Raw genomic sequence first — 133,316 nt, forward strand, 5'->3', positions numbered from 1 at the left:
CAAATCTATGGTAAAGTTTTGTATTTCTGTATCAAATTTTTCGTAATTTTTCACTAGAGAATGTAAATTAATGTCCAGCAATTTACGACTTGAATGAACTCTCCCGAATAACCGAATGTACATGCACAAGTCTTTGCATAAAGATATTACGAGACGGGTAATTTGATACTCACACAAATTATGTACTTGCATAGACATGAGGGGGATGGTTACTTGATGAATATGACTTAATTATGTAGTTGGGAAGGAACCAGAGCTGGATGACTTAATATCATTCCATTACATGACTATCTAAGTCTACATATCCCACACTCTGTTATCGATCAATTGCAACAAGTTGTTCAAATCCCAAGGACAACACATCCATTAAGTTCCATCATAAACCTCAATTGTTTTATTCAGCTCATTCATCCATCCCCTATGCATAGACATGTTCGACGGAAGGAAAAAGTTTTTTTCATGAAATTGAGACAATTTATTTTTATTACACTTTAAAGGAATCACTTGATGCATGCAAATAGAATATTGAAGCTCACCAATATTTTTCCTTTTTTTTTGTCCTTTTAAAGCTATTGGCAAATATACTGTCTTATACCGAACGTTGCTGACCATTTTTCTTCCGCTGTTATTTTCTCATTCATAATTCATTTATTTCCATCATCAGCGGGGCTTGTTCATTAGTTGTGACTGTACACTACAATCCTTCTGTCCCAATGGTGGCGGAGAGAAAATTTTAGGGCCTTATACTTAGAACTAAGGGCCTTATACTTAGAACAAACGTAGAACTCAAGTACTAAATTTATAGTACAAAATATTTGAATTTTTAAAAACCGTTTTTAAATGAAATGAAAATATTAAATTAATGCTGTTTTTCCAATTGTAATAGTTGCAATCGAAATGGACACTGTATATATAGTCGTCACTGTCGTCAAATTCATAATAGAAATGAATTTGCTTTATAAAATAACTGAATTTATTTATCTTCAAAATAACGGTCAAAAATATTTTAAAATCAAAAATTTTAGATGTAAATTTGTAACAAGTTTCTTTTCAAAAAAATATTTTTTGTAACGTTGACTTCTCTATCCGCCACCATTGGCTTCTGTCATAGAACATTCGTAGAAATAGTGTTACAGTCCTTAATAGCCAAAGAGATTTCATTGTACAGAAATATCGCTACGGTACCTAAAAGCTGTTTCGACTCTTAATGCTGAACATCATTTATAAATGATCCGATAAATCATGTAGTAATTTTGTTAGGAATATCCACATCCTGTATCGTTGCTCGCAATGAATGTTTTTACATTGAAATGATAGAATTACGTGATTTATGACTTATGAGCATTTTAAATAAATTATTGTGCTGCTCAACTGTGAAAAATTTTGAGATGTCGATGAAGCTTGATGGAAGGGAATTAATTATACTGGATGACGATGCTTTGATTGATGCCCCAATCCAAGTTCACATACAGTTTGGAGTTGACCCACAATTCCTCTCCGTCCTACACTTGAATACGCCCCTGTCCAAATAAGGAGGTTTGACTTCAGTTCAGAGACAGTTTAGAGTTCCTCTGCCTCTCATCACCCGGAATTTACCTACATAACTTCTCCTGAATTTCTCAACAATTTACCTAACTTTGTTCCTTTTGTTCCCACATGGAAGTTTTATTCTTCCTTCACTTCCACAACCTTATTTCTTACAGCTTCCAAATATAGAACTTCCTTCACAATCTAATTAAATCTACTCATGAACGAAAATAAATTCATTCATTATTAAACTTTTTATACAACTTCTTCAGCATCTACTTGCTTTTATTCAAACAGTATGAATAATAACAAAACTCATTCGTCTGTATTTTGAGAATCTGTTTATGACAGTTCATTCATTAATCTATCAGAAAATCTTGAAAAAAAAATCCTCTTATCATCTAATGACTATGCAATCTCACCTGTTAACAATGAGCTTAACAATCTCAACATGCAATGAATGAAAGACAATGTTGCAAATGTTGTTGGCAACTTAATTAAGATGGATTACTCTTGTTGACTTGTTGATGAACATGGTGCAAACAGTTTTACACTTCAGTTTAGATGTAGAATCGAGCAAACAGTCATCATCATCAATAAAGTTTTTCTATTGTGTCAAATTTTTGAGATTCACAATGTGTTGTTGCGAGGAATGCTACATTTTAATGAAAAAGTTATTAATGTTGTTGGATATGAGATGTTCTCGAGAATGATGGGAATTTTTGAGGTCAAGAGGCTGAAACTTCTTTATTCTTAAGATGTCGACCTTTTTGAAGATTCTTCTATTGATTTTTTGTTTATAATTTGATATTTTGTTGCTTTTCTAAGGTTGTTGAGCTGAGAAAAAAATTCTAAATATTTTAAAAGGGTAAGCAACTAGGTCAAGCAAAAATAATCACAATTCAAATTCCATTTGACCGTTAAATATGTAATTTTTAAATTGTTGCTTGTTCTACTTCAGAAATACACAAAAGAAGTTATTATTGTTTATCAAACTCGATCAAAGTTCAACTCACTTACAATTTGAGTTCTTTAGTCCCACAAGAGTATTCAAATTTTCCATTCAATGCGCTTACAACATCTTATACCGCCATCCAATATATTTTCAATTTCTCTTTACCCACACAAAAAAGAACTAAAAAAAGTACTCAATGGAAAGAGGATACGAGAAAAAAACGTAAAATGACATCATCTTCCATTTGAATGACAAGAAAATTGAATTTTAGAATGCAATTTGTAAGGTAATCGATGGAGTATGAAACATGCCATTTTATGGATAGTTCATCGTTGGTGAATAAAATGATGTTGGAAGTTGAGTAGTATAAATAGCAATAATGATAAGGTATTATATTGCAAGATGCACTTGTGCTGTATATCGATACATCTGTGAATATTTTCTTCTTGATTATCTTTGTGCAGGACGAGACCTACTATTTTGAGAATAATAGGAGAGTAATTGAATTGAATTGAGATGAGGTTGACATTGTATGTATGGTCTGTTCCTGTCAATATGATATATCATTAGCTCTATAGTTCTTTGTTTAAAATTCATAATGGAACTTATTTACTTGTGATGTTTAGGGTGCTGTAGATGAAGAAATGCAGCTACGGAGATAGTATGTCATTACTTTATATATAAATAAGGTAATGGACAAAGGATATTGAGCACTTATGCAGTAAATTAGATTCATTTAAATCAGAAACTCTTTTGATCTGTCTACTAAGCCTAGCTTTGAGTGAATTCTTGAATGTGGAGAACTATCCCAAAGTGCTTCCTGCATATCAAACTCGAACAGCACAACGTGTTCACTGGGATATAACTACGTCGTCATATTGATAGCAAGACGTAATGCTACCCTTAAGACACCTTGACGGCTGATATCGATCCATTTTCACGGTGAATGCAGTACGCTGCATAGTGCCGATCATGTAAGATTCCCATTACATTTGTACAACATCCCAACGTCAATAACTCAAGTTTACTAGAACAATACATCGTCAGACGAATGAAAATGTCAACAAGCTGGTTGGAAAATCTTTTAACAAGTTGTTGAATATTGAGCTAAATATGGAACACAACATGAATAGAGGAATTCTCTATAGACTAACTTATGACAGCAATGAGAAATTTTCAATCAGCAATTTGTAATTTAAATATATAAATTTTGATTCTCAATTGGCATATCACGATAAGGAACAATGCAACGCTCGCATTCTACTGTAAAACCACAAAATCAGATAATTTTACAAGCTGTAAATATGCAATAAAAACGTGTTCATCATTTAATAAATATAATTGAATATTTTGTGGATATGGAAATTAATTGAGTTTTAATGTTCTGTGAATTGCAGTAATTGAGTTCATGAAGTATCACTGAACTCTGCTGTTAATGGAATTTGCTGGATCTTCTCAAAAATCAATAATAATTTAAATTTTTGTAACTCAAACAGTGAATTTGAACAAAAGAGCTGTCTTATTTGTGTATAATGCAACATCCAGTACGCTAGCCATATCAAATCTTCAATCCAGAAGTTCCAACCAATTGCCAAATTTCTATTGTTTCATATTTATTTCATCTAAAATGCAATAAGCTTTTTCCAATGTTTATCCTAGAAACCACTTAAAATTTCATCGTACTCTTTGTTTTACAACTTATTCCTATCAACAACTTGCTCATCTGCTATGTCTTATTCTCGGAAAAACTTCACCGAGCATGGATGAGCAGACAACAACTTAATATTTAATTCGAACATTGTACGAGCACAATTCGTAGATGTTTGTGGCAGCTTACGTGCTGTTTTGTGGATAAGCAAGTTGTCTTGTCGTGCCTTTGCATAATATTTCATCTATTGATATTTTTATTAGTTTATTTTTATCCGGAAATTCTATTTTTTGTTTATTTTAAGCCTGATGTCTTTCTCACTTCTATCGATTCCGATTATCGTGAAATAATATCAATTTTACTCACCAAAATTGCAAATAAAGTTTGTAAATATTCAAAGCGTGCTTCATTCATTTCGATTTTAAGTTTCAGAAACGTAATTTGAATTATTTTAGAAAAATATAGAATTAATATTAAGGATGTTGGCACTTACGATTTTTTTAATGCTGTGATGTCATTTAATTTAATTTAATTTAAATTTAATTTTTCCTCTCGCATCAAAGTTTTGGCGCTAAATTTTATCAAGTTCAAATTTTGAACTTTCATTTGAATTTTAATTTTCCGTTAAAATTTAAATTATCAATTTACGTTACCAAACTCAATTTATAACAAAATCTCATTCAAATTGTATTTTAACTTTATTAATTAACAAATATATTGCATAGATGTACATGTAACAGCACAAAAATTACCATTTCGAATGCAGTCATCTCTTCTCCACAGAATTTAATTAAATGCGAAAATTGCTCACAGCAAATTGCATTAATTTAAATGGAAAATAATTCAAGACAACAAAATTTTGAGTTTTCGGCATATAGCAATTACGTTAAAACACCCATCACAAAATTATGTCGCCTCTTCAAGGATTTATAGCGAAAATGTGTTTTGAAAATCATAAATCATTTAATTTATTTTTTTTTCTGCATTAATGACCTTAAATTTTTATAAATATTTACATTTCTCGCTATCTCTACGCGATTCAAAATTCTACTCAAGTTCCGGAGAACTTGCTAATGATCAAATAATGAGGTAATTTTATATCATGCAAGGTTTCCAATATCAAAACTCTTTCTCGTCGCGTCGTTCGTGTGTCTGTTAATCGCTTAGAATTTTTAAATGATTTATTTCCATATTAATATGTTTTGAGCTTTAATTGCTTGTTATTTCATTCATTTTTGATTTTGATTGATAATTTTGAAAGTTTGTGCTGATTAACGGTCATTTGAAATTCAAAATTTTAACAGTCATTTGAAATTCAAATTTTTCACAGCCATTTTTAAATTCGAATTCGCCTTAAAAAGTCAAATTCATAGTTTTATTCCCTTTGATTGTTTCCCAAATTAGCTAGGAAGTGAAAAACCTAGAAAACGTAAAAATTATAGTTTAAGTAAGTTTACGGGCATTATAAGGTAAGCCACAATAATTATAACACGCTTTTTTATCGAGTTAACATGATTTTGAACGAATTTTCCTCATTTCAGTGCATTTAATCAAATCTAACCTCCAAAAATTTTCGGCCCATTTAAAATTGAAGATTATTTAATTAACTAATCATGAACAAAACTGCAGAAACAACATTTGTACCGCTTGCATATTTTAAAAAGCTAACACACTGTCTTGCAAATCGTAGAAACACAAAAGTGAATGTAAGCAAGATCCAGGGAGTACGAGATTATCACTTTAAAACAATGCCATTAATAACAAATCGTAAGGTCCAAATTAAATTTCTTGCAAATCATCGTTTACGTAAGGAATTCAACGAAAATCAAAAGCAACAACGAGAAAAATTTTATAATAACAGCAGAGTTTTTACTGTTAAGAACAATGTGGCAATTAATGAAAAATTGAAACGCAAGACTAAGGAAGAAAGCTACATTAATTTATCTGACTCATATTTTAAGTCTGTTAAATTACCGGATATATTAATGTTCAAAGTTCCAGAAGTTCCACCAATCAAGAAACAAAAGATCCAGATATTGCCAAAAACAGTTAATGTAAGCAACTTTACATTATCATCATTGTTTTCTGGAGACTTTAATCCACCGCGGTACTCAACACCAGTCGAAAAAGATCAGAATAATAATACTTATCAACTGCCTCCATTAATTGCTGTTCCAACAAAGTACTCAACACCAATCGAACAAGAAAAAGATAATAAAGATGATCAAGGAATGGACAAGAAAGCTAAACAACAAAGAAATGACAAGATAGCTGATCAACAAGAAAAAGACAAGAAAGCTGATCAACAAGACAAAGACAAGAAAGCTGATCAACAAGTAAAAGATAAGAAAGAGCATCAACTACATCCATTAATTGTTGATCCAAACGATATTTTGGGACCTTACAATAATTCGCAGTTTTTGGAGGAAATGAAACAAGAAAGAGAAAGGAAGGAAAGAATAATGGCAGCAAGAGAAGTCGACAAATTGAAGGCATACAAAAATCTCATCGACAATGCTGCCTCCTATGTCGAATCAGTCTGTTTTGCAGAAATAACAGATTCAATTATGTCAATAGTCAATCGACTTTATGAAAAGCACGAAGAAGCAACACAAACACCACGACCATCATTAGTCTCGTCAAAAAGCTATTCTAACCTGGTAAGGGTTTTCTCACAAACACCACAGGACCCTCAAAAGACTTCATTGTGGCCAGTTCCAGTATTTTATGATCAACCAAATGAAGAGATAGTCAATGACTTTTCATATGACAATGACGACGATATTAATCCACTATTTGATAATCCCAATACCTTATTTTACTTTTTGAATGAAGATAATTCAATTAATATTGGAACTGATGACATTAAGTCTGATGAGTCACCGACTACATCGCAAACAAGCTTCTTTAATCAAACTTCAAATCCATCGTCAACTACATCCTTATCATCAAATCAATCCTCATTGATACCATATCCAATCTCAAATTGTGACGATGAGTTGGAGTTGTTCGAACAAAAGTTTTCAACATCATTGGAAATTAACTGGAAATTAGGCAATGATTGCAACACCAAAGATTCTGATATTTCGGCCATTTTCCGTTCACCACCAAAAACTAATAAGTTGGAGTCCAAGAGAAAATCAATAGATACAAACTGGGATACGGACCTAAATTTATCAGGTGAAATTTTTAATCCAGATATTTCGGATTTTTTCAGCTCACCACAAAAGACTAAGAATTCGGAGTCCAACGAAACATTTTCACGTATCATATCCCGTCCGAAGAGATACAATACAAGTAATTCTGATGTGCTTTCTGACAAAGATGATCAATTTACGGTGTGGTTTAGTGACAATAATAATAATAATTCCACACCTGACAAGGCATTCATGTATAACGATACACAAAGTCTTTTTGAAACTAAATATTCATTGTTCTAATTAACTATTTCATTTATTTTATTGCATTTCAACTGCATTACATTTTTTTTTAAAAATATTTTAATAAAGCTTCTTCGTAGCCTTCTTACCATCAATTGAACATACCAATTTAAAAGTGGTTACTGTTATTTGAGTTCAAAATTAACGATTGTCAAAATTTCAAAATTAACGGATTATTCATATTCAAATTTTAATCGTTTTCAAAAATTCAAACTAAACGGTTACAAAATAACCGGTTTATAGAAATTCAAAATTAACGGTTTTCAAAAATTCAAACCTAATGGTTTTCAAAAAGATTCAAATTTCAGAATAACGGTAAATTATGAACTGTAAATTTAATTAAATTAATTTACTTTTATTTTCATATGACTAATTCAAAACATCAATGGATATCTTTCATCATTCATATAAATGGATATTGTGGTTAATTTATACTAATGTAACATCCTTTTAAGTAAGATCTTCAAAAACCAAACAAGCCACATTTATTCATGCAAATATCAACCTCAAAATCTGATTCAGCATCTTTATTCCATTATGTCGATAAATTTTATTAAAAAACTTTACTTTTGATGTAAGGAGATGCTTGAGAAAATTCAATTATTACCTCAGATTCGATTAAACAAGGCAGCATAATGATCACGAAAATTTCATACAAATCCTCAACATTTCTAAAGGAAATTTGCTATGAACCTGCTGTAATTTTAAAAATTTTGCAAGCAGTCAGGCGAACATTTTATTTTGTGAAAATTTAACTTCTTTCTTATTTTAAGATTGAGAGGAATTCCAGAGTTGACTTGCTAGAAGTGCTGAAAATTTCAAAATCTAGAAGAAAAAATTTAAAATTCAAAAAACCGTTATTTTTTGACAAATAAAATTCAAATTCATTTTGACTGTTAATTGAGTTTTTTTGACAAAATCTCTTCCTACAGTTACTCTTATTCATCACAAAATCCAACATTAATCCAAATACCAACCCTGATTGTAACAAAATTAAACTGCACAAACATCATCTTGCTCACATTAATTAAACTTTAATTTCCTTTATGCATAAATCGATTAAAATAATCAACATCGTCATCACTTTTTTCTACAGCATATCCACCATAGCTTCTCTCGTTCCATTCACTCGCACTTGATTTACTTTCATGCTCAAATGAATGTCAAAAGAAGCTTGAAAGAGGAAGTGCAGTCGTTATTTAAAAGTTCACAAGTGCATGATGCTTTCTGAAAAAAAAAAATTCCCTTTGAAGTGCAGAATTATTTGCATGAGAGCTGTTTAACATCTTTTAGCGCCATGTGTATAGTTACTGGATTTTTTACAAAATGGTACTACGACGTATCAAAAATGAGAAGCAAGTTAGGAAAGTCAATATAATGTGTTTGTAATGCTTCGGGCTGAACTTTATGGTGTTGATGTAAATATCGTAAATTTAGAGTATATAAAGGATCTAGCATGATGATGACAAGCTTGAATGTTTGTAAATTTGATTTGAACTGCTGTAGATTTATGAAATGAAATTATGACGATAGAGATACTTGTGCAAATGTTTGAGTTTGTGTCTTACTGGTGTCTTTGGAAAGTCAATAAAATCCATCTGCAAAAGAATTTTTGACGAAAACCTTACAAATGTTTCAAAAAGTTAATAAAACATTACAAATGCTTCGAAAAATTCAAAAACCATACAAATGTTTCAAATTTGACAATTTTCTGATAAAACCATACAAATTCAGATAAACTTACTCAAAACCTTTCAAATGCAAACTTTCCTAAAACCATACAAATGTTTTCAAACTTGATCTTCAAAATAAAATAGATATTCAGCCTTTTAAAGCAGAAAAATACATTTCCAGACATAATACCTGAAAAACATCCTTAATAAATGTTTCAGAACTCGAGTAAAAGCTTCATGACTTTAAGAAATGCATTCTTTAACAAAACATCCAAATGCATGCTCACAAATAATCATTACAAAAGACTTCCTGTAATTTTAAGAAAAACAATCTGTTGACAAACTGCACAATCATCTTGACATCCATTTCCTTTTAGAAAATTACTTAAAAATAATGAAAAAGTTTTTCCATAGGAATCATTTCATAATAAACATTATATGACTTTGTGCATTTCCACTAATGAAGATTGTTGCTGTAATTAAAATTTTAAAAAAAGGCAAAAAAGGGAGTCATGAATGGAAAAGTGAAAAAAGTCGAGACTGGCATTTTTTTTATGAGACGAAGTGAATGACAGGCAATTAAAATGCAATAAAAATGTGCTTGTGGATGAATAAATAAAAGAGAAAGAACAGCATTTCCCAGGAGTAGGTGGTGGTTGATGAAGGTTTATGCATATTTTATTTATTCTGTGCTTATTTTCTTGTTGATTTCACAATATTTTTTTTACTGTATTTTAATGACAAGTATTGGAAATTGAGGGTTGAAATTTTAAAGGGTATCGGATGTAAATGTCTAATTAAGTCATCCCATATTGGAATTGACAGTTGAAATCTTAATTATATGGGATTTAATCTTCAATGTATTCAAATGGTTCTGGTGCATCTGGTTCCTTTGCATCATCATTAGTTTTCGGTCCGCATGCGACAACAGGTTCGACGAGGACTTGCTCATTCTCAGATGTATATTTCATCATGATAATACCGCCAATGGTAACATCCTTAATTGGTTGATATGGAACTCCATCAGCAACACTTATGACTTTCAATTGTTGACGCAAGACACGTGGTGGATTGCTCAACATTTCAAATGCTGGTTCTGGTTCCTTACGTTCTTTTGGTGCTGCTGGAGTGGCTGCTGTTGCTGCTGCACCTTCTTCAGTCTTTTCCTTTTCATCCTTGGCTTTTTTGTCTTTCTTATCAGCTGCTGCAGTTGTTGCTGCTGCTGCTGGCTTTTCATCCTTATCCTTTGTTGTCTCATCGACGTCCATTTTTTCACCATCATCCTTCTTCTTTTCACCTTCGCGACGCTTTTGACGTGCGGCAATCGACAAAACAGCTGTTGTGACCTTTTCACGTTCTTCACGTTTCTTCTCTTCCAATGGTGCTGGATATGCATACAATGATGGACGTGCTGATGACTTGAATTCAATTTTCGGCATTTTAAGGTCAGAATTGAGTCCGATGATGCACGTTGGTGTAAATGCAAGTGACAAGCAATGAGCTAATGGGAACCAATACCAATATTGGGTAAAGACCAAAGTACCGACAACAGCTTGCAAGTTTGTATGTCCCGTACGTGATTGTAAGCCCAATGTAGCATTACGTCCACCACCATCAATAATACCTTGAGCCAAAATGGCACCAAACTTTGCAATTGTATCTTCATGCTTGCTACTAATGACTTGAGAGTATAATTGTCGGAAGAAAGTGACTTTTGGACATGTCTGATCGGTGTGCTGAATGAGAATCATGGCTGAAGCAATCTGTTAATTAAAGAAGAAGAATAGAAAATAATTAAATAAGTTTCTGGATTATAATTTAAATGGAAGTTGTCAGGATAAATAAACTTTATACTGTGGTTTCCGGCTTGTGCAAGGAGAGTCCTTGATTTCCTTTTGTTTTATTGTTATGCAAACAGTCAAACCTCAGTAACCATAAAATCACTGCAGCATGATATGGAACTCAAAACTTGCACAATAATCTCGGTAAGTACAGATTTATTCAGAAATGGACAAAAGAAAGTTTGAAGATTTTTTTGCGGACCAAAAACATTAATTTAATACTCACCAAAGCACCCTGACGAACAAAGTTGACAGGATCGAATTTAGCCAATGGTTCCAATAAAGCAATTGCCTCACGTGATCCAGTTCCAGCACAAGCAATACCTAATGAAATAAATAAAAGCAAGAAGAGTTAATTGAACAAGACATAAACACAGAAAACATGTCAAGAAATGTGTTACCTAATGCCATAGCTGCGCCATAACGTACGTGTGGATTATAAGATTCGGCAAGTAAAGATACAACTGATGGACATTGCTCCGGGTTGCTGTAAAAGACATAGAAATAAAATAATTAATTTTTGGTAGATGATAAAATTTTTGGTTCCTTGCGGGAAGCTTTTAATGGAAATTGTATTGCATAACTGGTAGTCAGACTCTCAATTTTAAGAATATGCTCACAAAATAATCTCAAGGACATTCTCATTAACTACCTCCCACATTTTCTACTTCCATCGGATTTATCGCAAGCAAAATTATGACTTTAAGAACATAACAAGTTTGTAACATCATGCAGAGTGAGGGGATAAAATACGGAAGCAAAAGAGAGAATCGATTGCCCAAAAGACCTGCTCGATTAAACACAAATTATAGCAATTCCAATTAATTAGATGCCCTTTTTCTCCACTTCAACATTCATTGCGTAGTAATAAGAATGGTTTAAATGTTCATCATCAGTTTTTTTATGTTTCGACAATCGACTCGAAGCTCAACTCAGACTCGTTCTAATGAAGGACAAAGGCATAAAATAGAGAAGAAAAAAATATTCTCTACCAAATGTGAATTTCATTGGACACGAAGAGGAGAAAATTTTTAATAAATTTTTAAAGATGGATTTTTGTGTATTTATTGTGACTGGATGTCAAATTTGTAGGGTTTGGTCAAGAACTGCAGGCCTGAACTACGTGCATTTTAGATATCAATCCTGCAGTTTTGAGCTATACCTTATAGTTCGTTCAAGGCTGCAGGCTTGCGTCTTGTACCTGTTGACCTGCAAATTTGGACTTCACTGGATTTAAGACAAATTTCGAGGTTATGTTTGGAATTTTATCAATAACTTTAGTTTCATAGCTTCTAAGAACTTCAAACTAATTCCATATAATCCTTGCCACTTTTTTTTACAAGATTAACAAAGCAAAACATCAGATTCGATGAGTTTTAAGCCTTAAAAATCCGAAAAACTTTTCGAAGTGGAAGAAATTCGCCATTTTGTTTTTTGAATATTTGAAAATTTTCATAGCCTACTTTAAGAATGAAATTTTTCAATCAAGACCATTGAGCAGAGCTTGAAGTCAACTCAGTTCATGTGTAGAAAAGTCGACTCGACTTCATATGACATCCAAGTCCACTTCAACCTCTGCCTCTAGTAAAATGCGCCTCATCACATCATTCAATTTACAATTTTTTATAATCAAAAAGAAAAATTTTAGGGTGCGTAAAAATTTCATTTTGTTCTCTTGTTCAAGGAAAAGCTAATAAATTTTCCACTTGTAGAAAAATATTTACTCAGATATTAAGAGTGTCCATCAGGCATATTTCGCTGCCGCTCATATTTTTATGTCTATTCAATAATTTTTTTACTCTCTTTTTTTATTAAGCACCTTCAAAAGGACCGTCTTTATTGATGATACCAAGGAGTAGAGTTGCAGGCTAATCATTATGGCATCAGACTTTGATCCAGGCTAATCATTAAGGAATGGAAGTATGAGACAGACATCCTAAATATTCCCTAACATTTTGACAGTCAAATGAAATATTGTACCAAAAAAATACTAAGAATCTAGGGATTAGGAACTAAATTAATCAACTTTCACTCGACTTGGATGTACTGTGCCTTAAAGGATTACTATATACAATTTTTTAATTACATTCTGTCATCAATCAATCGTAAGATAACTTAAGTATAGTTTATAATAACTTCACACTTTATGTCTTAATAATCCGACATCTGTCTACATACAAAATTAGCTTCCATCCCCTCTCTATACACACCAGGCTGGCCAAAAAAAATTCTTTTCATTTCTTTTTCTTCTTCAAGTTTTCAATTAATTTTGTAATAAAAATTTTTTATGATGATTGAATATGAATCCATTGAACGATGACTTGATGATTTTTTTTCGTGAAATATTCAATAGAAGTAATAACAATAAAAGAGAAACATATGTACAGTAATAAGAGTCTACTGTAGCGGTTCCGATTGTAAAATTAAGTTTTTTTGAGGTTTTCTTATTCAGTCGATTTTTAAATAATTGTGGAAGTCGTGAGGAGCGTGCGGCTTTGATGAGTTAATTGGGGATGATTATGGTTGCACATTGAGTTCTGGAGTCGTGAGGTAGACACGATTAATGACTATTCTTAGAATTATGCAATAAAGAAGTATTTTGAGTCATATTTCAATTTTTCTGCGGATTTGAGGTTCTATCGTGTATTTCGTACGATTCTAAACCACAAAATAAATATTCCCATCAATATGGTAGAAAATCGTGTACAACACACCACTATTGAGACAATTACTTAATATCAACTGTCATTTAACAAGAAAACCAATAATCGTACGCCGACTACGACTATTGACCACAACTCAACTTTCATCGTCAAAAAACACTTCCAATAATTCAATTAATCTCGAGCATTAATAACCGCTAGACACATACGGATGATGGAATAGAGGATCATCTTCATATTCAATTATAACCTTGAACTTGTTAATATGTATGAAGATTCGCTCTCTGTATTTTTATACACATTCACGTACTGAGTGTACTGAGAAGAACTACAGATGATGATGAAGAAGAAGAACAAGAAGCGACTAAGCGAGAGATAATGACTTGAGCATTAACGCACAAAAGAATTTCAAAATAATAACAAAAAATATATATTTATTTATATTTTAGTACACAATATTTCTATTTGCCAATTTTTGATGGGTGATGATCTTTTAGCTCTTACAATTCATCACCATTAAAATGGACTAAAAGAAGACAAAACGGAACAAAAAAAAAAAATTGTAATTTATGAAAATACTCATTCAATGTACTTAGTTTAATGAACAACACGCGGATGGAGTAAAAATAAATATGTTTCTTTTTTGTCTTATTATACAGACAGGCAGTGCCAATGTGAGGAAGAGCTCGAGTAAATGTTCTCTTTTTTCCATCTTTTAATTATAACTATTAATAGTCATTTGTCTTCCATCTCTTGTACTTACAAGAGTAAATGTATGATATTAAAAAACTAATTTTGACAATGAGGCACTGACTATAACTGTTGTAGTCAATTTAATTAGTATGTAGTCACACAAACTATGTGCGAATCAATATTTGTAGATTAAAATGTATGCTAATTTAATTCCCCAATTGATACATTTACACATTTAATATTAATTCTAGGAAGCCTTATTGTTCATTCAAAATTATTTATTATGAATCATTGACCTTGGATTGACTTTTTTCATTTTCTCATGAATTTCTCATATCGAAACTTTGAGGCTTTATATTTCGGCAGTAGAATGTTAATGGACAGAAATTTTTGTGGATTTGAATTCTATGGAGTGGAGCATGCAAGAATCAAGGTGGTTGATATTGAAAATTTGAAGCTGGTGAGGGGCTGTCCACATGTTAAGTAACCCCTTTAGGGGAGGAAGAGGGGAACTGAACGGCTCCTGATTTGTTATTCGTCTTGGAGGTCGTTTAGGAAGGAAAAGTCCAAAAGCTAATATGACTTTAAAGCTCGAAGTCAACTCCAGCAAGCTAGTTTGGTGCTCAATACCAAATTTTTAAGTGTCATACCACAAAGTTTCCTCCCAAACTGATCTCCCAAATCCGACACAAAAGTTCAAAAATAATTAGAAAACCGCCATTCAAGCGCCACCAGCCCTCATAAACATCCTAATTATAAGTATGTACAACAAAACCTATTAATTTATTTTGCAAATGCAAATTGCCTGCCGAAAATTCAATAATTGATGACAAATGTAGACACAAAAGCCGATGAACAAAACAAGATGAAATTATAAATTTTAAAGAAGCAGCATCAACGAAGTGCTGAGCAAACAAGAGAAAAAAGAATTTAAAATATTTTTTTTCGTGCCTAAATGGTGCATGAACATTTTTTTATATCTGCTCATCATCTAGAGAGTATTTTTAAGATATTAGTGATTTTTATCTTTTTAAACATTTCATGACTAGACCAAATGGTATGAATGGTTTTTTAAAGTATGCATGTGGAATTGGCGCTGAAAGTTCTTGATGACTTAAGGCAGGTAAATTGCTGTTTACTGATTGCGTAACGCTAAAAACGGTCCCAATCTTGATACAGAATGTCCGATTTGTTTAGGCTGATACAAAATCGTAGCCCGTCCACTAACTCCTCCCCCTAAACAGCGAAAGTAACAAGTGAATGACCCCTAAGTGAATGTAGTCTTTAAAAGCGGATTTAGAGATTCTTTAGAGACTAAATTGATATTTTTCTGTATGTTTACTATTCTAGTTAATTGGGAAAGTTTGTTAAGATTCGAACATCGTGTCTTGTTTATGGATATGACTCAAATAAATGAACTTTTGATCCTTAAGTGTCAAAATTAGCAATACTGAGTAAATTGATCCAAATACCCTAACAAACAATGAGATCCTCACTAAAATAAGCGGACTATTGTGTATACTCAATCAATATAATTGAGCATGCTTAATTTTGTGAGAATACGCACTAGCATCAGCGCTCAAAGTTGACTTGAGTTTTGTATGAAAAAGTCGACTGGACTTAATAAATATTCGAGCTCTGACTAGCATGCTCCTTGTCGATTCTGAATGAGACACAAAATCTCAACCAAAAGCGTTCATCGCCACAAAATCACAAAAAATCCACTCAACTTCTGCACTAGTTTTAAATTTAATGTCAATGCTTCACATTTCGTATGCCAAAAAAACTTTATTTTTTGTCTTAATTTTTCTTCGAGACAGCAAGCGGCTAATGAAATATCACCTATATGCATTACAGTATATATAATTTGATGAATATTTTCATGAGAAAATTGAGAGCAGCAGGAGAGACTTCCTCTCAACATTTTCCTCTCTCACTCTCAAATTCTGGCACAAGTGAGTCTCTATTAGATAGAAAATATAGGCAGCAACCAAACAGCAAGCAGAAAAAAAAGCTCTGTGTTGAAATGAAGAATTTTTTTTTCTATTTCTTCTGTGTACGAACACAACAAGTTCAGTATTAAATGTGATGTCGAGAGATTAAAAGCAAATTCGAAAATAATCGCAGAAAAAAAAAATAATTTTTTTTCTCCTTTTTATTATTTATTATACAGCATGACAATATCATGTTTATGATGAAACGATTGAAAATTTCTCAGAAAGGATAAAAAAAAGTGTGAGATGCATAAAAATAATTTTTTATCGCTTAAACGTGATGAGTTAAATTGATGGATAATAATCTACAGTGAAAATACGATGATGGATTAAAAATAACAAGAAAAGAAAAGAAATAATAAAGTTAAAAGTGAAAATAATATTTCGAGAAGAAATGTAAAATTTTATAGGAAAATTTGCATGAAGAAATGCAGAGAAAATGTTATTAAGTAGATAAATAAATTAGTGTCATTTTTATAGGCATTAATTATAAAATTGTTGAATCACTATTTATTTTTTACTAGTAATTAATTGAATTTTTTTGAGGGAAAAAATGATAAAATTTTAAAAATTGAGTCACAAAATTATTTGAAAAATTCTCACAAAATAAAAGTTAAAAATTTGAATTTTTAAAAATTTAAAAAAATTGAAAAAAATTAAAAATTGAAAAATTTCAAAAAATTGAAACTTGAAAAATTGAAAAAATGAAATTTTAAAACTCTTTAAAAAAATAATAAATTCGGAAGTTATAGAGTATAAAAGTCAAAATTCATCGTCATCATTAATGGTTCATGAGGTAATTTTCGACAGTTTAATGAAAATAATTTGCGGTTTCTATAAAAAAGAATAATATTAAGCATGTCTGTGTATACTTCAGCAATGTCAATCAGACAATCTTAAAGGAATTGTTTGAACATTTATGACATGAGAATGGTGGGTGATGGGATGTCAATTGAAGATATTTCATTGAAATTTAAGCTACACGTGGAAGTCGGTTTAAATTACTGAAATTTGGTTGGATTTTGGTTTGTTTTATGCGCCGGATAAGCCTGGATTCTTGGAATATCAGAATCTAAGGCTTGAATTATGCTCCGAAATGCATCAGTGATCACGATTTCGCAGAATTTACTTCGATTTTTGAAATGTGTCGCCGACTTTACAATTTAAATTCTATTGATCTAGGTTGAGCCCTTGAGTCTCCCTTTTCTGCTAGCCCTTGCTTATTCCTTAATTTTTGGATACTATGAATAAATCCGAAAATTCCCAAAAACCAACTTTTAAACCAGAAATTCAAAAAAACCTCAAAAATCCAAAAATAAATCCACACAAAGAGGTGTAATCCACGATATAAATAAATATTGTGTAAACAACATATTAATTATATTAACCCACAAATAATTACAGAAACTAATAAATCATTAATAAAAAAATATCGAAATTAAAACCGTGCAGAGCCAGAAAGTGATTGGAAGTAATAGTTATAATATAAAATCATAAACAGCAAAGATAATGCAAAATAAATAAATAGAGATAAAATTTCCTATACAGCAATTAAAAGAAATAGCATGTGGAGAACTAATAAATCAAATTGCAATTAGTGATTATTGTAATAAATAACGTCAAAAAATAATTTCTGCATTGCCATTGCAGTTGTGCTCATAAAAGAGACGAAAAAAAAAATACAAAAAAATTCAAATAAGCGTGTAAAATTAGTGATTAAAAATGCAGTATAAGTTCCAAAAGTACAACTAAAAATTCCCTTTGTTGAAGTGTCAGTAAAAAAAAATAACAAAGGAGCAAATTCGAACTGCTCGTACACAGAAAATATAAAAGAGTTCGTGATTTGAAATTTTAAAGAAAGGAAAGGTCTGCAGTTCATTTTTTTTAGCTATTTTGTTGAAAGTGCAAGAGAGAATAAAATAATTTTTTATGAAGGATGTGAAGCAAAAAAATAATTGCTGATTTAAAATTTTGTTTGAACAAAGTTTTGAGAGTGAAAATTAAGTTGATGAAAAATAAGAAGACTTTATGGAGAATTCGGAAAGAATATGAAATAGCTGAAGGTGTTTTTTGGACACAAATGTGTTTTGGCAGGAATAAATGGAAGTGAATTATGATGGGAAAGATGAAAAATATTCAAAATTATAAGGAACAAATAAGAATTGCTGTTAAAGTTAAAGCTTTAATTTTGGAAGAATTTCAAGCAAATTTAAAACTAGTTTTTAAAATTTGTTAAAAATTGAAAGAATCCAGGAAATAAAATCACAAAAAATAACCGCGGAAACAACAGAATGTAAATTACGGAAGCAAAAAAAAGGTACAAATTAGTGAAACAAGCCAGCAAGAGCTATTATAGAAGTGGAAACAATAAATTAGTGAGGCGAAAAGAAGTAATTCAATCTGTAGTGAATTAAGGAAACAGATTCTTAATGGAAAGTGATTAGTGAGCTTAAATATTGAAATTCTAATCTAATCTTGATGATGTAGTCTTTAATTAAATTGCTCGAAACTGCAACGACAAAGTTTTAAAATTAGAAACCTATAAAACAATGCTTCCAGCACTCTGCAGTAGTCCTCAACTTGTGAAACAGTGAATCAAAATAAATTTCGGAGAAATGAAAAAAGTTTTCCAAATCAAATTTGATAAATGATCAAAATCTAAAGAACAAACAAAGAAAAAGTTCACATCTCGAGTAGATTTGTTGAGTAAATAACAAAAAAAGAAAGAAGAAACTTGAATGATTTCTATAAAAATATTTTCAGAACAACAGAATCGATCAAAAGAAGCAACTTAATTGCTATGAAAACATTCGATAATTGAGGATTTTTTTAAAGTTTCCATTCAGCAAGCATCAAAAAGTGAAAAAAGGAATTATTGAAAAAGCAAACAGCGATTAAATCTATTTTAATTGTTTCAAAGACATTAAATAAGAAGAAGTCATAAAAGAATTTCTATATCCACGAGACAATGTAGTGATCATTCATCGCATTATCTACACTTGAATAGATCCAAATCATTGCCATCATCATCATTACACAATTTGTAATAATAATAATAATGATCGTTAATATTAAACTGTAGTGGAACATTTACTATTGCTCTGTGTGTCCAACGTGCAAAAAATTGCTGTTTTTGTTATATAATTCTACTTGATTGTCTGACTTTTGGTATATTAGATTTTTTGGAGAGCAGAGCTTGACGTCGACTTGAATTTTGTATGGGTCTAGTCGACTTCGAGCTCTGTTCAAACTCTGCAAGCATTAAACCCAAAATAATCGCTACAACAATGCCTGACCAACAAATTCAAATTTATCATTTCGCTTCATATTCTTGAATGAAATTCCTCAATGAAAATATGCAGCCACATGAGATTCCCGATGAATTATGCATAGTATTTTGAATCTTAATGAAATTCCCCCCTGTAGTGATTTATGTGATCCTCTAGCTTCATTCTTAGAACATTCATATTGACATAGATGCTTATGACCTACTAAGATTGACTGTAAATGAACGATTAGATATGATTTAATACTCCCATTGGCACCTTTACACTCGAGATGCATGATTAAATCGTTCCTATATTCCCAACCTCATCATCCCCATTTATCAACAAAATTCTTCGAATTCTGATTGACAAACAAAAGCAACAATTGCTAGTTTTCGGTATTTCCATCAAGATAGCAACAAATGGCTTAAATAAATATATAGATGTATGTAATCTATAATCAACGAGCGGCGACTGTATTTTTAGTGTTGTTTTAACCTTTGTAATAATTGAATATCACATGTTCTTGTCATCTCGCCTCTGTTACACATTTATCTACTCTTCCGATTCAAGATGCAATCTTTCACAAAAGAAGATGTGTAGCTTGTGAAACTTTATTTTTTTTCTCTTTACTTTCAATTTCATAATAGACGAAAAGGAAAGAAAGAAAAATCACAGACGACGTGTAAATGATTTCGCACACATTTTTGTGCTTGGGAATTCTTTTTTTTGCCTCTCCTCCCTTGACAAGTTTTCTTGTCGATTTTAAGGCAAGATGTCACTGTCAATTGTGAATAGTTTGACTTGGTATTTATAGAATTGGTGCAAAGTATTGAATATTGGTGATTTATTGTGAATTCTATTTGGAATATTCTTGTGACTTGATTATGGAGGTTGAGATCATTTCCGAAAAGCATTAATTGGTTGCTCTATCATAAATCCGGCATCTGATCGGTTTGACTCTGAGTTTATGTCGTATTCTGTGTAAATGAAGCACCATGCGAGAGTCACGCCATTCAGGTACCGAATATTGTATCGATAAACCAAATAGTGCTGTCCGATATTGAACTGAATTTCATTTCCTTCTTTTTACACGCCTAAAACTCTTTAAAAACTCAATTTACAAAAATCAGTCCTTGACGTTTCATCATAGCCATACTCAAAATTGCAGCCTGCACGTGTTTGGTAATAAAAAAAACCTTAAACTAATTTCGACACTCAGCTTACAAGAGAGAAGTACAAAAAAACTGACGAAATATTTCCAACATTTTCTTCACACTCAATTTCAGTCAGTTTTAATTAGGAGAAAAAAGTAATTTAATTAAAAGTTAACTTTTTCTTTATATATATTTTAACGACATTGAATTCATTGAGTCGTTTATAGCAATTGTAATAGTTTTTAATTTTTCTCAATTCCACAATCTCGAACTAATTTGATACAGTATCGAAAAAAAGGTTTTTTTAATCGTCACGGATTGAATATTCAAGGTAAAATCCGTGAAGTAAACAATTTTTGTGTCTCTGTTATTAGTTAATGAGTTTGTATAATTCAATATTTTGTGAATGAACATGCTTGTCTGATACAAATCCCACCAGCGTCGAAGCTATAGCTGATTAGTCTTTAAATAATCAATTAATGAGGATCATTTTCTTCTCACGAAATAAAGCAGAATTTATTGAAAGAAAATTGTCAAAACAAGCAGTTTCCCATGCAAACGAGACACAAAAAGGAAGAAGCAAATTTCCCAAGACATATTCACAGGCGCTACACAAATCAATGATTTTAAGTGATGCGAAACAAATAAATTTCCCTTTAATGTTGATTGCGGATTTGCTTTAATGCTTCATTTTTTGCTCATATGTATGTCTCGTAATATTAATGATCATGTGGCAAAGTGTATGGTCTTTCCATCCTCCCCTATTTATCCACTTATGAAGCATTTTTATCCTTTTCAGAGTTGGTCAATTTATTGGTGATAATGACTTGTAAATTGATGATACCTTAAATGTCTTGAAATTATTGATTTTTTTTAGCAATTCCTTTGTGGATTACCCAAGCTGACGGTTCAGTTTTCCTAAATCAATGAAATTATTTCCCACTTGAGGATAAAAATTTCCTTTTCAAAGTTCATGAAACTTCTTTTTCGGTAAATTTCAAGGTTAGGTTTGAAATATAAAGTCTAAATTTTATTTCCCATCGACATGCTGAGAAAATTTTCCATTATAAACTGCACTTTCTTTTGAATCATAATAATAAATAATGAATCATACAAAAAGGAAGAAATATCTTTAAATTCTACATATGCTACCTGTCAGTAAAAAAACACCTGTCAATTATCGTCTTGAGATTCAATTTTTTTTTTCTTTCTCAATAATATCTATTGATTCTCGATAAAAGTGAAACACACCTTGCCTATTATCCGATAATCACATTGTGATGCGGAAAGATATTGTCTAAATATTTATAGAATAAAAGAAATATTATTTTTCATATTCTTTTCTCTCTACTTTTGCTTGATGTTTAAGTGAATATGTGAATGCACTTGAGGAAATTGTAAAGAATTATTTGGAAATTTTTATGATTTTCGGAAGCTGGCTTACTGTTTATTTATATTTTTGGAGCATTTTTCAATGAGATTCGAAGAAATCAGTTTGAAAATGATACAAAGAAAAATTTCATCAATTTTTCTAAATTTGAAATGGAAAATTCTTCCAAAATTCACCACAATGGATGTGAACAACCTTGTAAATCTTCTTATTGAGTAAACATTCTAGTCGTTCTTTGAAACATAAAGAGGATGTATATAAAAATTGAGAGATAAATTGACGACCATCAAAAAGTGTATGAAAACAGATCATGATGGATTTTTTCGGATATAAGAAGTCAATGAAATCATAGAAAGCATTAATTCCTCACTATATATTTTATCTTGTGTCCTCGTGCAGCCTCGGGGGGTGATGAAGTTTATCAAAGGATGATTTTTTTTCATTCATTGAATTATTATTACCCAATAGACGTCTCAATAAACTTGATATGTTGCGTGAAAGAAGAATTTATTCAATTTTCTTCCTTTTTTCTCATGTTTATGTAGGAATTTTTCTCTTGAAATGGTTGTTGCTGTTGCTGTGATACTCTTTATTAGAGAAACAATTTTTTGTCTTAAGTTTAGATACAAATTGAGGGGGTTTGTTGGAAATTTCAATTTTATAGGCTCAGGAATCTTGACTTATAAGAGAAAGGTTTAATAATATAAATTTTATATTTATAGACATAAAAATAATTGGAAAAATTGAAAACTCTGACGTCAATTTTTAGATTTCCTTGAAATTGCTTTAAGTCGCCCATTCTATTAAGCTTCAAATTTCTCTCAAAATTCATCCATAAGCTTTTAATAAATTTTTAAAAGAAAATGTTAAGATTGCAAAACAAATCAAATAAAAAATTCAATTTTAATCAGAATATTCATTTATGAACCAACATCTTTTCAATACAAGACAATATAAAATAAAATTTAATCACATTTTCAATTCAGAACAAAGATCAATACTTCTTCAATCTTGAGTTTAATAAATTTTTATGCATTTCAGATCTGTTCATATTCTCAATATTGCATTGTTTTATGTAAATGAAGTTTTTTTTTCCTATTGTTTTATGAATTGCTCGTTGAAATATTATAAGACATAGAAGCATCCATTCCTTACATTCACATGACATGTAAGCCACAGACTTTCAATATATTCCTCATTCTCTTGTCATCCCCAGACTCAAAAATCTGAACTTTCTTTACTCTTATATCAAATAACATGCTTCATTTATGATTACGTTCCTTTATTGAATGTGATTCATATGAGAAACAAAAGCATTGATTTCTTGATTCTTCCTACAACCTACATGTTTGACATAGATACAGACAAATTGATGTAATACATGAATGTAATAATGTGACTATTTCCACATGAGACATATAATTTGGTTATGATGACAGTTCAATAGATATTGAGTAAGTTACTTACTTCCACTTTCAATTGATTTCTTGTTTTTCCTAGTCATATTTAGGTTAGGGTGATCAACAAGATTCTGTCGAGAATTGAGAGTATTTCAGAGTTGTCTTTATTTTACTTAAGAATCACGTCTATCAAAGCAGAAAGCCGATTAAATAGGAACCCAATTGAAATAAGGCTCATAAATATATCATAAAAAAAATTTACTGTTTTATTGTTGAGAAAAGTTCAGATTTGGCAATCATTAAAGTTATACACGACGATATCGAAAGATCAAGGTCTTCATAAATACAGATAAGATTGCTATTGTTCTGTCTGAGAGGGCGAGAAGCCGAAATGAAATGAAGAAAGCGGATTCGAATTTAAGTGAAAGATTTATATTGAATGTCTAAAAGAATTGCTCATCATAAAAAGTTGAAAAGCACATGAATAAGCTTTCTTCTTAGTAGACGATGAAGCCCTTGAAATGATTTTTTGTTGAAACATATTTTTATCAAACTTTGCAGACGGCAAATTTTTATTGTTCTTAATAATTTGGAATGAGGAAAATCCCAGAACCTTCATTAGCATATGTGTACCCTTACACAGCAATATTTCGATAAGAAAAATGCTATTCAAATATTTGAGAAACTCTCAGAAAACCCAAAAAAATCGCAAGGAAAACAGAAAATTTAAGGAACCAAAAGAGCGAGCATAAATAGAAAAATCTGCTGATAAGTCATCCGCGGTTCATTGCATTTTCTTCTATTTCTTCTCAAGGTTTATGGTTTTGTTTTTCATTGCTTCCTTTCCAACATCTCTCCTTTTATTTTTATTAGCTCCATTTCATTCATAATATTCGATTTTTTCCTATATGTAGTTACGAATAAATCTAAATTGCAGAAATTGGAAATTTTCGGCAACAAGAAGATAAACAAGGAAAGAATTCCGTTTTTATTTACGTGAGGAATCGTCACATTTCACACGATTTGCAAAAATATTTATGATTTTCATTCCTTTCAATTTGCTTTACTGCCTGGCTTTGTTGTTAAAAGATGAATACCAAAAAAAAATTCAATTTTACATTCAATAAATATTTGTATTTTAGTACAAAAATTTCTTTCGCATAGACACACTCGATTGATTATAGCTGTGGCATTTATAAAAATTTTCATCTTCTTTTGGATCCCAATATTTCTAAACACATAACTCATATCTCATCGAATGCTCAACTAAATCCAATTTTTTTGATTATAAATAGATTGTAGACTAAATTAATTTTGAATATTTTCTTTTTCTTCAGCACTTGATTACATTTACTCATCAAGTCCATAAAATTTTTATCTTTATAGTCTAATCTCATTGGATGGAATCACTCATCACCCTTTATCATCCCCAGACCATATTTTATGTATCCTCATAGAAAAAAATGTCCACAACAGCATTTCTCATCATCAATTAGTGTCCAAAGACACATTCCAGTCACATTTATCACATGATCTCGTAATACATTATTCATGCATTAAAGTTAAAAAGCTCACTAAGTGATCATAATTCACTAGCTTGTGACATTAATAACTCATTGGATAGTCAACATGTTGTTTATAAAAATCACTGCACATCGTCACTTCTCATTTCATTAATGAACAGGAATTTCTCACATAATTTAAACAATTTTTCATTCATCAAATGACTTCCTATGCTGTTTACTGTAGATTTTTAAATTCCTGTATGTTTATTTAGCAAATTAATTCTTGTCGAATGTTGCAAATAGTTTTGAATTTAAAAATTTTTTTTGGACATAATCCAAAAAAATAAACTTTTCTCTCCGCCTTGTTGTTGCTAGTGCTCTTACTCGAAAAACAATACAGCAATAAGAGATATACAAAATAAAAATGCGGCAATAAAATAAATCAATGTACAATCGTAATAAATATTCGAATATCTCTCACAATTCTCTAGTATAATATTATTAAAAAAATTCAATTTAAGGCTTTAAATTTCAAGTTCAGTTTGAATTGCATAAACCATTTTACACATGCTGTCATAATTCAATATAACAAAAACCGATAAAGGTATATCGAATGCAATTTACCGCAAGCTTTACAAATTTGTATATACTTTTTTTTTTGTACAATTTCATTTGTTGAACATGTTTTCGGACGAAGATAAAAAGTGCAACTGTAATGTATCCGAGTTTATTTTGTTTACGTTTTATTCAGACAACATTGGAAGACAAGTTGCAAATAGAAACCACAGAAACAAGATATCTGCATGTAGACACAATATGAATACGGGAAATAGAGACTATCATCAGGCATATGCATTTTAAATGCAATCGCTGTAGTTTTTGAACTGCATTCCTTTTATATGATATGGGATCAGTTTTGGGGTATTTTATGGCATTAAATAATTATGATACACGAATTGACATTGCTGACAGACATAGAAACCCAAAATGCGCTAAATCAATAACTTATAAGTTTCCATTACTTATTTATTTCAGTGACAACAGAAAATCTCTCTCTAGACTACTCCACATATGTGATTTTTTTTTTATTGAGTGTTCAAATATGTTATTGAGGACATTTACAGCCATTGGATATGAAATTAATACATTACTGGACAATCGAAAAAAGTAATAATTGAAAGTGCCCACCAGGAAATGAAAAAAAGAACTTTGTAATGTTCAATGAAATTGAAATAAGCAGATAAAAAATTGAATTAAGTGAAATTGTGAAATGAAAAAAATGTCAAATTCACATATGAAAAGTGAAAGATAGTGAGTGTATTGGATACTGTGTACGTGCTTGGTGCTCCAAAAAAAAGCAGAAACATTTTATGGAATAAAAACATGAATGTAAAATGGCCATTAGCTATCTGATGACAAAATTTCATTACAAATTCGGTAGTGCACATGGATTTACAAACATTTTCATTACATCAATGTTGTTGGACTGTTATTGTTAATATATGTTTTAAACAATTCATTTCTGATGATGTAGTTGCTGGCCAATTATGAATCAAATGCTAAATTGTTCCAACAATTTTGGAAATAATAATCAACAATCGTTTGAATTAAGTAGTGGGAATAACAATAGTAACATCATTATAAACATCAATAATACTGATCTCTTTATCAATGATAGTGCAGCATTGACACCGACAATTTTTGATGATGCCATACAATGCATATTGAATTTTAATTCAAGTCCTATTGAAGTAACAAATCACCTTGCAACACAATTTGATTTTAATGCATTTAGTGATAATTTAACAGCGTGGATAAATTCAACAGATTTTTCAATATTATCAGATGGCGATGAAGCACCACGATATGATTGGACATTTCTATTTGCCATATTCTTTATCATTGCCGGTGGTCTTGGCAATATTCTCGTATGCTTGGCGGTAGCATTAGATAAAAAACTACAAAATGTAACAAATTATTTTCTTCTTTCGCTGGCCGTTGCTGATTTATTGGTCAGTTTATTTGTGATGCCGTTGGGAGCTGTTCCTGCATTTTTAGGTGAGTTGATGTTTATTTTTTTTTTTACATCCAAACGTGTATAATCATCATCATCATCATTATCATGGTTGAATGTACTCTAAACAATTTTTGTTAGGCCTTTTCGTTAATTAATTAAAAGTGTTTATAAATGTTAAGCACGTCATTGAAAATTTCGTGATTCTAAGTAGTTTTATGTGAAGACAGACACAGCGGTGAAAAACGAGAAAGATGATTTATAGTTTTCATAAGTCAGATGTGTAATGAAATAACTGGGGTTTCAGCTATGAAGCATTTGGAGAATACTAGAGCATTTTGCTATGTCCTGTAAAAGTTTGAAGGTGTGCCGTAAATTCAAAGATTTTCTAAATTTCCCTGACTTTTTCATTCGCTCGAATAAATCATCAAAAATCATAAAAAACAGAACTTCCAAACTCTACAAAAAAATAATTACGCCATGAAAAACTTTTATTTTTTTCATTATTTGCTGTCTCTTCCTCTCCAGCGATTTTATGTCAACTACTTTATTACGTAGTGAGATAAACACGTATTTGTTTTACAAATATGATACAATCACATCACAAATGTTATTATAATTGGAATGTCAGATTATGAAAATATAACTTTTTTTCTGTTTCGGCATGGTAAAAAAATTGACGTCATGCAAGAATAAAGCTTTTGATGTCGATGATAACGAATCAATAATTAATTTTCATGGCAAAATATTACGTGGAATAATTTTTTACTCTATAATTTTTGAGACGAATTTCATAACTCAGATGTTTAAAATTAGATTCTATTAGAGACTTTGATGAATTTCTGTATCTGAATGATGTGATAATAAATCCAATTTTAGCTCTGCTCTATTATAATTTAGTTAATAATTACATAAAATTAGAATTGTGCCATTTCACTCGCAAACTTAAAACCATGTTCAAATTATTTATCTAATCCAAAATTCTATAAATGTACTGTAATGTATAGACAACGATCATTATTATTTGTATTTTAAAAGCATCAAATTATATCTCAATTTAGTTTCTAAAATGAGTTATTTTCTGTATTACATTACGTTCCAAGAAAAATAACAATCACGAAAAAGTTGAGAAGCGCACTGAAAAAATATTTTAATTTAAATTGAATTTACGTGTGGCTTCTCTTCTGATAATGTATTTTATAATAAAAATGTTACTTTATGTTGGAAAATGGAAAAGTTCTGTAAGGAAATTCATGTGGATGAGGGCAGACATAAGCGCATCTCATGATAAATCATACCAAGATCACTAATAGGTCTTCATGTCGGTTCAATAGACAGTAGAGTCGGTTCGCGATAATTCGAATTGATTTAGAGCTCTGGATGCTATCGCTATGACTAATCTCCTAATTTACCCAAAAATTCCTATAGTTCCCAACTTAAAATGATCTCATTTTCTCAGGAAAAAAGTAATTTATCTTCCAAAAATACTTTTATTTGCCTTATCGACTAGACTCTCAACTTTTTTTTTACGTAAATTATTTTCTCAACAAACTGCTCTTATCATTTATTTGTATATCCAAACGGATGTTAACCTTAAGAATTAATTATTATCATTATTCAGTACAACAAATTCTGGAAATTTCATAAGTACAAACACCTTTTCATATAAATGAGCTTCTACCCCATATAAAATGAGGAAAATTCTCTCCTCAACCATGCCGAAATGAAAATATTATAAATGATTATTTTGTTAGGCCGCATTTCTTTACACTCAAACAACAAAATAAGAAGATGAAGAGATTAGGGAAAATTTTCCAAAAAAGTACTTTAATTCTTGTTGAAGAAAATAAGATTTATTTACTTTCTCTTCCTTATTTCTCAAATTTTCCATGCATGGCTGAAGAAGGAAAAAGGAACATCAAAGATTTTTCATTTAGCTTTTTGAAAAATTTTTGTAACATATTTATATAACAATATGTTGGATAAATTTTAATTTGTAGAAATGGTAATGTATTCATCACATACGTATACAGTACAAAAGAAATTTTCATCTTATTCTAAAAAAGAAATTTACATATTCGACTTTCTTTAAGTGTCTACACATCCATACATCCTTACACATATGATGACATCGTTAAGTTGTTTGGTATAATTTTATTCCGTATATGTTGTGTCGAAACTCTTAAGGTTAAAAAACAAGAGAACAACATTGAGATGAGCTTTAATGAAACTGCAATTTAAAATTCCTTTCAATCGTTTAAGCATTATGCCTCATGTAAATATTCTCATTCACAATAAACAAACGATAATGTTGATATATACACAGACATATACTATATCATATGCTTAAGAGTTTCATTCATAATAGAAAATTTTTACAAAGAACGACGATAGAAAGAAAATGAGTGGGAAAAATATATCATTATGGATGGATGGAGCATTCACAGCGAATAACAAAAACAACTATTAGAATTATTTTGATGCAAAATACCGTACATAATCTACAGTAGAAAGTTTAGCGACTTTAAGTCTTAAAGTGCTTTAAAAGTTTTAAATTAATGAATTTGGCTACTGATTAAGGCGCAGTTTAATCGAAATTTAATGAATATTTCTTGACTCGCTGTTTTCTTTATCTATGCTGTATGTCTCATAGAAATGCATGAATCCATGTCAATGATCATAGCTCTTGAATCAGTTTTCTAAAGACATAGTAATCCTTACTCGTATACAATTGAAATATCCCATAGCAACAAATTATGTTTAACTACATCATGTCATATCAAATGAAAAAAGCACAGAGTAGCAGACAGTCAAGGTGGTATAAAAGTCCGAAGGCTATATGACTTCATTTTAAAAAGAATTTTTTAGGTCAATAAAGAAAATTGAAAACCGTACAAAAGACAGAAACACGATTTAATGAATGAGACTATTCAAGTATTTTGAACAGCAACGATGGTGCTTGGTAAAGATGAAAATGTCTTTTGTTTATTAAATCGATACTTCTTATATGTGAACGATGTTGATTATTTTGTGCTTACATCATCATAAATACACCACATTATCAGCATATATGCATTTAAACTATAAATACCCCCATTCATGTCTTTTTTTTCTTCAATTTTTAGTTATCTCTATGATTTTTTTTTTTTGTATCCATCCCACACATCCATACGATATTTTTCATGTTATATCTTTATAATCCTTTTCAATATGACTCTTTACTTTTTTTAGGGTTTTGGCCTTTAGGATTCACATGGTGTAACATATATGTGACGTGTGACGTACTGGCATGTTCAGCGAGCATCCTGCATATGTGTTTCATTAGTTTAGGCAGATATTTAGGCATAAGAAATCCATTAGGATCTCGTCAAAGTTCAACAAAACGTCTTACAGGCTTTAAAATAGCACTCGTATGGCTTCTAGCCATGCTCATATCATCATCAATTACCGTATTAGGTAAATATAGATCTAATGACATAAAATCGATATTAAACCCTTAACAAATCAGTCAGAGATAGTTGAATGAACTAATAAACACTTGATTTCTATAACAACAGGTATCATTGATGAGGAGAATATAATGCCTAAGCCGAGGCAATGCGTTATCAACAATCGTACATTCTTCATCTTTGGTTCACTATTTGCATTTTACGTTCCAATGGTACTTATGGTAAGTAGTCTTCACTTATCTATTTATGCATCCATATACTCATATTATGACTCTTACAGGTCATCACATATGCTCTTACGGTTCAGCTATTGAAAAAGAAGGCTCGATTCATTGTTGAACATTCAGAAAGTGAAACGTTTCGAAGGTAAACACTTGTTTCTTCCTCCTTTTTCTCAACATTTATGCTTCATCATCAATACTTTTATTCTTACCAAACAAAAACATAAGAGAAAGTACGTGATAGTAAATAAAAATCTGCTTTCATGCATCCATGATATAGGAGTCCGTATAATATTTACTTGAAAGGATCAAGAGCATATAGAGAAATCCTTTTTTGATACATTTTGGCTTACATGTTTAGCATTCGTTTTTTGAATGTGATGAAACTGCTTAATCTGAGTTTAACTTTGTTTATCCGTTTGCCATAATCTTATTGTATTATAATTTCGTTTTCTTGTTTCCATTTGAATCCATTGCTCTGACTTATGTGAGGCATTATGTTAGACAAAAAAGAAAGCAAAAAGCCAATTACGAAAAAAAGGGGGCAATTAAGGAGTTATGTAGATAAATTTAATTCCATTTTAGAAATTAATAATTGCATTATGGAAACGAACTTGTGTGATGTTGGATGGAATTATAGAACTGAAGCGTAGAACGAATATTGAATTACATAATTTATGTAAGAAAATTTTAATTAGTTTTTGGAAGGAAATTTGAGGATTTATTGATACTCAAGAATATTCTATTGAGTGTCTAAAACTTTGTCTTTTGATTCTTGTTTTGCTTAAAATTATGAAATTTAAATTGGAAGTGCCATTAAAATTTGGCAATTCTTGTGACTAATACATTAATTTTTCATTGCCAAAAGACAAAATTGGATATTCTATTTGATAAATTTAGATTCTATTGCCAACAGCAAAAACTGCACGTAAATAAAAGTTATGGCTCATTTATATTCAGCTTTTCCTCTATCACATTTCGTTATCCATTCAAACAATTCGGGATCAATGTTCAACTAGCATACAAAAATGTAATCCATCGAATTATAATTAGATTTTTGTTTAACATAATTTATGACAGTTAATTTATTTATTAATTTACAGACCATTTTTTTGTGCCTTATCAATTCCATTCATTTTCCTTTCCCATTGAATTCATTTGACCGCAAAATAAGATTAATTATAATAATGAATGGAATAGCGATTATGAAGCAAAATGCTAGACGAGAAAAAGGAAGAAAAATTTCCATAAATAATTTACTGTTCTTTACTTCCGTTTTTTTTTACGAATGCAAAAAAAATCTAATTTTTTTTCGTCTTATTGTGTCATCTTCTCTTATCTATACAAATATTAACAATCATCATGTAACAGACTTGGTGGTGGAAGGTACTCATCGAAGCAATCAACTTCAAGTGATCATGAACGTAATGCGCGTAAAGAAGAGGCGCGAAATAATAACAAAAATATCTCGCATTCCCAATCTCAAAATTCAATGAACTGGCGCACACATGGTAGCGGTGGAATTCTTAAATCCGAGAGGTATATTAATAGAATTTACAGAGTTATTTTTGTGGACTGAAAATGTCGTGAAAGCGCATTTGCCGCTTGTAAAGCATAAATATTTAGATAAATTTTTAAAATTTTTGAAAGATGAGCTTAGGAAAATTTTCAGTAAATCTAGATTTACGACCAGTCACAGCAGGTCATTAACACATATTTCATTATTTGCACTTGCCACGAGAAAATGTATGAAAGTAAATAACATTTTCATTTTCTTTTTATCACAATCGCAAAGTTCAATATTTTCTTATCTTGGAATTGAAAAATTCTTTGCTTTATGTATTCAGTCCATGAAATTACAATTTCACTTCTTCCACGCTTCTCATATGAGGCAAAAGAAGTTTATTTAACAGCGAATAAATAAATTTTAATGCCACATTTTTTTTCCCACATCAATTCAACAATACCCCACGCAACATACACGTACAGGTCAAACAATATGAGTACGAGTACGTCGCATCCCTTACTCAATTTCAACAATAACAATAATAATGGCAATTCAAGAAGCTTATTTTCATCGTCACGTGGTCAAACACATGATAAAAGCACACAGACGCCGGAAAGTATTGAGCGTGAAACTCGGCGACAAAAATTTCGTTCATTAAAAACATTTAAAATCAATAATGTGCCAACGCCATCACTGAATTTTAAAATAAGCTTTTTAAATAATCGGAAGCGTACAAATTTATCAGCAAATGCTGTGGCTACTGAACAAAAAGCGACGAAGGTGAGTAAAATGAATCAATGTTTTTTGTTAGTTATGCCAGTTATACGTGGCAGCCGACTAATGACTTTAATTCCATTTCACCACTGTTCACAAACTCATCCATTTGTAATTTTTTTATGAGGATGTGATCGACATTATGTTACAAAATTTGATTATTCTATTACAGGTTTTGGGACTCGTCTTTTTCACATTCGTTCTGTGCTGGAGTCCATTCTTCATTCTCAATATATTCTTTGCAACGTGCCCTAAATGTCAAGTTCCCGACCACATTACAAATGTAAGTTTTTTTTATTGCTTAACAAGGGTTGGTTCATGTGTGGTTGCGTCTGAGATTTTGCTTGTAGCAAAAATTTTCTGAATTTAATTTGCGGAAGAAAGAAAAATCTCTTGAAGCCACAGAGTAAATCCTCTTCGACGGAAAGTTTTTATGACCCAAATAAATTTTTTGATCAACAATATTTCCATTCCTTTGTAATACGTCAACACAGATTTGACTAATATTATTAATTTATAAATCAAATAAGATTTTTTTACGGTTCAATTCATCTCAATGCCCATATCGATGTCCAACTACTTATGTAATCTTCTTTACATTCATTCAATTCTATTTTCTTTTTATTACATTTATTTAGATTTGTTTGTGGTTAGGATACGTGTCATCTACCATAAATCCAATTATTTATACAATATTCAACAAAACTTTTCGAGCAGCATTCATACGTCTACTCAAATGTAAATGTCACAAGTAAGTGAAATCGGAACTAAACCGTTCTATGTTATTTGTTACTTTTTTATTCACACACAAAAAAATGTCCCCTTTCAAATTTTATTTTCCTTCCTTTACTTTTTACGGAAGATATAAGAAAAAGAAAAGAAGCTTAAAAAGGATTATCTTAAATTTAATTTCAGATCCGGTCGACCGTCTCGATACCGTAGTGTTACAGATGCTCGTGGAACTATTAGTTTATGTGTGCCATCAGCGTTACCATTGGCAATATCATTGCAAGGCGCTCCACTGTTAACACCATCGTCAGTTCAGACACCGTTAAGTGAATTTCGTACAAGTTATCAAATTACTGATGAGGATTGTTAAATCTTAATTTAATAAATTAATGATAATTAGTCGTATTTATTTTTTTTTCTTTCTTTCTTATTGTACTTAATTTGAAGAGAGTTCATTGATGCTAAGAGAACACTTTCTATTGTAAGAAAGCGACAGGAAATAAATTAATGAAAATCAAGGAAAATAGATTCATTGTGTCTCTAATGACGATAAATAAATTGTTATTGAGATGAAATAAACACGCTTTTATTTACTTATAAGATGGTAATATTTTTTTGTTGTGGCTTTAAAACAGTAAAGTTCCATGACATCAACAAATTTCTATTAATTTTTACCAGTTAATATTAAGGCAATCAGATGATTTCTGCAATTACTTGCAATGAAAGCGCACAAAGAAAAATGCTAAATTTTTTCTCATATCGAGAATTTGGATCCTTATAAATCTGCACTTGTGCATTTTAAATTAAAAATTCTTATAGAACATGAAAATTAAAGTCGGAGCACGCAAGAAAAAAACAAATTTTTGATTTTATAAAAAGATAAAATTTTGAAAATTTCTAACCTTAACCCAAGAACAATCAAACTCAAATAAAAGCGTGTAATTAAATAAAAATGAAAATTTTTCTTATATTACGAATTTCATTTCACTTTCGAGTAGAATGTGATGTTAATGTTTAAATAATGATAATATTAGAGATCGAAAAATACATAAATTATAAGATTGTGATACAAGTGATAAATAAATCAAGAAGAAGGAAGGAATGAGTAATAATACAAAAAATATTAATAATAAAAGAAATAATGTTTAAATGTAATTGTAATGTCCGTTAGTGTTATTTAAATACAAAGATATTGCATAGATTATTTAGATAATGTTTAAATAAAGAAAAGATGATGAAAAAAAGTAAGCAAATATCATTTTTCCTTGCAATTTAACGTTACAGTTAATAGACAGACCAGAAGCTCATCTGTTTCACTCATTTTCAATATCGATGAGAAGCCAAGCTGATAATTCAATGTAAGCAACGTGTAAAAACTCAGAACATTTTACTCGGTTATTTATGCTATTAATGTTGTGACTAAATAGATTAGTTTAACGAACGATAAACGAGAGATGGAATGAAGGTGGACGTGGTGTAAATGTCATACTAAAGTATATCCATCTGTCTCTGCAGTATATTTTGTTAAAGACAAATGTATTCAGTTTGTTCTGTTGACTGGGTTATTTATATTACGAGTAGACCTATCAATTTCAGATCTTATGCATTTTCGTTCGTCTTATTGTTTAGAAAATGGCAACAGCTATCAGCAACAGTGTTTTTGTTTACTCGATTTTCGTCGAGAAGTTATTTTTAGAAAGTGATGAAAAATCAGAAAAATTGTGACAAATTTGTTAGTCAACGGACAGCTCTTTAATCGATAGGATTCTCAATCTTTGTGTTTTTTCTCTGAATTGAAGACTTAAATGGCAAAAGAACACGTGAGTGGATAAAGAACTCATGGAAGGAAATTGTTGATAGTGTTGCATTTGGTATTGGTAATTTGCAGAAAGAGAGCAGCAATTGAGTCAGCTTTAGACGCTAAATATGAGAGGACATAAATCTCAGCTGATCTGTACGACAATTGAAGTAAGCAAGCAAGTATTGTCAATTACGTTACTGTTATTTTTCAGGATGAATCACGTTTAAAATTGTCTCAAAATGTTGCAATATACCAGTCAACAGTAACAAAATTCAAAAGAAGAAAAGCTCTTCCAAAAGCTTTCAACATAAAATTGTGTCTCGACTAAAAAAGGAGCTTTTAATATCTAGAGACAAACAAGGGATTTTCATTTCTTAGGAACTGTTTGTAGAACATAATGTTTTACATAAAGAAAACATTTTGTCAATTTCCTGTTTATACATATTTAATAAAGTCTCTTGATATTTGGAAATTATTGGTCCAGATACTTCAATTTTCCAAATACCATGCCAACAAACACAGAATTAAATCCTCAAACAACAAATTTCTTGACACAGAAAATTCACTGAATTTTACAATACAATAACACTTGTTTTAAAGGAATAACAAAGTGGAACCCATATGGAAAATCGACCTTATTTTAACACAAATGTCTCCATACCATTTGTGAATAAAACTACTGCTTGTTAATCCGTTGCAAAATGTAATTCAAATAATGTTAATTTTTTTCCATTCTTTTGTCGTCGACTGTTATTCAAATTGCATCACTTTTTGATCGTTTACATGCTTTATTCATTTAAACAGTTATAATCGTGTTTAATAATTAAAATTAATTACTTTCGACATTCATAAAATTCTTTGCATTTTTTTTTCTTTTTCCTTTTGTTTTGCTCTCTGGCATGTTATTCTCTAGTAAGCTGTGGTTGCGGTATGCATGTTGAAATGGTCGGAAAAGGAATTTATTTTTAGATCATTCGCATACTCGAGATTTAATGAATCCTTAAAGCAATTTGTAATTTTCATTTGAATTAGATCATTGTTAAACTTAAATACAGGATATGCTACATATCTCATGTCATTCATCAATTATCAGTATTAGTTTCTCTCCTTCATTATCATAACGAACGTAAGGTTCAATTAAAATGCAAAATTTCATAACTCAGGCATTGATCGAATTTCAATTCCAATCATAACTCAAAATAGACAAATTTAGATTGAGGCTTCATAATCTTTTATAAAAAATTCAAATAATTTTTGTTCCTTAAAGCTCTTGACACAATTTTTTCTTTAAATTTCAGCCATGCCAAACTCAAATTCATCCCTATCATTTCTCTTCGTCGTTATTAAAGCATCAGTAGTGACTAATTTGAGTGTATATATACGCAACATTATTAAGACTCTATTTTTGAATACACTCAGTTAAGTCAAGTCATTTATAGCTTTTGTTTCTTCATTATTTTGACAGTCTCATTGTGTAAAATATGGAAAGGAATGAAAATATTTTAATAGAAAAGTTTTCTCTTTTCGTTATTATTATATTTTTTCTATTATATAAGCACAGAGTAATAAGAAAATGAATTGAGTATACAGCTCTTGAGTGCCGCGAGTTGGAGACACGGCAAGGCAAAAAAAACTTATACAAAGAAGTGAGAGAAAGGGGTTTTTAAATTGAATAAGTATGTAGGAATAGCAATGACTGTGGATGGGGTAGATGATAAATATTTTTCTAATTTCCATTGTAATGACTGCATTAAATTGTAATTATCATGATGATGACGTGATATACAAGCAGGACAAGAACAAAAGTTGTAGGTATGAGCTTAGTATGACATGAATGAGTATGGATGCTATTGTAGGCGGTTATGACATTGGAGTTTTTCTATTATTAAATTTTATAATGATACATCCTATCACACATATCCTACTGAATGCTATGCTTGATTTGAATTACATCATATCCATTTTTTAGAAAATAATAATACAAATTATATGTTTTGAATATCTTTAAAATTGCCTTCCTGAAATCTGATCAAGAAATAGATTTATTTATGAATAAATCAAATATCCTGTGAAATATTTAGATTCTGATGAAGTAGAGCATAGAATAGGAGTAAAAACATTTCCTGTTACGCTTTAAATATGATTGAAAGGGGAATTTAATGACGTTTCCATGTTTTGTCAAATATTCCCAAAAAAATCAACCCCAATTTTCATCAAAATTTAAAACTTTTCTCCCTTAAAAGCACTTCCTATATCTGGACCGTTTCTTCCTTTTACATCCATTTTTCTAATCAAAGATTAATGCCGGTCATGAATGCACTGCTAAATTCAAACTCACAATTTAACAAATAAATTTTAATTCTAACTGGAGGGGTTAAATGGATTGCGGTCATGCTAACATAACGAAGAATAAAAGGAAATTTCCAGCCATAATTTCTAGAGAACTTACTTTGCTCGTTCATAAATTGGGGATCGTTCATAAATTTGGTAAGCAGTTGTTGCTTTCTCACACAAGCCCAACTTATGAGTTTAACGATATACAAGAAGTTTGAAGTCGACATGGTTATGGCTGACTTGGAGCAATTCGACCCAAACCAACTCAACGTGGAGTCAACATTACTCAAATTCAAGCTATGCTAACTTTTAATGACTTAATACTAATTACAAGGAGTAGAAGGAGTCGGTCATGTTCCTACAATCCTGACCTTTAAAATGCACATGACTTTACTTGTAAATCAGCCCATATGTAATTTAAAAACAACTTCTTAATAATTCTTCAGAGAGGACTTCCTTACATATATAACTTGAAGCAATTTCAATGTTATAAACACTACGTCATATTGGTGGAAGTATAAATTGCAGTAAAAATTCACCCAGTTTCTGAGAAGTTGAATAACAAATTCATTAAAAAGTTCCAGTACGCTATAAACAAGTAAAGTCCTCGCTCTGTTATAAAACAAAGTTGCGTATAAAGAGAATAAAATGACAATGATTATTAAAATGGATATAACCTCGAATTTATTTAATTAATTACGTGTCATTAGCTATCTTCTAACATCGTTTTGTCTGTGTGACATTTTTTTCTCTGCTCTCGCTCTTTTACAGCCATGGGAAGTTCGAAGTACTTGCAGTTAAATGAAAGAAGGAAAAGCACCGAGGGAGAGAAAAGAAAAGAAATAAGGTTTACGAGCAATAAATAAATAACTAGATAGACTGATGACTGAATGTATATTTGATAAAGAGAAAACGACTCGTCATCTGTTCGACTATGTCAAGTGCAAAAGAAGAGGAGAGAAAAAAAGAATTTGTTGTAATAATATTGTGTGTAAACAAAAATTGCGAAGGAAGCACGTTTTTCTATATCGGGTAATACAAGCAATGCTTATTTTTTTTTCTCGGCGCGTAATGCAACATCTTCTGTGAGGGACGAGTGTGCGCAGATCATCAACCAGATGCACTTTCCCATTGATGCCTTTTCGTGTCTTGTGAATGAAATAAAATGTTGAGCCAGTCTTATTTCAACCGAGCAATGAAGCAGTTTGGAAAAATAAAATAATAAAATAATACAAAATATTTCAATTGCCGCAATTACATCAATTAATTTTTTAAAGCATTAAATAATAAAATAAAGATGAACTTGAAAATGGAAATATTATAACATTGTGTGGATTATGTAAAAAATATATTTATAATCGATTCTGCATCCTTATAAAACAATCAATTAAATTGGAATAGTAAAGTGCAACTATAAATGAATATTTTAAAGCGTTCCTTTTTGCATTTTATTGCAAAATTGTGAGTTGTGAATAATTAAATAATTTTTTCTTCGTTCTCCTTTCTCGCTGCTATACAGCTGACCACTATAGCCTAGCCCTTGAGGAAATATCAATAGATTTTTATGTGCCTTTTATTTTAATTTTCTGTGCATTAATTTTTATTTTTTTGGCAGAAAATTAAAATAATTTTTGGATTCAATGATCGAGATTTGAGGATATTAAGGAAATAGTTGAAATTTAATTGATATTACGGAATGTTGTTCTGCGAAATATATGGAATAATTTATTTTATATGATCAACTTAATGGTGAATGTTGGGAAACTGTTAGATATTGTAAAAAAATTGGAAAATTTGAAGCATATTCAAAAATTCAATTTTAAAGCTTTTCCCGGTTATTTTTCATGTGAAAAATAAATCATTCAATTTGACTCCAATTTTTAGCCTCTCCGATTCTCTTTAAATTTCATTCAATTTTGGCTGTTAAAATTATTAAATTGGATTTTAAAGTGTCCATTCCAAAAAATATAAATCGGCCACAGTCAAAAGGATCGCTCACTTACTATATTACACAAAGTCAAGATTTTTTCAAAAATGAGCAATGGAACTTTTGAGATTTCAAATCAGAATTAAATTAAGAGATTTTTAAACTTGACAAAAATCTGAGCTTTTCAAACGTTTATCAAAAGAAAAATGAGAAAAAAACGGAAGTCGTTAAAAGAAACTTCACATACAAAATACAGCAATAGTGAGACATTTGCCGGCTTCTTTCTTTGTTATTAATCAGATAACTATTTGAAGATGCAGAACAAATTGAAATTGGCTTTTCAAAAAGTGTAAAAAGCGGAAAATTAAAAAAAAATAAAAAAAAAAGCTTGAAAAAGTTTTACAAAAGATTTGTAAAGTTACAGCGCTTCTGAAGTTTATTTTTGGGATGTTAAGATAGTTTGGGCTTAAAATTGCAAATTTGATCAATTTAGAGATTTGCAGGATTTGAAGTCGATTCAGATTTTACAAGAAGTCAAGTTGACTTTCCCATACAATTTTCAAACTTTTGAATGTGCTGTTCAACATGGTGCAGCATTTAAATCGAAATTGGCACCAATTCAGAGTCATGTCAGCTTGTTAAAAAATTCTTTATAAAATGTTATTGAATCCACCCCGCTTGCTGACATCCTGACAAAAACTGCCAAAGGATATACATTTTTTTAATTATATTCCAATTAAAATTAACACAGACTTTAGTGAATACAAAATGAGAAAAAAACAAAATTTTTATGGATGACAGAAACTTTCAACGGTTGCACTTTTAATGCAAACATCAAACTTGAAAAGTTGTTCAGATTTTTATTCATTCAACGACTTTAGCATAAAGAATTAAGGACTTTTTTTTTATTTTACCTCTCACGTCTTGATGATTAAGTGTCAAACTTGCATTCAAGTGTACTTATTATTATTAAGTGAAAACGAAACGATAATAAGAAATGTGTAATCAAATTTGATTTATGGTTGCCTAAACTTTTTCTTCTCCTTGAAGAGATTTCACCACATTTTTGAAACGGCTTTTTGTACAGCGGTTCATATTTAAGATGACCGCATCAAAAAAGGGGCCTGCTTCCAAAATCTTCTTATCTCTACATAGAAATTTATTCAAAACTTATCAAAAATTCACAAAAGAGTCTGTTAACAAATGTTACTTGATATCCGTGACAACTAATGTCTCAGTCGTTATCACAAAAAATCAATGGACATTCGAGATATTAAAAATTCTTGATGAAATACTGGCAACATCTGGCAAAAAAAATTGTCACAATGCTTCTGTCCGTTACTTTTTTAAGACAATGGTTTCGAAAACCAGCAAAAAGTCTCTAATAAATCTGTCAAATTATCTCTTATGGGATCCTCTCTTGTATTATCCAGCAATAATCTAAATTGATCATAATTTGTAGCAATAAACTTTTGCTTTCCTTTTTCTGTCGACAACGTACACCGTGTCTTCGAATTTATTATCTGATTTGTGTGTCACACAAGTGAATGTGGATAAGGAACAGAACAAAAAAAAAATAAAAATAATTTATATAGGAGAAAAATAAGAATTATATACGCATCATTTTTGTGATTAATTGATAAACGATACGATACGACAGCGATAAATTACAATAAAAATGATAAACAATTAATCGATTAGTTTTGATAGACTCACGACTCATTTTACCGTTGTGTACGCCCCCATCGCCAACCATACGATAATAAATTAATAAATGAAGAAATGACTGGGAAGTGCTTTAAATGCAAGAAACATATGGAGTGGATTTTTTTCGTGTTATAAACTGGAATGAGGTACAAGATATATCAATTTATCATGCAAATGAGATAATTAAAGGTGTGAGAAGTAGTCAGTCGCGAAGAAGTTACGAACTGAATTTTTGACATCGACTTCTTCAGAATTTTAATTCCATTTTTTCCCAGAACGTCAGTTGTCATAAGTATGACCTCAAAACTCAAGCTTCTTCATTTCTGACGAAAAAATACCAAAAGAATCCAGATTCCAAAACATTCATGCCAGCAAAATTTTTCATCACATTTGAAATGATGAAAATTCTGTGGAAATTTTCACAAAAAAGAATTTTTCATTTTCTATCTGATTTTTCTTGAAATTTTCCACTTTTTCACTTTCTTTTATTGGTTCAGCAATTTTTCCTTGTCAAAAGTTGTAAGCTTGATTTAAAATTAGGAGAATAAGCTACGCTTGCTTTGTCAATTTTCTATTTTCGGTGAACTTGCTTTCAACTTTTTTGTGGACAAAAAAAAAGTCAGTTCCTTTTCAATAATAGATGTTTGTAGGTTTCGATAACTTAAAAAATAGTTAAAAAGCCACTTTTTGGAATTCTTGTCGCGACATGACTTGCGGATATGATTACTGACAATTTTGTGCTTCCTGAGACAAAAAAATAGTTAAAAGTTTATAACATAAAGGAAAAAACTTTTGGCAACAGAAGTTGGTGATAAAAGAAGAGCTTGGCAGCTCCGGTATGTGTGACAAAAAAGACTTTACAGCTCGATCCTACACAGAATGTTACACAATTTAAGTTTTTGAGTGCTTAAAAATGTTGGTGCTGTATCAGCAATAAATCAATTAGGGGACTCAGGGGCGTATTTAGGGGGCTCAATACTGAATATGACCCCATAGGGACTTTCCAGTTATTCAATACTTGCATAAATTCGAAATTGTAAATAAAATGCTTAAATCACTCGATTCAACAAAAGACTCACAATCGCTTAAATCCGTTCCCAAAAACAATTCCACCACTTTGTTCAAATACCCGAATTATAAAAAATTCATGGATACAAAAGTGTCGATAATAACAATAATATTTCTATTATTATACTAAAATCCGCTTGAAATATAAAATAAAATGGGAAAATTATTTACGCAATATTATGTATTAATCTGTTTTATATTACATCGCTCTACATAGAATTAACGTATTTAATATCACCTGCGTGTTTATTGAGAAAATGAGAGAACAAAAAAATAAAATTAATATCATTGAAAAAAAAAAAGAGGAAGCGCCATAGAGAATAAAAATCGCATCAGAGCGAGACAATAGCAGTAAATGGGGAAATTATTTGGAAAATTAATTTCAATGATAATTTTACAGCATGAGTGTGTACGTTTATTTATGTGTGAGATTTAATACATATTATCATCATTTAATAAAAAATTTTTACATAGTTTTCCACAGCACTTTTAATGTTTCAACGCGATGAAATTTCATTACAACAATTAATTATATACAAACGACTGTTCGTGAGGATTACTCATGTTCTGCTTTTCATTAATATACAAATAATTTTCCTTTACCTGTGCCATTTTGTTGTAATAGTAATAATAATATCGTTCGACAATAACCTTTTATGAGCTCAAAGTAATAAAGGAATATTTCTTTTTTCCTTTCCTGGTAGCTCATGTAGAGGTTACAAGCTGTTAAATCTCGGTATTTTTGGTGACAAAGTGAGAAGATTTGGTCGAAAAAATAATACTTTACTATGAATGAGAAGAAGGAAAACTGTTTGATAAGCTATCGAATTCTGAATGTTATCTGGTCAGGCATGAACATTTCTTACAATATCTAACTTGTCACGTTCTAATATGTATTTTAATGAACATACTTTGGTGTCGTAGGAAGTGAAATTTGTGATTGATGTATGAAATTGAGTTTGGTTAGAAGTTTATGTGATTGAAAGATTAGAAAAGTGTAGGATTTGGCCTAGAAAGCAGATTTGCCTTTCTTTCAAAGATTCTGGTTTTCCCTTATGGTTCTCCCAATGCTGCAGGTCAACAGCTTCTATTCCTCCTTCAAGTCATAGTGAACTCGATTACAAAAACCTCCAAATCGTAAATAAATAGACACGAATTCCCCTAGTTTTCAACTCAATTACCTTGACGATCTCGCAAAAATGCTCTTTAATTACTTTTACATTTCAACTGCCATAAAAATCAAGTACTTTAATTTAAGGCATTTAACTTGTGCAATTTAAAATTTTAATAATATTTAAATCATAAACTTGTTATCGGAGAATATTTCAGTCAATTCTGCAAATGCATTAACCTGAAACATGGTTTTATGTCAATTTATGTTAAAGTAAGCATTTTTCGTTGTCATTAAATTTGAGGAATTTAACTCAATTCTTTATGCTACTTAAAAATACATTAAAACAGTCACATTAGATAAAGACAGCTGAAAATACAGCGATGGAATGCTATTGATTCTAAAATTGTAGCAATTCTGCGTTTGAAGTTGAACAACGTCGTTCAAAACAAGGTTTTATGAAATGTTACATCCCAAAACTAGCATGTGCTTCATATTTACTCAAAACACTTTCAATAATAATTACAGTATTTATTACAGCACAATATGGAAGTCATTATAATGCAGTATTTTTCTCCAAGAAACAATGAAAGTGTAAATAAATGCACACATGCAAAATAACTGTGAATAGCTTTTAAGCTTTTTCGTGTTTCGCGTCTATCACGAGATATTCGACATACTCGATATTATTTCCGAGAATGTAAATATATATTGAATGGTGCTTGTAATGTTTGTAAACCTCTACGCCAACACGTTAAATGATGTGAATAAAATAAAGTAAATGTGGAATCTTTTCTGTCTCATTTCTCATGAAAATACTTTGTTTAGTGCTTGCGGGATTAAAACTTGTATTTACCAAATGTTTGATTGAGTTAAACTATATATTTTTGCATCATTTGATGACATAATGAAGTGAGAATATAAAATTTAATGAACATTATCGTAATTTTATTCGCCTAGAGTGTTTTAATTTCATCTGTATCATGAATCATTGGGATTGTATATCTCGACAAATGGAAACTTTGACACTGTTATGTGTCAGATATGGCCTTAGCAACAATAAAAGTCAGAAATATGATATAATTATAAAAGATAACAATATCTTTTTGGTAGAAATTTTCCAGAATATTTTCACCCCATAAAAAAAGGAACTTTATTATAATTCTCACACTCATAGCAATAAATCAGATCTCCGGCCAGCAACTATTAACAAAAATGTAGATTTATACATCTATATCGATGAAAAAAGTGCCGAACCAATATGTGATCAATAAAATACGCTCGAGGTGAGAACGTTAATTATGGAAAAAAAGGAATAAAACTAAATGAATTCATTTACGTTTTATATGTGCTTAATGTACAATGCTTGGGTATATAAATTCCAATTTTCATGTACTCGATATCAGATTTTCATTTAATGTCATAGATTATCGCCATCCAGTAATGTCAAGAACCTTGAATCCATAATGACCTATTCTACAGCTTAATGAAAAAGGAGAAAAGCAGAAATGAAAAAGGAAATTTTATCTCAATAATTTTTTTTTACACTTTGCTCTTTTGTTTCCTCTCAATGTCCATAATTATCTGATTTAATGGGCATGCAATAAAAAAGGGATTGAGTAGAATATTCTGCCTTCCATTTTGAGCAATCCAAAAAAAGGATTAATTGCTGCATTAAAAGTAAATTTATTTTTGCTAACAATGCGCGAGCAAGGCACATTCCTAAGACTTGTACGATTGGGACGGAAAACATTTTTTCTACTTATTTAAATTACTTAAATTCATATAATTTTATATAGGAACGATGACAAAATAAAAAGTATTATAATGCTTTAAGGCGATTTATATTCTTTTCATGTTAGCTCGTAAAATGCTGACAGCAATGATTGGAATGAAAAAGGAGGAAGAAGAAAAGCAGGAAAAAAAAAAGTTATAATAAAATGGTTTAGTGAATCGAATGAGAATTTCTCAAAAATTATAACTTTTCTCATTGTTTTTGTCTACCAAGGAAAAATTATTGCTTCTTGTGCTTGAGGTTATGGGTGAAAAGTCAGTTTAAAGGCTTTTTTTTATTAATAAGTTAACTTCATTGAAAAGGGTCATTGAAACAATTTTGTCAGAATGCGAGGAAAAATTGTCTTAATTCATCAAGATTCGTCTGCTACATTATTTGATTTATTTTGACATTTTGTTTACACTTTTCAAACATTGATTAAAAGCTTTGTTGTGAAATCTTGTAAAAAAGATAAACAAACAAGATAATCTGAATCATGATTCATCCTAAACAAAGCAATAACATTTTAAATAATGAAAAAACTTAGAAAAACTTCATCGATTAAAATATAAAAGTCTTCAAAACCTCATCTACAAACAAATTACAAGGGGATATTGTAAAAGTATCATGAAAGATTGACGAAAAAAATTTGTCTTAAACTTTCCATACAGATAAGAGATTCACTTCTTGTAGCACCCACTTAATACAATCTTATAGCAATTTAAATCATCCACACCCACTTGAGACGAAAAGTTTACTCATTCTCTCACTTTACTCGTCTTCTGATATGAAATACTCTATGATTAATGGACGCCCATACACTTTACTAGAGCTATGTGGCTTTTTTTAAAACAAAAAATATCGCAAGCTTTATTTTTCATCCTCGTGTTCATATTCAATATGTTATATAGTGATAATGCTGTATGCATAGGGTGTTTGAGACTGTTTAAGGAATGGGGTAAAATTCGGGATAATATTTGAATAGACGGACTTTGGTGCTTGATGTTTAAAATAGCCTTTCCCTCTGAGATTTCAATGATTTGGAGTTTCTAACGGACCAAAATGTTAAAAATACTTAAATAGCCTTCAAAACCTTTAAAAAAATTTAAAGCAGCCCAAAATTGAGTTGTATTGAAATCTCTAGTGAATCAGCTTTTTAAAGAATTTTTATGTACGAAAAAGTTCTACCAAAAAAAGAGAGATTTAAACACCCTATACAAACATGAGTTCTTGAAAAATACATAACTTTTTGGCAGAGCTCTAACATTTTATTTTAATTATCTATGATGGATGGGAGTGTAAAGAGAGAAGCTCAAAACTAAGGAAAGCAAAGAACAAAAGGGATGAACTCAAACATATTGATGATGCTGTGAGCATTCAACCTCCCAAAAACATTTACTCATTTCATATTTTTCATCCCCCCACAGCATACATACAGCATAAAAAAAAGTTTTATTTGTTTTCAAATTTCAATCTACATTATCCGAAAAATTAATATTCTGACAACAATTTGGATAAATTCATATATAATTTGTTTACAATAATCCAATATTGAATTTTCCGTAAATGAAAATTCATTTGTTTAATAGCACATTCACCAGAAAACGAGTGAGGATTATTTTTGTTTGAATTAAGCGGATCACATAACTTAAATTTTCCATATGTTGATGATATAAATGCACACGGTGCTCTACTCAATAAAAAGAAAATGTTGAAAAAATATTGTAAAGGAAGTGGAAATAAATGAAAAAAATTTTTTTTGTAAGTGTAAATAAGTGGAATAAATGAAATTCGTACAAAAAAGCATATGGAAATAAAATGAAGGGCTTTTTATTAAAAAATGTGAAGCATTAAGAAGTGAAAAGAAGTGAATATGAAAAAAAAAATCTATGCTGCGCGTACAGCAAACGAGTGAAAAAAATGTAAACGGAACAAAAGTTTGCTTTATAAAAAAATATTTCATATGACAAAAAAGAAGTATACAGTTAATATGAACGGAGGAAAAAAACGAAAACGGAATTAATGTATGAAAATGTTGATAATTAAATGAATACAAACAAAATAGCTATGATGAACATGAATTTTACTATCAACGAAGCATATGCTTAATTAAATAACATTAGTGTGTATCGTGTTGTAAAACTTATCACATTACTAATTGAGAATTGCTCTGTAGAAAATTTATGGTGCTGAAAATTGCGAGAAAGGAGAACTTCGAAGTCAATTTATGGATATATTTTATTTTCAAGTGTTTAAGAAGGATTTGGATAGTTTTTAACTTTTAAGGATTTGTTCTTTAATTGACAATGAGTATGCTCATCTGAATAAGAGTCCTCGTCTTAATGAGCATACTCACCTAAATGAGCGTACTTGACTAAATGAGCATACTCACATAAATGAGAGTACTAACTTAAATGAGCACACTCATAAGTGTCACCACTAGATGACCGTCTAATGATTAAACTCAATCATGTTCAATTTTGAGAGCATACTCGCGAGCATGCTACTTGTCTGTTCGGGATTTAGATGATTTAGTGAAGCTTATGATCATTTTAATCTCAATAAAGCTTCAAAAATTCATACAAAATGAATTGAAAATTTCATAATTTATTTTCCAATTTCACAATATTTGTTATGCTAGTTTTGATTCCCCCTGAGAGACTGTATCAGTTGTTTGTATTGACATTTTATATTATAAGTACCAAAAAAGCTACACATACGAAAATATCAAAATAATTTTCCACACAATTTCAAAAGTTTCAAGAATAAATTTCATAAACACATTACATCATCATAAAACTTATCAAATTAAAAGTTTATGATATTTATTTGAAAAATATATTCAAGTCTTCTAATTTTCCAAAATTGATTTATAACTAATAGATCTATTCATTATCTATTTAAACAATATTTTCATGCCAAAATATTATTTACAGACTTTTAACTTTTTCATGTTATTGTGTGATGCATTACATATTAGGAAACGTAACCAAATTTTAGAATAGTGCAATGAAAACTAATTTATTTAAAAGGAAAAACTTTCTCTTGCCGGATGTACAAAAAAAAAGTTTTTTTTTTTACCTTATTGTGGAGTTTTATGATGGTAAAATTTGTTATAGGAATTTTATAACAACAGAAAGTCGAAGTTTTCATTTAAACCAGAACATCACAAGTAATTTCAGTTTTTTTGAGGATATGAGATAGAAAAAAAATTGGAAGTTTGACCCGAACAGTTCAGCATGTTTGTTTAGAAGCTGGTACGTCGTTCTAATGCACTAACGACACTTTAACGACTGATTTCGAACCAGTACGTTGCTCTATTAATGATAAGGAGCATAATTGCCCTGACTACAGCTTAACGGCTGATTTTGACCCATTTTACGGTGGAAAATGCAGTTGTGCTGCTCAGGTTATTTACTAAACAATAGGAATTTTCACACATTTTACATAAAACTAGTAAATGGAATTAACAAAAAAACACCCAAAAATCAATACTAATTAATCAAATATTGAACTTGTTTACATCTCTCAGGACAAGTCATACAACATTTCATGAAAATTGATCAAATATGCGCAACATTTCAAATAAAATGTTCGACTTTTTCATCACAATCGAAAGATCCATTAAAAATTATCCAAATTCCTTCATGAACTTGACAATTGTGTCAACCAGAAAAACAAAATATTTCATTTCAACAGCAAGTAAAGCTCTTGAATTCTTCCATCAACGAAAAAAAATTTTTTAATCTTCTTTTTACAGAAATAAAAAATAGTGAAATGAGTGAAGGGTAGGAAGCAAAACAAGGAACAAAAACAACATTTTCTTATTGCTGCTGTATTTTTTTGTATGAAAAATGACAAATTTTTGACAAAAAGCTTTCAACAGATAAAGGAATAAAAAAAAACATGTTCTTTTCAATTCAGTGAACAAAATTTATTATCATTAAATGGAATCAAATCGTCGTCATTTTATAGAAGCAAGATTGATAAAAAGATGATGAAAGAATTTGTGCGATTCGATAGCAATGATTTTTCATCAATGGTGCTCTCAAATATTAAATCAATTTTAAATAATAATAATAAAAGGAATATCGATATAAATGAAAGTTATTTATATGAAGAAAGTGACATACTTGATAATTTGACTATATTGAATGAGTCAAGGAACTACTTTAACAATAACATTTACTCAACAGTAAAGTCAAATGATGGAAAAGAAGAGGATATCAATAATTATTGGGCTTTACTAGCATTAATATTAGTTTTTGGAACCGCATGCGGTAATATTTTGGTGTGTCTAGCGATTGCATGGGAGAAGCGTCTACAAAATGTCACAAATTACTTTCTTGCATCGTTAGCATTAACCGATCTAATGGTTGCTGTACTTGTGATGCCTTTAGGAATTGTTACTTTATATAGAGGTAAGTTTTCTCATTATTGCTCATAATTATGTCTACCATAATTACTTAATATAAAGCTCATTTCCTTAACTACCGACTGGTAAGCCAACGAAAGGAAAAGTTCTAATTAAATTATGACTTTTTGTCTCACTCGCATACACATACTCTTATCATCGTTCTTTAAAATAATTTAATTACGAACAATCTCTTTTCTTCAAGAGTTTTTATCATCATTATTCTGAATACTTTATTTATGCCTTCTTTTTAGAATATTTTTTTTTTCTTCTACCCCTTCTTATAATATTGCTCATCTTTTTTTCCTTTTCTTCTTTCAATCCCCCCTCCTCCCCCTCACCGTTGTCTTCTTCCATCCTCTTAACAATCCGTCTCATCATCTCTCTTATTTCCCTCTTTCAGCAATGATGATTTTTAATATAAAAAAAGCTTATTTTTCTTGCCTTATTTTTTTTTTTTTGTTAAACCACGTCGTGAATTTAAATCAATTTAAGAAAAAAATATGGAATTCTATAGAATATAAAATTTTCAAACAAGCATTGCTCTTTTTGGTATTTAGTTGTAAGACATGCTATAAAAGGATGAAAATTACAAGTAAATTTGTATTCAACAACTATATTAGTTGAGAATAACAGAAGTTCAAGGTGCATTAATAAAGGAAATTGAAGCAAAATCTTTTGAATAGGAACTGCTCATTATTGATAGACAGAAATAACTTTTATTATTAGAACGGACCAATTAAGGTCTTGTCTGAGAAGTAAGAATGTAGGACGAAGAATCAAAGAATTTCAGATAAGAACTAATTAGATTCAGATTATTAAGACCCAAGGCTGAACTAAAACTTAATTTGAATAAGGAAACCTCCCCTAGGGTGTCGATATTCCTTACAAATTTAAAATAATAAACGATAAAAATTCTTAATTTATTGGTATGTTGAAATTGGGTACGAACAAACATTTTCTCCTGCATAATTACAAAATTTTGGTTCATTTTCATATTCAAATACCCAAAATTGTTTGTACAAAATTTTGCCCGTGCAACGTAATCTGGGTCAAATAATATCTTAATCAGTGAAATTGATAGATAACAGCATTAATTCCCATAAAAATGATAAAAATAGATGTGGTAAATTTCTATTTGTGGTTGACAAATATAAACTCGCATGTGCTGTACGTGCATATTTTCAAAGAAATTGTGGGAATGTTTGACTTTTTATAATGTAATATTTTAAATTATTATTGACAGAACTTGAGGTTGACTTGGATTTTGTGTGGAAAAGTCGACTTGACTCTTTAAAAAATTCAAGTTGAATTCGAGCTCTGATTCTTGAGAAGCCACAAAAATTCAAAAATGGTGAATTAAAACAAAGCTTGAAATTCTAAGAATCTTTAATCAAATTGAGGTTGCCTATTAATAACTTCCACGAACAATTGCTCAATTTATAATGCTTTCAGTAATAAATTTGCTAAAATGTTAATTTATTTTCATAATCAGTTACCCAAATCATACATCAATTTTCCATGAACAAATAATTGTTGATCTTCAATAAGAATTCATACAAAAGAACGTTAGGTAAGTAATATCCAGTAGAAAACCTCAAATCCAGACGAAAACCATTAAATATGAAAATCTGACAATCTTTTTGCATGAATAATGACAGTTTAGAGAAAATTTCCCAAAGAATAATTTTTCATCTTCTTAAATGACTTCAAAAAAAAAGCAAAGAAAAAAGGAAGAGAAATATGAAGAACATATTTCCTTTTTCAATGAATATCACAATCCTTGAACTTCCATCAACATAATGTTGAAATGATATTTTTCCTTCCATCACGGAAATTCAAAAACTTTTTTTTTTCTGCTTCATACACTCACATTTGCATACATATTACTCCTCTCACAGTGAAATATATATGTAAAGAGAGATTTCACTTTAAACTTCCTTCCTTCTTCATTTCGTCCTTCTTAAATCTTTTACTACTATGTATGACTTTGTATATAAAACCGTATTAGAACATGTAACGCTTATGCTTGCTTTTTGAGTAATATTGTAAGAATTCTATCCTCATATGTGCATTTTTCGCTTCATTTTATATGTACATTTACAGTAGCAAGCGATAGTTTTCTTACTGCTTACTTGATATGGGACAAAGGAAGAATAGAACATAATAGATAGCAAATCCCTATTTAATATCAAAAGACATACCAAACATAAGACGTACGAATAGTTGATAAGTGCAGGAATTGCAAGTGTATTAGAATTATTTTGTACGAATTTCAATCATCTTGTTATGCTTAGAATCTAAGATTAGATCAAGATTGGAATTTAGATGCTCAGGCTGTATTTTATAGTTTGTTCAAAGCTGCAGGCCTGCATTTTTCATTTGCAGGCTTTCAATTTTGGATTAACCAAAATTTATCATTAATCTCAATAATGAGCACAAAATATCATTTATATGCAGATTTTCTCAAATATTTGATGAATTCATCCTGAGGACACAAACATAATATAACAAAATTCTTACTAAACAAACATAGTTTAAGCTCTTATGCAACATTGATGTATAACAGAAGCTACAATTGAAAATAAATCTCTTATCTATACTTTTTCAGGATATTTTCCATTACAATCAGAGCATTGTCTCGTTTGGATATGTTTAGATGTTCTATTTTGTACAGCTAGTATCATGCATCTATGTACAATATCAATTGATCGCTATTTATCTCTGCGGTATCCGATGCGATTTGGTCGTAATAAAACTCGAAAACGAGTTGTATTGAAGATATTCTTCGTATGGTTGCTGTCAATTGCAATGAGCTTACCGTTAAGCTTAATGTATTCAAAGGTAACAAGGAAAAAGATTTTAATTGAGTTGATTTTTATTTCCATTTCTAAATTGCAATTGTAATTGAATTATTTATAGAATCATGCATCAGTTTTAGTCGATGGAACATGCCAAATTCCAGATCCAGTTTATAAATTTGTTGGATCAATTGTATGCTTTTACATTCCATTAGGCGTAATGTTGATAACATATACACTAACCGTTAGATTATTAGCACAACAAAGACAAAATTTAGGTGGCGGAGGTGGAATAAAAAATGGAAAACAATGGACGAGCGGATGGTTGGGAAATGCTGGGCCACCATTAGGTCGGTATAAAAAAACGATAAATTTATTTCATTAGAGAGTGTTAAAAATATTAATCCCATTTTGATTGTCGTAATGCTACGGCTGCATTAAACCTTTTTTTTTGTGTTCCATTAATCTTAATCACTTTAAATAATAACATCCGTAGAGAGGAAAAATACGTGGAAAAGGTTCATTAAGACGAGCTTACCATCGACACCAAATCACGCTCATTCAGCGGGCTCAACAGACACTGAATTATCAACATTAGATATTAATACTCACGAATTGTGGTTACCCGAATCAAGGTAATGTGTGAATAATAATCAATATGAATATGGATATGAAGTTTAAGCGAACATTTTGAGGATTTTATATTCAAATAGTTTGGGATTAAAGTTGATGGAATTCAGAAAGACAACATTCTGTGAATGAACTCAATGTCTTAATGAATGAAATATGAGAATATATTCATAAAATAGAGAAAAAGATGAAATGTGAAGAAAATATTAATAACGAATAGCAAAAAGTCTATAGAACAAAAGTCAAAGAACAGAATCTTGTGATCATAAAAGCGAAATAATATGAAAAGATGAAGCAGAATGATACAAGATCTAACGACATAAATTGGTTATATTAAATATTGATTTTGAGGATATTAAAAGTTGGATATTAATTTAATGATTTTTTTAAGGGTTGAGCACTCTTTAGTTTTTAAAAGTTCTTCACTTAAGCATGCTAAGACAGTCAAGCAGGTTAATATATCCGTCAATCACCCTTAAAATCAAAATGCGCTTAATCTTCCACTTCACATACATATTCGTGTTCTTGAATATTAAAAAGCTAACATGATATATATTTTATATTATATTCACAGCATACCAGAACCAACACCATCCACAATGACAGCACTACATCAATTCGGTGCAGAAATGCTTAAGCTTTCGAGAGGACTTGAATCATTTGCTCCTTTAAGTGAACCATCAAACATTAATGCCGACATTATAGAATCTTCCAATGTGATGGATGAGGAGTCATGTATTAGTAAACTAGAACGAACTTCCAATGATCATCGTATGAGCAGTAAGGCAAAATTGTACGTACAGTAATCTTTATAGCTAAATCCTTATATCAATATAGCAACAGACTTATATATAAATTACATATAACGCTCGAATATCTCTATCATCATCATCTGGGCTAAAAGTGTATGCTACTGTATATTATTATTAGAGAATAAGGGGAAGAGAGAAATACAAAGGGAGCTTAGAGATCCATGTTATTCTTTTTTTTTCACTTTCTCCCTTTATATTTTTATTTTCTCATGCTTTATGATAACAAACGATTGAAACAAAGTGAAATTCAAATAACTTTAGGCGAAAATGTTATGAGAATAATGATTTCACTAGAATGATATATAAAAAAGCAAGAGTGAATGTGTCATTTTATGGATTGGAATCATGTCAGCGCATTTCTATTGTATCAATCAAAATGGATTTTTTCGTTGTTATGTACATAACATGAACGGAGAAGATGTAGAATTATTCCTTTGATCGATATTGTCTATTCTTCCGGAAGAAATCGAGCAAATTCAACAAAATTAAATTTTAGATTATATCCGTCCATAGAGATAGAAAAAGCTCATAATTAAAGTACAACCGTAAAACTAATTTTCCCCATTTTACTACACGATGAGCATGTTCAACAATATATACTGTTTAACGCCCCCCAAACCCTCCATCAAAATATAATCCATGACAATAAATTAATCCTTGTTAAATCAACTCTTGTTGTTGATGAACAGACAGTTTGGCAAAATGCTAACAATAAAATACTATCTACATTCCCATGTGAAAACATGCAAAGGATAAACCCATCAAAAGCATTTGAGTGAGAAGATGTTGTTTGTTCTCACTATTGTTTTATATTTTTATTTGCTTAACATTTATTGCATGGATAGTTGGTCTACAAAAAGGGACTATTAGTGTATTAATGCCCACGGTATTTCTCTTTTTTATATTATCTGACCATGATCAACTATAAGTTATGCAAGATATACCACATCTATATACATGGCACGAACTAAAATGCTTAATCATGTAATTTTTATAGATTGTTCTCATATCCTTTACACAGATCCCTTCAATTTGATTACCATGTGAATGAAAATAGACAAAAGAGAAAGAATTTTTTTTTTGTTTCGGCTAAAAATGGCCATGGCTTGGGTTTTGTGGCATAAAAGGTTATGGGTCAGTTAGAAAAAGTACTTTTCATCTGCTTGCTGCTTGCAAGACATAAAGTTAATAAATTTATTTACTTATTTATTTATTTAGTAATTTTCCTTCTTCTTCTTCATGTTTTACAGCACTAAAAGCAGCACAGGCATGAAGACGTGTAGTGATAGTAATAATAAGAAGAAACTTCCGCCATTAGCAAAAATTTCATCAAAACCACAGAAGCGAAGAGCATCATTGAGTGTATTTCATAGTAAAAATTCATCATTGCGCTTAAGACGTTCAAATAGCATACAAACATTGGAACGTGATGAACGTGGTCTGGATGAATATTTCTTCAATGAAATCAATCAATTGAAACATAATAAAAAGAAGAAGCAAAAGAGAAGTAATGAAGGTGACACAACGTCATTGGAGTTATTACCGCCGCCATGTACGTGCCCTTATTTCGGCGATAAACCATGTGCTATGGTTAAACCGATTGAAGTTAAAATAATAACAACATCCTCGAGCAATTTTTTTGTACCCGATAAACAACATCATCATCAGCAACAACAACTACAACATCAATTTCATGAGTCAAATCAATTTATATCATCATTATCAAGTAATTCCATATCAAATAATACGACATCAACTAACAGTTTGCCAATGGCACAAAATGCAATCAAAAAGGGACGACAGAGTAGTAGTTATAATACACCAACAAAATGTAATTCCGTTGTAACATGGGATTCAAGACGATATCAACGACGTGGCTCCAGTATGAGCGGTTCTGCTCGTACGACACTTGTATTAACACCAAATAAATCATCATTGACATCTACATCACCCCTACGACGATCTGTTACACTTCGACATAATACAAACATCAATTCAAATAATGACATTAGCATACAAAATATTGCATCGCAAAAAATACCATCATCACCATGCATTTTACAAAGAAGCACAACAATTCGATCACATCATTCACGGAATTCGAGTGTTATATCACGCAATTCATCTCGCCATGGGCGAATTATTAGATTGGAACAGAAAGCGACAAAAGTCCTCGGTGTTGTATTTTTTACATTTGTTATATTGTGGGCACCATTTTTTGTGCTAAATCTACTTCCAACTGTATGTCCCGATTGTGAAGCAAGCATCAGTCATGGCGTTTTTGATTTTGTTACATGGTTAGGATACGCTTCGTCAATGGTCAATCCAATTTTTTATACAATATTCAATAAAGTCTTTCGACAAGCGTTTAAAAAAGTATTATTGTGTCGGTATAAAAGCAGAGCTATGTGGAGACCTATACCAACAAATCATCGGTAGCAGCGTTAAACAAAAGAATTATACGACAAATACTCAGCCAAGCATTATTGTCACACCACCCAGAATCGACACAATTGTGACACGCGACGTTTGAAAGCAACAGCAGTTGAAATGTTTGAGAATGAGACGACGAATATCGGAAAAACATTTTTTTATTCCTTCTTTTTTTGTGAATTTTTTCTTTCTTTTCACGAAAAAAATATAACTTTTTTTTCTCATACATTTATGTATAATGTGGAAAGCACACAATAAAATATTACAAATAATTTTTTAAAATGACAGAATGTTGCGGGAGATAACAAATGAGAATTTATGACAAGCAGACTTTATGTTTTGTTAAAGTGAGTAGATAGATCATTATTACAAAGAATTAGGCAAATTATAGCGCATTTTCCCATGAGATTCAACACATTACACTTAATTAACTATATCATGTCATTTAGCGAGAATTATATGTAGAACTGAAAACAATTAATCTTCAATAAAGTTTTGCAGATTTAATGAATTTTAAAAAATTGACGCCATTTTGAATTTTTTTTCTCTCCACTTCGAAAAGTTTTTTGGGAATTTCAAGCCATGGAAATGACAATTTAAACAAATTTTTGTTGAAATCTATAGAAAAAAGTGGCAAAAATCAAATGGAAATGAATAACTTATTAAATTCCAAACATTGACCCGCCATTTTGTAGAAAAACATCAAAAGAACACTTGGAATTTTCTATTAATTAATTCTTGTGAAGTTTTACAATAAAAAAAACCCCAGGTAATAAATGGCACACAAACAATTCCGACCAATTCAATTATGTTGTACATTTATTAAAGAGAATATTGTACATTTCATTATCCTGCCACGATTTTTTGGAAGCAATTTATCAGTCAAGACAAAGAAGAATAATAAACAAAAAACCTCATATTTCATTGGAAAATGCGCTAAACAGCACAACATGAAAAAAAGAATGAAAATAATAATTTTTTTTTTGTCGAGAATAAAAACCAATGTTGAACAAATCAAGAAAATTATTATTACATTAAGTTATGAAGGACGAAGAAACGACCAGATATAATGTTAGATTAATTTGCTTTTCTCTTCATCTTACTTTATAAACAAAGTAGTTCTTTTAAAGTTTTTGATTGTGTAAGGAATGAAAGAAGAATAAATGTTTTTATAGTAAATTGAAATTGAAAAAAAAAAGAATGTGGAGAGATATACAATAAAAATGAAGAGATGATATTATTTTCATTTCCATTCCCTTAAATTGTTATGGGTTTTATAGTCTATTTGGAAGTATATATAGTATATGAGATGAACTGAAGGATTAAATAAAAATAAAATAAAATAGGATAGACATTGTATTGCTGTGATAAAAACAATTTTTTTACCGTTATTATTTTACCAATTTTATACACTTTCCTATTACATAAGACCCAAAGAGATCAAGTCTAGTCATTGTGGGAAATTTTCTTTGATTGAGATTTAAGGTTGCCCCAACAATCTTTGCTAGCATGTGAGGAAGTTTTAGTAATGATTTCTTGTTAAGTATGAGAAAACTTGAGTTGGGATGAAAGCCATCTTTTCGTAGATTATGTCAGGAAATTGATTAATTTGACTTTAAGTGATCTTGAAGATTGGGACAAAATTGAAATTTAAATGAGCCAATTTATACAGATCTTGCCAATATTTTATGGCATGAGTTCTTGAGATGCTAATATTGCAGATCTATATCACATCAAAATTCTCTCCTACTCATTTATTGCTCATAAAATAAAAAAAATAATTGCTGTCAAAAAATGTCAATCTTTTTTATAAATCTTCATCCCATGTCAATGATTCTTATTAAAAATTGATAAATTAAACCTTGACTCAATAAAAAAAAAATAAAGAAAGTTCCTCAACAAGACTTTCCAAGGAAAACCTTTAAATACAATCATTTTTCCACCTACGCCTTTAAATGAATTTTAATGAACGATTGAAAATAATACCCATGAGAATATTACATCGCCTCGATACTCTTATATTCGACTTAGTCTACAAATTCTTATTCTTATTTTTCGTTCTATTTTTCTTTTTTTAAACATAAAGAAATAATTTTGTAAAGAAATATATATAGAGCTATAGCCGTAGAGCTTAAATTTATGTGAATAGGAGTAGAAATATTATGCATCACGAGACACACAAATGGATCTGAATGCTACACCAAGTTATGTTTTTTGAAAGACTATTATAGCAAGTATACATTAGAGCATAACTTCCTAAAGCATTCAAATATTTTTCTGCTGGAAAATGAAGAAATGAATTCATATATACTACGGCCTACATACCCTTAGGATACAAAAGGAAAGAATAATATATATAAAAAATGTTGAATAAGCCTGTTGAATTTTTTGTTCTGATAAATGCTCCTTCTCACCATTTTTCTCGATTACCACACTTTTATGAACTCGGCTCGACATTTCCGCCGGAAATTTGTGGCATGCTCCTATTCTTGGAAGATCAATATTATGCTTTAAGAGGAAATGAAAGAGATTTTTCAAGAAATTGAGTTGTGGATCAGACAATTTGATTCTAATTTTATGTTGCGTGTCAAGCATCAAGCATAATTAAAATTTTGACTAAACTGATCTTTCCTTGGCTTTTAGACTATGTTAAGAACAACAGAGCTTTAAAGTCTTGAAAATCGATCGACTTCACTTACGACTGTTGCTAAATTTATATCCTGCGTATAATATATTATGCAGCAAACTATCAGAACGAAGGTACGAGCCAAATTCACAAAAATCGCATACAAACATTCCCTTATTATTATTTCACTTATTTCATAGAAGGAGAAAAGAAAAGAAACAATGCGAAAGCGCCAAAAAAAAAACGAGAAAGAAAAGAATTTATGTTGTGAATTCAATTTTTTACCCTCACAGCATAGTAATGTTATAAGGATATCACAATAAAATCCATGAAATATTACTTGCGCAAATTGGATATCACATACATGTTGCATTTATAATTTAATGTCAAAAAATAATTTACGATTTACGACAAGCGCAAGAAAAAAAAAAATGAGGAAATTGAAATAACAATAAAGACGTATACATTCATAGATGAAGTATGAAGTATAAGAAAAAGAAACAGGGAGAAAAAAAAATGCTCATAAAATGTTATTAATTTCCTTTAATATTTGATGACATAAACGAACAAGCACGACAAGCCACAACTGAGGCAAGAAAAAAAAAGCTTTTATGACGAAAAAAGTACATTTTTTTGTATCAAAAAAGATTATTAAGAGTATACATAAACACATAATACACAGCACTAAAGGAAATTAAAAACGTTCAAACAATGTGAATTTATATTTCTTGTATAAATAAATCCTAATCTCTAAAGAAAAAAGTCAAATAATAAAAAAACACAGTATCAACATCAATTCCGCCCACAAAGACTTTTTTATTCATTCAGCATGTTTTTCTCTCTTCTCTCTCAACTTGCATGTGTCTGCTGTTCCCATTTCCTAAGGGGCTGATGCTAATAACTTGCGCTCTTTTATTAGCCTTTTTCATATAAAGTTATGCTACTTTTATGAGGTTTATAACACTTTTGCCTGTATATATATTTTTTAAGGAACTAACAAGAAGAGTTTAAGGAAGTATCGAACGAGAACCATAAATACAACAGAGACTTCATCCCATAAATATCCCCTCTACTTCTCTTATTCATTCCCTTCTGCAGCATCATTCTCATTAATTTACTCTTAATGCAAAAAAATACAAACAGGACAAAGAAGCAAAAGAATCATCCATCATGCACAAAAGAAGGACACGATTTATAAAAGAATGAGAAAAAAAAAGCTTCTCATTTGACATTCAAAATAAGATGATAAGCAAGAATTGTTGGAAAATAGAAGGAATAAATAAATAAAGTTAATCCATTATAAATCAATTCATGGTAATCAGCAAGGATGGATTATAACATTTTGATTCCATAAGATTATATCCAATTGTCTACAATAAATCTAATTTTTTTTTTTTTTTACAGTACTTCTTGACTTATTGATTGTATTATTTCAATTGCCTATACAAAGTATATTCTGAACAGCCTAACAAGTACATTTTACCCTCCCATTCTCGATAATAAACGCTTGTTCTGTATCGCATTGCAGGGGCGTAATCAAGCGGATGTGTTTTCGTGACAAATTACTTCTCGGTCATGGACATTAAAGATGAGAATTTGTATCTACAAATTTGTAAGATTTTGTGTCTATAATCCCAAGTACGCTCATGTCACATTGGCTTTGAATCGAAATGAAACGACATATAAGAAGTTACGGAAAAGAACTTTTTTTTTCCTTCATTCAGGTTCTTTCTACTTTTTTGATGATGATGATAATGCTGCTGATGATGTTGTAAGAAAAGCATATTTCGATCGATAAGATTTTCTGTCATTCAGAACGAAATTCACTTTTTTTTTTTGTTGTGTGTGCCTTACCTCTCATTCAAAAAGGAAATAAATGAAAGAAATGTTGAGTAGGCAAGTACAAGACGCACAGATTAAATAAAAGTTTTTTCTTCCTTTTTCTTAAAAAAGTTTGCGGAAATATGTTGCGTTCGACGAAAATGAGATAATTTGAAATGAAATTTAATTTAAACTTGAAAACTACGCAGTATATACCGATCAAAAAAATATTATTATATCCTTGAATCGTGGCATTTAAAGATGATATAAAACCACAGCGCCTACATTTTATTCTTTATTAAATATTTATGAGATTCGTAAAAAATACAGCAGAAATTTATGATTGGTGTAAATTTTCAGCCCTAGAAACTGACAAAATGCAACTCAAACCCAAAGAAAGCAGCACAAAAAGAAAAATGATTCGTTCACTCAATTTCTACGTTTCTGTGTTATTGTCAAATTGATAACGATTTAGCTTATTCCATACTTCTTATTTATGTGTAATTTTTTCCTTTTGTAACATGAACGTCATCGCTAAACGTTCCTCACTCTAGTCTATTCCAAATATACATTATACATGTATGTGAATAAGAAAGCAATAATATAGATTTAAGCAGTGTCTGCTGAACTGTATGCTATGAATTCTAGGAATGGATCAACATTCTTACGAATGTAAAAGTATCAAATTGCTTATTTGTATTCTGAGACTAAGCACAGAATAGCAACTACCCTAATCTTAGTCACTGACATATGAACACAATTGAGAATTAAAATTCTGACTCAAAACAGCATAAGAACAAAATAAAAGTTCGACAGCACTACAAAACATACATTAAATGAAGAAATCCGATTTCTCATTATTACTTTTTACATTCACGTTCACGAGCAATCGATTTCTATATCAAGAAACATTTGAATTTTTCCTTTTTTTTCTCTCTTATGCTACTTCTGCTATTGCTTTTTTCTGCTTTCCTACTTTATAAGAGTATTACGAGGGTTATCACTTTTGCTTTAATTAATCTTCAACAATCCATTTTATTCGTCGTCAAGAGGATTCTCGAGGATGTGAAAGGAGCTCGTTTTCCTCCCCGAACCAGAAGTGGAGGAAAAAAAGTAAATGATAAGTAGAAGAGGGAAAAAGCACAAAGAAGAAGTAAAGATTGAGAGAAATGGGAAGTAAATCTTGAAAATACGATGAAGGTATTCAAAAAACGGCGAGAGAGTCTGACTCGACCAGCAATAGCAATAATAAAGGTTGAAGGATAAAATAAAAAGGCATTTTTCACTCACCGAAACAATAAGAATCCAATTCCAGTTACCGCAGCTCGACGAACATCATCGTTTACGTCCGAAACCTTTTTTTATGCATGTGAATATGTGGAAATAAAGGCAAAAGAAAAATAAAGAAAGTTATAAAAATTTTCAGCATATAAAATTTGCCAACATATAAAGAAGATATGGATGGCACAAAAGAACGATTTTTTGTGGATTGAATTTTCATTTGTGAGATATTTCACATGAAAATGTCAGAGATGAACAGGATTGGAATAAGGTAGGTATGTTTATGAAGGAAATATTACATAAAAGTTTAATGAGTTTTCACACAGTCGAGGATCTAATTTATCCTCAACTAGAAACTGCTTCCGCAAGGAATGACGTGAATGAAATTGAATAATGTGTTACTTTTCTTAATTATACTCAAATGCTTCGGGTATTGTTCTTTTTAAAAATTGTTTCAATTCCCATCAACAACAAAAAAAACTTCTGTAGAAGCTGATCGAGATGGATAATTAGTAACTTTTAAAAATTTATCCACAATTTGTTATTTAAAATTCTGTTGATTAACAATGACTGAAACTTTTTCATGAATGCGGGTTTTGCAAGAGCTGTTTCTCTTTAATCTCCTAAACTTTTTCATTGTGAAGGATAATAAATTTATCTGGATGATGAAAAGTTCTTTAAAACTATGAAAAAGAATATTTAAAGTTTCAAGCTTTAGGGAATCCACACAAGTCCTTCAATCATCAAATACCATTCCATCCACAACCAGGAAACTCATCTAAGAAAATTATACATTAAAAATTATTTACTTACAGCAACATGAAGCAACTTTCTGATTGCTTGATTATTTCCAGTACCGCAATATGCCATTGCAATTGTGTACATTCCACTTCGTCTCAAAACCGGATCTTTATCATTAGACAAACTCGTGACAAGTGCATCACTCTCCTCCAATCGATTAAACATAGTTAATGAGATGCCGACAGCTAAACCACGTAAAATTTTCTCATGACCTGTAAAAAGTATTATAGATAGGGTAAGTAGAGTGAATCATCATTTTTTTATATTATTGTGTATAAATATAGAATAAAACTATGTGGCAAACCATATTTCAGATTTAGGCAACAGTTCAAGTTTGAATAAAAAAAATCAATAATCCAAAGTTTTATGTATTTTTGGACGAACTTTATGTGCTGTGCTGTGTTTGCCAAAAAGTTTTATTTTAGTTTACCGTAAAGCAGCAACAAAAAAAATTATTTTAAATTTGCTACCATATATTTACAAAAAGATAGCGTATCTGGATAGTGATGTAGTGCTAAATTTCATGAAATGATTCATCAAAATTTGGACATAAAGTGAATATCTGTTGGTAAACTTCTTACATGACTTGAGAATCTTTTTGATGCTCTATAAAGAAACCCCTAAGAGACATTGAGTATAATCATGTAATTGAGCGTGCTCATGAGTGCACTCAATCAATGTAATTGAACATGCTGCTTGTCTATTCGCTAACTTGGAGGTACTCACTGAGAAAATTCACAATAACGCTTTTGAGCTTCATGTCATGAGTGAATAATCACAAACTTAAGGTGCTAAAATCACAGAACTCAAAGTCGACTCGAATTTCATATGGAACTGAATCTACTTGAGTCGAAACCTAATCCGAGTCAACTTCAAGCTCAGCATAATCAAAACTAAATAATTCAGTTCCTTCAAAGTCAAAGTATTCTTCCGTCATTTCCCATCTAAACTTAAACTGATCCAGATAAGCTCCTTGATGTTTATACAGATATAAAAATGTTCTATTTCATCTCATGATGATGAGAAACTTTATCATAAAATGTAAAATTTTATATTTAGGTATTACTTTAACTGAAAAAAGTGGTTTTTCTTACCTGTTTCTTGTGCATACTAAATACATGAAATGTATATGGATCCAGTTGAATTCAACATAAATTTGTCAAACAAATTTATTCATTTAGTACATGAAATGAAATATAAATAAAAAGTAAGAATAAATGAGTAAAAAATGCTAGACACTCGGTTTACATGCTTAAAAAATAAATAAAAAAAATTTTTCTGCTGTTATTTATGGAAAATGTAATAAATTGAGATTTTATGTACAATTGACGCTGACGTCTGACAGGGATAAATAATAAAAAAAAATACATCCAACAATCTGAAACAATTCTGTTCCAGTGTAACAATTGTTACACACATAGCACATTTTTTGTATGCCATCGAACTCAAATGTACATTTAATTAAGCTCTGTTAAAAAAAATTCAGTTTATTATTATTGTTCCTCTCCTCATCCACATCCACACACATACATAGTTTGCACATTTTACATTCATGACCGCTTAATCCACTGACTGACGTTTATGTATTTTTATATATTTTCAAGTACTCTGTTCTAGAAATGCGGAACTTCATGTACACTTTGGGCAGGTTGGTTGACATGCTAATACCATTTTAATTGGAAATTTTTTCAGAGGAAAGCTTGTGACATGGACAATGCTTGTTAATGGCACTTAAGGATGTTGGAATTTATAAAAAACACATACAATAACTGGAAACAATTAGAATGAGGGGAAACAATTACAGAATTTTAAATAAGCTGATTTGTCGAGACAGATTAGGGACACGATTTGGTCATCCGCGGCTTTATGAAGGATTGTTAATGTCGGCAGAAGGATTTTTATGTTAAGCATAACTCGAAGACGACTCGAATTTTTATGCAGCCGAATTGACTTTAGACGACTTTTACATAAAAAATCCAAGTCGACATCGACCTCTGGCCGGCGTAGACGCAAAAAGCAGTAGACCTGCGAATCTGATTGCCCGCTAGATTTTAAAATCCGGATATAAATCTCAGATTCAACTGTTAATCATTTTTCATTCTCAATTCATCAAAATTAGCATAAAATTCATCATTAATTTTAATTTCAAGCATCTACTTTGAGGAACTAAATTATTCAGTACAAGTTATTAGAAAAATCATTTCCAGTTTTAATACCTCTATCAAAAATATGCTGTCTACATTGAAAGCAAGCCTGCACATTTATTAAATATTCAAATTCAATTAAGATGATAATTACTCTAAACGAGTAATGCACCACAGACAGCAGCCTATGCTTATCACTCCAACTAGGATGTTAACAACATTTTTAAAAAAAATTGAACGTTCCCTCGTGAGCTTTACTACAATAATAAATCTCCTGTGTATAAAAGTATTTTTTTTACAGCGCTGTTCATTTTGTTTCACTTCTTTTACATGCACATGTGAGGTATAGATGGTTTATCATATTTCCATCAAGAAAAACTTTTTTTTTCAACCAAACAACAGCAAAGCAAAAAAAAAAGTTTTTTTTTCCTTTTTTTTGCTTTCTCCTTTAACCACACGCGCTTCCATTGTTGCAGTAAATTTAAGCACAAGCATTTGAAAATGAATACAGGAATGGTTTATTGTGATGAAAAATATTGGCGGTTTTTGTGCTAGAAGCAATGTTTTGTGAAAATTGACTTGGTAGTTTAATGGAGTGAGGATTTTAGACAGGGATTGAGTACCTTATTGTTTTTGGCCATTGTTCATCTGCTAACAATCACTTTACTTCACTTCGCTGGATGTATAGATCAAGTGTAACTCATGCCATCAGCTAGCAATCTCCATTAATTATAAAAGATGAACAATTACTTCCAATAGCCTTCAAAATTACATCTTGCACTTAAATTCAATTCCTTCATGTCACTCCAAACAATATTTTACATTAATAAGCACAAAATCCTGAATACCGAGATCCTAAACGCTCTCTATTCACTCAATATTCAACAATCTTATCAAAATTTTCAGCACGTTTGTGTGGCACTTTCTCTATTCATGAAAAATCATTCAGAGGAAGCAAAAAATTCGATAGATAATTGCAAAGAATTGAAGGCAGATATTGCCTTGACGTCAATGTCCGACTATTCTTCATAAGAGCTTTTTTTCAATTTTCCATCCAAGATTCGCCACACACATTTCATATTCTATTCAACGCATGCCAATCGGTAATACTGTTGATAATAGAATAAAAAATGGTATAGTGTATTCAACAGCCATTAATACGATTTTGGGATTTTCAATTTCCATTAAAGAGAATTTTTATAAAATTTTATGGATGAATTATGGAAGGAAATTGGAAGCCACAGGAGATGTGTTTATTTTTTTGTAAGATTTTCTTAGAATTTCACTTAAATGATTTTTAACTTTACTTTTTGGAAGGCATTCAATCATGATTAGAATGGTGTTTGTGGAATCAGATGCCATATATCCACAGCAAGAGATGCTTGCTGCTGATGACGTTCAATTTTTAAAGGAGAAACTAAAAGTTCAATTCTGAATTTCTTGCTTGTCCATGAATAATTTATTAAAAAACTACATCCAAAATTGTACATACAATGACATCAAGCAGGTCCACAAACTGTATAGGTCCAGATTCACAAACTGTTTAATTAAAAGATGCAATCTACCCAAATTATACGAAATAAATGCAATTAAAGCAAGTAAAAGTCTATTCAAAAATCAAAGTACAACCAAACAAGAACAAAATAAAAGAAAACTTATTTATTCCTGAATACAGGCAGGCAACAGGTGAAACACAAATAATTTCATAATTTTCTTTCTCTCCTCAAAAAGCTTCCACCGTTGAATGCTCTATTTTTCAACATCAGTGAATACAAAATTGTGAGGTAAAGTTTCATGTCGGAATTAATTTAAATTTTATCAAGCACAGAAACGTTGAGTGTCAGAATACTTCAAAGATTGTTATGACTGTTTAGAATTCAATACAATGCTTCATCTGCTTCCGATATTAAGGCAGGAAAAAAGGGGGATGTTCTGTCGTAATGGTTTAGTGTTTATGGATTTCCCATGAGCTCTACACCGAGCTGCACTACCATGTAAATTCTTTAAAGCTTGTTTCTATTCTGTAGCTGATATCTCAATTGACATCATTCATGGACGTCCCCGAACGAGAAGATTTAACTTAAAAAAATCGTAAATTTAAACTGATTTGAAAATTTAGCTATTTTGTTACTCACGTAACACTCAAGAAACGACATTTGATATCGGCACATAGTCTTTCTTATGGGAGTAGATAGGAGGGGAAAAAGGAAATAAAAAATAAAATATTTCCATTAAAATGGAATTCCATTCCGAAAAAAAGTGCCATCAAAATGTCTATTGAGGGAAAATAAAATATAATTTTCTTTCTATTTCTCAATTCACTTTGCCTTTATGCTTTTTCTCATAAGACATTTATATTCCCAAAAAAAAAAGCAGCCTGACAATAATATTGTAATATATGTGACTATGTGGTAAAATGACTGAATGACTGATTTCATGCTTGAATCTTTCTTCTATTGACTTCTTCAAGCTCAAATTTACTCACTATTATCAAAGTTCATCCAAAAAAAAAGTAATCCAGCAACAGAGTAAAGCCACCCTTTTTTCCAAATCGTTTATTTCGGATTCAGTATAGACGATTATTTTTTTTTTGGTACATTTTTAAATTTAGAACTGTTTTAATCGAAAAAGGTATACAGAAGGCCCACCCCATTTAAAATAAGAATCTAAGCTAATGTCTTTTTAGAGAAATTCGTAGCCCTTTCTATTTTGGCTCTAGTACTCAATCTCGAGTAGTCAACCTCATCAGAATTCGTAACCGTTCTATAATTTTGTTTAATTTACATTAAACTTTATTAACTTTTTTTGAAGCATAATAATCGAAATGAAAGCAATAGGAGAAGTTCTGAGAAGCATTTTGTGTTATTTTTTTTATTGGTCTACACCCTAAAGAATTACAAAATGAAAACAGATCGATGGATTGACATCATTGAAATGTGAGAAGAATGTTGTATTAAGGCTCATCATTAATATAGCAGATTATCAGTTAATTAATCAATTTATAATGAAATTCACAAAGTTTACTTTAATCCTTTTTAAAGAAATTTAATTAATCAATTAAGGCTTCTATGCAGAATTCAGGGCAGAGCTAGAAGCCGACTTGAATATTGTATGGAGTCGATTCGACTCGATTTGACCTTTTTCTGTACAAAATCTAAGTCTACTCGACTCCACACTCAGATTTTGTATGCAAAAAAGTCGAATCAAGTTGACTCAACTCCATACAAACATCTGACTATACCCGAGTCGACTCAACTCCGTCCAAAATCTGAGCAGACTCGACTCAACTCCATACAAAATCTAAGACTCAAATCGACTAAACTTCAAACAAAATCTGATTAGACTCGAGTCAACTCGATTCCATACAAAACCCAACTCTACCCCAAACCTAATTCATATCAACTTCTAGCTCTACTTCTACGAAATGGTTCTATACTAGAATTGCTAAACAAATATCATGCGTACTAATTTGATTTCGGCAAATTTAATATATATGTTTGGGTATTTTTATGTGTTCCTTAATATTCAACAAGTCTTGTTTTTACAGAAATTATATTAAAGACTTTCAACTTTCTATATAGGCAGAGACAGAAAAGCGAGTTAAATTTCTCCATGTTATGCAAATTTTATGTGAATACTAAGCACATATTTGAAGTGTACTTTAGACACCGACTGATTGGACATTGATATGGCAAATGTTACAGTTCGTCAATTATTCACATTCTCCAAAACATCAAGTATCATTCAAAAGGAAGTATGCGCCTCATTCCTTTAATCCAAGAGGAAAAAACTTCAAAACTTCAGGAATTGATTTTTCTCCCAACAAAAAGTGATTGCTTATTGAAAATTGTTATAGGCATATAAAATTGCTCAATTTGGGAAGCTTTATAAGCTCATTAGCAATCATCGAATAAATTTTTTACCCTATTCTGTTGATTTTCTGACTTCCATTATTTGAGATAAAATAGATTCAACAGAAAAAGGGGTTTAATTAGGCAGCACATAATTCCACTGTATTACATTCATCATATAAGTTTGGTTTCGTGGCATCATAAGCACAATGAAACCACAATAAATCCTATTTGAAGTTCAGTAAAGCTAATTAATGTGTGGCTTTTATGCTTTTGCTTGTTTACCTTCATTAAATGTAATCAAGGCTAATTTAAAGACTGAGGATGGACTTGTGGAACATAAATTATTTAAAGCTAGACAAAAATATATTTTATTTATATTGTCTGTTATAAGCAGAAGTTCCAATGATTTCTTTATTTTGTGCTATTGTTGTTGAGTACACTTCAGAAGCTTCAGATTATAATTTCAAATTCTTTCAAGTTCCTTCTCTTATTTTTATATTCATTCTTCACCCAAACCCATCTCACATTAACTACCGTTCATCTCACGACGCGCACCCCTCCAAGTCAGGTTGAATTTAAATTATGCAAAAAGGCTAAAAAAATTCTCTGTAGGGAAATGGAGCGCGCAAAGCTAGTTTTCTATCTTGATAAGGTGGAAGAAAAACTCTAAACAAAAAAAAAATGTGATTTTAGATGAAAATTTATGGCGCATTTGTGCCACGATCAGATACCAAATTGTTTGTAGAGCAACAATGTAACTTTATTAGCTTGAGTAAAGGCAAAAATATTCGCAAGTTAAATGATGCAGTAATTTTTAAATGATTTTTTAGGAAGCACAACTTTCGATTATTTAACAATGCCTACAGAAATGCTTTTTGTTGTTTTATGTTCGTGATAGAAATGAGGACATGAAGAACATGAAAAACATAAAATCACAATGTTTTTCATGTTATCAAATAATGATCAATTAGGAAGGAGTTTCATAATAAAAAATTGACCCAATTAATCTGAAAAATATTCGGTCTCTAAACAAATGAAATTGATACTTTTAGGAACATCAGAGATATATTCAAATTTAAAGATCAGAAATTGAAGTCAGGTCGGTTAAAACCGAATAAAAAGCATTTCTAAAAAGCCATTGAAAAAGCATTTCAGTTAGTTGAACTGTTCTGGACATAAAATTCTAAGAGTTTGTATAATGCCTAATTAGACTTTGAAGTATAGTAACTTCAAAATTCAGGTATATCGATGGGTTTGCTGGCTGACTAGCTTGTCGATAATATAGTATTTTGAGCTTATTATACCTTAAAGTTTAGCAAAATATGACATAGAATTCAAGTTGCAGAGTCTTAGCACAGAACAGTTCTAATTAATGAAGTACTTATTAATAACGTTCGTTCAAAGCTGGTCAGGAGCCTTGGACGAATTATGAGGAACAACCAAAAACTGCAAGCTTGTGCATCTAAAATGATAAAAATGCTACCCAACAATTCTTGAACCGAACCATACTTTCTAAAATGATGGGTGGCTTATTTCAGCCAATAAAGTACAAAAAGGGTTCTAGCCGAAGAAATTGCCATCAAAGCCTGCCCCCCTTCTTTAACGACGTAATAAAGTCAAAAACCCATTTCAAACTATTATTCAAGTTATGAGTTCAACAAAATTTCTATGTATATATTTTCATATCAGAAAAGACAGAAAGATAATGGTTACCGAGAGGATTAAGGGCGATGCAACATTAAACTTTTTTACTTTCTATCCAGTTTGTATCAAGAAAGAGAAGAGAAAAAAAATATTGAAAATTACAAAAAAGAAACTTTTCGTTCACTTCTCGTCCGCATCGTTGTGGGATCGCTTTTTTTCCATTGTGGCAATTTTCCGCAACTTTTTTTTCCCTTTCGCATCATTGAATTAAAGGCAGCAATATATATAAAAAAAAGCGTCTGATTCGGAAGTAAAAATCGATTGCACTCATAAATTATATAAAATAAAGTGGTACGTAACTTTTTTTCCCATCCACAATTTCCTTATAACTTTCTCAATTTTGTACTTTTGTTGAGAGAAATTGAAATTAAGTTAGTTATATCTTGATGTTGTTTTTTAAGTACTCTGACTCAATATATTGATTGCAAATTTATGTAAATTGTCATCGAATAGACAGCGAGTAAATATATATACAGGAAGGAAGCAGTCCTCATCAACTTATCATCGAATTGAGGGTCGCAGAATAGCGGTAAGGACAAACTTTAATTGGCAATGTTGTTTCAATTCTCTTTCTCACTCATCTTTGCAGTTATCACAACAACCTTAGGTATAGCATTTGAATAATAAAAGCTTATTTCATTCTCTCATTTACTTTTTTTTTATAATCTCGCGTATGAGAAAGAAAAAAAGCAATTTAAATAGAATCATTTTATAGACCATGGTCTTTTTGTGAATAGGAAATGCAGTTAATTGAAAATGCGGTTTGTCTATGTTATTTAAAAGCTCATGAATGAAATATAAAATGCATTAAGGAGAGCCCTTTATGTCAAAGGATACTAGATGTAATCTTGTAATGAATCAGTCATTGAATTTTTGAATAAGATCCTTTGAAGCATGGCTAGATGCATTGATAATTTAGAATTTAGGAATCTACAAGCCAACATTCTCATTTTCGAAGTATTTGGAAGATTACAATCTGCGGCTTAATACCGAAATGTCGCTCAAATAAGTATTTCGGATCTCACTGTATTGACTATAAGACTCTAAAGCTTCCTTACTTGCGAAATACTTGTGCAAATAAAAATTTTCATCTTGACAATTGAATCATATTCATGAGTTCATGCATGCGAAATCCATGACATATTTTATATCTGTGACAAAAGTCTTTGATGCTATTTCTTTGATCTCTATCTAGTCGGTTGAATATAAATATCTTGAAAACAATGCATAATATGTCCAAGTATTTTCAATTTCCAATGAATGTATGATTGTTGTTTAGCTTCATTCAGCCATTAATTCACTTTGTGGATTTGAAGCACTGTATTGTAGTGTAAACAAAAATCAAAAAGCAGTCATTCTTCCTGAACAAAAAATCATCAAGCCGTAAATTTGGACGCTTCTGTTGACAGTATAGGACATAGACAAATATTTTCCTTAAAACTCAGTCTTTCGGATTTTGAAACAATCTTTAATGACTTCATAACTTGTCCTTTTTTCGGTTATAGTCTTAACACATCCACAAACATTACGATGATAAGTTTCACCTTTGACCGCTATACCGAATTTAATGGCGGTTTACGCTAAAGTGATTTTTTCCATTTCTTTGGTCTGATAAAAAGTAAAATTGAGACCGTAAAATGAAAATATTTGATGTAAAAACTGTAACTCTGTGTATAAAATGCTCATAAATCATCTAAAGGGAGAAAAATATAAAAAAAAACCTTTTTCTGGCCTCAAAGACATTTTAAAGCTCTTTCTCTTACTTCCATTCCTCGTTGACATCAAAATTCATGACCATTTCGAAAGCATTTCATAATTTAAATTGCTTGGTGTCGTTTTTGAAAATGGATTCTTTATATATATATCATATCGTAGGTGTGTGAGTATGTGGGAGAGCTTGAGAGGTAAAAGGTAAAGAACAAACATTTTCAATTGCTTTAATGCTTTCACCAAAAATTTGAAGCAACAATTAGAGATGATGAATGTTTTTGGCGCAATTCTGTCAGGCGATGTCAGAAATTTATTAGATTTTTTATATGGCACATAACGTTTGGGAGGATTAAGATGGAATAATGGCAACTGGCAATACCTGTGTCAGATTTACTAGAAACTTGAATGAGATTTCAGCAGAAAAGGATGTGAATCGGTTTGAGATTTTGGTTTTGACCAGGTATTGGATTTGTCACAGACAGAGATGCAGTCTGTCAGTTGTATGTGGTCCACAGACACTTAGTGATCAACCTGAATCCTAACTTAGCTTGATAATTTGAGTAGAGACCGATTAAAGCGCAATGTCCAGACTTTTTGACCCACGAATCACTTTGATTTCAGAAAATTAATCCCGCTACTCCATTTACTACCCAAGCTTGTTCTACGTCACTCCAGTTCAGACAACTCTGAATCATATTACTCATACAAATCTATTTATGAATCATAGACGAAAGTGCCCAAATGTACACATAAAAAAAAAATCAAATTATTCACCCAAAAATATTCGTTTTGCTCACAAATAATCTACCAAATTGCGTCAATAAGAACAGAACACGGTGATGATTGTGCCCACATAGAATTATGATGAGTTGCAGAAAAGTTCTTTATTATTGTAGCAAAGAAGTAGAAAACAAAAAAAAAAGTTGAGCTGCAAATTATAACGAGTCATGAGTGAAAACAAATTTATTTCCATTTTTTATATTTTGCTCCAAGCTTCCGGAGGACGGTGATTGGAAAGGAGCATAAAATTTGCGTGAGGATAAAGTAGAATGTACAAAAAATAATGATAATTAGTATCCGCTTTTTTTCTCGCTCTAAAATTACACAAGTTTTGAAATAAATTTCCCATGTCCCTTTTTTATTAATTTTCATTTACGTAAATTTTGTCAGATTTACTGAAGATGAGTCAGCAGGAATTGATTCGTGTGTGGTTAACAAAAAGAGAATGTTATGAATGACTTTTTGGGGCTTTATGAAGCTTTAATTAATGGGTTGAGTTTATGGGTTCTCGATGTCGATGACCGAGATCGAAACTACACGGGAAGGACTTAGTCCCGGAAAATTGTCGAGACCGAGACTTCAGGAAACCTTAGTTGCGGTCAGAACTAGAAGTCGACTAGGATTTTGTATAGAAAAGTCGACTCGACTCCATACAAACATCAAGTCGACTTTGTGCTCTGTTTATGACATGATGGATGATAATTCCCTTCTCTTTAGGTACAGCGCATTGCATTGCAATGAAGAATATGATAGAATTGAGTAGACTGTTCGTTCCACAATGCTAATTAGCACTTAACCAATGCAAAAAAAAATCATCGAATATTTTAAAAACCGTATACGGCCGTATGGTAAATAAATGGTAATTAAAGCTCAGCTCTTTTATTAAAAACTTTATAAAATCATCCGAAGGATACAAGGTTTTTTTTATTCAGCGTTTAATTAGTACCCGAATGCTCATTTTTATTATTGTTTGAATAAAAATTCACTGATTAATAAAAAGTTAAAATGAGATACAATTCGCTTCTTTTTTCATTGTTTCAGTTCCTTTACTTTCGTCCCCATTCATTAATCAATTAAAGAGCTCCTCCCAAAACTTTATCAGATTTCGTTTTTGCAGTGAATGAAAATGACACAAAATTGAGTGACTTTAATAATGGATGGAAGGAATTAAAAAAATATTTGAATGCATTACGTTCTTGTCGTCATCATACTAACCATGTCAGATTATCATAGAGAAAAAGAGAATATAAAAGAAAAAAGGATGAATGTTCTTTTGGTCTTAGTTAGATTAAGCCTTCAACCTTTAACCAAACAGAACCCTTTTTTCCAGTTCATTTTATCATGAATAGAGTAAAAATATAATGTGATATTATATAGAAAATAAAAAAGATCGTATACGAGGAGGCATGCAACAGCTTATGGTCAGTAATGTTAAACCTAGAGGGATTAATGCTTTTTCAATTATATTTACATTGCTTTATTTGCCTCTCTATATTTTCTACGTCTCGTTTCTTTCTCTTCCTCTCTCTCTTTTTTTGCTCCCGAGATTATGAAATTAATTATGTGTCAGGCATAATGAATTAACAATCTACAAAACAGCTATGATAGAATGAGAGAGTACAATGAAGTCATGCCTTATGGGACAATAATGCTTTAAGATTGTTTTTGGAATTAAAAGGTTCGTGGGTTTTGCATTAGTGACGTTGGATTCAACTTATGAAAAGCTGCTTTAGTTATGGATTCTACTGAATTTGAGACTCAGAATTAGTAAGGCTTATTAATCTCCTTTTGAGGTCGTTTACTTATAACTTTCAGGGAGAAATGTAATTTTACGTTTTCCCGCGGACTTGCCCACATCGCAACTTTACGTCTAAAAATTTCATAGCTCATCAAACGATTTATAAAAGTATTAACATAATCTGATAGTTCAATATGGAGCACAAAAGCTTATCAAGCTAAGAATCTAATGGGCATTCAAAATGCTGGCAATAAATCGATAAAAGCATATTCTACCTAACCTAACAATCATAAAATGTCAAATAAAAAGCACAGATAATAATGTTGACTGTAAATTTATATTTATGTCTTTCTTTCTATCACCCTTATAAAATGGAAGTCTATAAAATCACAATGTCTTCTTTTTTTATTCTCAACAATTTTTCCTATTTCTGCTGCTCTTAAAAAAAATTCAATTCACGGTGTGCATGAACATTTTTTCCTCTTTTCACTCTTGATGAATACGTGTATATATGTACATTTCAATAACAATAACAACAGCAATTTTCAGGCTTTACGGTAAATATAAATAAATCAAAAAAGTCAAGAGACAAAGTTTGGAGATGAAATTTTTTTTTCATGTTGGATTCATCATACCGTAAAAATGTTCACTAAACTTCCTTTACTGTTTTATTTTCTCTGTGTTCTTCCCCACTCATTTTTTTACCTCATTCATTCTCTCTTCCTTTCGCTTTTCATTCCAAAAATAGCTTAAAAAAAGGAACTTTTGTTATTTCATATTAAAGACACAGACATTCATTTTCAAGCGTTGAGTAAAGATATTCTTAGAATCTGATTAAGATCTTTTGAAGTGTCATAAGCATTAAAAGAAATCCTTACGATACTCTTTCCTTCCTGTATGTGCATATGTACAGTATGATAAGAGGTTAAGAGCAGCAATAAGTTGTTGTCATTGAAATTATTCAAGGCGCATACGAGTGATATGAAATATGCAGTATGTTGTATGGTATTATTAGAAAATCAAATAAAGGTCAATTCTATCTATTTTCTATCAATTATTGAGGCTTGATTACAAAAATACTCATCATAAAAATTCAATGAGTTTAGCTGATGGAATCGATAATATTTGTTGTGGTTGTGGTAAGCGTGGCACAACAAAAAGGATATGAACGACCCCATCCATGGAGGTGACCTTAATAATCCATAGTCAGTGATGCTTCCACTTGAAAAAGTTTTCATCATTTTAATAAGATCAAATCTGTTAATTTTGCAAAAATTTTACGTATTTCCTTCAGAAAAAAGTGGCAGTGATCCGTAATAATTAACTTTAGCTCCACAAATTCGTTATGAACCGTGTAATTAAATACATGCTGAAAAACATCGGACGGATAATCGAATTATTTTATGAGTAAACGTAAATGCCATTTAATTAAATGAGCAAATGAACAAATTGAACATCCTTTTTCCGCTAAAACGAAGTGCTGCACCAATAAGAAAAATTGAACATCATTTTATGACTAAGAAAGATAGGAAAAATGGCAAAAGAAACTGATGATGGCATTAACTCAGAAGCGAAAAAAAAAAATAGAAAATGTTTATAAGTTTTCCTTCTCACAACTAATAAAAGTTGCTCTACTTCCCAATCTTATATACTTTTTTTTCTGCTACCTTCATTCCTTTATCAGGGAGCAGTTGTTGTCAACATTTAACTTCATAGTAGATTAATTAAAAACTTTAAGCTTTTTTCTTTTTTCTTTTCTTTTCCCATTCATTCTAGCGAAAGCTGACAAAAAAGCAGAGATTTAATTAGAAAAAATTGTTGCGTAAGTTGAACTTTTTAATGAAATAAGAAAATTTGTGAAACTCATTATTAGCGAAACTGCAGCAACATTCAGTATGAAAAAACAGAGTTGACAGGACTCCAATGTGGAGGCGCCTCCACTGGAGTCCTGACTCCAAAGTCCTGCCAACTCTGAATTCCTTTAGCATTTAAAAGGAAACAAATTAAATTTCACTTAAAGCTTTAGGATCAGCGGGTAATTTTTAAATTATCAGGCATACACATGTCTTGCGGTGTTTTCCATTATTTTAACAATGAAATAAATTTTCACCCTCGCATTTACGAGTGCTGAATTTTATTTTTTTCACTTGATTTAATCTCAAAGCGGAACAGCAGCTTTATTTTTAACAAACTAAGTTATTGGTTTTAGGCTTGGTGGTACAGAGCAAATTGATTTTGTAGTTTCTTCTTACGGGTCGGTTAGTAATTACGTTGTAATAGAAATTAGAACGGATCAAGCAGAACTTAAAGTCGACTTGAATTTTATATGGAGTAGAGTCGAATTGACTATACAAAATCCGAGTTCTGGCTCAAACCCTCTCAATTCTCTGACACAGAATTTCATAAATCTCATTCAAGGATCAGTAACTTCAGTACAGTAATATCCTTTTCATACAGCTGCACTTTCACACAGTATAGTGAATATAGTACTGTACTATGCTAGAGCTTGAAACGTTCTAATTTCAAGGACAGTACTGTACTCACTGAACTGTCGTTACATTCAGTAAGTAAAATCCTCTTAGAATCCCGAATTGGTAAGCGGTAGCCAGTGGTAGAGCTAATTTTAGACTACATCTATGGGAGACCATGGATCACAATTGATCTGAACGTTCAGCAAAGTAAGTACAGTAAGTGTAGTACTGAACATTTGGAGTGTCTGACACTGGATGTCACATAGTATTAAAAAATGGATGTAAATGAAATTGTTGGGATCCTACTCTAAACTATAGTCTGTCTACTGAGATCTGGAGAGCCTACAATCGTTAAAATGCCATTCCCCTTGATTCTCATAAGAAGCACTTTTACACGTAAAAGAAGCAAATTTAATGAAAGCTAAAGGAACTAAAGCAGCATTACTGACAAAGCGAGATGAAAAGCTAGAACTAAATTCTTGCCGACGTCATTTATGGACCATCCATCTTATCCTATAAAACCCACACAGTCCATAATGCAATAAAAGTTTAATTTATTAAAAATCGCCCCTAAAGGAACTAGTAAATTTGTGATTTATAGTTAATTGATATGGATGTGGAACAAGACCAAAACTTGCAGAATTTCTTTCCGTTTTTATATTTCTTTGTTTATTCATAATTAATGAATCCGAGGCATGGAAAGTTATTAATTTGTTTGCCGAATTCAGATGATGTAAATACATTATTATCATGGTATTATGAAGCTAATTACCTAAGTTTGTAAGATGATATTAATACGTTAATTTCGTTATTTGTTTTGTTCCAGCTTATCATTGTACGGTACACAAAAAGCAATTCATTTTATTTAATTCTAGCACTTAAGTGCCATAATATATTGCTTGGTAATGTATTAGTCTCATGTTAAGTTTATGGTTGGGTGAAAAATTCAGCGTAAATTTCGTTTTACACGTGAAATTACCTGCTTAAGTGATTTGGAGACAATTTATATCACAAACTAGCAATTTGGTATCATTTTAAGCATGAAATTCCCTTTTATGATGGTTTACCGACTATTGACAATGAGATAAATGCATGAATGTCCCAAAATTACCTCAATGAATCTACAAACATCCACAGGACATCAAACAGAAGTAAAAAAGTCAATTCATCATGCTCAAAATTTAAAAGTGCTTCATTTGCGATTTTTATGCTTCCACAACTCATTTACAGGAAATCATCAGGAATAAATTAATGAAGTTTTTCACTTTATAGTCTTCATTTACATGCCAGAAATGAGTACAAAAGCTTGATAAAAATTACAAACAATTTCCACCCCCCATTCCATCCTGAATCCACAATAAATAACATCAAATTAATTTATATTTAACAACAGGTAAGTTCCATAAATATATTATTCCATTCATTTAAGATTATTATAAATTATGTAAAGTTAAGCTTCTTTGACTTTTATACAAACTCATCATCAAATGATTGATTTAATATTTGAGCCTATGACAATGTATTATTATGCGAATATTTCTTAACACATTCACAAAATTTGTCATAGTGACGACCGCAAAATGAAATGGAAGGCTTTTCAAAAAAGTTTATTAGAGATTGTTGTAAGCCTTGCGGATATAAAAACAAATAGAGTAGAGAAATTGTACATAGTACATGAATATTTTTTTTTATAATTTAGTTTCCTAGGTGTCTCTATGGATCAGGTGATGGCTTGAATATTAAAGTGAATCTCATCATATTGTTTTAAATTGGCAGGTATGTTTAGCATTTAAAGCTTGCAGCTGTTTAGAATTTAATTTTAATCCCAGGATAATATTAAGTCCCAATTCAATTTAATTCAGTGTTGTCCAAAGTTGTTTAAGGTACGACACACTTTGGTGGTGAGCCATGACTGAAATCACATACAAAGCAGTTTGACGACCCACAATTTGGACAACAGATTTCAATTGAATCCCTAATATTCAAAAAGCCTATCTTAATTCCTCATTAGTCTGTCTCGTACTCAATTTCCAAAAAGCTAAACAATATTTTTCAGAAATCTCCTTCGTAATACATTTCAAAATGTCAATTAGCAACAAAACAAGAAAATACTGAACAGCCCACGTAATCGAGTATTACAATTCTTGTAATACAAGGCTAAAATAACTTTTGGATGTTAAAAATACTCAGAACAGAATATTTCATGCATTAAATATTGCTGAAGGAGAAAAAAGAGAGAAATCAAAACATCACTTTAAGCGCCTTTTGTTACAAGATAAGGAACGACAAGGAAGAAGAGAGAGAAAAAAGGCAATTTTCGAGTGCGACATACGTATGTAAATGTAAATGTACACAATTTTGTTAACACAAATCCGAAACAGCAAGAAAAAAAAATCTTATTTAAATTTTATATCAAGTTATAAGGAACAGATTGTTTGGTACTCACCGAAACCATATCTTCAATTGCTGTTGCATTCTTCGATCCCAACATAACCATTCCCATAGCTATGCCAGCACCTTCTCCAGTTACAGCATCATCTTGATATAGATTAAATTTCAATTGCTCGTAAACGTCTTGACGGTGTGTACCCATCGCAGCAAGACCCAATCCTAAACATCCACCATGACGAACATTTTCATTTTGAGCATCTTTCAACTGTTGTAGCAAATAATCGATAATATTTGCACCATGATTTGCATGAATTAAACCGAGAGCATATAATCCGCCACCTTCTGAATATCCACTATGACCGGATTCTTTTGGCAAGTAACTTTGCATTAATGCCAATGATTCATGCTCATGTCCACGATGAATAACGCCCAAACTTGCTGTGGCCGTTAATTTTGCCCAATTTGTGGCTCGTGCTAGCCATTCGAGATTATCTCTCAAAAATTGATCACTTGTCGTACCGCTGTGCATGAAAGCGTTTGCAATAACGGTAGCTGTATGACATATCGATACCCGTACAGACTCTTTTGTAGCTCGTAAAATTTGCAAATCAGCATGATTGCTACGAATGAGAAATTGTAGCTGAAGATCAATGGAAACTTCTCCGGATAGGATGCTTGCCAGCTTTTCAATATTCTTTTGATGTACTTTTTCACTATCGTTTAAGCTTTCAATTGAACGAACAGTCGTCATTTCTACATCTGACTCAGTTTTCGATGATTTTTCATCTTTCGATGCTTCCTTTATTCCCTGTGGTTTTAAATTGGATACGAGTGCTGATGGAATTGGTGCTGTTGCCTTTAATGCTTGCAAAACTTTTCCCAAAAATTCTTGACATGCTGACTCATACAAATCGAAAGCAATTTGATATGCCATTAAGACTAAGTTTTCACCGCCTTTTGTCAAACTATCCAAAAGTTGAGCAACTTTCATTGGATCTTCCAAGAAAATTAAGCATTGAACCATGTTGACGTAATCTGGGATTCCCAAGCTGCTGTAAAGCTCGACTAAGCATTGCAAAACGGTATTACGGAATCCACGGTTTTGGATTAAACTCATTGTAACTTGGAAAGCATAAGCGAGCATTCCAGCAACATCTTCGGATTTCATGATGGATTCTTTTACAATATCCATACGACGAGTTTCAAGAGCAATTCCAAGTGCTTGACGATGTTGACCGTCTTCTAAGCAACGTGAAAGCATACGATTGACAATAGCTTCCAAACGTGGATCAATTTCCTTAGCATTCTTCTCATCTTCGAACTTAGCAACACATTGTTGAGTGTAAAAGTCAATACACTTGGCAACGATAGTATCGACATACTCGTTGCGTGCATTAACGTCGAAGAGCTCTCCAGCACCTAATGCATAAGTCAAACTGTCTTCAAATGCTCCCAAATGATAGTAAACCTTAGATGCGACTAAAGCAGCCAACTTGTGTTGATCAAATTCCTTGTCTTCATGAAGAATCTCACTGGATGTGGGAATAAGAGATGACGATTTAATTAGATTTCACAATATTATTAATACATGACAAAGAACTTACATCTTCTCAACAGCTTCCGATATTTCAGGCCAGAATTCGTCAACAATGCTATCCAATTTCTTCAATGCGAACACCTTAAGTTCCGGCATTGGCTCATCAAGTAGGGAAATAATCCCAGCTAATTAAATTTAATTTAAAATCATTAAATCATTCCTTTGCAGGTTACAATGACTTGCACAAAATTATAATAAATTGTGAATTAAACTATATTTTCTTACCAGCCGATGTAATTGTCATAATCATTTTGATGCGCTTTACTTGATTTTATCACTTCACTGAATTAAATTCACAATATTCACTCGATTTAATTAAATATTCACGAAATATTACCGCAAAATTGCTTTTGTTTTGACCGAAATCTTTTTTGAATGATTCTTAACCCCTTTTTGAGGGTACGCAACTATGTTGAAATGTCCATGAAAAAATGAGTTTGTTTATGTTTCTTTGTGTAGATTTGTTAGTCACAAAAATTTAACTAATTAAAGTGTTTAGAGATGTCTGCTTACGATTGGGATGCACACAACAGACGTGCAGTTGCTGAAGGACGACAAATTCTTGAAAGAACAACAGCTTCGCTTGCTAGATCAAATCAAGTAAAATATTTCAAATTTTTATCAAGAAACCTTAGAAAAATATTAATTTTATTTAATTTACTCAATAGGTAGCAATAGAAACGGAGAATACAGGAACAGAGATTTTATCGGAATTAGATGCCCAAAGAGAAGCTTTGCTGAGAACAGGCCAAAGATTAGAAAATGCAGACGATGGATTATCATCCAGTAACAAAATTATGCGGACAATGTTGCGAACTGCTTTTTATAATAAGCTCATCCTTATATTAATTATATTTCTGGAAATATGTATCCTAGCTGGCATGATTTATATGAAATTTGTTAAATAGATGTAAGATTAATTGTATGCCATTCCCATGGATTAGCTGTAGACAGTTGGGGGTCTTTGGATTGAATAATTGCTCTGTTCATGACAATCGGCTTAAATCATGTCAATTCCAATATTATGTCTTACACTTTATATGTAACGTTTTCGGAATAGAAAGAAATTTAAAATTCTTCTAGAAAATAGTCGGATTTGATAAATATCCAAAGCTATTCAAGTCGTGGACCCCTAAATAATCAGCTGGATCTCTAAACATTTTCTTATTATTCTTATTTTAATAAATAAAAGCTTTTGCGTATCTTTATTTTATGTATAAGACTTTAAGTTTTATTGTACCCAAAAGGATCTTTAACAGAATGTCTTCCGTTGATGTTGCAGGTAACTAATAAATTCACTTACGATCTTATTAAATATTCATTAAATGACATCAATATTATTCTCATAACAGCACTAAGAATAAAATATCTGGAAAAGAAGGAAGTTTTTCGTGAAGACTCAATTGAAAAGAAAGATCCAATTTTCCTGTTTAAGAAATGGCTCGATGAGGCTATAGCAAACGAAGAATTATTGGAACCGAATGCTATGTGTTTAGCGACTGTCAGCAAGTGAGTGAAATTTATTGAATAATAGAAGTGATAAGGAATTATCTTTAGACATAGTTGGTAAATAGAATTGGCTCGTGTACGTGTTTTGACTGATTTACTGGATGTTATTTCTTCTCTTATTCTTATCAATTCAAGTGGTTTCAAAGGTTCCAATTCTTTTTACTGTATAATTCTTGATTGCTTAGTTTGTTTTGTACGGTAAATGTGTCAAAGTGCAGTTACATAAAATTATAGCTGTGCATTTTTAATCTCACTGACCTGATTTGGTCGAACGGTGATTGACCTTTTAAATTTTAACGAAACAGAAATTCACCACAAGAGTGGTGAGTTGTGAAATTCAAATTTGAAAAAGCCGTTAAAATTCAAATTTTATACAGCAGTTAAAATTTAATTTTGAAAAGTTTTCAATTAGATCCATAAAATGCGTACAAATCATCCTAATACGTTTTATGACTTCACATCAAATTATCACCACATCAAAAAATAAATCAATTTTACTCTAATTTCCTATCAATATTCATTTATATCTTTCACAGGACTGGTCTGCCATCGGCACGTTTCGTTTTATTGAAATCGGTTGAAGAACGTGGATTTACATTCTTCACAAATTATGGAAGTCGTAAAGCAAAAGACATGAGTGAAAATCCAAACGTAGCAGCCACATTTTATTGGCTACCATTACGTCGACAGATTCGAATTGAAGGCACGGTCGAGAAGATATCACGTGAAGAATCAGAAAAATATTTCCATTCGAGGCCTCGAGCAAGTCAGATTGGTGCTGTCGCAAGTCCACAAAGTGAAGTCATTCCAAGCCGTGAATATCTTGATGATATTGAAAGTGGTATAAAAGAGCAATTTGCTGAAAATAAGGAAGTTCCGATGCCAAATTGGGGTGGCTATTTGATAACACCAAAAATCATTGAATTTTGGCAAGGACAAACAAATCGCTTGCACGACCGCATTCAATTCCGTAAAAGTGATGAAGATGTTGATGGAAAATTAGTTCATCGTGCTGAAAATGGCTGGGTTATGGAACGTCTAGCGCCATAAATTCAAGTAAATTGAAAGTATAGCACATTAAGTTCTGTGTGAAAATACCTTGCTTGTGTAATATCCTCTTCTGCCCATTGATTGATGACCTGAATAAGAGAGCAAGAAATAAATGTCTTCCGATTTCAATTATATTATGGTGAAATATCAATAGATGGAAAATGAATCAACCTGTGTATGTACTGTATTTTGTAGCTGCTTTTTGTTACAGATGGGGTCGTTTGTGAGTCACTTTTGATGACTCAATCAATTGCTGAAATTTTGAATATTTTCAACGGTATTTTTGAAATTTTGAAAACCGTTAAATTTGACGATATTTTTGAATTTTAACGAAGAAACCAGATTTGAATTTTTAAAAACCGTTAAATTTTATATTCGTCAATTCAAATAATGCGCGATTCTCACCAGTCACACCATTTAATCAACAACTGTTAACAGTTCCTATTTCAGGCAATTTTTTCAGTATTCAGGATGTGATGTTGTACAACGTGTAATGAAATTATAGGCAACACATTTTTCCTCAGCATATGTACGTTATCTGACAGCGCTAATTTTACCTCTCTCCCACCCTAAACTGATATCGTAGAGTTGCCTTTTACACCTCATATAAATGGAAGGAGAGATGAACAAAAAAAGAAAAAGGAATTTATTATAAGTAAGAGGAAAATCTCAAGAGTGAGAAAAATATTGTTCGTGCATGAAGAAATACAAAATTTATTCTTTTCTCGACAAAAATGAGAATTATATTATTCAACAGCAACATATGTTGTACGAACAAAAAGACATAGAACTGAATACGAAAATGAATCTCAAGTGGGGTGGCCGTGAATTCGAGGTAAATTTGGTAGAAATGATTAGATGAGATTGAAATTTTCATGATATTGAGGCATTCAGGTTGTGAATATGATGATGAGTTGTGGAATCGTAAGAAGTTCAGGGAATTGAGGATCATGGAAATTGTCTTTAAATTATTCTTGGAATAATTTGAAGTTAGTCTCTGCAAATCCTTGACAACAGTCTGTTGAGAATATATCAACGGTTATTTTAAATTCAAATTGTTTTTAACTGTTTTTCCCCTTTTATAGTTGTTAATCCCCTTTATATAAATATTTAGTCTGTTTCTGATCACTAAAGAATAAACATCGTTGTTATTAATTTAAATCCGTAAGGAGTCTTTAATTAAACTTATTATTAAATAAGCATTGTTGATTTACATTCCAACAAGAAGATATTAAACCTGTTCAGCATCTTAATATGCAGTATCTTTATTCCTTTACTTGAGAATTTTCAATTTGTCAATAAAACAGCCAAGCGAATAGTATATTTACTTAGAAACAGCTTTAATAATAAAGCAACAGCTCTTCCCAAAAATCCTCAGTCATTTCCAATAAAAACTCATCCGTCCATATCCATGTAAAGTTTATGCTACATATTTAGTTAAGAAACAAGTAAAAGTTTACAACAAAGAACTTTCTTCTTCCATTTTTGACCCTTAATCGAGCTTTTGGGAAGGAATTTAGGTTGTTCTTCCATGCTTTACTTTGCTCATTTGCGGTTTTCTTTTGTAAAATGCAAATACATCATTATAACTTATTTTTTATTCATGAAACGAGGAGGAGATGAAAAGTAGTATTTAGTAATAATATGAAACCGCAGTTTTGTGGAAGTACACTTGAGACTTTATAATGCTTTGAGAAAAGAAATTTTCACATCCGGAATTATTTTTTTCGCAGCTTTCTATACGAGTTTGAGTTTCCATCAGTCACTGTCCTTGAACGTAAATTATCATGATTTTACTTCCATTTAATGAAAATTCCTTTATCTTCACTCGGTAATCCTCCACCTCATTTTATTATTTTTATGGAAATGAAGTCAGAAAAGTCTTTTGCAATCAAGCTAATAAACGGAAAATCAATTTTCTTTCCATGATCTTCGAGCGGTTGCATTAAAAATAATTTTCTATGAAGGTTGCATGCAGCATCAGTACATTTTCTCCTTTTGTTGCTATTCACATTGTAAAATATTGAGCATTCCAGAAATGATGGCGTTTTAAGAATTTTAAAGTTTGGTCCATAAAATGCATCGTATAAAGTCACACGGGAAATTTATTTCATAAAACTTTCAAATGTTCGGACGTGATTTATAGATTTGTATTGATTTTATTATCCATTGTCGTTTGTGAAGCTTGTCAACAGGAAGTTTATATTTTGTTGAATTAAAAATATGTTTTTTTGGTTACGTTGCGAAAATAACAACGATTTTACTTCCTGAGCTTGTTTTTTTCAATTGAATTCTTGATGAATCCTAGGAAATAAGAGAATAATGAATGTATAGAGCTCATCTGATGTAGTTGAATTCTTTTAAAAGTAGATTATTCTCAAGTTATTTACAGAAGAAATGAGAACTTTGTAATACAAGTAGAATAGCTTTGTAAAGGGTTTGAAACTAGGTTGAAGGGGGTGTGAAGCTAGGTCGTAAAGGGTGTGAAACTAAGTTGAAGAAGGTATGATGTTTTGTCGAAAAGGGTGTGATGCTAGATCTATAAGAGTTTTAAGCTAAGACAAAAATGGTGAAAAACCAGTTCAAAAAGGGTATAAAACTAAGTCGAAAAGGGGGTTGAAACTAGGTCGAAAGGGTGTTAAACTACACTTTATGTTTACGATTTTGACAATTGTGATTAAATTCAATATTTTACAGGCCAAGTTCAATTCAAGAGAAAGCATCATTTACATCAGGATGCTCCTTGTCAGTTCTTGCTATAGCAACACAATTCATGCATAGCACACTCTTCACACACAAATTGTAAGTAAACTAAATGCTATAAAAGATTCCAAATCATGAATTTTACATTTAAATTCCTCAAAAAATCCAATCACGATTTTCCGATCCATGCTTTAAGGAAATAAACCTCCTCCAGCAACATTATTGTAAAAAGAAAGTATATTGTGTAAGGAAAGTTCATGGATGAAGCAAGAATAAAGAAATATCATCATGAATGAAAACTGATACTTTAAAGGATAAATAAAACTGAATATCGGCAAAAAAAAACACACAGAAATGAGGGATGGAAAAAATATGATATTGAAAAATACCTTCAAGGAACAATAAGTTTTGTTAAAAGTTCGTCAGGTGCACGATTCAACCCTTTATTTAGCGAAAGCACATAACTCATGATATTGAGCTGAAGTAATTGATGGCGGATGAAAAGAAGAAGAAACTTTTTATTGTTACTGAAAATATATTCTTACCTCCGACCTCCCCCCAAACATTTATAAATATTTAGATAATTGCCATAATATTTAATTAATTTTCATTTATTTTAATTTGATCCCATTATAATACACTTTTATATTCTATGTAAACGAAAAAGCGAATTTTCTTCCTTCTTCTTGGGTTAATTATGTTTTCAAGAATACTTGATACCCTCATTTTGTCTAGTGTATACTTATTACTTTTTGTTTGCGTTCAAACTGCTTTTGCTTTTCTTCTTTGTTGTTTTTTTAGTGCTTTTATTGATTGTAAAGAAGCTCACGTGTAGATAATAAATTGATTTATTTTATTATACATATCTGTGGTAAATTGAGTTTAGTTTGACTTTTTGAAATATTATGGCATAATTTAATGGTTATTGAACTTTCGTATGCGACGGAGAATATAGAAGCTTTTGGTATGGATTTAAAGAGAATTTATAATATGCGACTAGACATATGAGCTGTGTGAGCTTATGGGAAGCCCGATTGGCAAATATTGATATGCTGTCGAAATGCTGCAGGGGAGTTGAATACTTAGAATTAGGTGATAGCCACCTCAAGCGGAACAATACGACGAATATTTCCGCATATTTCGCTGTAAAAGGACCAAATTAGCCGTCGTGGTGTTGTCAGGGCAACATCACGTATTACAATTGAAACGGCGACGAATGCGTTGTGCTGATTGGGATACAGAGCATATAGAAGTCAAGGGGAAGCCTCCTTCAGTTGCGTCACTCGGGTCAGTCTAATGACCTTACAATTTCCAAATAAATCCATTTTTCTCATTATTATAACTCAAAATATCAGAATATATTTCATATATTCATAAGCTTCATCATGCACTGATCCATCATCAAAGTACCATCATCTCCATATCATTTGTCAATCAACAATTTATCTGTTGACAAAGGACAAATACGATTTACAATGGAAAATGCGCCAGAATACTCATTTTTGTAGATGAATCTGACTCTAGAGCTATTAAGCTCACAAAAAGGTTGAAGTGCGCTCTTGAATGATACTTTGTACTCTCTGGTTTCTTTATATATTTTTTTGTAAGTTGACACCTCTCTTTACCCCTTTTTAGGTAGACCACAAAAATACTCCTTGAGCATGTCACGATAATAAGAAATTAGTGGTTAGAATTGATTATTTTTAAAGATCTCATTTCTCTTATTTACATTAAAAAATTGACTGTAATTTTTTACGCCTTAACGAAAGTTCGCTCACAACCGTAATCTAAAAAAAGATAATCATTAATTCAGAATGAAACCTGATAAACAGTAATTTTCACTTCTTAAACAACACATTGAGATTATTTAAATAACGAAAATGAAGTCGACTTAATTTCAATTCTATACTTTAAGGGTAGGTAAACTCATTGAATTACATTTTTATTATTGTTTAATGGAAATATATAAAAATGAGACGAAAAGTCGATTATTTAAGTTGTTAAGAAAGCTTTCGAGCTATTGCTAACTGAAAATATCGACTTTCATTCGAAGAAAAATAGAAAAATTCTTCTTGATACTACTCGATAATACTGAATTTTTAATGATGAAATGTTCTCTAACACCTTGTTGACACCGCTTAATGTACTAGCAATGTTAATTTGTCATCGTCTGCAAAAATCCATGCTTGTTATAGATTGAAAATGTCTGGATGATAATTTGTTTTAAAAATATTGATGTCTAAAAGCCGCTTCGTCTGGTTTTATTAGCTTTAAGTGTCAATTTGAATTTTTCATTGGAATTGTTGTTGTTTATTTTGAATTTGTTGATTTAGAAGTGATTTAATGTTTACTATGCTGACATTGTCCCTGAATTTGATTTTTCAATGATTTTTCACATCGATTTTTCAGTCTTAAATTACTGTTGATTTATAACTTAAATGCATAAGATTGAAGTCTTACTTAGTAACTAATAAATGAGCAAGCAATAATTCATTCCAACTTCTGAGATTTAACAACAAAAACAGCTAAAATCTTCAAGATTTCTAATTTAACCTCAAAATCACATCCTATTGATAAAAATTCATTATAAAAATCATCGAATTAGCGAAAGCCTCTCATAAAACCTCTAATAAAATTCCATTATATCAAACAATAGACGATTATTGTGTTTCTCTAACAACAGGATATCCTCGATCAATTCCAATTAAATTGTTAAACCACATAATACAGGGAATTTCACGAACATCAACAATGTAATTGAATGCGTGAAAATATTTGCCCTTGAATCCCACAATCATGTCTCACGTCGTTATCATAAAAGCTTATTATCACCATCATCATCGTCGTCATCTTTGCTTTCGAGCAGCATACAATGCGTTGATAGCTTATTTAATTTATGATAAATTTCCAACTTCTTCCTATATGTTTATGCGTGTATATGAGTTGGAGTATCTATACATGCTTATTAATGTAATAATAACAACGAAGGTAAATATTGTAGAAAGTCATCGAAAGACGGTAAATTCACAAATGTTAAATTCTTCATAAATTTTTTAAAGAAGGATAAGAATCCACTCGATGTACTTTAAAAACTCTCGAGTATTACACAAATAAGTAGATGTATATATATTGAAAATCATATAGCTAAAAAATGTGTTGATGTAAAATCGCGAAATGAAATGCTTGAAGGGTTGTTTGTTGGCTTATCGTAATGTAAAGCGAGATAAAATGACTTTTTTTTGTACCTTAAAAGCTTTTTTTCTTCTTGGAAAGAATCGTAATAAATAAGCACTAGATTTCATTTTTTTTGGGATGGGGTTCATTGATTGCGAGCGTTTTTCCTCTTGAATGAATTTTAATAAAAGGAAAAATTGTTTGGAAGTACAGAATGGGACGCATTTTCGAGACAGTTGTTGCTTATAACTTATCCATTGTTATGGAAAGTCTATTGTTTTTGTCGCTTGATGTTTGAGTGTTAAGTTTAGTTTTTAACATGAATTTTGTGGGTGTATCTATATCACTTCCTAGAATGTCTCCTAAGAGGTTGTTCACTCATGACAATCTCATCTGAGATGTGTTGCTGAGAATACTTTGAGATCTGCTTAATACATCTATTTATACCTCGATTCAGTGAAAAATCTGAACAAGTGTTCCTGGAAACTAAGTTTTGATAGTCAAACAGGGAAGTAGCAGGGAGGGTTGCCTAACAAGACGAGGAATTTGACTTCCTCCCTCTCCCTAAACACACCCCTAGTCAGACAAAATTCTATAAAATCTGTGATTTTACAACTTTAACAATTCATATTCCCAACAATGCCAGAACCTTGCTAATCTTCCTCAGCATAATGGTCAACTTTACTCCCCTATCCAAATTTCCAACTTCATTTTACCCTTAATCCCTATCTTAAATCACACGTCATATTGTATGATGAATAATAATAACTTCTTTTGTCTGACATTTCTCTTTTTTTGAGGACACATCATACCTACATTTAATTTTAATAAGCTTGATAACAATGAACTTTTGTTTAGTCATTGTTTAAATGTCACGGTTAGTGTTAATGTTTTTGGATAGTTGTTTGTCACATGATGTTATTGTTGTAAAAGTTAATAAAAATCCATTCAAGCAGAATGTTTCAGGAATTTATGTGATATATGCATTGTTATCTAGTTTGATCATGCTCATATATTTGTTTTTTGTAGTAAATTAAGGATTGATATGTCTTAAGTTAGAAGACACTACTAATGGGGTCATTTATTTGTGATCTTTTACATAGTGACCTTTAGATCCAACCTTTCTTCTTTGTCATATGATTTTCATTCAAGTTCTTTGGTTATAAATGCCACTAAGGTTCAGACATGCATATCTGTCTGGGACGTTAATGGAGAACGACTTTTCGTTCTCGTGCACATGGATTTGAGCATTGGTAAGTAGTATTGGATAATTTCAGGTTTACACCTATTTCTTCAGATTACACTGGTGGATACCAGGGTATATCACCTTAGGGTAACGGCAAGGGTAGGTGTAGGTGTATCCTTGGATAGGGGTAGAAGTACGTGTGTACCGACAAATCAACCCCAGCCTTTACCTATTCAGATTTCCATAATACCAGACACTTTTCCACCTTCGTTCAACACCCTTTAATGGATACTGACCGCCAAAACTGTTCATAACAGCTTTTAAATTGAAAGCAATTCATTCAGACATTCTGATAAATATTTTAAAAATCTCCTCATAATTTATAGCATCTTTAAAGCTTCATATTTCTTAAGAAATTTTTCTTGATAAAACTTGCACGTTTCGAAATTCTCTTTACATCGAGTAACACCCAACTTTGAACTTGAAAATCTCCTCCTTCTATTGTGTTTATGAAAAAAAAAACTTTACGTGATGCACTGAACCATAACAATCAACTTGAACGATATCCTATAACAATGAATAAATAAATAAGTACAATTTTGAAGGAAAAAAGTTGGATGTGGGCATCATAACATGAACTTTTTGAGAATCTCTTAAAATCTAATTTTAAGTTACCAAAGTGAATACAAGAACAAAATTCGTCCTCAGCGAAGAAATTCGATGTACATAGAAGAAAACGGAAGTAGTCAGAAAGTTCGACGGTATCAATACTTTATATATAGCACCGTAATAACGTTGAGAAAATTGAAACAAATTTCAAAGTATTTCATTCTTTCGATAGTCCATAAAAAGGATCAGATATCTCATAATATAAAGAATAAATCATAGTTCTTCGACATTTAGGAACAGTCACGTAGCCTCTTAAAAATCTATACCTTTCCCATCTCTTTTCATCCATTTTTTTGCTTTATCAAAGAGACAAATGAAATAATAAAAGGGAAAATATTCTTTCGAGGATAATACTCACTCTCTTTAGGAGCATAATGAATGGATAAGTGGACGTAGAAGACCACGCTTGTAGTACTTTGTTCCCTTTAATCTTTATGCATTAGTACAGGAAATTGTATAATTTGTCTTCCCTCCCAACCATTCAATTTGAAATGGAAATGCTAGAACGATCCTTAAAAATTACATGATTAAGCATTTTCCTTCGTGCTTGGGTATTTTGTTGTGGCTCTGAGTATAATTGACGTCATGCACTGAATTCAGTACCTGAACTTTAATGATTATACAGAAACACTTGAAATTTATGAATTTCTGATCTTGAAAAATCCAAGAAAGAGAATCTAATTCTCATGAGAATCCATCAGAGGATAGACGTCACTTACCCACGGTCCCTTGTATGTGAGCTTTTTTTCTGTGTGACACAAAATTGCTACAAGTATCAAGTTGACATTTGCTTTATCTTCTTTCTTCATTGAAGTAAAAGAATAAATCAAAAAGGTTACAAAAATTCAATGAATGTTACTCTAGAGAATCAAAAACTTGAGATTAAGTGATAGCACAGAGAGAATAAAAAAAAAGTTTCGTACAATAGCGTTTCCTTGAATGGGTTGTATGTGTGTATAATTCTCCTTTTTGTTCATTCATTCGAGAACCATTGAGACTCTTTGTTTGTGAAATGGTTGGGTGAAGAAGACATGATTGTGAATATCTGAATTGGAATCTGTTTATCTTCCATAAATTGTCAAGTTGAGAGTTTTTCTTCGCAGTATTTTTAATTGAAAACTTGTTTGTCGATTAGATTGTTAATGAAAACAGTCATCTAGCAGTTTTCAAGGAGTTAATCTTGTACAAACAAGTCAATGATACTTCTTTGTTGATTAAACAAACATAGCCGCAACTAATTTGAGGATCTTGATAGATTTATGAATTTTTGTAATAATTTATGTTATAACGGTCATTTTAGATTTGAATAATATTTATTGTACATAGTTGAAAACCCCTTCTTCGTGCAAAAGTTCAGTTTGTTTTTAAACTCCAAAGAATAAACATCATCGTAAAGCATTAAATCCGTAAGTAGTTTTTAATTACATTTACACCCAACTAAAGCAACAAAAAAATGTCAACTAAATAAGACTTAAGAGACTATTCATACATAACATCCCATGTTTACTCCTTTTGGCGCAAAATACACTTTTCTTCTTGTTTATCTTCTGAATATCCCCTAAGCTCGTTTCACTTTTACTATCAAACCTAACGTAAATCATATCTAGTCCCAGAATATTCCATCCATAAGTGGTTTCTATAGAAAATAATAAGAATAAAATGGAAAAAATATATGCTTAAAGCAATTTTCTTAGATTTTGAATATGTGATCTCTCATATTTGTTTATGACATGGAAATTGTATTCTATTTGATACATTCGTACATAAAAATCCCAGATTTTTTACTCAAAATCAAAACACATCTAATGTAAAAATGACTCTCTAAAGAAATGATTTTATTATTTCCTTTAAAAAAATTGAAGAAAATAATAAAATTGTCTTGAAAAACATGTTTTTAATATTAAGACTAGATAGTCAAGAACATAAAATTTGGAACAAGTATAAACATGAGATTAGATTTTCTGAGATTTGCCTTGTTAAAATTTGCATATTTATTAAAATGGTACTAGAGGTGTTATTGAAGAAATTTTAAGAGTCTACAGCGCATTGTTTTGCTTAGAAATAGGATTAGTGTTCCCTAGGAAGGCTTATGTTTCAAGTTTTTGCTTTATCCTGACAGATAATGAACATATTTGCTTTTATTAACTTACTGGAATTACCGTGCTTATCAACATAAACAATCAATATAGATCTGTATTGTAATATAAGTCTGTTCGGGATCGTTACCCAAGCAGCGCAAAATTATTCGCTAGAATCAGGAATGATTTTGGGATGACACTTCCCCAACCCTTAATTACAAGAACAAATTCACCCTTTCCCCATCCCTTTCTCCTTTTAAAACATACCCAGCTTCTGCTTCTGGCTAGGATACCGCTCCTTTGCCGTGTCAATTGCAATATGAGAAGTTATCTTGGCGGCTATCACTGATTCGCATCGTGCCGCTTTTGTTAGGGTTATAAATAGATCAATCTACAACTTATCAAACTATCAAAAATAACTTTTGGATGACTTCGATGCTTCTAAACATCCAATTAGTAGAATATCCAATAAATATCTAAGCTCACAATTTACAGTTCATTAAAATCCAAAGAATTAAATCAAAACATCAGAGTGTATTGTTCAAATATAAAAGTTGGTACAAGGTAGAGTTAAGTCTATCTAATAATAGTAATAATAATAGTTCCACTACACCCCAATCTATTCTTAATTGAAGAATAAAATTAATTCTAAATCTATTTTTAATGAACAACTTCCATGTGCTTTCCTTCTCCATTTTTTTTTTCCATCATTGGGATGATACATATTTACAGTATGATGATGATTAATGGTAAAAAGATGATTAAATATTTCTCGTCACAAAAAAATAATAATAATAAAATTCCTCAATGGAATCTATTTTTATCATGACCCAACGAAGGCATATACACACACACACAATATGAACATCTACCACTTAAATTTGGCTTTTGTTGTGTCAATAATCGACCGGTCAATTTACATTACGGACTCGATGGCCATGTAAAAAGGCACATAATCGATTTGATAAAAAAATTGTACATTTCAAAGCCGGAATTAGACATGTTCTATATTCCTATTCACGAGAGCTGCATTCATGATTTCATAAATAATTGATTTTTAATTGCAAATCCTATTGCATTTGTCCATGGATTCATTCTTTTCTCTCGAAAAAATTGAAAATTTGAACTTTATTAAATATTCATGAAAATATACATTAAGCACCATTAAGCTTATTCGCAGTGGAGATAAATAGACTAAAATCCAAATCAAATACCACAACGGGGATAACATTCTGTGTTATCAACTATATGTTTTGGTAATTTGGGGCAGTTTGAAAATTACGTCCAGTTTGGAATCAACTCGGATTTTGTATGGAGAAGTTAGCTCGGATTCGTAAAGACTTGACCCGAAGGTAAGGATTTAAACCCAAAAGGATTGCTCATCGGCTTCAAAAGCAAAGCATTCTATGCATTCTTCACATCACACCTGAACTTCCCTTACGGTAACATTTCGTAATGGAAAATGAAAATAGATTGTGGAATGGAAATTATCAGTTGTAAATGACTACAGTTACACGCGCTTTTGAAATTTTCGGCTTACAGAAAAGTTCATAAATCTCATATGGCAATTTTTCTTCTTCAATTATTATCATCATATGTTATTTTCTGTTCATTCATGGTACATTTCACATAGTGGGTGAATTAATCAAGTCATTTTGAGCAAGCCACAGTTTGTTTTTCCTGAATTGTGCTGACATCCTACGCAACAGTCCTTGCTCTGCAAAAAATTGCTTTTAGTTTTCTATTGATGAAAATTATCATTAAAAGTTTGCATTCATTTCAAGCTTATTGAATGAAGAAATAGATATGGAAAGGTGAATGGATCGAAGATTAAAGTAATGTCTGCTTTGGAAGGCAAAAGTCGGTTAACCGATCCTAAATCTAAGATCAGGCCGGTGCGACTCTGATATGCTGCGGAATTTAAGTATATCTAACAGTAAGGAGCTCCATCAAATTAGGCTTCTTCTCATAATCTTCAATAAACTTATTTTCTCATATTATCCTAACGGTTTTCAAAAATTCAAAAAACTGTACCGTTCTGAGAACAAACACGTAACATTCTATCCAAACAATCCATTTGTTTACGTTTTCTAGGATTCTGATTGGATGACTCGAAACAAGAATCGAACAAAAGAATAAATTTTTAATTTAGTCATTTTAAGCTCTCTAAGTGTAATTTTAACTTATTTATAACTTGTGATGGAGGATAGCAGTAGTCCTGACGAACACGAATTTCCCGGTTTGTATGAAAAGAACAGGAAAAATCCACCAGAAGAAAATGAATCAAATTCATCAGAAAATTTTGAAAAACAGAAAAAATCAGCGAAAAAAGATAAGAAGGATAAATCAGATAAGAAAGATCGACAGTCATATGAGGCATTAGGTGCGGACAGTGATGAAGATAATGAATCCGGTGGCAGTAAATTATTTAGAAGTCCTTCAAAATCCAAAAAGTCAAAGACATTCAAATTCCCATCGGCAAAGAAAACTGAAAAGAGAGAAAAATCAGTTGAAATAAAGGAAGTGGTTGACGGAAAGGACAAAAAGAAGGATAAAGAGAAGCACAAGGATCATAAAGATGAGAAGAAGAAGGACAAAAAAGATAAAAAGGAAAAGTGCAAGGCTGGAAGTTCCATAGATGTCGCTTTTGAAATTGGAGGTGAATTTTATAAACTTCTTATTCTATCCACAACATTTATAGCATCTTCTGCCTTCTCTTTTCAGATATCCAACCAATCTTCGGTGTCTCATTAGGCTTAGCTGTTGAAAGATCCCGATGTCATGACGGTGTTAAAATTCCTTTAGTAGTCAGAGACTGCATTGATGTCCTACAAGAAAATTTACAATCAGAACAAATTTATAAAGTTGAAGGTGTTAAGGCACGAATCCAGCATTTAAAAAAATGCTACAACAATCGAGACACCTACAATGAAGAACTGGATATTCCAACTGCATCAAGCTTGTTAAAAGCTTACTTACAGGAACTTCCAGAACCAATACTCACAACAGAACTCATCACTCGATTTGAAGAAGCTTCTGCATTTCCAGAAGTCACAGAACAAGCAAAAGAACTCGAAACACTTATTGATCAACTCCCAAAATGTAATCAAATCTTGCTTGCGTGGCTAATGAAACACTTTTCGGCAGTCATCAGTACCGAATGTAATAAATTAAACGCCCAATGCTTGGCAGTCTTACTTTCACCCATTTTACAACTATCACACCGACTAATGATAACGCTTCTGTGTCATGCCGAGACTCTCTTTGCTGATGTACATTTGCAAAAGTAAGTTATCTTATCTATAACACGACAGACATTAAATTATTATTTTATATACTGTGTATGCCTGTACGACAAAGTCGTTCAAAATAATACACACAATTCACAATCATAATGGAATTGTAAAATAATTGCGGCATGTATTTCGTAAAAGTTTACGAGTGGTCAAGTATGAGATTAATTGAGTAGAGGTCAGAGCGCATTATGAACATTTTATTTGGGTCAATTCAATTAAGAGAGAGTCTTCATGTATGTATTATATTTGTGTTTGAAAAATAACGATTTTTCGAAATTCAAATTTTATTTTAAAAACGGCCTACTTCGTTCTCACTTCAAGAAGTTTTTTGAAGATTAATTAAAGTTAGTTGATGAATTTGAGGCAGCAAATCATTGAAACTTGTTTAAAAACATGGCAAAAGCTATGCACATCCAGTAAGACACTACATAACACCGACTTTCTTTACTTTTCAACCGAAAGACAATCTCACCGCACTCAAGAAAGCACTCTTGACAAAAAATCAAATTTCAAAGCTGTTGAAAAATCCATAAACCGTGAAAATTTCCTCAATGGGTCTTCTCAGGTGCGTAACGAATCTCTAACATTTTCGACACACTTGTGTTAATAAGGTGTAAATCAAATTTCCGTAATGCATCTCTGTATGATACAGAATATCTCGACTCTCTGCGTTTGTTTCACCTGAGAGATCACTTGTAGATAACAATAATAAAACATCTTAAATTTTGTGTTTTCAAAGCATTTGTGTACATATGGCCATATATAAAAATGTTGTATACACAATCATTTTGATGGATAAAAAAACAACATAGTAGATATACACAATTTTTGTGTATGTATGTATCGTTTGTGGGTGTTGAATAATTGAAAAATAACGTTACGTTTGTTTGCATGAGCTAGTAACAATTAAGGTGTAAAATCTCATACATGTCTATGCATTTATTATAATAACGTAACGACTTTCGTGAACCATATACTGTGAATATTGCCTATCTCCAACTTTATACAGTCAACAACAAAAAAAAAAATAACATGAAACCTTCATTCACTTTTCTACCTCAAAAAATCCCACTCGATCGCTTCGATAGTTTCATTCACGATTTACTGTTGAATTGTTATATTTTGTTTGCTGCTGCAACAGCAACAAAAAAACGAAGAGAATTGTGCAATCGAACATTTTTTTTGTGTTTTTTTTTTATATTTATGTGATATTTATTTTGTGCAATAATGGAACATAGGAAGATGCAACGCAAGCGTTCTTGGAAAATACCAAAAGTTTTTCGCCAATGCGTGTACATAACATGATTATTTCCATCAATATCAACCACATCATGTAAATATTTTCATCTATTCCACAGATATGTACCGCCAATTCATGCAAGTACAAGTCCAAATCTACCAGAAACAGTTGAAGACATTCAACTGGAACTGAGAAAGCAGGAAAGTTTATTGAATCAAATTCATTCCGAAATGAATGCGGGTTTTGTGACCAAAAAGCGTGAGGAAGAACTGTGGGAGACACAAAGAATTATAACACAACTGAAGGTATGTGACATAAAAGTTATTGGCTCTAAAAAAATTGAGTCATCAAAAAATATTTCTTCTTATTTTATTGGCCGTCTATAGCGCAAGTTGCGAACATTTGAAAAGAAACAAGATTCAATGCAAAAAAGCATGGATACAGATGCCATAGAGGAAGCTATTGATTTCACATTACGACGACCTGATGACGATGATCAATCGAAGAGAGAAGCTGTGACGACGACAAATGACCCAATTGTTTCCAGTGATGAGCATAAAGAAAATGATGCGATACAGTCAAATGACTCATCAAATGGAGATAAAATTTATATTGCTGAGAATGGATTATTTATGTTGCCTACAGATCATCCAGATTATCATACTTTAATACGATTACAGCTTGAAAATCAGGTATGATATGAGATCAATTACACCGGTTGAATTTAAATTCCGATCAGAGTATGTCATGGTCATTTTTAAATACCAAATGACGTGTCAAATTAGTTTGAATTCCATGCAATCAAACTCAATTAATATTAATGAATTTTCTTGTAGGAACTAATGAACTGGAAGCAGCAACTTCAATCTCGAATAAATGCAGAACGTGCAGAATGTGTGAATCTTAAACGACTGCTAGAAAATCAACCTCAAGTTGCCAATAATATTGAAAATCATACAAGTTTAACAGCTGATGATCCCGAATTCGATAGGATTGTAGAGCACTATATCAAAGAAAATGCATTATTAGAACAGAAAAGGATCCTGCTTGGCAGGGAAATTGTGGAAGAGAATCTCGCGCTTATACAGCTTCAAGTAGACTTAGCAATGAAACAAATTATTCATTAAATACTTTAAATGTGATTACGATTTTATTAGATATATACGATAAAAAAATTGTGGATGTTCTTGTGGAAGCAGTTTGGTGACTGATTCAAAAAAAATAGTTATAGAAATTATAGGAACGTGACATAAAAAAAATAGATCCCTAATCATCATAAATTTGAAGTTTGGATAGGATTCGAACCTATGACATAATATGGTTACTTGTATACTTCCTAGAAGTACTGTTACTATCGATACAACATGTCTGGATAAATGTCAATAATATATTAATGATTCTGGATAACATAATTATTTAATGGAGGAATTTCCAATACTTTTATGGCTGAACCTACTCAAAATAGCTTATATCAATGTCTTTTAAGAACATTTACATCCTTAACTCCAACTTAGCTTCAAATTATACAATATCTTAAAACTTCATCGCTTAATGCTTAATATCAAATATATTTAGGTACGTCATGCCTAGATATCACTCCACCAACTTCCACAAGAACATCAAAATATAGAACTTTATAAAGGTATTTACTGTGACGGCGTCGACTGTAGTAAAACTAATAAAACAAATAAATGTAATGAACAGACGTAAACAATTGAAAATACCCTGGCTAATGGATATCGTCTAAGAAAAGCACTAAACCTGATACCAAGTTGGTCAAATTGTGAATATGCTCGTTTGACTCTCCTTGAGACTCTGGAATCGAATGGATTTATGGTCAAGAAGTTAGATGTTGATTTTGCATCGTCTGTTTCATTCGTGCTTAACATCGTTGGTCTTTGACTGCGGAATTGTCGTAGAAGTTCTTCGTGTTGTGTCTGAAAAATTATGATAAATTAGTATGCAGAAATGGAGTTGAATTAAGGACATAGATCATACCGTAAGTTTCTCATATTGAAGTCTCAGTGCATTCTTCTCAGCTGTTATGGATTCCAAATTGTTTTGTTTTGTTATCAATGATTGCGTCAATGACTGCACTCTATTTTCAATTTCGGCATTTACTTGTGATTCTCGATAAGCATTTTTGAGTCTCTTCAATTCATTCTCTTTTTCATGCAACTTTGTAGTCAAGTGAGTCTTTTGTTTGAGCATTTCCTCTCGTACGTGTGTCAGTTCTTGTTTTTGTAGTCTAATTTCGTCTTCATAGTTTGTCGATTGCATTGTAAGTTGCTGAATTGTCTCATCAAGATTAGTAATCTTATCTTCATAATCTGATACCATAATTCTATGCTTATGCTCCATTTTCTCAATGAAATTTCTAGATTCATCGATTCTTTTCTTCATCAGATTCAATTCTGACTGCAAATGATCACGTTCATTTCTAATTTGGTCCATTTCCATTTGAAGCGTAGTTGAGTCACTCGAAGTCTCAGTCTGTCCGTCTACGTCCACTTGATTCCCTAATTTTAGCTGATGGATTAAGCTCTCTTTCATTTGTAATTGATTTTGTGCTCTCAGTTTATAATTCTGCAGTTCTGTGTTTATGTCTCTCGTCTCATTTCTCGCATATTCAAGTTTTTGTTTTAATTCATTTTCATTCTGCTGGAATTTCATTATGCTACTTTCTAATTCTGATATGGTCTTGATGTAATTGGCATTGGAACTCTCTAATGACTGATTCATCATTGTTAGATCGCGTTTTTCGTCTGTTAAAATAGCTAACAAACTCTCAAGGTCATCATTTTTCATAACACTTGCACTTGCCTTGAGCTGCTCATTCAAGGCATCAACTTCCAGTTTTAATTCGCTGTTTTCTGATCTTAATTCAGACATCAAAATCTTCACTGTAGCTAATTCCTTTTCAACACTGAAACTTTCACTTGATGATTCCTTCTTTAATTCGCTAGCAATTGGCTCTGATCTCTCAAACTCATCTTCATTGTCATTCTCAACGACTGTATGTCTGGAACTCATTGATTTTTCAGAAAACGAATCATAATCATTTTGATCACTTCTTGTTGACTTTTTGGGCGTTGTTTTCGACAAAACTAACATATTCTTTGAAAATGATGGAATCCTTGGAAGACTTTGTGAGTTGGACAAGCTTTTCTGTGTATTTTCACTTTCATTTTCCTCAATTGGTTTTAATTGTTGCTGTTGAATCAGTGATGCTGCTTTCTGATCTATATTATTTAAAAGATTTTCGGCCTTCGTTATCCAAGACATTTTACTGGACTTTAACACTTATTACGTACTAAATAAATACTAAAAACAACTTTTCAATTCTATTGCCAACACAATAATAAACAGCTGATCGACAGAAGCCTTTCAAATGTTTCTTTGGAGAGATTGAAAACCGTTCAATGGTTACTTTTTGAAAACATTTCAACAGTTTTTTGTGTGTCGAGAAAATTTTTATTCGCGAATATTTATAAAATCATTTTTTCTTGAAATTAACGCGATTCTGAGTGTCTAGAGTGAATTAAATTGTGTAGTGTGGTGTGCAATTAGTGATGAATTAAGGAATTGTCGAAAATATCATCAAGAATTGAAGAAAAGTGAGTTAAAGTTAAAAAATTAAAATTTTGTTGTGTTAAATTTTTATTTGCAAATTTTTATGAATAACACAGTGAATTAAAGCTTTTGAGTTAATTGAACGACATAATAAAGCTTGTATAAAAGGCATCAATCATTTAATTGGTCAGTGAATCATTATTTCAATGAAAGTGGAGAAAATTTTCTATTTTTAGTAATTTGCAAGAAGAAAAAAAAGTCTCCATAAAAAAGTATGAATAATGTTATTCTTAACAAGTCTCATAAGTGCTTAGTGCCGAGAATATAATGTATCACAATCGTAGGCGTTAATTAATCAATCAGCGAACGTTCATCTACTTTCAGCGTGGAATATTTAATCAAATTTTTCCACTTTTGTTTACGTTGCTGGATCTTTTTTGTCGATTAAGGAATAATCAAATTAATTGGTTGTCGTACGTTTAAATTGCTTACAATGCAGTAATACAGTCCAATTGGGATTTGTTTTTAATTCTGATAAGAATATTTTAAATATTCTACAAAATTATTCTCTCCGATTTTATACACCATGGATAGTTTAAGCACATTATGGTAGAATATGTGCTATTGCGTTTAGCCTGACTTTATGTCAAAACCGGTCATAACATAACATAAACACAAAAGAGATTTGTCTCAAATTTGGTGCTTTAAATGCTAGAAACTATTTTAACGTCTTTTGAAATTTCAAAAATCTTAACGAAACGTTCAGTAATCCATGAAGTTCATTTTCGTTCAGTTCGTTTGAATTTTTGAAAACCGTTAGAAATTCAATTGTTATTTGAATTGTAAATATCCGTTGAAAATTTTATAGTCAAATAATTTACAATTTCTAACAAAACAGAATAAAAGCGTTTAAATCACATAATTGCGATGACTTCTTAACGTTTTATATTCACCACACAGAAATCCAACAACAAAAAGTGAAAATAAAATAAAACATCATCAAAAAATAGAAAGAAAATTCATAAAATTTTAATTTTTTCATCCAACAACACGTCTAAGTATTTTAGAATAATTTAGTAACATATAAAGTATGTCTTGATAAGTGACACAACAATAATTAATGTAATTTTACACATCAATAACGCGCAACACCATTAAAAATCAAAAAATTAGAAATTTTATAAAGAGAAAATCAGAGTAAAAGATTAAAAAAGAAAAATGGATGACACATTTATCTTAATTTTATTAGTTATTGTGATGTTAGTAGGATCCTACTTAGCAGGAAGCATTCCATTAGTTGTAAATCTATCAGAGGTATCACTGATTTTTTTGCCTATTTTTCGACGAATTTAAAATGAAAAATTTTTCCATTCAGGCCAAACTTAAAATTTTTTCAATACTCGGTGCTGGACTACTTGTTGGAACGGCTTTAATTGTCATCATTCCCGAAGGTGTGCGGTCATTATATGAAAATGTTAAAACGCCACCGGAAAATCATGGATCAGAAACAACTCCCCATGATGAGCCTGAGGACTTTTCAAAGACAATTGGATTATCGCTAGTCTTGGGATTTGTATTTATGATGCTTGTTGATCAAATATCCTCACGGCATACACATAATCCAGACCTAAAAGATGCAAAGAAAAATTCAACAGCCACAATTGGATTGGTTGTACATGCTGCAGCTGATGGAATTGCCTTAGGAGCCGCTGCAAAGACAAGTCATTCGGATGTAGAAATGATTGTATTCTTAGCCATTATGTTGCACAAAGCACCAGCTGCATTTGGTCTTGTTAGTTTTCTTCTTCATGAAGGAATCGATAGACAACGAATTCGTAAACATTTAGGAATATTTTCATTATCAGCTCCACTTCTTACCTTAATTACATACTTTGGAATTGGACAAGAGCAAAAAGAAACTCTCAATGACGTTAATGCGACTGCTGTGGCTATGCTGTTTTCAGCAGGAACTTTCTTATATGTAGCAACTGTACACGTGTTACCAGAATTGACACATCAACAAGGCCATAGCCATCATGCACCGTCCGGTCCACATTATGTCCATTTAGAGCAAGGAACAATCACATCTAAACCAGCACCAGGACTATCAAATTTAGAACTGATTACATTGATTTCTGGAGCTTTGTTGCCACTTATTCTTACTGTTGGACATCATCATTAAAGGCAACTAGCCTTCCCTTTTTTTACGGTTCGTGACAAGTCGTGTCATAAAGTCTATTGTTGTTTTAAGTTTAATGAAATTCGACGAAACCTCAAATTTAAATTTTTTTTTGTATCTTTATGTGATTTAAGTTACGATAAAAAAAAGAAATCACTGCTATCTTGTAAGCAATCTATGTCTTAACATGCTGATTAAAAATTTACCATTAAAGAAAATTAGATAAAGATAATTATTGAGAGATAACAAAATGATAAAATATTGAGTATTTATTCAGGTGCTTCCTTTATTAGTTCTCTGAGTTGGTTGTTGTAGCTGCTCGGTGGATTTTATTTAATTTAAGAAAATTATCTGAAAGTTGGTTTAGTGAAATTTATGGACTTAAATTTAATATGACTTCTGTTAAAGTTTATTTTTATTAATGGTTATGTATGCAGTACAATGGATTAATACATACTTTTTGGTGTAATAATCTACACGTGAAATACGGAAATAAATTTTTCTTGCGTAAGGTAATCGATTACGCAGGTTCTTTTGCTCAAAATACATTACGAAAGTTATATGAGTAGGCTGACTATTATAATGATTGGAGTTGAGTGATTTGGCGATTCAATTGAGGAATAGTTCAATTATGTTGATGAATTGGGGATCTTCCATACTTCGTTGAAGGAACGGATCAATTGGAATCGATGGACTCCTTCAGATGTAGCCTAAATCTGCCTCTATCGCTAGCTTAACCTGGTTTCCGCCTCATATCCTTATCGCATCTCACTTCAGTTCTCTTACTAGTCCACTAATATAATTATTAGACCCCTAATACTATTTTTGACCTACTTCTAACCAGCATTTTCACCACTAAGTCGATTCCTTATCAAATTATTCACCATACCTCATATCAGCGACTTCTCCAAATCCATAAAAATTGCGCTATCTTAAGCATTATCACTCACGACTTCCATCAACTTGTTATCATTATTATTCTATTCTCATGAGTCAAGTACTTTCAACTTATCATTGAAAAAAAGCCACACAAATAATAACAACAAATTTTAATGTTTCTCAATGCCGGAAAACTTGCGCGCTTCTTCAACAAAAATAGCTGACAATATAAAATTTTAATTATAACAAATGCATGCGGTTTAGTTTGTACTATGATATTCATAGTTGCTAGCACTGCATACCCATCGTAAATGGAACATAATGAAGAAGAAAAAGAGCCGAGAGAAATATTTCCTCGGACCAGCAATTTTCTCGATGAAGGAAAAAGAATGAAAATGAAAATTGCTTTTTTTTGTCTTCTTCCTGTCTCTATGAAACATGTAGAAGTAGTAATTGAGTTGTAGTAAATTGAGGAAATTAGGAGTAACGCATTGAATTGAATTTTGGTAATAGTTTTATCTTCTGATTGCTATTTAGGACAATAAGCATAACTTTTTGAGAGAGACAATTGTTGTGGAATTGAGAGAGGATTGTGAATTTTTGATGGGCATTGTGGGTTAAAGGGTATAAGATCGGGTTATATGTAGGATAGCGATCTTAGGTAAGACAACACGTTCATCTGGTTGAGAGATTCTAGTTCAGGCCTATAGATAGCAAACTAAGCATTTGCTTCATAATTGGAATGAAAGCTTGCATCCGAATTAGCACAAGACGGTTGATGGTTTCAGAATCCGACACCATACCGGTATGACTGTGTCAGTGACTGTGGCATACCAGATTTAAACCAAATTTGACACCAAATCATAGTCACGTCAGTCTGGGACCGGATCTTTTGATCGATTAACTGGTTTGGACCATTCGGGTGTAATATTACAAATTCATTCCTAGTTGCAACACCGATTATGCGATAACAATAGCTAGGTGCATCATACACATGATACATATCCATAGAATCATACAATGAGTAACAATGAGCGTAAAAAGAGCTGAAACAAAAATGAGAGAATTGAGAATTTTCCCCAAAATCTGAATCCAAACCACCTTAACATTTACCAACCTTTTAGTCACTACTACAGCAAACAATATGTTCCTCCAAATTCCGAATCAGATAACCTTTAACCTTTTCTATCGGCTGGGAGTCTTACTTTCTTTTCTGAGAAAAAAGCACGAATATAAAAATCTTTTTTTATTCTCATCGAATTTCTTCTTTTCATCCTGTGCAAATAGTTTCCATTCTCACATATAACGAAAAAAGAAAAAAAAAGCTCGCTCAACATCGCAATTTTTAGTCTTCTCTCGAGCATTGTAAAATGTAGACGGAAGGACTTTCTATTCGGTTCTGGCTTGAAAGCTTTCAACGTTATCATATAAAATATATAAAAATACACTTTCCATTTCTGTGTACATTACGCTGAGATTATGAGATCTTGTTAAAATGTGAATGCGATGTGAAAAAAGCTTGTTTTGATTCTCGTGATGGAAGTGAGATGTAAAAAAATATCTTAAAGTTGTGTAAAGTGTGATATTTTTGTCCGGATGATAAATTATTAAAGTCATATCCATAGTCGTTCTATAGTTTTTGGCAAATTTTCATCTGTTTATTCATGCGAAAAAAAGAAGTATGATTTTGTGCTGACTAAAATAGTTTCTGTCTCATACTCAGATTATTAGGATAATTTATGGCAAAGTCTATCCTTTTTTTATATGATGGCAATTATAGAAATTGCTACTAATGAGTTAAAACAATTTAATCTGGATTTAATTTGAATAACCTTGAAATGGAGATTCAGTGGAGCAAGTGAGGAATGTTGTTTTTTTGTGGAAGTGTATAAGGTGCATATTATGGATTGAAGACGTTCAGTGTCTCATTTTTGATCTTTAGACAGCTTTGAGTGGAATAAATTGGAAATCCAGGAGCACATGCCGTAAAATGGTCAAAAATCAGGCATCTAACTCTGGTCTCAGGTCGCATTTCATCGAAAGCGGTCTGGAGCCAGAGACAAATTGGCCTGGGATCGGATTTTCGACTATTTCTACGCTGTGTGCCATTCCAGTAGTCATACAATACTCAAAATGTTAGATTTTTAGCAAAAAGTTGCTGGAAAATCAAGAACAATCCATGTCAATGATGTCCTCACTTCAAAAAGTTTTTCCTAATTAAAATCCCATCCTTCATCTAATTCTGCTGCTTTTTCCATAAATTCTTATCATTTACGATAGCAAAAGCCTACTAAAACCAATTCCTGCCTTACCATATGTCCCAAAACTTAGAATCTTCACTATAGTAATTTGATATTCAAGCTATATTCTCCAAAAAAAATTCGAGTCATCGCTGTTTAAGCTAAATCAACTATTTATACAATCCATATCTATCGATTAATGATCATCATTACAAATTCAAAACGTTATATTCGTCGTAGTAATAAACAGTAAATAATAGATTGAGTAACAGTTCGATGTTTGGCAAAAGTCATGCAATTTAAGCACAAAAGCGTGGTGGAACTGCTTAGTCATTTAAGAATGAACGCTAGTCATTTATTGTAATGATTATTTCGGCTATATTTAGACTTTATTTAAGCGATGCTAGTCTACTTTATGTGAGAATTTCTATTAAGAAGGAAATTGCGTCTAATTTTTGTCAATGATGCTTCCACTTCGGATTTTGAAATTGGAAATTGCTGGCATTTAAAGCTTGAAATTGATATTTATGCATTAATTAACAAGCAGAAAAGTAGCAAAGAATATAATCATTAATCTGGCTATATAAACATGCGGAACTAATCACAAAATCCAAAACAATCCAAAATGAGAGATTTTTCACTCAAAAACCGGCTTATAAGCTGCAGAGGCAGTAAAAAGAAAGCTTAGAATGATTTGATATATTACGATGAAAATGTTCCTTCTTCATACTTCTCATAAATGGCAATAAACACAACTTTTGGTGAATGAACAGCACAAAAAGAGGGATTAAAATATATGTTTTTTGTGCCTTTACATTCAGCGAGAAGTTTAACACTTTCGTGCCACCGTTCATGCTGTGGAGCTGTATATGTTCTCGTATGTAATAAGGAAGTTAAACATTCGCGTGCCTTTAAAACCTTCCACTTTGAAAAAGCGAGAATATTCAGTTATAGCTTCGCATTCGCATTTGTTTTTAGTGCCACAAATAAAAAATTATTGCTGGAGACGACGGACTGTGGGTCGAAATCTTGATTTAATTTGCTTGATGATAAGACTTTTGTATGGAAATATGAACTGTATTTAGGCTGTTATGACTTGTTTTTGGGTTTATGTTCCGGGCAGTGCAATGCAGTGAACCGCCATAAAAATGGATCGAAGTAACCCGATTCGGTGTCGTCAGGGCCACTTTGAGTGCTTCCATTAATTCCGACTTTCCGGTATTTCTGGTACCCTATCGAACACGATGTGCTCTTCGGGACAAGTCAAAAGGGATTCACAGTATAGGGGTATTCAACGGATATACTCAAGGTCTTAAGTCTCCATCCATCCGTTATTCCATTTTCAATTAAACCCAAGATTAAATCAGGACCATTAAACTCAATTCCAGCACTAAACCTCCTTTTTACTTCAGCCAAAAATCAATAACCACTCCATGATAACTTCCACTAAACTACATTCCTTATTTGCCATAAAATATGCTAATCAGTAACAACAACAAACTTAAAACATATTTAATTTCCCTATAAAAAATATTCGATGCTAAAATGCATGACTACGTCTACTATTGTTATAGATGAACTAGCAATCAACATCAATTAATTTATTCGGTGATTAAACAAGACAGAAAGGAAGGAAGATAAGATGGAGAATAGGATGATAATCAACAATATGAATTTGGCTATTAATAACATTAATTCAATGAAATCATCATTGATGCAGCGTATTAGGTAAAATGTTTGTTTGCTGTGTGACGATACTGATGACTTTCTTTGCTTTGCTAATTGAATTGAATGTGTTTTGTCTGTTGCTGATGATATGGATTAGATTTGGATCATTGTATGGGTGTATATTGTTTATGTTTGGATAATTTGAAATTGAAAAGCAAGCTTTGGAAATTTGCTTTAGGTGAGGTTTGGTTTTATTGGAAATTTACAGCTTCTACATTGTTGAATCCTTGGATTATATGGAAGGTTTGCAGAGAAGCTGGCTTTTGAACTAGTTTTGAGGTTATGTTTGTAGTTTTGCGGTTAGTTCAAAAAACATTTTGCAGATTGTATTGAAAAGTTTCAGATTTTGAGTGACTTTCCATTCCATTAGACCACATCAAAGCAATCATACTCAAGGATTATAGTCAAAATCGTCAACAAACACCAAAAACTTCATCTCAACTTTCAATCAATAAATCGATACGACTTCTTAATTTCCTACAATTAAACTCAACATGCAGCACAATCATAACTCAATTTCAAATGTAAATCAGCAATACTATGTTTAATGTTGCAAGTAAAATCTCAAAAGAGTCATTAATTTGAGCTGCATAATAAAACACTTTAGTAAATTTCGAAGACTTCCATAACGAATAACATTATTCAGTACGAGAAAGTCATGATTTGAATATCAAATGCAAATTTTGTTTCCGGCATTTATGTAGATTCATGAACAAAAAACGCCTAAAAGCATATATCAGACCATTTTCTGATGTGGATCGTGTATGTGTGGAATGAAGGGAAAGGAAATTACTAACAACGGCTATCCTTGACGTTGAGTTTGGATGAAATGAAGTATTGGGGTTTTAATTATAAGGAAGCTTTGATTCGAGTAAATTTAAAAATTATCTAAAAACGGTTTTCAAAAATTCAAAAATTTCAACGGTTTTCAAAAATTTGAACCAAGTTCTTCAATAAATTTTAATGTTCAAATACCGTTAAAAATTCAAATTTGTAAAATACGTTAAACATTTCTTATCAGTAATCAACCTTAAATAACATAAAAACCTGACGAAAATAACACAACAGTTCCAAAATTACACGCAAAAAAGATAACAAAAAGTAAAAGTAAAAATCGATTGATGCCTTCAAGCTTTCATGTTACGAAAAAAAAAGTTCTTTACGACATTTTATTCATTCCAATTTTCTTTCATATCTCTTTTTATAGTTCCTATGCTACCATCACCAATAGCATCAACAACAATAATAGCAATCAATTCACAGATAATCAAGAAGAAAACTCATATCATTACATAATGGAATTGTCTCACAGCCTTACACTCAATGAGGAGGCTTACAATCAAATACCGCCTGAAAAGAGGCCAGTCTTTGTATTTGAATGGCTGAGATTTTTGGAGAAGGTCTTGGTCAATGCCAACAAGGCGGATATAAAAGGATGTCAAAAGAAATTAGTGGAACAGCTTACTGCCCATATGCAAAATTCACCGGGACCGCCAACAAGGAAATTAATTGCCAGATGTTTGGCAACGCTATTCTCAGTCGGTGATACGTTTCTTCTGTTTGAAACTGTCAATAAATGTAATGACATATTGAAGAATAAGGATGACTCGCCAAGTTTCTTGTCAACAAAGTTGTAAGTCGATAATATCAGAGTTGTGTTGGATATACTGGATTTAATCAGATTTCATATCAATTTAGCTGGCTTATCTTAAGATTAAATTGATATGAAGTCTTGATTAGTAGATAATGGTATATCCAATAATACTCATAATCACCCTCAATACCAAATAACATCCCTGACTTTTCCCATCAAATTTATAAAAGATTTATGCCGCACCTAACTTGATTGATTACAATTTACTTTTTTCAGAGCTGCCGTGAGTGTTGTCGGAGCAATGTACGAGCAATTGGGTCGAATGATGGGAAGGTCATATGAAGAGACTGTTCAAATTCTTTTAAAGTCACTAAGAAACGGCGAGTCTCAAATGAGAATAGAAATTTTAATAACATTAGAAAAAGTTTGTGCTGGTATGGGAAATGCAATATCAAATGTCCACAAAGAGATTTATAAATGTGTACGTGTATGCTTATCGGATCGTGTGATGACTGTTCGCGTGGCAGCTTCAAATTGTTTACTTGAAATGCTCAAACATGCACCGTTCTTGTTTACAGTCGAACTTGAATCGATGGCATCGTTGTGCTTTCGTGGTTTTGAAGGATCAACTTATGAAGTTCGATGTGCTATAGCTCAATTACTTGGTAATTTAATAGCACAAACTCAATTACATCAACAGACAACTGGAAAGAATCCAATGATGAATCAATCGATGACGTCATCATCATCAGCAGGGAAATTGAGGCTTACATCTTTAGATGAAGCTCTTGGATTTTTAATGTCAGGATTTTTACGTGGCGGTGCATCGTTCCTTAAAGGAACAGGAGAAATGATTAAAGGATCATCAGGAACAAATCGTGAAGTTCGTGTTGGAGTTACACATGCATATGTCGTATTTGTAGAGACAATGGGTTCTGTATGGCTTGAGAGGAATATGCAAACATTTTTAATACACGTGCTGGATTTAGTTGCTAATCCAAAGGCTGCATCATCTCATGTCGAATCTGTTTACTCAAGAAAATGCATAAATTTCATTTTACGATCCGTTGTTGGCAAAATGTTGGGCGAGAAGGCACAATCAAGTGCATGCAAGGAATTGATTCATATCATTGCCAAACAAATGAATTCAATTGATTTTAATCCCGAGAATGCAAAGGATGCAAATCAGGAGACTTTATTTAGTCAACATCTGCTTGTCTGTGCATTACAGGAATTGGGAAGTTTGACATTAGGATTAGGAACAACAGCACAAAATTTACTGTCAGATCAGTCATTAAATTTCATTGATGCTGTATGTGCTGTTTTAGTACATCCATGTCTTGCTGCACGATTGGCAGCTGCTTGGTGTTTAAGATGTGTCTGTGTTGCTGTTCCAAGCCAAATAACTCCATTAATTGATAGATTTTTGGAAGCCATTGAGAAAATGAGATCATCACCAGATGCTGTGTCAGGTTATTGTGGAGCTTTAGCAGCTGTCGTTGGAAGTGTTCGTTACTCACCACTTGGAATTCCTCATACGAAAGGAAAGATCATTTTCAATACAGCTGAAGAACTTTTAAGGACAGCCAGTCAAAATTCACGATTAAGTCTCAATCGTACACAAAGTGGATGGCTACTTATTGGGTCAATTATGACACTCGGTAATTCAGTTGTTAAAGGCTTATTGCCAAGAATGTTGCTGTTATGGAGAAATGCATTTCCAAGGTCGACAAAAGAACTTGAATCAGAAAAGGCACGAGGTGATGCATTTACATGGCAAGTTACATTGGAAGGAAGAGCTGGTGCTTTGTCAGCTATGCACAGTTTCGTTCAAAATTGTCAGGAATTGGTCACTGACGATATAATTAGGAGATTACTTACTCCAGTTGAAAGCTGTTTGGCGATGCTTGTAAAGTAAGTATCGATTGACTTCAATGCCTTTAACAAAACTAATTTATATCCAATTTACAGCATTGCACCCATCGTTAAAAGCTACAGTCAGCATTTGAAGGCACCATCTGCAATGGTACGGCTAAGATTGTATGAAACATTATCATTGCTTCCATCAAATTCCCTTGAATCTTCCTATACTCATCTGCTGAGAATGCTCGTGTCGGAATTTACATTAACTGAAAATCCAGCAAATACTACAACGTCATTGTTGAGAGACATGTGTAATGCACAAGATTCCATCATATTGGGAACGTGGCTGCAAGAGACAGAACATAGAGCTATTGAAGATCAAGTAAGTTGATAGATTTAGGAGTTGATTGAGTCTTGAGACAATTTTTGGGTATAGCATGGTTTTGGTCTTTGAATCTTGATTTTTGGAGGAAGTAGGCTTTAACTAAAAGTTTTCTCAGGCTTAATTTACTCAAATAAACACTAACAGACTCAAAAATTTTGTTTATTTTCATTTTACTTCCTTTACGAACCTTTTTTTTTGATTTAAAAATTATTTTTTATTTAAAATACATTCACAAAAATATAAAATAAGATGGAACCAAATAGAAAAGCTGATGATCATGTAAGTCTTGTGAATGATCTACTGACGTGTGATTAACTCACTATTAAGAGTGTCATGGAATTGGATTGGCAGGCAGCTGTTGAATATTAATTTTTTGTATCTCTGGTGCAAGTTTAATATCTGTTGACTGCCAGTCTAGCTTCATGTCACTTGGATCTTTTTTTCTCATTGTTTTACTTTTTTCCTTCGTTTCTCTCATCACACAAATTGCAATGTTCTGTTCTGTATTTCCTTTTTTTATGGTATTTTTTGAATATGATTCGCTGATTGTGTCAATCATGTCAGTGGATATACTTTAAGCTTTTATTCACATATAACACATTGTTACTAACTCTTTAATTGACATTAGTTTCTAGGCTGACTTGATAATCTTAGTGTGTGCCTATTATTTGGAAGGAACTGGATGATTTAGGTTACTTCTGAATTTATTGGAATTTTACTCAGTTATGCATGAATTTCAGTTATTGCTCAGTGCTTTATGGCTGTTTATTCAAGATCTTCATATGCTTCCAATGACGTCATCGACCGCAAATGCCATTCATGGAAAATCGATAAAAATTAATCAGGTCTACCATTAATTTCATCGAATGCAATCATGCAAAATGCTGTGTGCCATTTTTTATGCTTCGATATGCTTTTCATCATAAATCATGAAATATTTACGTCCAGTTCCAAATATTTTTGCTTAATGTCAGCCTAGAAACCCAAATGAACTTCCTTGACTAAATTTAAATCTCTTTGTACCAATTTTACAGCTACAACCTAATAGCGCAAGCGGATCAGGAGCTCTTGAACATGATCCATGCTGTCTATATCGTCCACTTCCAAAATTCGAGCAATGTCCGGGACCGCTTCCATTGGGAGTTACAGTTATCGACATGAGTTCTACATTATTTGGGAATATCTTCTCACGCGTATCCAATAAGCATCGTCTACAGATGTTGGAGCATTTCAGTGAATGCATAAAGCATGCAAAGAGTCAACGACAAGAGGCTGTTCAAATGAACATTTTTACTGCATTGCTGTGTGGATTGAAAGGACTTACAGACAGTAAAAGTTCAATTGGACTTGATGATGTGAAAAAATCAGCAACAAACTTGATCATCAATGCTCTCGTAAGCACAAATCCAATTTTGAGATGTTCAGCAGGCGAGGCATTGGGTAGAATTGCACAAGTTGTTAGCGATTCACGATTTACAGCGGAATTGGCACAAACAAGCTTTGATAAATTGAAATCAGCACGTGATGTCGTCACTAGAACTGGACATTCATTAGCACTTGGATGCTTACATCGTCATGTTGGTGGAATGGGATCGTCACAGCATTTAAATACGAGTGTATCAATTTTATTGGCATTGGCACAAGATGGATCATCTCCAGTCGTTCAAGTATGGTCATTGTATGCATTATCATTAATCATTGATTCCGGTGGTCCAATGTTCCGTGGATATGTCGAACCAGCATTATCATTAGGGCTGAAATTACTATTGTCAGTCTCACATTCTCATGTTGATGTTCATCAATGTATTGGACGTATGTTGGCAGCTCTAATCACAACGATCGGACCAGAACTTCAAGGAAATGCTACATCAATTTGTTCTATAAGATCCAACTTCCTTTGTGCATGTGCATTAATGCAAGCTCATCCCGATCCACTTGTTCAAGCTGAAGCAACTGGTTGTTTACAGCAAATACATCTCTTTGCGCCACGTCATGTCAATTTATCATCACTCGTCCCGACTTTATGTCGTACATTATCTAGCAATTATTTGATGCTTCGTAAAGCAGCTATTGCATGTTTACGTCAATTGACAACGAGAGAGGCCAAGGAAGTAACAGAACATGCAATTTCTATTTTTGCCGACGACGACGGTCTGCTGTCAGAATATGGATTGATGGGAGTGTTATTTGGTATGTTGGATACTGAGTCTGATTCGGAAATGATTAAAAATATTCACGATACAATTACATCGATGCTACAAATGCTAGCTGCTGATAATTTATCTCAATGGTTAAGCATGTGTAAAAGGGTATTGACTGTGGCTATGGAAAGTGAATTGGCAGGTGGCGAACCGGCAAAAGATACTGAAGGTGATGAGGATGATGATAATGCTGAATTTCATACAGATGAACCAACACAGACACATCCAGCTGTACAGCCAAGATGGAAAACAAGAGTTTTTGCAGCTGAATGTGTAAGGAAAATCATCACAACTTGTGAACAGGCAAGTCCAAAGCATTTTGACTTAATGGCAGCAAAGGATTTGAACAGTCGCGGTGATTTCCTCGTCTTGCATCTTTCTGACTTAATAAGAATGTCATTTATGGCTGCCACAAGTGATTCTGATCAGTTGAGACTTGAAGGATTGAAAACTTTACAGGAAATAATTGACAAGTTTGCAAGAGTTCCGGAACCAGAATTTCCAGGACATTTATTGCTCGAACAATTTCAAGCACAAGTTGGTGCTGCTTTAAGGCCAGCATTTGCTAATGAAACTCCATCACACGTTACTGCAGCAGCATGTGAAGTTTGTAGTGCATGGATTGGATCCGGTGTGGCTAGAGATTTGAATGATTTACGTCGTGTCCATCAACTTTTGGTTCAAAGTTTAAGTAAGCTACAGACAAAGACAGTCTCAACTCAATTATACAACGAAAGTATGGCAACATTGGAGAAACTCAGTATTTTAAAGGCATGGGCTCAAGTCTATATTGTTGCAATGATCAGCAATGGCTCATCACCTTCCAATTTGGTCCTCAAGAAACTTAAAAGTATTCCAAATTCCTTTAATACACCGTCCGATGATGAAATGTTTGATGAGTATGAGCAACGTGGTGAAAGCTTGTTGTCTCTCGTCCAACCTGAATTGGAGAATTTATCAAGGAACTGGCTTGCTGCATTAAGAGATTATGCATTACTATCACTTCCAGCTGAATACAACAGTCAATTGCCACATGATGGCGGAGCATTTTATACACCCGACACAATAAACAGCTCAAAGCCTCACTATCAAAGTTCATGGCCACAAATTCTATATGCGTCCGCATTATGGCTTAATGCTGGTGGATTTGAAAGTGGATTAAATCCAAATACATCAGATTTTGAGAGTGGCGAGAATATCAAGACACAGACGATATCGCATGGCAGTTTAAGTGCCGATAGATTTTATCTCATGTTTGGTATTTGTATGGAATCGCTGTGCTCAACAAGATCAAATGAGAAGCTTGATTGTGTGATTGCGTGTCTACAGTCACTATACACAATATTTGATTCCAAGTGGGCACGAAAAACGATGGCAAATACAAAGGAACTGCTTGTTGAATTGTCAAATGTTTTGTATAGGCAAATTTTGACAAGAGACAGTCTCGAGGTTCAATTGTTGTCCATTGAGATTGTCAAGCAGTCAATTATGATTGCAAAGGAATCACTTGATGTCAAAGAGAAGGATCCAAACGGAAATGATATTGATGAGGAAGGAAATCATATCGAGAATGCAGAAGACAATAGAAATGAGGACAAAAAGGAGGAGAATGAAGAAGAATCAAAGCCCGAGCATGATATAACACCAGGACGTTCACATAGTTATGCTGTATTGGAAGTGATTTTATGTCTTCTCGCACGTTATTGTCCGGAATTGAATCCATCACAAACAACACGTCTAACGAATGATAAATTGATGTCAAGTTTATGTACGAATGGAAATTATAAGCTGAACGATGACAGTAATATGCTTGTAGCATCAGCATTACAGGCACTCGAAGATCTTCCACGTTTATGTACGCCAGAAGGTGCTGTTAAAATTTTACCAACAATTTTGTACCTAACAACCGGTGTCATTCAACAAATGTCAATGAAATCCATTCACGATAACACAATATTGGCAAATTGTGCATCAATGCAAGCATCATTGCATCTACTCAAGTCACTGACCACAGACAGATATGCAACAGACGAGAAATCTATGGATGAATGGCGTAACTACTTGGAGAGTGCATTAGCTAAAATAATTGACCTAACCAAGACGGGAATTGATGATGATAAGAAGATGGATGAAGTGACTGTCATGTTAGCCATTGCTGTTTTCATTCTACATACACCCAAAATTGTCATGCTACCTAATTTCCAATATCCATCAATCAATCTCTTCCGACAATGCTTCCAAAATGATTCAAACTTGATACGACTTAAATGCGTCCAAACAATACGATCGATATTTGTTAATGCGGATTTGAAGGTTGCAACGCCATATATACACGCATTAGCGCCAAGAATAATTGAGAATCTTTATGCTGAAAGTACGAAAATGCCAAAGGATGAGATTGAATTAGCATTAACATTTGAGAGTATTACGACAGTTGATTCCTTGATTACGTTAGCTGAACCTCAGAATAGTAAGTATATGTAGATTTTTAAGAGCTACTCACTTCCATATCCAACAAACATTATAATTCCATTTATTAACATTCTCATTCCAACTTTTTAATGCCTTCCAAAAGGAGATTTAATGCAAGGTATACAGCTCACATCCCCTTAAATAACATAAAAAATGCTTAATTTAATTAACTTCAATCACGACATAAAAATTTAATTTCCAATTCATTTACAGGAATACAAATGTTGACATTACTGGTGCCAATCTTAATTAGTTTCTTATTGGAAGGGAATCAATTGAGATCTGCGTCGAAATTTACAATTCAATTGCACGAACAAAGTCTTCAATGGTTGATGAAAATCGGACCGAAATATCCTCAGGTAATTTATTGATTAACAGCTGTTCTGTTTTGGAGTTGAGGCACTTGATGCTTATTTAGGATGGAATAAGAGTGAATCTGATGAATTTGGATTAAAATTAAGAAGATTTAGTTTTAAATCCGTCAGATTTATTTTTAATCCACCGGATTAATTTTTAATTTTCAAAATTTACCCACAAAATCTTAACATTCTCTCTAATTCCTCCCACAGCAATTCAAAACACTCATGGGACAAGCGCCAGATTTACGTAGTAAATTAGAAACAGCCATAAGAAGTAGCCAACAGCAAGCAGCAAATATCCAAAAGGCAAATACAGAGACAAAGGAGAATAAAGCAGTTGTGACACAGGCACCGCAACCGACTATAAAATTGAAGACAGATTTTAGCAATTTTTCATAGAATGTTGAGACAGGACTGAAACTAATCGTGTTAAAGAAGTGAAGAGAAATTTGATTGAAATAATATAAAAGAATTAATTATTTAACATAAAATGAAGTTCTATAGTAGGTTCAAATAATATTTATCATGTAATGAAACTGAAACCTTTTTGAGTTTCCAATTTAGTGTTCCAGGTAAATGATTTTATTTTTCTAATTAATTAAAGAAATATTAATGATGTATTTGAGTTGTTGATGAATTTTTTAATAATTTGGAATTGTAATGTATTTAGAGGACATATATTAATAAAAATTAATAATGGATATATATCTACTTTAATAATATTTAATTGACGGCATTTTCATTCGTTTTGAAGTGCATCTTATGACTTTACTGGAAGTTGAATGTTCAGTCAAGTTATAAGAAGCTTTCAAAGCTGATGATAAAGCTTTCAACCCCCTTAGAAAAGCTTTTTCGATGAATTGCTGAGAAAGCTTTCATCGACGTAAAAGTGTATTCGATGAGTTAGCCGAGACACAATTTTGAAATTTTAAAAGCCGTTACAAACAAATGCAAGCTTTCATGTATTTGAATACATTCTAAAAATAACATTCGATAGCCCTTAAACATCATAACATCCACAAAACTCTGATGATTTAACGAAACTACCACCAGCATCTGACAAGCTTCATCAAAACTTCAATCTCCATTCACCATGAATTTTTTCACAACAAAAGCCTGAACAAATCGAAAATACGACTGACTGATTTCACATCATCATCTCTAATCCTTAAATAGAAAATCAAATTTTATGCATTAAACCTTGCGTAAACAAGAGCTTTTGAAAGAGAATAACAGGAGGGGTATAGAATTTTACTTCAATTCTACCTGATTTATGATAAATGTTTATGAGAAGCTTCTCGAAATCTTTTATGTGAAATCTGCTTTTTTTATGAAATTTTGTAAATAAAGCTGTCTATCCTATTTGATGGGGATATTTGAGTATTTGATAGGCATAAACGCAGTTTTAGAGGAATTTGGGTTGGTTTGAGGAAATTTTTCTTTGTCACTTCGAAAAGTATTTTGCTGATTTTTCGGCAATAACCGAGATTCTTTAAGGTTAGTGCCTGTAATATGACAGAAAAAAGTGGCAAGACTAGTTTAGAATTAGTTTTAAGTTGATACTTGATAGTTTAATGCCATAAAATTAATCTTAACCTAAAAGCACGTGGCAAAAATGTCAAAATGAAAATTTTTTCTTAATTTGAAGCGAAGAAGATTAGAAGCCTTTAGGTTTAAAATTCCCAAAATAAAGCCTGAAATAAAATCAAAAGGATCAGACACAGTCAATATGGATAAAATCCATCATGATCTTATCATTTTGATTCCAATGGCACACATATAAATAGAATTACTTGAATCTATAACCAAACAAAGCTATAGAATATATTCTTGAAGATCTTCTTTGACTGTATCCGTAAAGTCTCCTCCACAACAGAAAGGAAAAATGTCAAATCATCATTGTATTGGAAAGAGATGAAAATTATTCGGTTTTATGGTTTTTTGAAATTGAAAAATATATATACGAGATACTTATCAGTTTTGAGCATCTTTAGGCACACATTGCCTTTTCCTTTTCATCGATATTTGAGTGATTGAAATGAAAGTTTTCTTCCTTATTCTCATCGAGATATCCAAAAATATTCTGTCTCATGGATGAACGGATGTGAATTGGAAGTTGGTACTGAAAACATTGTGGTTCATATACAGACAGCACTGTCGTTGCGGTCAACATAACTTTGGTTCAATGAAGAAGCTTTTCATTTTCCTTTGATGATTTTAGTTCCTGCAATTTAAATTGAGAGAATGAAGAGCATCTTCTGAGGTTTCATGCTTTTGTTAGTGATCAATCTAGAGATAATTGGAATCAATTGCAGTTCTGATTGAGGGAAAGTATCTTATGAGAAATCGAGCGTGATATCGAGAATTGTGACTGAAGTGAATGAGTCTACTCATTAGTATATTCACAAGGATGCTCCTTGTATGTTCGGGTTGGATACACAATAACGAACCACTAACCCCCCACATCCAACCCTCTTATCACCAGAACGCAATATGTGAACGGACCATTGACTGTGTTTGGTATTAATTTGGTTAAGGAATAACAACAGCTTGAGATGTGACTGTAACCATGCATCATCCATTGAAGATTTGTCACACATTCTCAGAAGCCTACATAATACCACTTAGAAACTATCACTAAGCTCAATTTAAAGATCCTTCAACTTCTTATGAATCAAGACTTAATGTTGGCATTGAATTAACAATTTCAAACTTAAAGACGATTAACATAGTTACAAGATTATGAAGACAATGAATATAACATATCTGTACTAATGATACTCAGTCTATTTCTAGAGGCACTTACGTCTTTGGAATATTTGATGAAGAATCAATTGTGGTACACAAACCTCTGAAAATAATGAAGACTTAATTAACTTTATGAGATATTATTTTCTTTGAAAATTATTGAAACTTTTTTAAGTGGAAAAGTGCGTGCTGAGTATGGAAAGAGATGGATGTTATGGATGTAATTAGCGCATTTAAGAATTGAGAGTAAGAAGGTTCTTAAATCAACGAAATTCAAGAATATTACTCAATAAGCAGCTGAGCAGCAATATAAAGACTCAAAACATGAGTACATCTCAAGCATGTCCAAAGCATCAAGCCTAATCATCCTTACTTCCTCAATAAATCAGCTAAAAGTCTCTCATTATCGTCAATTTTTGTTTCTTCTTCCACAGCTCATTTTAAAGGCAAAATTTCCGAGGATAGACATAAAATAATTTCTCATTTCTTCATCATCTCGTTCCCGTCCAATAGCAACGTCTAAAGATGCTCATTAATTTGCTATAATTCTCATTTATTATAATTAAATGAGTGATCAATAATATTTTTGTTGTCGTCTTGACGTCATCAAAAAAAAGTTGTTTCTCTTTGTGCCTTTCAGCATAATTTCTTTATGAGCTGTATGTGTGCTTTTGTCTATTTTTATTGTATTTTAATGACTTGCTTGTTATTAATGCTTTTCTTCTGTTGCTTGTAAGTAAAGCGAATTTCCATACATGGTGAAATAATTTGCTATTCCTTTGTTCTTATTTCTCGATAAGGTATTGTTTGATGTGGGATATAAGTCTCCGCTAAACCTCTTATTAACACCAAATGGAAGACGACTTCGTTTGGTGTCGCTATGGCTGCCGAAAATGCTGGAACCTTCTTCATTTGTGTTTTTCGGGTAATTTCCTTTCGGCTGAATTTCTTACTTACTTCGCTAGTCGTACAGATCAATTGTGATCCATGACCTCCTTCAGATGCCGCCGGCTACCGCTTGCCAATTTCCGATTCCAAATGCGATACTATCTCGATCGACAGCTTCTTTCCATAAGTTCTTTGGCCGTCCAAGTGACCTTTTGCCATCTAAAAAGTCTGCCTTTAAGACCTTATTTACTGGAGCTTCCTTGAGAATTTTCTTAAAAAAAAAAAAAAAATGGCGGATTTTCATCACCTCGAAAAGAATTTTGTAAATTTTTCATTAATTACTAAGATATTTGCATGTTTAATGCTTTAATATGATAGAAAAAAGTGGCAAAAGTAGTTCTTAACAGTATTTTAGTCAATAATTGACAATTTCGAGGCAGAAAATTGAATTTAGTCTAAAACCACGTGGCAGAAGACTAGAAATTCAATATTTAACCTTAAAGTCTATTATCTTGAATGAAACTTGATAAAGATGTTGAAAAGCAATGGCAGTAACAGTGACTCACACTATAATTCATAAATGCGCACCCTACCCTACCATTAACAGCTCAAACATCAAGAAATAATCTTTAACTCCTAATCTTTAGTAAACATACAAGAGAATAAAAAAAAAACTAATCGGATCAATAGATAGATTTATGAAATGGAAAAACGTGATAGAATGCAAACAGGACTTAATGGATTTGATATTATTAGAAATTGCATGCATGCGCTCCTCACAGACAGTGCAAAATAAACGAAGAAATGACTACACTTTACATTAGTAATTTTTTGAGAGAAGGAAAAAGGATTGGATTTAATTAAAGTTGAAATGAAATTTCTGTTCAATAACGTGCCATTTGTCGGTGCCAGACATTCATGCTTGTATTAGCTTACTCTTCCTTTTTTTTAGAAAAAAAAAAAATACCTTTCAGAATTAATGGCTTATGATTTGCAATCAAAAGAAAATTGCTTTTTCAATTTCATATATAAAAATTTTTTTCATCATTCCTGTTACCGATTCCTGAGGTATGGTTGAATTGAATGATACATTTCATGTCCGATAACGTATGAAAAACTTTATCTTTCTCATATTTATTACATAGATGTATCATATACACAGATATATACTATATGTCGATTTTTCATTAAATCTGATATTGGAAAATTTCATCACAAATTGAATTTCGTTGTGGAAAATGAATGGCATACATATATGAACTGCAAGATATTAAATATGGAGTTTAGAGTTGAGTTAGGATGAATTGTTGGGATAGCCGATTGTTGCAACGCAAAGAGTTATTAAAGAAGCTTTGGAGGCAATTTTAGTTGAATTTTGATAAAATTTTGATGATTTTCAAGGGAAATGTCAAGCATGACATCCAAGCGACACACTGCAGATCACACATAACCTCATTTCAGTGTCCATACCCAAAGATTTCTGCTAAATATCGCTCAATATCAAGCACGACATTTGAGCAACATGCTGCAGGCCAGAAATATTCTCATTTGGAACTTACGGATTGTCCATACCCAATGATTGTTGCTGAGTTGCTGAGATACTAGAGACACAGTACAGGCCACATATAACCTCATTTGGAACTTAAAGATTGTTCATCCTTTGTCCATACTCAAAGATTGTTGCTGAGTATTGTTCAATTTTAACATAAGGATTGTCCATCCAGTGTCCATACCTGTATATTACTACTGAGTATCATTCAAAAGAATTTACAATCTAATCCATAGTCAATCATGTTCATCTCCACCTCAAAAAGTAATTCCTCAATAACATCAATGTATGAACCAATTTACACTTTAATTCTAAGAATTTACATTCAAAAAGATGGCAAGAGTAGCATCAACATTCATACTACCTTCGTTATTGCACATTTTCAAAAATATTCTGTCCTTAAATTCTCCGACAGCATTCCAAAACAAAATGACTAAATAGTCAGCATTTCTCATATTCACATTCTAAATCAAAAGTACAATTTTCTTTTCATATCCCCAAAAGGCATAAAAAAAGTTTTAATACGCCAAAGACAAGCTTTGCCTGAACTTTAAATGAACCATTGAAATTCATAATATGAATGCAAATTACTTTACTCATAGATGTATATACTATGTAGTCTTCTATGTCCTCAAGTATTATGTTTTGAAAACGGAATATGATATAGCAATTTTTCATTGAGAGAATAAATGCTTTACAGTATGGGTAATTGATTGAGATTTAGAATGGAATGAAATGAAATGAAGTTGGAAGAGTTAAAGGAATTTAGAGTAATTTTCAGACATTTTAATATGATTTTTGGGAGCAAAGGAGGTGGTGCTTTGGATGATTTGGATGCATATATTTCCGAGTGGACAACTGGACATGATGTCTAGTTACTAACTAGACCTACAGTCGACATATGACATATTTTTTGGAACATTCCGTCAAGTTGTCCTTGCAGAATTGTATCTAAGTTATTGAGTAGCGTAATCTGGTCTTATCCATAAAATAGTGATTAAATGCTGAGGAACCAGACTTTATTTCAAGGAAGACTAGTTTAGTTGGGTTACTCAGTTTAGATGACGATTCATGCATTCAAACTGAAGCTTTGGAAATCGAACTGACCTGAGCAGGACATGGTGGCAAATTTAGTCGTCAAATCGATTTTAAAACAGCTGTCACAGCTCCTTGCATCCGTGACAATCCCTCACAGTCATGACAATTCCTCAAAAGTTGTGACAATTCTTCAAAGCCGTAACAGTCCTTCACAGTCATCATAGTCACTCATAGTCGTCACATAGTGTTGCTAGCGAATCTCCATATCGGTGTGGCTTATCAGTGTCTTAGCGACTACATTGGCCCGCTTAAGTGATGCTCAATAGGACTGTATTGACCGAGGCTTTCAAGGATAGATTGTGGAGTGAAATGAATCAAAAGATGAATGATGTATAGTATGGCATTAGAAACAGCTGAAAACCGAAATGTACATCTTCATCTACAGCTTCCAAGCCTAGCCACAAATAAACTTTAAGAGTAGTAAATCATATCATACTTGATATTCCATAAAAGGCTTCATCATCAATTGTCACAAAATTGTTACTCAAAATTCTCAATTGTGCATGAATTAAAGGCATCTGAGGATGAAGTAAATTTGCATAAATATCTAGATGAAAAATATTGTAAAGTATAATAAGTGAATGTGTCAAGTGAGGTATGTCTGATGCCTTATTCAACGTTCGTACGGAGTGTACGTACAGTGAGAAAAGGTAATGCAATAAAATACAAAATATTTATTTAACTTCTATACAATTTATTATATTTGATTTATTTATTTAAATTTATTTATTTATATAAAGGCAAGAGAGAGTGCCTTCACATTCAAGTAAAGGCATTTGTCCAAAAGATTAAATGCTGAAAATGTCGGTGTACATAAACAAGTGTTGTATATTTACACATATATAGATCTAGAATGGAATAATTTTTGCCTTTTGTTAAATACCCCAACTGATGCTATTGCTTTTGCTTGCCATGACTACACAAGGTAAAATCTGTTGATGACATGGTATTTACATAAAAACGACCTTTCTAATTCTACAGAATCTGGGACTGTTTATTTTCTTATTTATTCATAAATATGTGATTATTTAGCTGCAAATGTCGTCAGGTATGACAAAAAAATTCTTAGAAATTGCTGTTAATTTGGGCATGCATGCTTACTTCTTGCTGTGATAAATTTAGATTCCAATTTAGAGAAATCTATTTGGAATGACTTATTTGTCATTTAGAATGGACTTATTTAATTAATACCGCATATTTGAATTTAATTGAATAAAATTAAGGCCCGAACAGCACATCCTGCCTTGGCTAGGGCACCTCACTACGTCGACGTATTAAAGGCAAGACGTGAAGTTGCCCTGATGGCTCTGTGACAGCGGATTTCAATCCATTTTTACGGCAAAAGATGCGGTTTATCACATTGTGTTGCTCGAGTTAAGTGCTGATTACAACTAGACAGCTAAAAAGTCTCCAGAGCCATGCCAAAGGCACGAATCCTGTTGTGTCGACAGCATTTTACGAAATAATTCAATCTCCGAGACTTTCCTTGGGAATCGAACCCAAGCATACTCAAAACAGATGATTACTGACTACCATCCTGCTGTCTAACCATTCGACCATTCAAGTATTAACTCTTACACTGGCAGAATCCCATATATATTGCTGATTACCCCAGATTCCAACTCTACTCCAACAATGTAAATCCAGAACTAATTGCCTTACATATGGGTCAATTACGAGCAGTGATCTGCACAATTTTACAGCACTAAAATCTCAAAGTAATGTAAAATTACATGAATAATCAGTACAGCAATTCAACAAGCACAAACAGCACAAAACATAATCCCCAAAAATAAAATAAAATCCTTAAAAGTAAACTTAACTCGTAAAAGAAAAGCAGTTGCTAAAATCTTTTTTGTTCCTGAGCTTTTAATTCCTACAAATGCGGAAGCAACTCGAAAGGAAAATTCTTCTCATTAAGCTTTTTGGAATGATTTTCATGCACGAATCTTTTATTTTTTTTGTTGGCATAGCCTTCAAGCACCATATGTGCGAATGACGTACTCAATTCCTTCTTTTTTCTGAATAAGTTTGTATTTTTGAAAATATAAGTGATGAAAAATCAGAAGCATTCTTTATCTTTTTAGTTCCTCTTCTTTTTTGTTCATTTATTGTTAAATCATATGTGGAAAAAATGAAGAACAGTATGAATTAGGAATAAGTAAGGATGAAGTTGGGTAGCATTTTGGAGATAGAAGATGAAGATATATTCAGTTTCTAGTCATTATTGGAGGTTGCCCTAACAGTCAAAGGGATTTAGATACCTTTTAGATACCTCAGTGGTATTTCTGTACCAAGAAGGCATGACCTTTTCCTGTTAGGGATGGATTGGTACTTGATGATTTGGTTTTAGAAGGCTTTAGGTCATGTTTTTTATGTTGATCTACTAGCAGTTTGACAATTGTCTGAACTACCTCAAGTCTCCATAAGTGGTGCCTGTCATACATAGCAAATTGATAGTGCCTCTGTCACTACGATGTGACTCTCGAAATGACTGACCAAATATAATGCATGATAAAAGTACTTTCTAACCTTGATTGTGATGTTAGAAGACAACCATCAACAACTATATCGTTGGATTAACGACAACTTATTGATGTACCTTGATGACATCGAAATCACCGAATAGCACATCGTGTTCACAAGGGCAACCATTAGGTCGACGTACTATCTGTAATAAGTCCATGAGTGGAGAAAATACGTCAGAACCAGTCATCAACTGGATATTTTTTGCCATTAACTAGTAATACCGTATTTTGGTCCACTTAGGGTGCAGTTACTTAAGTCCACCAAGACAAAAAATCAATCAAGCGCTCATAAATCCCACAAAATTAGCAAAAATGAATAATGACAGAAATAAAAGAAAACTCTTATTAGGATTATTCTTGCTCCTTCTTTTTTTATGCATTTCCTAATGAATGCAATGAAAAATGCCATTTAACGTGATTTTTATATTCGAGTTGAGCATCATCTTCGTAAATAGAATCTACATTATGCATGAGGAGAAGGGTAGCTGAAAAAAAAAATGCACGAAAGAAGAGAGCATTCTTCCGTTTCCTCATCTATGCTTAAATACAGTGCAGGCAATGGTGCATAAGAATAGAAAAAAAAGGCATAGAGAATAGAGCAATGAAAAAATCCCGTTAAAAAGCATTTATTTAAGTTGAGCATGAAGGGAATTTTTCTCATATAATTCATTTTTTTCGGGAAGTTTGCTGGATGTGATGATAAGGAGCTTTGGAGATAGTTTTGACTGAATGGCTGGAAATGTTCAATGTGCCCAGGTTCTTCCCCCACTCCCTTCACCTAAGAGTATTAGGTATTAAGTGAACGGATACTGTACATTGAACCTGAGCGACACATTGAAGCAAAATAGTAGTTACGTTCTCGTCATGGCACCTTTATACCATTTCGATGTTCTATCGTCAATACTATATTGTGTGCAAGCTGTGCGTCCCGGAAAATGTTGTAAAAGCCATTTGGCGAGCATTTTTCAAGTGACGGAAGTGCAATGTCTCCTTGATGTGTGTCGGTTGGGTTTCTGAATGGCACAAGTCGTTTAATCCATCCAAAATCAGGATCTAGGCTGTGGACACTCTGGCATGGTGCTGGATTTATGTAAATCAAATCCAGCATCAAGTCAGAGTAACCTCGGACTCGTGACTTATGTACAATTTTAATTGACTTTTGAATGAATGTAGGCAGCCACTAAAGCCCAGCAAACCCAGGAAATAGCTCACTGTGGTCTATAATGGAAATTTTAATCCATAATAGTCCATAATAGTCAAGCCAAACAATTTCAAGTTAACAGACACCCACTGGATGTTAAAAACATTCATAGTTGTTTTAATGATTTCTAAGAATTGCTGTCAGTTTCATGACAGTCACTTGGAGATACAAAATAACAGCATTTTATGCTCTATATAAACTTCAACGTATTTATTTCCCACGCTTGCTTCATTCCATTTCACTCTTTGTGTTTGAAAATATTTTTTTCATTCATCATCATTGCAAAGCATCTTATGCATTAAAATTTCTAAGAATAAGAAGTCACACAATATTTATACATACATACGAGCATTAAGTTCATTCTTATGATGAGGGAATAATTTTTTTTGCTTTCTTTTATTTTATGTGTACATTCATACATATTTTATGCTTGTGCTGCTGCTTCCTTCTTCTTCCTTTTTTTTCTGCAAAATTTGAATAATTTTTTCTCGCCTTCATCTTAAATAACTGTGGAGGATGGTTTGCGAAGCTTTCATTTCTGTTTTTGTTCTTATTTTTCATGTGTTTTGAGATGCTGTGAATTTTCTTGAATTTGGAATGTTTGGTGAGATGTTTGGAAGTTATGTCTGGACATTTGCAAGGAGATATTCAACACTTAGTTGAGAAGATTCAATGAAATTGAGTTTAAAGTGGTATAATACTATAGAGTAAGCTTGGGCGATGCTAGACATAAATATGTACATATGCCGAAAGTATAGCACAACATGTTCGCTAGTGCAGTTTAAGAACTCCGGGAAAGAGGCTGTTGAAAGAGACAGTGTGGCATTTGGTTAAGGGCTGTCAGAGACAGAGCCAGACACTAGTCAGCCATGAATCGCAGTTGAACTGTATGGCCACCGAAGAAGAAGTTTGCTAGGGCACGAACATGGCTGCTGCTTGGTTGAATTAACGGAAATACTCTAAGTTGAATTAACCATACAGAAACTGCTGATTTTGACTCATTTTTACGGCGCATTGTGTCGATTGGATATTAATGTTCAGCCTCACCATAAATGCAATGTTGTCAGCCTATTCCCTCAACATCCTTAAAATACAATCCCATAAGTCATTGACATAACCTCAAAATCATCCCCAATAAAATGGAATTTTCACAATTTTTTTTCTGTTTTGCTTTGCTGTTATTATTCAGCATATTCTGATGGATCTTTACTTATATATTTTTTTTACACTACCAAGCAACTTACATGCTTTTGTTCCATTGAGAATCTTTCGCTCATTGTAAAAAAGTGGAGAAATTGTATTAAATAATCATAAAAGCATTACAAAGATTTCCATCTCAGCTCTTTTTTCTTACTCCAGAAAATCTTACTCGTTTCCATCTACATTTTTTCTTAGCTTATAACGTGAACTAAGAATGATTGCATGAGAAGAAGAAATGAAACATTATGGCTGTGCTGTGGGGTTTAAGCAGACAAATTTATGGAGCAAATTTTTCTCGGAGAATCAAAAGCTTTTCAGTTCTTTTTTTGTTCCTTTCATTTTTCATGTGCAAATTCCTGTGAATATCAAGTTTTATCTGCCTACGTCAATATAATGTGAGATATAAAGCCATTGCCTTTTCTTATGATGCTAAATTGGATACAAATTCGGAAGAAGGAAATCAATTTTTTTGTGAGTTTGGAGTAAGTTTGGAAAGGAAATGCAAAATTATTGGATGTTCAATTTTTATGGATTTTTCATTGGAAATTGAGAGGGATTTGGAAGTGATGGAATGTTAGATGTTGCAGAGAATTCACTTCCTCACAGTATAGCCCGAGTAGGACTCGATTACATATCAATTTCTCTTACCTACTGAGCTACCGAGGTTTGCTGGGGAGTTGACATAAAGCACACTTAAGCCTTCATTCCAATCTAGTTCCCATTACCTGAATCGCAGCACAAATCCAAAATCTAGCAATTTAACCTATAAATTGATGAATCAGCTAAACGATCAAGGAATTACTTGACCTCTGACTCGATTCAATGCTCAAAATGAAATTTTCCCACGGAAATCCAACAAGTTGCGTCAAATCGTTGGAGAAATTCAGTCAATTTACGATTTGATTATTTAATGCCAAATTTTCCATAGTATAATCAAATCCAATTTTCAATAATCAAAGCGTATGCCTTATTCATAGGCAAAGTAAATATGAAGGCATCTGGCAGCGAGACTTCTTTTTCCACGTAATTTTAATGGTATTTTCTCACTATTTCCAGTTTTGTATACGCAGAATTGAACTTCAAAGCAAATTAAATTAGCAAAAGTCATTTGTTAATTGCAGGTTGTGGAACTGCTTTAGAGATGTAGGACATGATTTTGAAATTTAATCGGAAACAATCCCAGATAGAATAAACAAATGATTAGCCTTATAATTCCTCACTTCTAAGAATCTTCTGACAATCTCCCTTATCAACCTAAAATGAAGGCATTCAAGTCCTGTTTCTATTCATGCGCTTAATTTTCTTGGAAGGTCAACTTAAAGATACACAATTATATCCATTTTAATGGATAACGATACAAGATATTGGGAAGGGATTAAGGATTAAGCACTTGAGGGGATACATTTCGGAGAATTTGTTTGGTTCATTTGATTAGCGGAAGTATAATGTGATGGATTAGCATTATTTACATATTGTTGTGAATTGATATCGTCCACGTGTTGGTTGTTTGGATGATGGGTTGTGCAATAGAAGTACAAAATACCTTAGAAATGTTTACGCTCTACAAGCCAATAATGTTCAAACATAAGATTTGCATATTATGTCGATTGCGAGCATTTATGAAGGGCTTGCAACTAAGCTGATTACAATTTGTCCACTTCAAAAGATTATTTACAAAATTCTCTAAAATTACTAATTCAAATGCTTGAATTCAATCGATTTGTGAATCCAAAAAGTGGCAAGAGCCTTCTACCATCATCCTGAACTACATTTCCAAGTGAAAATCCTAAATTTACTCAAAAAATCACTTCATAACCTCAAATTTCAAACAAAATTTCACCAAATTTCTTCCAAAATTCCAATTAATACAAACAGAATTGCCATCATCGAAACACTTATGCTTCACATGTGTGCTTAATGACGATTCTGTGTGAAAGAAAAGGAAAACATCAACACACATAGAAACATTAAATTGCGAGTGTGCAAATAAAGACGGTGAAAAAAAAAATCACCGACATGCAAGACAGAATAACAAATAGTCAACAATGTTCTTTGCCGATATTTCATACGAGAATGAAAATAAAAAACATGACAAACGGGAAGCGTGGTTTCCTCTTATTTACTTTAATCGTTTTATGTCTGATATGTATAGTTGTTTTGTGTAGGAATTTCCACGTGTTTTATTCCTGTTCATCATGTTTTGATAGTATTTAATGGATATAAGATGGTCAAATATAGGCATTTTTATGTGCTCGTGTGGGACATAATTGGATGGTTAACAAGGAGTAGTAGACAAGCTTGATCTAATGCACAAACCAGAGCTCGAACTAGACTCAAATTTTGTATGGAGTTGATTCGATTTTTCCATTCAAAATTCGAATCGACTTCCAACTCTGGTCCAAACTCTTTTGTGCCATGGCGCACCTTGTTGGTAAGTTACGACCAAAAGTGCATACTCCATGTGATTCATGACATTTCCAATGAACCGCGATACAGTTTGTTCAACATTGATCTAATGAACTGCGAAGTTGGCTATTAATGCACAAATTTAAGAATTACGAGAGTCTTTGTTGTACAAACTCTCAATCGTAGCTCTACTTTTCAACTTTTCAACTTATTACTCGAATAAGCACTTAATTAAAAATACCAAATGAATATTTTCTCGCATTTCCATCAATCAAACACTCAAACTCAATAGTCAATACTCAATAATCGCACATAATTATAATGAAATACTGTTATAAAGTTCATAAAAATGCTGCCTGATATCGCAGACACAGGGAATTTTTAATGAAATTAATTGAAGAAAAACTTTTTCCTACCACTTTTTTTCAATATCAATTCCAATCTCTTTATGCATTCATTAATTTCAGTTAATTAAAAAGTTGTGTGCAAATTGAAGTAATTGAAAAAAAAAAGATTCAAAACAGAACTGATGTTGATTTTATACAGTGAGGTTAATGAAATGAATGTGCGAAAAGCTGTAATGATGTTGCTTCTGGAATTTAATTTGACCATATGGGATTCAAAGTTGGTCATTCAGAATTTCAATATTGTATGTGTCAGTCATGATCGACATTAGGGGCTGTTTATTTATTACGGGATGTAAAAAATGAGTTTTTAGATCCCCCATGCCTCTATGTCCCTTTTGTTTAAGCTGTTACAAAATCGTAGGCTCCCCTTAACCCACTTCCGCCACTCTCCATCCCCAAAAGTGAACAATCCCTAAGATTTATTTAGAGTTCAGTCAAAATTGTTAACCTGCAGGCCTAGAGCCTTGGACAACTTATAAGGTACAGCCTAAAACTGCAGACCTGTGCAGCTACATGACTGGAAATTCAGGATACAGTTCCATGCCGTACCCAAGATTCATTAGACTAGGTCTGACCACGTCTGACCAAACCCAAAAATGAAGAAAATTGATCAAATTTTTGAAATTCCAATGAATTATTCTCAATTTTGGCACCATTTTCCATCACTTAATCCAAGTCATAAAACGTTAGACATAACATTCACAACAACCTTCTCCGTTTCATCATCACTCTCACATTCGAATAACTGAAATGTTGAAAATTCCTTTGGAGGTGAAATGTTTTTGAACTTCTATTTCAATTTTTCACATTCATACGTGCACATTTATGTCTGTCGGCGAAAGAAATTCAGTGGAGGAGGAGTAAAGAGAGTCTGGGAATAGAACAAAGAGAAATGAAAATAAAATTCATGAACAGTTTTGTTTATATAAATTTTAATAAGAATCTTACAGTAAGTAGGACTATATCACTTGCCTGTTATTGTTTGATATTCAATAAAAATTGGAAATGTTTTGCAGACGCAGTAATTTTATTTTGCCGGAATTCCGTTCTAATTTATTGCAACGTTTGCCGTCATTACTTACTTTACACCTCATGCGTGAATTTGAATCTCTTCTAAGATTTTTCTTTGCTGTGGGAAATATTTAAGAAATTTTTTGAAAATATTTACAAATTTCACAAGAATTTTTCGTGATATTGAGGAATTAAAGAGCTACAAGGTTGTCTGACTGACATATATGGTGATGAAAGCCTAATTAAATTTGATGTCATTTACAGAGTGATATTCATGAATTTCCCCTTCTTGTGCCAAAAAAGAGGGAGTGGATGGACCCTTAAAC

General features: G+C 31.8%; 10 protein-coding genes and 1 long non-coding RNA gene across 16 annotated transcripts; 8 read left to right on the forward strand and 3 right to left on the reverse strand.

Annotated features, from left to right (window-relative positions):
- The first annotated feature begins 5,522 nt into the window (after positions 1–5,522).
- LOC139093285 (myb-like protein X) lies at positions 5,523–7,669 on the forward strand. The gene is made up of 2 exons (XM_070643966.1): positions 5,523–5,599; positions 5,672–7,669. The coding sequence occupies exon 2, from the start codon at positions 5,744–5,746 to the stop codon at positions 7,568–7,570; it is 1,827 nt and encodes a 608-aa protein (XP_070500067.1). The 5' UTR covers positions 5,523–5,599; positions 5,672–5,743; the 3' UTR covers positions 7,571–7,669.
- A 2,209-nt stretch (positions 7,670–9,878) lies between these two features.
- On the reverse strand, positions 9,879–81,962 carry Rpn2 (Regulatory particle non-ATPase 2). The gene is made up of 9 exons (XM_070643786.1): positions 81,802–81,962; positions 81,584–81,701; positions 80,035–81,511; positions 64,282–64,297; positions 63,200–63,399; positions 62,396–62,460; positions 11,486–11,571; positions 11,311–11,408; positions 9,879–11,006 (listed from the first exon to the last, which is right to left on the reverse strand). The coding sequence occupies exons 1-9, from the start codon at positions 81,824–81,826 to the stop codon at positions 10,092–10,094; spliced, it is 3,000 nt and encodes a 999-aa protein (XP_070499887.1). The 5' UTR covers positions 81,827–81,962; the 3' UTR covers positions 9,879–10,091.
- On the forward strand, positions 17,096–34,978 carry 5-HT2A (5-hydroxytryptamine receptor 2A). The gene is made up of 10 exons (XM_070643946.1): positions 17,096–17,230; positions 26,188–27,210; positions 30,398–30,622; positions 30,724–30,836; positions 30,896–30,981; positions 32,208–32,375; positions 32,826–33,123; positions 33,290–33,400; positions 33,756–33,868; positions 34,033–34,978. Exons 2-10 carry the CDS (start codon positions 26,700–26,702, stop codon positions 34,214–34,216), a joined length of 1,809 nt encoding a protein of 602 aa, XP_070500047.1. The 5' UTR covers positions 17,096–17,230; positions 26,188–26,699; the 3' UTR covers positions 34,217–34,978.
- 5-HT2B (5-hydroxytryptamine receptor 2B) lies at positions 39,373–57,713 on the forward strand. Its single transcript, XM_070644070.1, has 7 exons — positions 39,373–39,442; positions 49,329–49,989; positions 52,594–52,826; positions 52,905–53,133; positions 53,280–53,418; positions 53,988–54,206; positions 55,476–57,713. The coding sequence occupies exons 2-7, from the start codon at positions 49,563–49,565 to the stop codon at positions 56,662–56,664; spliced, it is 2,436 nt and encodes an 811-aa protein (XP_070500171.1). The 5' UTR covers positions 39,373–39,442; positions 49,329–49,562; the 3' UTR covers positions 56,665–57,713.
- Positions 81,963–82,077: 115 nt separating the features above from the next.
- Positions 82,078–82,484, forward strand: Vti1b (Vesicle transport through interaction with t-SNAREs 1b). The gene is made up of 2 exons (XM_070644013.1): positions 82,078–82,176; positions 82,245–82,484. The coding sequence occupies exons 1-2, from the start codon at positions 82,078–82,080 to the stop codon at positions 82,482–82,484; spliced, it is 339 nt and encodes a 112-aa protein (XP_070500114.1).
- Positions 82,485–82,497: 13 nt separating this feature from the next.
- On the forward strand, positions 82,498–84,301 carry LOC139093212 (pyridoxine/pyridoxamine 5'-phosphate oxidase-like). Its single transcript, XM_070643858.1, has 3 exons — positions 82,498–82,858; positions 82,929–83,085; positions 83,622–84,301. Exons 1-3 carry the CDS (start codon positions 82,789–82,791, stop codon positions 84,133–84,135), a joined length of 741 nt encoding a protein of 246 aa, XP_070499959.1. The 5' UTR covers positions 82,498–82,788; the 3' UTR covers positions 84,136–84,301.
- Positions 84,302–94,346: 10,045 nt separating this feature from the next.
- On the reverse strand, positions 94,347–97,930 carry LOC139093262 (uncharacterized). Its single transcript, XR_011544672.1, has 3 exons — positions 96,950–97,930; positions 96,620–96,773; positions 94,347–96,433 (listed from the first exon to the last, which is right to left on the reverse strand). It is a non-coding gene; the product is annotated as an uncharacterized lncRNA (long non-coding RNA).
- On the forward strand, positions 96,025–100,202 carry Rlip (Ral interacting protein). Its single transcript, XM_070643938.1, has 5 exons — positions 96,025–96,604; positions 96,670–97,231; positions 98,600–98,786; positions 98,868–99,173; positions 99,318–100,202. Exons 1-5 carry the CDS (start codon positions 96,145–96,147, stop codon positions 99,606–99,608), a joined length of 1,806 nt encoding a protein of 601 aa, XP_070500039.1. The 5' UTR covers positions 96,025–96,144; the 3' UTR covers positions 99,609–100,202.
- Positions 99,605–101,866, reverse strand: LOC139093260 (golgin-84-like). The gene is made up of 2 exons (XM_070643939.1): positions 100,480–101,866; positions 99,605–100,418 (listed from the first exon to the last, which is right to left on the reverse strand). The coding sequence occupies exons 1-2, from the start codon at positions 101,764–101,766 to the stop codon at positions 100,128–100,130; spliced, it is 1,578 nt and encodes a 525-aa protein (XP_070500040.1). The 5' UTR covers positions 101,767–101,866; the 3' UTR covers positions 99,605–100,127.
- Positions 101,867–101,943: 77 nt separating this feature from the next.
- Positions 101,944–118,574, forward strand: LOC139093258 (HEAT repeat-containing protein 5B). 6 transcript variants are annotated; one of them, XM_070643932.1, is made up of 10 exons: positions 101,952–102,098; positions 108,927–109,080; positions 110,288–110,713; positions 110,951–112,588; positions 112,646–112,919; positions 113,172–113,201; positions 113,957–117,593; positions 117,699–117,713; positions 117,809–117,954; positions 118,165–118,574. In XM_070643932.1, exons 2-10 carry the CDS (start codon positions 108,995–108,997, stop codon positions 118,351–118,353), a joined length of 6,441 nt encoding a protein of 2,146 aa, XP_070500033.1. In that variant the 5' UTR covers positions 101,952–102,098; positions 108,927–108,994; the 3' UTR covers positions 118,354–118,574. The 6 variants fall into 6 exon arrangements, with proteins under 6 accessions (XP_070500038.1, XP_070500033.1, XP_070500032.1 ...); XM_070643931.1 differs by lacking the exon at positions 101,952–102,098 and adding an exon at positions 106,460–106,791; XM_070643937.1 differs by lacking the exon at positions 108,927–109,080 and having other exon boundaries at positions 101,944–102,098.
- On the forward strand, positions 103,051–104,745 carry Zip102B (Zinc/iron regulated transporter-related protein 102B). Its single transcript, XM_070643940.1, has 2 exons — positions 103,051–103,368; positions 103,430–104,745. The coding sequence occupies exons 1-2, from the start codon at positions 103,273–103,275 to the stop codon at positions 104,234–104,236; spliced, it is 903 nt and encodes a 300-aa protein (XP_070500041.1). The 5' UTR covers positions 103,051–103,272; the 3' UTR covers positions 104,237–104,745.
- Positions 118,575–133,316: the final 14,742 nt, after the last annotated feature.

The sequence above is a fragment of the Chironomus tepperi genome, unplaced genomic scaffold (assembly GCF_022539635.2).
Source record: "Chironomus tepperi strain 1889 unplaced genomic scaffold, CSIRO-AGI_Ctep_v1 contig_335, whole genome shotgun sequence".
NCBI lineage: Eukaryota > Metazoa > Arthropoda > Insecta > Diptera > Chironomidae > Chironomus > Chironomus tepperi.

What these genes read in the sequence shown, in the direction of transcription:
- LOC139093285 (XM_070643966.1), top strand. Translation starts at nt 5,744, where the DNA reads ATGAACAAAACTGCAGAAACAACATTTGTACCGCTTGCATATTTTAAA.
- 5-HT2A (XM_070643946.1), top strand. Translation starts at nt 26,700, where the DNA reads ATGAATCAAATGCTAAATTGTTCCAACAATTTTGGAAATAATAATCAA. An exon ending in AGCTGTTCCTGCATTTTTAG is followed by an intron (nt 27,211 to 30,397) that starts GTGAGTTGATGT and finishes TACTTTTTTTAG; the next exon opens with GGTTTTGGCCTTTAGGATTC. An exon ending in GGAATTCTTAAATCCGAGAG is followed by an intron (nt 32,376 to 32,825) that starts GTATATTAATAG and finishes ATACACGTACAG; the next exon opens with GTCAAACAATATGAGTACGA.
- 5-HT2B (XM_070644070.1), top strand. Translation starts at nt 49,563, where the DNA reads ATGATGAAAGAATTTGTGCGATTCGATAGCAATGATTTTTCATCAATG. An exon ending in AAATGCTGGGCCACCATTAG is followed by an intron (nt 53,134 to 53,279) that starts GTCGGTATAAAA and finishes TAACATCCGTAG; the next exon opens with AGAGGAAAAATACGTGGAAA. An exon ending in TTGTGGTTACCCGAATCAAG is followed by an intron (nt 53,419 to 53,987) that starts GTAATGTGTGAA and finishes TTATATTCACAG; the next exon opens with CATACCAGAACCAACACCAT.
- Rpn2 (XM_070643786.1), bottom strand. Translation starts at nt 81,826, where the DNA reads ATGATTATGACAATTACATCGGCTG. An exon ending in TCGGAAGCTGTTGAGAAGAT is followed by an intron (nt 81,512 to 81,583) that starts GTAAGTTCTTTG and finishes TCCCACATCCAG; the next exon opens with TGAGATTCTTCATGAAGACA. An exon ending in GAAAGTTGCTTCATGTTGCT is followed by an intron (nt 62,461 to 63,199) that starts GTAAGTAAATAA and finishes GCATAAAAAAAG; the next exon opens with GTTTCGGACGTAAACGATGA.
- Vti1b (XM_070644013.1), top strand. Translation starts at nt 82,078, where the DNA reads ATGTCTGCTTACGATTGGGATGCACACAACAGACGTGCAGTTGCTGAA. An exon ending in CGCTTGCTAGATCAAATCAA is followed by an intron (nt 82,177 to 82,244) that starts GTAAAATATTTC and finishes TTTACTCAATAG; the next exon opens with GTAGCAATAGAAACGGAGAA.
- LOC139093212 (XM_070643858.1), top strand. Translation starts at nt 82,789, where the DNA reads ATGTATAAGACTTTAAGTTTTATTGTACCCAAAAGGATCTTTAACAGA. An exon ending in GTCTTCCGTTGATGTTGCAG is followed by an intron (nt 82,859 to 82,928) that starts GTAACTAATAAA and finishes TTCTCATAACAG; the next exon opens with CACTAAGAATAAAATATCTG. An exon ending in TGTTTAGCGACTGTCAGCAA is followed by an intron (nt 83,086 to 83,621) that starts GTGAGTGAAATT and finishes TATCTTTCACAG; the next exon opens with GACTGGTCTGCCATCGGCAC.
- Rlip (XM_070643938.1), top strand. Translation starts at nt 96,145, where the DNA reads ATGGAGGATAGCAGTAGTCCTGACGAACACGAATTTCCCGGTTTGTAT. An exon ending in TGTCGCTTTTGAAATTGGAG is followed by an intron (nt 96,605 to 96,669) that starts GTGAATTTTATA and finishes TTCTCTTTTCAG; the next exon opens with ATATCCAACCAATCTTCGGT. An exon ending in GCTGATGTACATTTGCAAAA is followed by an intron (nt 97,232 to 98,599) that starts GTAAGTTATCTT and finishes TCTATTCCACAG; the next exon opens with ATATGTACCGCCAATTCATG.
- LOC139093260 (XM_070643939.1), bottom strand. Translation starts at nt 101,766, where the DNA reads ATGTCTTGGATAACGAAGGCCGAAAATCTTTTAAATAATATAGATCAG. An exon ending in TTCAATATGAGAAACTTACG is followed by an intron (nt 100,419 to 100,479) that starts GTATGATCTATG and finishes ATAATTTTTCAG; the next exon opens with ACACAACACGAAGAACTTCT.
- Zip102B (XM_070643940.1), top strand. Translation starts at nt 103,273, where the DNA reads ATGGATGACACATTTATCTTAATTTTATTAGTTATTGTGATGTTAGTA. An exon ending in TAGTTGTAAATCTATCAGAG is followed by an intron (nt 103,369 to 103,429) that starts GTATCACTGATT and finishes TTTTCCATTCAG; the next exon opens with GCCAAACTTAAAATTTTTTC.
- LOC139093258 (XM_070643932.1), top strand. Translation starts at nt 108,995, where the DNA reads ATGGAGAATAGGATGATAATCAACAATATGAATTTGGCTATTAATAAC. An exon ending in TCATTGATGCAGCGTATTAG is followed by an intron (nt 109,081 to 110,287) that starts GTAAAATGTTTG and finishes CTCTTTTTATAG; the next exon opens with TTCCTATGCTACCATCACCA. An exon ending in ATAGAGCTATTGAAGATCAA is followed by an intron (nt 112,920 to 113,171) that starts GTAAGTTGATAG and finishes ATATAAAATAAG; the next exon opens with ATGGAACCAAATAGAAAAGC.